This window comes from Phyllobates terribilis, unplaced genomic scaffold (genome assembly GCF_046119375.1).
Source record: "Phyllobates terribilis strain yellow unplaced genomic scaffold, ASM4611937v1 Scaffold_56__1_contigs__length_8794411, whole genome shotgun sequence".
Classification (NCBI taxonomy): domain Eukaryota; kingdom Metazoa; phylum Chordata; class Amphibia; order Anura; family Dendrobatidae; genus Phyllobates; species Phyllobates terribilis.
The window spans coordinates 4522287-4666465 of NW_027362816.1; positions in this window are offsets into that span (position 1 = coordinate 4522287).

The following is a 144179-nucleotide window of genomic DNA, read 5'->3' on the forward strand; positions in this document are numbered from 1 at the left end:
GCTTCGGCCTCCTCCAAACTAAAAGGCCCCATTTCAAGTGAAAGCTAGCAGTATGGTATTGCAGCCTGCGGGTGGGTGGGTGGTTGGCTGCATATTTTCGCTTGCATTGCAAGGAATGGGGGAGGTACAATTGAACACTGCCCTGGGACAAGGACTTGCATGGGGATAGTTGCAAGTCTGCATCTTCTGATGCGGCAAGGATCACTTCTGATGGGCACACTTTTAGACAGTGACCTGGGGGTCAGAGATGCTTCCAGGGGTCTTCCCCATGCTGATCCCTTGTCTTTTTAGCACTGTATGCATGTGTCACACAGCACATGGCCAGATAAGGTTGTAAAATGTTAAAATGACATTTCCTGGTGAACACATTTGTCACGGTTGAAAGCAATACAAAAGTCCAAAAACGCATGAAAAATGCTACTTGTGAACATAGCCCAAGGTGTGGAGGAGTATTTTTGTTTTTGGTTATTTATTTTACCTTATACACAAGTTTTTACCCTGGAAAGGAAATTCCTTAACATATTTCACAGGAAAACCGTTTCAGTTTCGTTTTTGAACGTTTTATTGTGAGCCCGCAAAAGTGGCTTAATACCTCTGACCACGTTGTTGACAGCAGTGACCTGGGGATCAGAAATGCTTCCAGGGGCGATCCCCATGCTGCCCCCATGTCTTTTGAGCACTGTCACTATCGTTTTGGGCACTTTTTAGGCTTTCTACAGACTGCCGGGGGTGCTGCCGCAAAAATGCTCCGGTCTCTCATAGACTAACATTGGGCTCGTTGCTCGGGTCGAGCACCCGAGTATCACGGTAAGCTCGGCCCGAGCTTCGAGCACCCGAGCATTTTAGTGATCGCTCAACACTATCAGTCGTCATCATGGTGAGGACACGGAAGTCTTGCCCGTTACCAGTCTGGCACCCATGGCTGACTTTATGTTACGCTGCCTTAACCGTGACCCTCGCATTGTCAAAATGTTGGGTGACAGTCATTACTGGTTGATGACACTTTTAGACCCCCTCTACAAGGAGAACTTTCACTCTCTTATTCCTGAGTTGGAGAGGTCTACAAAAATGGGGCAGTACCAGAAGGCCCTTGCTGCAGAACTATTAAAAAAATTCCCATCTGAACACGGTAGCGGCAGAGGTCACAGTTCGCTGCCCAACTAAGGCATACAGGCGAGAGAGACGCAACTCCAATCCAGCAGAGGCAGGGGAACACTGTCAATGTTCTAGGACAGTTTTCTGAGACCTGCCCAGCTTACAGGCCCTGAGGCGCAGGGTACTCTCACAAGGAGTGGAAAGTTTCAAAAGATGGTGAGGGAGTACCAGCGTCCTCCGTGATTCCTCTGTGCCTTTTAATTATTGGGTATCCAAGCTGGACACTTGGAATGAACTCACTCTGTATGCCTTGGAGGTCCTGGCCTGCCCTGCCGCTAGCGTGTTATCGGAGCGTGTTTTTAGTGCCGCTGGGGGAATTATAACTGATAAGCGCACTCGCCTGTCAACTGACAATGCTGACAAGCTGACCCTTATCAAAATGAACAAGGGCTGGATTGGGCCAGACTTCTCATCACCACCAAATGACAGCAGAGTAACATAAAGTCAAATCCACTGTGTTATTTCGGGAGGTGTATTCCCATGCATCACTTCACACCCACACATGGGTATACGCTTCCTCATTTCGGCTGTTTTTTGCTCTTCTCCTTATCCTCAGCCTCCACGACCACTATACCACCAGGGTGACCGTGGTCCATGTTGCCAGCATTGCAAGTTCCTCTGTCCTAATTTTTGGCAGCTTCTGCTTGGAAGGCATAGGCAAAGACTATGGGAGACCCACTCCCCAATAATGGGAATAATGTTTTTAATATGCTGTACTGCATGGCTCTTGTAAGGGGCATTAAAATCGTCTTGTTAAGCTACTGTGACCTCCACGTCTCTTCCAAGGGTTGTTAATATTGTCTTTTTATTCCACTGCGACCTCCACCACTCTTCCAAGGGGCATTAAAAGCGTCTTGTTAAGCTACTGTGACCTCCACGTCTCTCCCACAGGGCGTTGATATTGTCTTTTTATTCCACTGTAACCTCCACCACTCTTCCAAGGGGCATTAAAACTGTCTTGTTAAACCACTCTGAACTCCACGTCTCTTCCAAGGGGCATTAAAACCATCTTGTTAAGCTACTGTGACCTCCACATCTCTTCCAAGGGGCATTAAAACTGTCTTGTTAAACCACTCTGAACTCCACAGCTCTTCCAAGGGGCATTGACATGTTGTTTTTAATTACCTCTAACCTCCACGACTCTTGCAACGGGCATTGCATTTCCTCCTAATTTTTGTCAGCTTTTGCTTTTCAATGCATAGGCGAACACTAAGGGAGACCCACTCCCCAATAATGGGTAGAAGGTTTTTAATACGCTGTAATCCACGTCTGTTTCAAGGGGCATTGCAGTGCCTAATAATTTTTGGAAAGCCTTCCATTCCCTGCTTAGGCCAACAGTGTACAGGAGACCCAGTTGCTATAAATGGAAAAAACGGTTTAGTTAAGGCCCTCTGACCTCCATGTCACTTCCAAGGGGCATTGGAGTGCCTCGAAATTTTTGGTAGGCATTGCACTCACTGTTTGCCTTATAACTGTGTAGCTGAACCGCTCCTTTTGGTACAGAAACATATCCTACAAGACATGTGTGGTTGGCTGGCCTGATATTGATGTGAATGGTCCCTGTTCCTCCTGCTCTTTCTCCTTTGCCACCACCTCATCCATCATTCATCACCTGAAGCTTTGTTTTAACGGGAGTCATAGAACTGGGATAGTAGCAGGAAAACATCCAGCAATCCTCGAAGGAGGTAGAATATGTGCCAAAACGCTGACCACCTCAGGCCTAGCTGCTACTACATACATGCGCTTGCATTCCAAGGAACAGAAAGCTAAGGAGGTGGATGGCCTCATGATCATGAATAATTTACTCGTTGTGTAGGAGGCCGACCACTGCTGCTGTCTACCTTCTGAACTTTGTGTTGAAGCCTGATTGACCCAGGACCCGCAATCCTCTATGTCTGGAGGACGTGTTGCATCCCAGTGTCCAACTGTGTCCCGGCTTCCACAATATTAACCCAGTGTGAAGGCGTCAGTGAGATGGACCATTCCTGGCCACATTCACTTGTCCACGTGTTTGTGGTTAGGCAGTCCTTCCCACTAAATGCACTGGGGAGGGCACAGGTAATGTTTCGGTATGCGCGCTTGTGTATAAGGCGCACCGGGACAAGTAGGGGCGGCTGGGGACCGTTTATGGACACCCGGCCACCCCCACGCGGCTGGGGACTGTGTGTGGGCACCCGGCCGCGGGGCGGCTGGGGACTGAGTATGGACACCCGGCCGCCCCCTGGCGGCTGGGGACCAAGCGTGGACACCCGGCCGCCGGGCAGCTGGGGATTGAGTATGAATACCAGGCTACCGACGCAGCCATGACGTGGTGGCCAGATTCCACCTCCACATGCCTAAAAGGCCCAATTTCAAGTGCAAGCAAGCTAGCAGTATGGTATTGCAGCCTGGGGGTGGGTGGGTGGCAGGCTGCATACTTGCGCTTGTATTGCAAGTTATGGGGGAGGTACAATTGAACACTGCCCTGGGACAAGGACTTGCACGGGGATAGTTGCAAGTCTGCATCTTCTGATGCAGCAAGGATCACTTCTGATGGGCACACTTTTAGGCAGTGACCTGGGTGTCAGAGATGCTTCCAGGGGTCTTCCCCATGCTGTTCCCATGTCTTTTTAGCACTGTATGCATGTGTCACACAGCACATGGCCAGATAAGGTTGTAAAATGTTAAAATGACATTTCCCGGTGAATGCATTTGTCACGGTTGAAAGCAATACAAACGTGCAAAAACGCATAAAAAATGCTACTTGTGAACATAGCCCAAGGTGTGGAGGAGTATTTTTGTTTTTGGTTATTTATTTTACCTTATACACAAGTCTTTACCCTGGAAAGGATGTTCCTTAACCCCTTTCCGACCTGGTCAGTAATAGTACGCACCAGGTCGGGAAGGCCGGTTCAGCGGGGGCTCCGGCGGTGAGCCCACACTGAAGCGAGCACATGTCAGCTGATTATTGGAATCGCAATCCACCCGCGGCTGTTAACATGTTAAATCTCTGACAGTGGCATTTAACTCGCGCTTCCGGGAGTCCTAAGCCCCGCCCATCAGTGACCCCGTCACATGATCGCGGGTCACCAATGGGTGGGCATGACAACTCAGGGTCTGCAGCAGACGCCTGTGGTTGTCATGTCTCAATTGCTATGAGCGCCACCTAGTGGTCAGCGCTCATAGCAAGTGAGCATTTCTCCTGCATACAAGCGATCTGCTCATCACTTGTATGCAGTAGAAGCAATCAGACAACTACTGCTTCTAGTCTCCTCTGGAGACTATAGAAGCAAGCAGAAAGTGTAAAAAAAAAGTTTTTTAAAAAATAAAAAAAATAAAAAATATATAAAAGTTTAAGTCCCCCCCCTTTCGCCCCATTCAAAATAAAAAATATATATATATAAAAAAAAAACACATACACATATTTGGTATCGCCGCATTCAGAATCGCCCGATCTATCAATATAAAAGAAGAATTAATACAATCAGTAAACGGCGTAACGAGAAAAAAATTTTAAACGCCAGAATTAAGTTTTTTTGGTCGCTACAACTTTGCAATAAAATGCAATAATGGGCGATCAAAACATCGGATCTACCCCAAAATTGTATCAATAAAAACGTCAGCCCGGCACGCAAAAAATAAGCCCTCACCTGGCCCCAGATCCCGAAAAATGGAGAAGCTAAGGGTCTCGGAAAATGGCGTCATTTTTTTTGTTTTTTTTAGCAAGCTTTGGATTTTTTTTTCACCACTTAAATAAAAAAGAGCCTATACATGTTTGGTGTCTATGAACTCGTAACGACCTGGAAAATAATGATGGCAGGTCAGTTTTAGCAATCTGTGAACGTGGTAAAAAAAGGACCCAAAAAACAACTGTGGAATTGCATTTTTTTTGCAGTTTCACTGCACTTGGAATTTTTTTCCCATTTTCCAGCACATGATATGGTAAAACCAGTGATGGTGTTTAAAAGTACAACTCGTCCTGCAAAAAATAAGCCCTCACATGGCCATATTGAACGAAAATTAAAAAAGTTCTGACTCTGGGAAGAAGGGGAGCAAAAAAGGAAAACACAAAAACAGAAAGACCCATGGTCGTTAAGGGGTTAACATATTTCACAGGAAAGCACTTTCACTTTCGTTTTTGAACGTTTTATTGTGAGCCTGTAAAAGTGGCTTAATACCTCTGACCACGTTGTTGACAGCAGTGACCTGGGGGTCAGAAATGCTTCCAGGGGCGATCCCCATGCTGTCCCCATGTCATTTGAGCACTGTCACTATCGTTTTGGGCACTTTTTAGGCTTTCTACAGACTGCCGGGGGAGCCGCCGCAAAAATGTTCGGGTCTCCCATAGACAAACATTGGGCTCGTTGCTCGGGTCAAGCACCCGAGTATCACAGTGAGCTCGGCCCGAGCTTCGAGCACCCGAGCATTTTAGTGCTCGCTCAACACTAACCTCTACCCATCTACGTGATGTACAAGAAAACATGATTCATCAGACCAGAACCCTTTCTTCTATTACTCTATGGTTCAGTTCTGATGCCCATATACCCTTGTAGGTGCTTTTGGCTGTAACCGGGTCAGCATGACAATGACCAGTGTGCATCTCCATATGTAATAAGCTGCAATACTTTATCCTGACATCTTTTCTTCATAGCCAAAAGTTAATTTTTCAGCAATATGTGCCACAGTATTTCTTCTGCAGCACCGGACCAGCTGGGGCTACTGTACCTTTCGTTCCACACAAGTATCAATGAGCCTTGGGCGCCCATGACTCCGCCACCTGCTCACCGGATGTTCTACCCTGGTAGGCACTAACTATTGTATGCCAGGCACACCCCACAACACCTGCTGTTTTTGAGATCTTCTGACAACCCTCATGGGGCACCTCTGACAAGGAGAATATTGAGATCTCTAGACATCATGATTTGTCCATTGAAAATGGAGCTGTTTAGAGAATAGAGCGCACAGAACATAGGGAAAAAAAACAGTGGAGGGGGAAAGAAATAATTTGAGGGGCTCACCTGGAGGGATTGTGAGAGTCACAGCTCCTAAACCAGGAGTAATAGAACGCTAGCTGCCATCTATAAGAAATATCTTTTATGTATTCTTTTACCCTATGCACAAAATAAACATTCATGGAAAACTATAAATTGGCAGCAGCGTGTGCAATGTCCTCAAGGGCCAACATACATCCGCTGAAAGTAGATTTGCAAATAACATTTTCCGCTGTTGCCCGTTCCTGTGGCACCATTAATGTACTAGGCCTTAATGAGTTTGGTGACATAACGTCTTGTGATCGCTATTTTAACTCTCTAAGAACCAGGGAGTTTTTTATTTAAGCGCTTTTTGTGTTTATGGAGCTGACGTTTTTATTGATACCAATTTGGAGCACATATAACGTTTTGCTAGCTTTGTATTGTATTTTTTTTGTTAAGTGAGGTGACAAAGAACCCACAATTTTGGCATTTTGATTTTTTTTTTCTGCAATGTTTACCGTAAAGGTTAATTACCATAATTCCATACTTTGATACATCTGACTTTTACGGATGTGGCGATACCAAATGTTTTTTTTCCGTTTCTTTGTTTTTAATAGGGAAAACGTGGGATAGTTAAAAATTATCTATTTTTTATATTTTGACTTTTTATTTTTTTTACATTTTTTTTGTACCCATTAGTGGACTTTGGCTGTGTGCCCACGTAGCGTTTTTCAAGCGTATATGCTGCGGAATTTCCGCAGCGTAAACGCTTGAAAAACGCATGTATATCCGCACCCCATGGTCCCCAATGGCATTCCGCAATGTCAATGCCCATGCTGCGGATTTTTCCGCAGCGTATATGCTGCGGTCAAAAATCCGCAGCATGTTCATTAATTTTGCGGAAGCGCAGCGGAATCAATGTGCGGATGGTACCCAAGTCTGGATGAGAGGAGACTCTCATCCAGACCTGCGTACCAAAGAACCTGTAAAAAAAAGAATAAAATAAAGTTTATACTTATCTTCTGATGTTTTCCCTCCGTCGCGCTGTTGTCTGAAGGACCTGCCACGTCATTGAGTCATGTGACCCATCACATGACTCAATGACTTCACCGCAGGTCCTGCACACAACAGCGTGAGCCGCTCAAGCCTCCGGACGGGTCAGAGAATGCATCAGAAGGTGAGTATAAACTTTATTTTTTTATTTTTTACCATTCTGAACAAGTTGTCAAGCACTTTTCCAAGTGATGCTTGGAGAAGTGCTTGATAACCCGCATGCGGAAATGCATGCAAAGACGCCTCACAAACGCTTCTACCTGGCGGGAAAACCGCATGTAATATCCGCATGCGATTTTCCCGCCAGGGAGAAGCGTAAAAAATATGCTTCAGGTCCGCAACGTGGGCACATAGCCTTAAACATGTGATCCTTGGATTGCTTATATATACTGTAATACCACAGTATTGCGGTATTTACTGGAAATCATGGTTTCCTATGGCACTCAGTTTGCTGTAAAAAGTACTAAGATGGGCCTTAAAGGTAAAGGCATTTTGCCCATAGCGGTAGACCACGTGTCCACTTTGGCCGCTATGGCGCTCATTAGCTGGGAAAGCCTGATGCTACAGGGCTTTCTTCTTCCGCATATCATTCTTTGAAAGATGGCCTTTGTTCCCCATCATTCAGCCTGTACGTCTGTGCTCGAAGTCTCAGCACTGCAGGTGCAATGACGTCACTAGATCGGGCCCTCTGTGTGGAGTTTCTTTTTATTTTGGCAACAAGAAAAGCGTATACTGTGGGATCCATCATACATTACGTGGGGCGGCCATCATACTGTGTGAGCGAACTGTTGGGGGCCATCATACTGTGTGAGCGAACTGTTGGGGGCCATCATACTGTGTGAGCGAACTGTTGGGGGCCATCATACTGTGTGAGCGAACTGTTGGGGCCATCATACTGTGTGAGCGAACTGTGGAAGACATCATACTGTGTGTGTATATGTGTGGGGGGCTGTAAGAGCATCATACTGTGTGTGTGGGGGGGGGGGGGAGTAGTGTAGGTGCATTATACTGGTGGGGTTTGCCATGGGGTCATCATGTTGTCCATGTAAGGACTACTGTGGGAGAAAATTATGACAGGAGATTCACTCCGAGGTATCGCACCGTGTGTGGAGGGCAGCATACTCTATGGGGTTTATTAAAATGGTATCAGTGTGTGCAAACAAGAGGAATCAGTAGCAGGGGCATTATTTCTGTGTCCAAGCCACAAAACATGTCCTCTCCCTGTATTTAAAAGTTGGAAAGTAGGCCCTTGTGTGACTGCATCAATATGTTTTAACCCTGCCTAGTCCATCAATATAGACTCTTGGTATGGGGCCCCATGATTTCTATGAACGCCTCTGCTTAAGCTGGCCCCCGGCTGCTGTGGTAACCCATCGATTAACAGCGCACATTCAAAATAGTTAACAGACACCATCAGCTTCTTGTGGAGTTCCTGAGCCACCTCCACACACGCAGGCTCCTTCTCAGGATGTTCATTCACATCCTAATGCGGTGAGAGGTTACATATAAAAATAAAATCCTAAAATCTTGGAATTTTTGCTTTGCCCACTAATACTCCATTTACACAGACAGATTAGTGGCAGTAAACTACCACTAACTGGTAAATCTTTACTGATTGTCGGAGGTTTAGAAGCCTGTTTACACAGGAAAACCATGCTAAATGATGTGCGTTGAGCGTTCAGAAGGCGTAAGCTTACCATTGTTCTTGGCAGTGCAAGTCCTGTTTATACAGGATGATGCGCCGCCAAGAAGAATGATTTTTAATGATTTAAAAATAATTTCACCCTACGAACAAGCATTTCAGCAGCAGAAGGGAAGGAAGGGAGACACAGATCCATTACTAGTGGGTTGGCGGAGCCCCACAGGATAGTTCACCTCAGATTTAGAAAAAGTGACAACCGGCCCCTCCAGCTTAGGCTCCTCCTACTCCCATGTTCTCCAGTCTAAAATTTGAGGTCGCAGAGGATAGTCGCTGCCTTTGCAGCTCCTCAGAAGAATTTTTTTATTTTTACCAGGAGACCTGGACCCCCGTGGTCTAGAGGTCTCAGGGGGTCTCAGCGCTGCTGGGACCCCTGGCCCTCCCCTGGCGGATCTGCGTACCCCCTAAGGAGGTCCCCGCAGAAGCCTGCCGGCCCCGGGGGATACAGGGCGCTCCCTGGCGGAGACGCACACTGCATCTAGGGGTCCCTGCGAGCTCCGCCGTGGGGGGGAGCGAAGGGCCATGGCGCCACACATCCCTGGGGGTCCCTGTGGCGCTCAGCTGGGTAAGTGCCCTGTGTGTGTGTGTTACTGTCTTATGGTGACTGCACCTTTTGTCTTTTCAGGCAGAGGTGTAATACTGGAGAATGCACATCACCGCTGCTGTTAGCAGGGGAGCGGGTCAGAGGAGCGCGGGCTCCGTTAGTGTAACGGGGGGCGTGGCTTATGTTCTTGGCTGCCTGCCATCGTCTGTGCAGACAGGAAGCGCCTGGAAAGCGCGCGCTGGGCAGTCCCCGCCCCCCTCCTGCCTTCCTTCTCTTCGGCTCTGCAAACGGCCATTGCCTCACGGAGCTCAGCGCTGTCCTCTCCCTCCCCCCTGCTCTCCGCTCTCACACACAGGCTCCAGGAAGCTGGTGAGTCATCTGTTTGTCTCATCTCTACAGCACAGAGCGCTGCTGTCTTCTCTGCTGCATGCACACCTTAGTCCTTTTAAGGCAAGGTGCATTGCGTGTTCAGCAGCATTAACCCCTTCTGACCATCATCAGAAAACCTTTTTTCTGCAGTGCTGGGGTAGCTTTTCTCCCTCTAAGGAGAAGCTTTAACCCTTCAGTGCTTGGTAAATTGTTTTGTGGGAACAGGCTGTGATAGCAGGATCTCACTTCCCCGGTTACTGTGCTCTTGTAAGGGGTTATTACTGCTCTTTCCGCGACGCTCGCTACTTAGTAGGGGGCATGTCGGATCAGGGTCCAGGCGGCGCGGACCTCTCACCCGGCCAGCTTCAGGATCGGTCACGCGTATCTGATATGCCGGGGTTGACGGCGTCAGGTTCGTCTCTGGTCAGGGGCCTCAGTGATGTTAAAGCGCTCACTCGCTCCATTGACAGTCTGTCTGACCTCCTGGGTCACTGGGTATCAGCTAAGTCCCTACCGGCGCGGGGCAAGAAGCGCCACAGGCCTGTGGTGGCGCTGTCTCCTCCGCGCAGTGCATCAGAGGCTTCGGATTCACCGACAAGCTCTGCTGGTGAGATCTCCGATTCTGATGAAGAGGATCGGCAGGGTCGCTCGGCTTCGCTTTCAGGCCGCGTGGATGCTCTTATTGGAGCCATGCGGGAAGTGTTAGAGCTGTCTGAAGAGGTGACGAGGCCGGGCAAGTCGGCCCGGTTGTATCAGGAGTCGCGTCGGGCTCGTTCGACACTGCCGGTGCACGATGAACTTAACGAGGCGGTGGAGAAAGAATGCCTGTGTCCGGATAAACGCTTCCAAGGGATGCGGTTTTTGGATGCCCTGTATCCCTGCTCCACAGAGACGATCGCTAATTGGGTCCCCTCTCCTGAAGTGGACGTGCCATTGTCTCAGCTGAGCAAATCTTCTTTGCTTCCGGTTAAAGGGAAGGCGAGTCTACAGGATCCGCTGGACAGAAGGATGGAGTTAGCGGCGAAGTCCATCTACGAGGCCGCGGGACATGGATTCCGAGCGGCCTTGGGGGCCATGTGGGGACAGCCTGTACATCTAGTGCACTAGTTAGGCGTTGGGCCAGATGGTGATGCTGAGCAGTGTCTGCCCTGGTTGGACCAGAATGGGAGACCACAGAATCCACAGATGATTCTGACCCAATTTCATGCCCAGCACATGCCTGACACCTAACATTATACTGGTGAGGCTTTCCTGAGATGGTTGGATCAGCTGCAGTCAGCATGGCAAGATGGGACTCCGCTGTCTGACGTGGAAAGGCTCTTCCAGCTGTTGGAAGAGGCAGCCCGATATAGCAGAGACACAGTGCTGGATACTACTTCGGTTCTGTCCAGGGCTCAAGCCTCGGCCATCACAGTCAGGAGAGCACTGTGGCTCAAACAGTGGACTGGAGACACAGTATCCAAACAAGGTTTGCTTACTCTGGTGTACAAGGGCGGTCAGCTTTTTGGTTCGGACCTCACGGAGCTGATTGCTAAGGCCAAGGATGTGGCTTTGCCACAGCGGAAAGCAGCGGCTTCTACGTCTGACAGGTCAAGTGCCGGTAGTGGTCGTCGGTCCTTTCGACCCAGGGGACGATTCGATCAGCCCTCTTGGAGATCGGGTCGTCCCTCGTCTTCCGGTAAGAAGTCCACCCAGAAATCCCGTACTCCCTGGAAACAGCATTTCCGTCGGGACAAAAGGGAGGTTGACAAAAAGCCCGCTAAGGCGGACTGACGCCAGGATCCCTCTCGAGGGCTCTCGGGTGAAAGGTCGGCTGCTACAATTCGGGTCGGTTTGGGCGTCCCACGTATCGGACGCCTGGGTGACGCGGGTTGTGTCAGCGAGCTATTTCATAGAGTTTCACTCTCTACCCCCGGACAGGTTTCGTCAGTCTCGCATCCCGTCCTTGCCCAAGCTGGCTGCCGCTCTGGAAGGAGGACCGGGGAAGGGGGTTTTTACTCCAACCTTTTTGTGGTCCCCAAAAAAGGAGGACAAGTTTCGTCCCATTCTGGACCTCAAGGATTTGAATCTTCATGTCCGAATCCGGAAATTCCGTATGGAGTCTTTTCGCTCCGTCGTGGCGGCCTTGACGCAGTACGATTTTTTGGTGTCGATCGACATCCGCGACACCTATTTGCATGTCCCTGTCGGCAGGGCTCACCAGCGCTTCCTGCGTTTCGCCGTAGGGCAGGCCCATTACCAATTTGTGGCCCTACCATTCGGGTTGGTCTCGGCACCCACGGTTTTTACAAAGGTTCTGGCTCCGCTCATGGCGCTCCTTCGAAAGCAAGGAGTTACGATTCTCCCCTACCTGGACGACCTGTTAATTGTGGCGCCCACAGAGGAGGAGGCAGTGACAGCTCGCGATCTCTCCCTTCAGCACCTGGAGGAATTCGGGTGGCTGGTCAATTGGAAGAAGTCGTCATTGGAGCCGTCGCAGTCAATCCTGTTCTTGGGGATGCATTTCGACACCGTACGGGCAGTGGTGTCCCTCCCTCCGGACAAACAAGCGAACCTTCGTCACCACGTCCAGGCTATGAGGTCGGTGAGGGCGATGTCCCTTCGGAAGTGCATGCGCCTTCTGGGTCTGATGGTGGCGGCAATGGAAGCGGTGCCGTTTGCACAATTTCATTCCCGGGATCTCCAAGATCTTATTCTGACCCGTTGAGACCGATCGCCGACTTCGCTGGATCGCTGTGTCGTCATCTCCCGCAGGGTGCGAGAGTCTCTTGGATGGTGGTTATGTCTGGAGGCTCTATCCCTGGGGAAATCCCTTCTTCTCCCACGGTGGTCGGTGATTACCACCGATGCCAGCCTGACTGGCTGGGGGGGGGGTTTGGAACGACCTCTGGGTTCAGGGGGTCTGGTCGTCAGAGGAGTCGTCTCTGCCAATCAACATTCTGGAGTTGAGAGCAATATTTCTCTGCCTCCGACATTGGACGGTCCCTTTGAGCGGTCTGCCGGTCCGGATTCAGACGGACAATGTGCTCCCGTTGGGGGACTCCCCAAGTGGACTTGATGGCATCCAGGCTGAACGCCAGGATTCCGACATTCATGTCCAGGTACAGGGACCCGGAGGCTGTGGCGGTAGATGCTCTAGTGGCCCCGTGGGACCAGTTCGAGCTGATCTATGTGTTTCTGCCGGTATCCTTACTTCCTCTGGTGATCAGGCGGATCAATCTCGAACGAGTATCGCCGATTTTGGTGGCGCCGGATTGGCCGCGGAGGGTATGGTATTCAACGCTGGTGTCTCTTCTGGCGGCGCCTCCGTTTCCACTGCCTCTTCGCCCGGACCTGTTAACCCAAGGGCCCATTCGTCATCCGGACCTGAAGTCACTTCGTTTGACGGCGTGGCTCTTGAGATCGAAATCTTGACCCGTCGTGGGTTTTCGGCCGAGGTCATTGCCACCTTGCGGGCGGCCAGAGGTCCAGCTACGACTAGGATTTATCACAGAACTTGGGAGGCCTTCTATTCATGGTGTTCTGGATCGTCAAGGAACCCGAGGGTTTTTTCCATTCCCAACTTCTTGGCCTTTCTGCAATGTGGTCTGGTCAAGGGTCTAGCAGTTAGTACCTAGCAGGGTCAGGTCTCTGCACTATCCGGGCTTTTTCGGAAGGCTATTGCCTCACGCAGGGATGTGCGTTCATTTTTTCACGGGGTTCCACGTCAGTTTCCGCCTCGGAGGGCGGTTGTGGCTCCTTGGCGGCTCAATTTAGTTTTGGAGGCTTTTCAGCATGGGCCGTTTGAGCCTATGGATTCAGCTACGCTTTACTTGCTTTCTTGGAAGGTGGCCTTCCTGGTGGCGGTCACCTCTTTAAGAAGGGTTTCGGAGTTGGCGGCACTATCTTGCTCGCCCCCTTTTCTGGAATTCCACCCGGATCGTGTGGCGCTTCGTACCCGTGGAGATTTTTTACCTAAAGTGGTGTCGCGTTTTCCACCTCAATCAGGACATCGTGTTGCCTTCCCTCTGTCCGAAACCAAAGAGTCCGAAGGAGCGGGCCTTGCACTCGTTGGATTTGGTGTGGGCATTGAGGTTCTATCTTTCAATCACGCAAGGGTTTCGAAAATCGGATTCTCTGTTTGTGATTCCTGCTGGTCGTCGCCATGGTCAGCGGGCTTCCAAGGACACTATAGCTCGGTGGATATGTTCGGCTATCCTGGAGGCGTACCGGCTCAAGGGCGAGCCTTGTCCGGTTAAGGTTCAAGCTCATTCCACGAGAGCTGTTGGTTCGTCGTGGGCTTTTCGTCAGGGGGCTTCGGCAGCGCAGCTCTGCCGGGCGGCTACCTGGTGCTCCGTTCACACTTTTACTAAATTTTATAAAGTGGACGTGAGTGCTTCCGCCAATGCAGCCTTGGGACGCAGGGTCCTGCAGGCGGCGGTGGTTTAGGTTATCTCTTTATTTTTTGTTCGGCGCTTGTTGCGCGCTTGCCTAAGTTGTTGAGATGTTGGCGATTCTGCCACTGTTTCCCACCCTTGAGTTTTGGACTGCTTTGGGATGTCCCACTAGTAATGGATCTGTGTCTCCCTTCCTTCCCTTCTGCTGCTGAAAGACGGATTTTGGTAAGACCTTACCTGTAAAATCCTTTTCAGCGAAGGAAGGAAGGGAGACACAGCACCCTCCCATGGCAGAAGTGTATTATGGTTTTTCTAGATGCGGCGCGACTCCCTCCTGATGGCGATCATCTGGTCTGGGGTTGGCGCACTAGGGCTCTGTTCCAGCATTGCCAGCTCATCGCAGTTGTCAGGTCCAGTAAGTAGTGCCTGGGACTGTGTGTTTTCATGCTGTTATATACATAACATGTTCTCTCACATTTCTGAATTTTCAGAAGGGGTTGTGTTGTTCCCCTGGTGTTGTCTGCTCTTCCTTAGCTTGTGTACGGACTGGAGAACATGGGAGTAGGAGGAGCCTAAGCTGGAGGGGCCGGTTGTCACTTTTTCTAAATCTGAGGTGAACTATCCTGTGGGGCTCCACCTACCCCCACTAGTAATGGATCTGTGTCTCCCTTCCTTCCTTCGCTGAAAAGGATTTTACAGGTAAGGTCTTACCAAAATCCGTCTTTTTCTCGTTTTACCCTATAGCCTATTTACACTCCACTTCTCAGCAGCTCTCATTTATAATCTTTCAGTGTAAATGCATATTAAGTCTCAGCATTGGCTTACCCTGCCTGTTCTGTAGAGATTCTCAGCAGCCATCTTATTATCATCACAGACAGGATTAAAATAAAAGGTAACATCTTGTCATATAGATAATACAGGATCCACCATTCACAAAAGGTGATGGTCTCAGCTGACCTTCTCCCCCCTCTCTGCACAATGACCTCTGCACAGGTCAGAGAGCATGCCTATAACCCAGTGAACATCCACAGTCTAAAGTGGTCCATATATCCACTGTAAGGCTTATCAGCTCAGGTAATATTGCCGCCTGATCATTTACAGAGAATACAATTAGAAAACTCTTGACAATCAGAAATTAAAAACCTATTGATAAAAAAGAATATAAATGTCTGGTTTTAATAATTACAGAAATTTCTAGCTGATATATTCCTTAACATGATCAACACTCGTATAAGACGTAGATAGTACTCGGACCTCACAAGTGATCGCGGTCAGATAGTATTTAATCTAAATCACAATTAGTCAGGAAGCAGGAAACCACTAGAATAAAATTCCGCAAGTACAACAAGCGTGATTGTATATTATCATTAGGCTATATTCAGTAGCTTTACCGAGAATTCTATAATAAAGGCTCAGTGGTCAATGTTCTCGTGTATAAAACATTCACATAACATAAAAATAAGTAACAATGCAGAACACTGACGTGGTAAATCTAAAGCTTCCTCCTAAAAGGAAAACCCCACGCGGGGAGAGGACCACATCTGAAGACTCGACAATGACACATTATGATGGAATGATCATCTCGGAGCTTCTCCTGCTGAGCCTTCACCTCTTTCCAGGACATCGAGGGAAAAAAGAAAATACCTGACTATTCAAGGAACCATTCCTGAATAATTCTTAGTATTCTGGGATATTTGGCTGCATCCGTTCTTTATGGAAATAAGGATCTACAAAAGCCAAACTGTTGTTAAATGCAGCAAATGTTCTATTGTGTGGTATACTGGGATCTACGGGGGCTTCAAACTCTGGGGTGACCATTATAAAGCAGCACAGAGCCCATTGTATAAACTCTACTGGTATATTTAGCTGTATTAGAACCAAAATATCTAACTGAAGGCCCACCATACATATTAGACTCATGTTGACCTATCCCACCGATATTGACAGATTCAGCTGAAACTCAAATGTGTATGGGGGCCCAGACAACTGATTGTTGGGGAAGTTAAAGGGGTATTCCTATCTCCAAGATCCTATCCCAATATGTAGTAGGTGTAATAATAATATTAGCACATACCTCCAATTAGAAATATAGTCCTTCTGATTAGCAATGTTGCTTACCCCATGTGCAAGGCATTGCAGTAGCTTAGGCATCCATGGTTACGACCACACATAGTTACGCTTAGTGGTTGTAACAATGAATACCTAAGCTACTGCAATGCCCTGCACATGGGGTAAGTGACATAGCTAATCAGAAGAACTATCCTACATTTATAATTGTAGGTATTTGCTAATATTATTACACCTACTACATATTGGGATAGGATTTTGGAGATGAGAATACCTCTAAAGTGTCCGACATGTCCGATTTTGAACTATTGATCCTTCTGTTTCCCTGGAGATAACTTATCACCAAAGATGTAGGACTGCGGTTCTCTTATAGAGAACACAGAGACACTCGGCTGAAGTACTCTTGTGTATGGGACAACGCTTTACTGTTGGAATTGCAACATTACCACTGCATTTTGGGGTAAGTGAAGAGTCTCCGCGAGCTCAAAGAACACTGGATTTTGGCTGTTGGAGCTGAAAAGAGGACATCGGTAAACCGGGGGAGGATTTTGAAGCTTTTTTTTTAAGCTTTTTTCACTGTTTTCAGAACATTAACAATAAGAACATGGAAGAGTCCAGGAGCCATTTGGTGAGCTGCATATCCTGCTACATGTTCACAGACTTGCCAGTGGAAAAGCCAAACTTCACATGCCAGAAATGCAAGCTTGTGTCCCTGTTGGAGGAAAAGTTGCGAAATCTAGAAGAGAGGTTAACTACCTTGAAAATCATTAAGGAAGGTGAAGAGTTCTTAGACAGAGCAGAATTATCTCTTCATGATTCAGAAAGAGAAGAAATTCGAACTGCACCTGAGGAAACAGAGGAATGGAAGCATGTGACCCAGAGAAGCAGGAGGATCGAGAGGCAGTCAGCACCCATACTGCTCAGGAACCAGTACCAGGCTCTCACGCTGGAGAACCATGAAGAAATACAGCAAAATAAGACTTTGCCAGCAATGAATAACCTTGTAAGCCCTCAGAATCCTCCTGGATGGAGAAAGAAGAATGTTGTGAAGAAAAAACGGAGAGTGGTGGTCATGGGGGATTCCCTGTTAAGAGGAACAGAGGCCGCTATCTGCAGACCAGACATAACCTCAAGAGAAATGTGCTGTCTTCCAGGAGCAAAAATTAAAGATGTGTCTGACAGGATATCAAGACTCTTCAGACCTACAGATCACTACCCATTCCTGCTAATACATGTGGGGACAAATGACACCGCAAGAAAGGCCCTGGAAACCATCTGCAGTGACTTTGAAGACTTAGGCAAGAAAGTGAAAGAATTGGGAGCGCAGGTGGTCTTCTCATCCATCCTCCCAGTGGATGGCCATGGAACAATGAGGTGGAATAAGATTCTACAGGTGAACAACTGGCTACGTCGATGGTGCCGTCAACAAGGATTTGGATTTCTGGATCACGGAATGAATTACCTATACGATGGACTACTTGCTAGAGATGGGGTGCACCTTACGAAGACTGGAAAACATGTATTTGGAAGTCGCCTTGCTACACTCATCAGAAGAGCTTTAAACTAGAACAATGTGGGAAGGGAAGCAAAAGGCCAGAAAAAGCCATACAGCTGACAAATACTATTGAGATCTCTGCTACTGGAAGTGGAAAGGAAGAACAAAGACAAAACAATTTAAATAATAAAAATATGGGAGGAAGAGAAACCAATCACAAACTAAAATGTTTTTATACAAATGCACAAAGCATGGGCAACAAACAAGGAGAATTGGAACTACTAATGCAGGAAAAGGAATATGATGTCATTGGAATCACTGAAACTTGGTGGGACGATACACATGATTGGAATAAAAGGCTAAAAGGATACAACTTATTTGCAAGAAACAGACTTGATAAACGAGGAGGAGGTGTTGCATTGTATGTTAGAAAAGCGTATATCTGCACAGAGATTGAAGCTTCAGAGACTGGGAGTTCTGTGGAAACTGTTTGGGTAAGAATACAAGGAGAGAACAACGGAAAGGACACCATTGTAGGCATTTACTACAGGCCACCTGGGCAAGCTGAAGATATGGATGAACTCTTTATGTATCAAATGACCAAGTTCTCCAAAAAATATGACGTAGTGGTCATGGGAGATTTCAACTATCCAGACATTTGTTGGGAATCTCTCTCAAGTAAAACTAACAGGTCAAGCAAATTCTTATCCTCTCTTGCTGACAACTTTATCTTCCAAAAGGTAGGGGAGAAAACAAGGGGATCTGCTACTTTGGATCTAATCCTTATAAACAGGGAGGAAATGGTTGAGGAGGTAAAGGTGGCTGGGACCCTAGGAGGCAGCGATCATGCTATTATAGAATTTTGGATAACTAGAGGAGGAAGACATGTGAAGACTCAGACTTCAAGGTTAGATTTTAGAAAGGCAGATTTTAAGAGACTCAGAAAGAGAATAGGAGGGATCCAATGGCTGGATGTCCTTAAGGACAAAAATGTCCAGGAAGGATGGGAAATTTTTAAAAATGAGATTCTCAAAGCACAATCGTTAACAATCCCGAAAAGTAGGAAGAATGGGAAGCATTTAAGGAAACCAGGATGGATGAACACAGAACTTAAACACATGCTAAAAAGAAAGAAAGAAATGTTTATTAAATGGAAAGAGGGAGGCATATCTAAAGAAGATTATAATGCAGTCTGCAGATCCTGCAGGGCACGTATCAGGTTAGCTAAAGCTGACAATGAATTAAGGCTTGCAAGAGATGTCAAAAGCAATAAAAAAGGATTTTGGGGGTATGTCAAAAGTAAAAGAAAAGTCAAAGATGCTATAGGATTTTTACAGGATGAAAATGGAGAAATGGTAAGAGAGGATGTTGAGAAGGCCGAACTTTTTAATTCCTATTTTGCATCTGTTTTCTCTCAGAAAGAAAATGTAACATCAACTGATCTTCACTGTCCTTTTAAAGGAATAGAGGAATCCAAGTTATCTGTAAACAGAAAGATTGTGACGGAATATTTAGCTAACATAAATGAGTTCAAGTCTCCAGGTCCAGATGAATTACACCCCAGAGTACTGAAGGAGATCGTAGAAGAAATTTTAGAACCACTCTCCATAATCTTTGAAAATTCTTGGAGAACAGGAGAAGTCCCAGAAGACTGGAGAAGAGCAAATGTTGTTCCTATCTTCAAAAAGGGGAAGAAGGTGGACCCAGGGAACTATAGGCCGGTGAGTCTGACTTCTATACCAGGAAAGATCTTTGAACAAATTATTAAACAACATGTATGTAAGTACATGGATAAGAATGAAGTGATTAACCAGAGTCAGCATGGGTTTGTAACTAACAAGTCATGTCAGACTAACTTAATTTCCTTCTATGACAGAATCACTGACTGGGTGGATCAGGGAAATGCTGTAGATATAGTATATCTTGACTTCAGCAAAGCATTTGACAAAGTATCTCACACCATCCTTATTGAAAAAATGACCAAGTATGCAATGGACCAGTCAACTGTTAGGTGGATTCATAACTGGCTTAGTGATCGGACTCAAAGGGTGGTTGTAAATGGCTTCACATCCAGCTGGATGAATGTTTCAAGTGGGGTACCACAGGGCTCCGTCCTGGGACCTGTATTGTTCAACATCTTTATCAATGATTTAGATGAAGGAATTGAGGGTAAACTGATTAAATTTGCTGATGACACAAAGCTAGGAGGGATAGCTAATACTAGAGAAGAGAGAGAGAGGATTCAAAAAGACCTAAATAAACTGGAGCAGTGGGCAGCAACCAACAGAATGGTTTTTAACAGGGAAAAATGCAAAGTACTACATCTGGGCAATAAAAATGAAAAAAGCATATACAGAATGGGAGGAATAGAGCTAAGCAACAGTACATGTGAAAAAGACTTAGGTATACTAATAGATCATAGACTGAACATGAGTCAACAGTGTGATGCAGCAGCAAAAAAGGCAAATACAATTCTGGGATGTATTAACAGAAGCATACAGTCTAGATCACGTGAAGTCATTATCGGTCTTTACTCCTCTTTGGTCAGACCTCATCTGGAATACTTTGTACAGTTTTGGGCACCACATTTTAAAAAAGACATAGACAAACTGGAGCAAGTTCAGAGAAGAGCGACCAGAATGGTGACTGGTCTGCAAACCATGTCCTATGAGGAACGGTTGCAGGATTTGGGAATGTTTAGCTTGCAAAAAAGAAGACTGAGAGGAGACTTAATAGCTGTCTACAAATATGTCAAGGGCTGTCACATTGTAGAAGGATCATCTTTATTCTCATTTGCACAAGGAAAGACTAGAAGCAATGGGATGAAACTAAATGGGAGGAGACACAGATTAGATATTAGAAAAAACTTTTTGACAGTTAGGGTGATTAATGAGTGGAACAGGCTGCCACGAGAGGTGGTGAGTTCCCCTTCAATGGACGTCTTCAAACAGAGGCTGGACAGACATCTGTCTGAGATGATCTAGTGAATCCTGCTTTGAGCAGGGGGTTGGACCAGATGACCCAGGAGGTCCCTTCCAACTCTACCATGTGGCATATGAGAGGAGACTGACTATGAGCATCACTATCACGGTGAAAACATTTAGGATTTTTAAAGTCCTAATTTTAGGAGGTTCAAGTCCTAAAAAAATAATATTAACCAGGAACAATGTATTATTTAGAAAAAGACTCATCCATTGCCTGATTGGATTGTTTATAGTCATCTCATCTGCCCATGTAAACAGGACGTGCTGCCGACAATAAGCAACCATCTTGGTACACTTTGTATCGGCCCTTTTGAAAAGGCTTTATATGAGCACCGGTGGACTTGTTAGTGGGGCGGTGGCCTGACGCTGATGATTGGCCACACTATCTATCAGTATTCGGTCAGTATTTTTTCTCAGGAGTGGGAGCCAAAACCAGGTGAGGAACAATCAGAGAAACGGTCTAATAGAAACAAGTCACCAATTCTGCATTTATCACCCACTCCTGGTTTTGGCTCCCACTCCTGAGAAAAAATACTGACCGAATACTGATAGTGGGGCCGTGGCCTCAGTCCACAAGTCCACAGTGCATGACCGTGCTCATTCATGTGTATTTGTACATGTGAGATCTGAAATGAACGTGAACGACTGTGACCTGTTTGGTGAGATAAAGGTTACTGACGCACTTGATCTAAACTTAGTCCCGCAGTCCGGCTTCACCCATTTTTTTCCTGCAGATCATATTACCTGAACTTATCATGTGTCTTCCCAGGCTGTAAACAGAGAGGAGGCAGTACATTGTAAAGACGAGGCCTACAGCGTCCAAAGCCCAAACCCGAGAAGCCAACAACTAATCTGTCCGGTGTACAAATACATTCCACCCCTCTGTTATCCTGATCAGACAAGGAGCTCACATGGCTCATTACAGGACGGGACGGAAGTTCTCTTAAAGTGATCTACACCTCCGACATTAAATGTGACGATTAGTGTTGAGCATTCCGATACTGAAATATCGGGTATCGGCCGATATTCGCGGTATCGGTATTCCGATACTTAATTCCGATACTTTTGCAATATCGAATACCGGAATCGGAAGTTCCCATAATGCCTGCGCTCTGCAGTGTCTGTGAAGGATGACAAGTTGGATGGCAGCGCTCAGCTGCGATCCAGCCTGTCATCAGAATGCCATCGCAGAGTGGGAGAATTCTCCTGATTGTTTAAAAGCCGGCGGGAGGTAAAAAGCCGCCGGCTTTTAAACAATCACACAGCTCCATACTGCTTCCCCGCAGCCTCCCACCCCGATCCTCCGCTCCCCTCGCCACCTCCCATCCCGATCGTAAGTTAGGACCGGGCGGGGAGCGCAGCACCAAGGAGCGGCGAGCGAAGGACCCGGGCGGGGAAGCCGGCAGTGAAAAGACTTCACCGCCGGCTTTCCCGTTCTGTGCTGCGCTTTCCCGCCGGTTATTTCAAATGAACAGCTGAGGTATCAGGTGATGCCGATCAGCTGTTCATTTGAAGTAGCCGCGGTGCCCTCAGAGGGTTCATGTGAGTTCATGCTTGACTGCATGAACTCACATGAACTTTCCCACGGCCGCACAGGTCAGCCTCACCTCCCAGTCCATTAGACCGGTCATGATTAGTGTGTGTGCGGGTGTCTGTGTGGGATGTGTGTGCGGGGTGTGTGTGTGATGTCTGCGTGTGTGTGCGGGGTGTCTGTGCGATGTTTGTGCGGGTGTGCGCGGTGTCTGTGCGTGCAGGCAGACATAGGCCGATGTGACACTACTACTCCCATCGGCCTATGTCTGTCCCCCGTCCACTCGTGCCAGCAGGATCAGCTCGATGGGAGCAGTAGTTCCCATCAGCCTGATCCTGCTATATAAATTGCCCTACTGTGCCCCAATAAATGTTAAATACATGTCATTGGTGGCCAGTGGTTACCTACAATAAATTAGTTCATACATTACCTGTTCCCGCCGATCGCCACCTAAAATAAAGTAAAAAATAAAAAACTACACCTATACTCACCTAGACACCTAATTCCCCGAAGCCATCGATCTCCTGTAATAAAATATAAAATAATAAACCACAACCTTATCCTTACCCCTCCGTAGTAGTCCACGAGTGTCCCACGATGATCTCCAGTTCAGAGCAGCCACATAGAATGTGACCGCTCTGAACCGCTGCCGCCGCTAGAATGACGGGGCCGTAAGGGTTCACCGGAGTTCAGGCAGCGCTGCTCCGGTTAGCTCCTTTACGGCCCTGCTGTATCGTGAGAAATTCCCACGGTACAGCACTGCCGTAAAGGAGGTCTCCGGAGCAGCGCTGACTGAATGCACTCCGGTGACCTCAGTCAGGGGCTCCCGCTGCCGGGAGCGGACGTGTTCCCGGCAGCGTGAGCTTACAGCAGCCATGCACAGCTGTCACCATCTCCAGATGTGACAGCTGTGCATGGGAGATCAGCGCAGGAACGTGGACAGGTAACTATTATTTTTAGTAAACTAAGAATTAAATAAAATGGTGTGTTTTATTTCAAATAAATTATTTTTTTCTGGGTGTAGTGTGTTTTTTCTTTTTAACACTTTGTAGGTTAGTAATGGGGGTGTCTTATAGACGCCCATCATTACTAACCTGGGCTTCATGGCAGCTGGCGCTGACATGAACCCCAGCCCTATTACCCCCTGCCACCGCACCAGGGCAGCGTGGAAGAGCGAGGCTAAGTGCCAGAGTTGGCGCATCCTATGGATGCGCCATTTCTGGGGCGGCTGACGGCTGGTGTTTCTAGCCTGGGAGGGGGCCATTATTCATGGTACCCTTCCTGGGCTATTAATATCAGCCCCCAGCTGTCTGCCTAGCCTTTGCTAGCTATTAAAATAGGGGGGACCCCACGTCATTTTTTTTGGGGGGGTCCCCCATTTTAATAGCTAGTAAAGGCTAGGTATTCAGCTGGGGGCTGATATTAGTAGCCTGGGAAGCTCCATGGGTTTTACCCCCTTCCCAGGCTTCAAACATCTGCCCCAGCCGTCTGCTTAACCTCCGCTAGAGACTAAAATTATGGGGGATCCCACGCCATTTTTTTTTTAAATAAATCCTTTATTTTAACAATAAATGACATTTGAGGAGTTAATAAAGATGCAGTCCCTAAATTATTATTTATTTTTTAATTAATTTTTCCCAAAACTTTTGACGTGGGCTTCGCCATATTTTTGTATGCCAGCCAGGTACAGCATCCAGCTTCTATGAACGCGCCATTTTCCGGGGCGGCTGCGGACTGCAATTTTCAGCGGGGGGGCAGAAAGCTTGGGCCTCCCTGCGCTGCAGATTCCATCCCCCAGCTGCCTAGTTGTACCTGGCTGGACACAAAAATAGGGAGAAGCTCCACGTTTTTTTTTTTTTTTAATTATTTCATGAAATTCATGGAATAATTAAGAAAAAAAGGGCTTCCCTATATTGTTGTGTCCAACCAGGTACAAATAGGCAGCTGGTGGTTGGGGGCAGCCCGTTCCTGCCTGCTGTACCTGGCTGGACACAAATATAGTGCAAAGCCCCACGTCAATTTTTTTTTAATTATTTCAGGAAATTCATGAAATAATTAAAAAAAATTTATGTGGGGCTTCGCCCTATATTTGTGTCCAGCCAGGTACAGCAGGCAGGAACGGGCTGCCCCCAACCACCAGCTGCCTATTTGTACCTAGCCGGACACAACAATATAGGGAAGCCCTTTTTTTCTTAATTATTCCATGAATTTCATGAAATAATTAAAAAAAATATGTGGGGCTTCGCCTTATTTTTGTGCCCAGCCAGGTACAACTAGGCAGCTGGGGGCTGGAATCTGCAGCGCAGGGAGGCCCAAGCTTTCTGGGCCACCCCCACTGCAAATTGCAGTCCGCAGCCGCCCCAGAAAATGGCGCGTTCATAGAAGCGCCATCTTCTGGCGCTGTACCCAACTCATCCAGGGCCCTGGTGCGGTGGCTCACTGGGTAATAAAGGGGTTAAGGCCAGCTTGGCATTATCAGCTGGCCCTAAGCCCGAAATTCATGGAGTCACGCCAATATTAGACATGACCACCATGAATTTCTAGTAAAGTATTTAAAAAAACACAAACACCCAGAATAAAGTCCTTTAATTGAAATAAACACACAATTCTTTATTGTTCTAAATTAAACCATACTTACCATCACGCCCATTCCAGCTGAAGCCAACGATCTCCTGAAATAAAAGTAAAATAATAAAGCAACCTCATCCTTACCTTCCCATGGTTCCCACGACAGCTTCAGCTCTGCTACATCGAGATGACAGGCTGGACCGCAGCAGAACGCTGCCATCCAGCCTGTCATCCCGCAGACACTGAGAAGCGCAGGCATACTTGCACTCCTCAGTGTCTGGCTGTGACGGCATAAAGATGAGCCGAGGTCATGTCCAATGAACTCAGCTCACCTCATGCACGTCACTGACAGCGTGGGAGAATTCTCACGCTGAAGCGCTGAGTGCAGGAGAATTTTCCCACGCTGTCAGTGACGTGCATGAGGTGAGCTGAGTTCATTGGACATGACCTCGGCTCATCTTTATGCCGTCACAGCCAGACACTGAGGAGTGCAAGCATGCCTGCGCTTCTCAGTGTCTGCGGCATGGCAAGCTGGATGGCAGCTTTCTGCAGCGATCCAGCCTGTCATCTCGATGTAGCAGAGCTGAAGCTGTCGTGGGAACCATGGAAAGGTAAGGATGAGGTTGCTTTATTATTTTTCTTTTATTGCAGGAGATCGTTGGCTTCAGCTGGAATGGGCATGACGGTAAGTATGGTTTAATTTAGAACAATAAAGAATGTGTGTTTATTTCAATTAAAGGACTTTATTCTGGGTGTTTGTGTTTTTCTTTAACTTTGACTATGTGGTTAGTAATGGGGGTGTCTTATAGACGCCTCTCCATTACTAACCTGGGCTTGATGTCAGCTGGCATTATAAGCTGACATCAACCCCAGCTCTATTACCCCACTGCCACCGCTACAGGGCAGTGGGAAGAGCGAGGCTAAGTGCCGGAATTGGCGCATCCTATGGATGCGCCATTTCTGGGGCGGCTGACGGCTGGTGTTTCTAGCCTGGGAGGGGGCCAATATTCATGGCTCCCTTCCTGGGCTATTAATATCAGCCCCCAGCTGTCTGCCTAGCCTTTGCTAGCTATTAAAATAGGGGGGACCCCACGTCATTTTTTGGGGGGGGGTCCCCCATTTTAATAGCTAGTAAAGGCTAGGTATTCAGCTGGGGGCTGATATTAGTAGTCTGGGAAGCTCCGTGGGTATTACCCCCTTCCCAGGCTTCAAACATCTGCCCCAGCTGTCTGCTTAACCTCCGCTAGAGACTAAAATTAAGGGGAACCCCACGCCAATTTTTTTTAAAATAAATCCTTTATTTTAACACTAAATGACAAGTACAGTAACCAACACTGTCACTGTACTTCATATATATGTGACTGACATGTTTCTATCTATCTAATCTATGTGTGATTCTCTATTCCTTCTATTCTAAATTGTCGGGTACCGCTGCTGAATTGCCGGCCGGCTTTCTTAAAGAGACGGTGCATGAAAACACTATTATTTTTTTAAATAAATCCTTTACACTAAATGACAAGTACAGTAACCAACACTGTCACTGTACTTCATATATATGTGACTGACATGTTTCTATCTATCTAATCTATGTGTGAAGCTCTATTCTTTCTGTTGTAAATTGTCGGGTACCGGTGTATGCGCTGATGAATTGCCGGCTTTTCGCATACATTCTACATTATTCTTAGTTGTTTTACTTCATGTAGAATTAACCTACAAGGAAAGAAAGGGTTTATTTTCATTCCGATATTAGTGTCCCATTGACTTGCATTGGTTTCCGGTATCAGAATCGGCGATATCCGATACTTTTTGAGTATCGGTCCGATCCAATCCGATACGATATTTCCCGATATCGGAAGGTATCGCTCAACACTAATCATAAGTGCAAACTTCTGAACCGGGAGTCCCTGTGGATTTTCACATTGGATACCACAGGGGTTAAATTCAAGACAGGATCTGATACTGCAGTATTAAGAAATATAATTCTGCATTTATTTCCATGCATGTACACTGGGTACGGAAAGTATTCAGACCCCTTTACATTTTTCACTCTTTGTTTCATTGCAGCCATTTGGTAAATTCTAAAAAGTTTATTTTTTTTCTCATTAAAGTACACTCTGCACCCCATCTTGACTGAAAGAAAACAGAAATGTAGAAATTTTTGCAAATTTAATAAAAAAGAAAAACTGAAAGATCATACGGGCATAAGTATTCAGACCCTTTGCTCAGTATTGAGTAGAAGCACCCTTTTGGGCTAGTACAGCCATGAGTCTTCTTGGAAATGATGCAACAAGTTTTTCACACCTGCATTTTGGGATCCTCTGCCATTCTTCCTTGCAGATCCTCTCCAGTTCCGTCAGGATGAATGGTAAACGTTGGTGGACAGCCATTTTCAGGTCTCTCCAAAGATGCTCAATTGGGTTTAGGTCAGGGCTCTGGCTGGGCCAGTCAAGAATGTTCACATAGTTGTTCTGAAGCCACTCCTTTGTTATTTTAGCTGTGTGCTTAGGGTCATTGTCTTGTTGGAAGGTGAACCTTTGGCCAAGTCTGAGGTGCAGAGCACTCTGGAAGAGGTTTTCATCCAGGATATCTCTGTACTTGGCCGCATTCATGTTTCCTTCAATTGCAACCAGTCGTCCTGTCCCTGCAGCTGAAAAACACACCCATAGCATGATACTGCTGTTATGATCTGCTACAAGAACTAAGGAAAGAATGGAAATCTGTCCATACAATAGGACTAAGCTGATTCCCTACGATGCAGCGGGCAACCTGTTCCTTGTGAACAGACCCGCCTTCGTCCGCGGCTAGTCTGAACGCAGACCTATAGATTAAAGGGAGGGGTCCCTAAAAGAACTAAGGACTGGGACAAAATTGGACACCTCCTGGCAGAAGTAGTAGCAGAAGAAGACAAACAGACAAAAGTACTTAGTGGTCCAAGGACCAAACAAACTAGAGAGAAACAGTAGGTACAAAGCACCTGGCTAGATTAAGAGTCAAAGTAACACTGAAGTCCAGCAAAGCCTGAAGGGCGGAGCTAGAATAAAAAGGCAGAAGGTCACGTGACCACAAAATAGAAAAAACTAACAGGAGGGTTCTAACAACTGCCACCACCATGTTTCACTGTTGGGATTGTATTAGGCAGGTGATGAGCAGTGCCTGTTTTTTTCCACACATACCACTTAGAATTATCACCAAAAAGTTCTATCTTTGTCTCATCAGACCAGAGAATCTTATTTCTCATAGTCTGGGAGTCCTTCATGTGTTTTTGAGCAAACTCTATGCGGGCTTTCATATGTCTTGCACTGAGGAGAGGCTTCCGTCTGGCCACTCTGCCATAAAGGCCCAACTGGTGGAGGGCTGCAGTGATAGTTGACTTTGTGGAACTTTCTCCCATCTCCCTACTGCATCTCTGGAGCTCAGCCACAGTGATCTTGGGGTTCTTCTTTACCTCTCTCACCAAGGCTCTTCTCCCACGATTGCTCAGTTTGGCTGGACAGCCAGGTCTAGGAAGACTTCTGGTGGTCCCAAACTTCTTCCATTTAAGGATTATGGAGGCCACTGTGCTCTTATGAACCTTGAGTAATGCAGAAATTCTTTTATAACCTTGGCTAGATCTGTGCCTTGCCACAATTCGGTCTCTGAGCTCCTTGGGCAGTTCCTTTGAGCTCATAATTCTCATTTGGTCTGACGTGCACTGTGAGCTGTGCGGTCTTATATAGACAGGTGTGTGCCTTTCCAAATCAAGTCCTATCAGTTTAATTAAACACATTTGGACTCCATTGAAGGAGTAGAACCATCTCAAGGAGGATCACAAGGAAATGGACAGCATGTGACTTAAATATGAGTGTCTGAGCAAAGGATCTGAATACTTATGACCATGTGATATTTCAGTTTTTCTTTTTAAATAAATTTGCAAAAAACATCTACATTGCAGTTTTTTTCAGTCAAGATGGGGTGCAGAGTGTACTTTAATGAGAAAAAAAATGAACTTTTTAGAATTTATCAAATGGCTGCAATGAAACAAAGAGTGAAAAATTTAAAGGAGTCTGAATACTTTCCGTACTCACTGTATGTATCTATATACACTGCTCCAAAAATAAAGGGAACACTTAAAACAACAGAATATAACTCCAAGTAAATCAAACTTCTGTGAAATCAAACTGTCCACTTAGGAAGCAACACTGATTGACAATCAATTTCACATGCTGATGTGCAAATGGAATAGAGGATAGATGGAAATTATTGGCAATTATCAAGACACCCTCAATAAAGGAGTGGTTCTGCAGGTGGGGACCACAGACCACATCTCAGTACCAATGCTTTCTGGCTGATGTTTTGGTCACTTTTGAATGTTGGTTGTGCTTTCACACTCGTGGTAGCATGAGACGGACTCTACAACCCACAGAAGTTGCTCAGATAGTGCAGCTCATCCAGGATGGCACATCAATGCGAGCTGTGGCAAGAAGGTTGGCTGTGTCCAGAGGCTGGAGGCACTACCAGGAGACAGGCGAGTACACCAGGAGATGTGGAGGGGGCCGTAGGAGGGCAACAACCCAGCAGCAGGACCGCTACCTCCGCCTTTGTGAAAGGAGGAACAGGAGGAGCACTGCCAGAGCCCTGCAAAATGACCTCCAGCAGGCCACAAATGTGCATGTGTCTGCACAAACGGTTAGATACTAACTCCATGAGGGTGGTATGAGGGCCCGACGTCCACACCATGCAGGACGCTTGGCATTTGCCACAGAACACCAGGATTGGCAAAGTCGCCACTCGCGCCCTGTGCTCTTCACAGATGAAAGCAGGTTCACACTGAGCACATGTGACAGACGTGACAGAGTCTGGAGACGCCGTGGAGAGTGACATCCTTCAGCATGACCGGTTTGGCAGTGGGTTAGCAATGGTGTGGGGTGGCATTTCTTTGGAGGGCCGCACAGCCCTCCATGTGCTCGCCAGAGGTAGCCTGACTTCCATTAGGTACCGAGATGAGATCCTCAGACCCCTTGTGAGACCATATGCTGGTGCGGTTGGCCCTGGGTTCCTCATAATGCTGGACAATGGCAGACCTCATGTGGCTGGAGTGTGTCAGCAGTTCCTGCAAGATGGAGGCATTGAAGCTATGGACTGGCCCGCCCGTTCCCCAGACCTGAATCCGATTGAGCACATCTGGGACATCATGTCTCGCTCCATCCGCCAACGTCACGTTGCACCACAGACTGTCCAGGAGTTGGTGGATGCTTTAGTTCAGGTCTGGGAGGAGATCCCACAGGAGACCATCCGCAACCTCATCAGGAGCATGCCCAGGCGTTGTAGGGAGGTCATACAGGCACGTGGATATATATATATATATATATATATATATATATATGCCTTTTTGTCATTCTAGTAGTAGGGCCATAATTAAGACATGATTTGTTGAAACGCGTAGGTCTGTAAGCTATGATAGTTGCACATTTGCTGTATTCTTTGTGGAGCAGTGTTTTATATGGCTAATAAAAGCTAAGTTTTAATATTTTTTCTACTAAACAAACCTTTACGCTGGATCATTTGCACTTTTCCCTTGTCTGACTGCACTTACGTTTCGCCCTGGTACCACTTATCTGCATCTCCAGAAGTTTCCCATTTCTATATTATACTCTTCAAATTACATTTTGAGACTTTCTCCTCCTGTTGTTGCACATATTTTTTTTCCCTTCATCTGCACAGGTATCATTAATCTATCAACTATAATGGCCGTACCAGGTCCTGCAGGTCCTGTATCCCGTACACATGACGTGGGCAGTGCACGGCATGCCGCTAGTTTTTATTCTGAGTGCTCTTATATACGGTGGTAGTTTTACACAATGTTGAGCCTGTGATTTGCAGAGTGAAATGTCTGACTGCTAGAACAGAAGTATACGGCAGATTCTACAGCATGGATACTTAAAGGACGTCCTGGGGGAATATACCTCCCTCCAACACTCGTCCAGTCCCTGCCTCACACTAGAGACATTTATAATAACTCCAGGACTATGGAGCTGGTCATTTTCTCATAATCTGTGGCCATTATTAGTGATCTCGCATTGTACGGTAATATCACCCTGGAGGTTGTGATGTATTTAGTATAATAGCGCCATCTAGAATATACAGTATATATCAGGCGATACTATGCTTTCTATAGTTAGTCGTCTTATGTGCCCTCTATAGCTATCTATTATACTTTATATTTCTTTATAATAATTTATAATAAATTACTGGATCGTTTTACAGCTTTATGATGTTTATTAATCTGCTGAAATGATAAAAGAAAGTCCAACCTTACAGTGGACACAGGTGGAAGTGTCCTCCATGATGGTGTAGGCTGTGGTGGAGCAAGTATATAGTCAGTGGGGGATCAAGATGACCAGTATTCCCCAGGGTTCCTTGTTATCAGGGAGGGACCCGGTGTATGCAATCAAAAGATCTTATCCTCTGACCGGCTGTGTGCCATCAACAGGTAATGATCCTCTGTCCGGCTGTGTGCCATCAACAGGTAATGACCATCCGGCAGTCCGACATCAACTGGTCATCACCCTCCAGCTGTGTGCCATCAACAGGTAATGACCATCTGGCAGTGCGCCATGAACAGGTAATGACCATCCGTCTGTGTGCCATCAACAGGTAATTATCCTCTGTCCGGCTGTGTGCCATCAACAGGTAATGACCCTCTGGCTATGGTCATCAATAGGTCATCACCCTCCGGCTGTGTGCCATCAACAGGTAATGATCCTCTGTCCGGCTGTGTGCCATCAACAGGTAATGACCCTCTGGCTATGACCATCAATAGGTCATCACCCTCCGGCTGTGTGCCATCAAATGTTTTAATCTTCTGTCCAGTTTTGTGCCATCAAGAGGTAATGACCCTCCAGCTGTGGGCCATCAACAGGTCATCACCCTTCGGCATTTAGGCTTCTTGTCTTCTGTAAGATGCGATTCTTGAGTCTCCTGATGCTAAAAAATATTTAAAAAATCACCGATTAAACTAATAATCTATCTAGTACATAAGCATCACAATTTATAATCTATCTAGTGCATAAGTATGACAATTTAGCTCACAGAACATACACTATGCTAAAACATTAGACCCTACAAGCAGAAATTTGCTAAACTAACATAAATATAACTGACAAATCAGTAGAAAAATCGCTACCAATGGCACAGCTCTCTTCACATCAACCTGTAACCATAGTAGATAAGAAATAGAGGACAATGCTCATAGTCAGTTATCAACAATTCAGCATGGGGCATCTCACCAGAGACATTATAATATCTAGTAGATTATAGATGGCAATAGAATTTACCAACAAGCACATAGTACGCCAAACTCAAGTACATAGTATGCCAAACCTCGACACGTTTTCCTAAAATAGGTTCATCAGAAGCACATACTAGACAGTGATACTTAGCAAAGCGTTCATAGATATATGCGCCATATGATAAGGTGCTAAAGTGCAAGTGTGTGACGAAATATCCATTCGATTTCAGGTGCAATGCTGCATTGTATGTAGTAAGATGGTGCCCATCAGACAGCATGTATACGACTAACCTGTGATGAAAACACGAGCAATGGGAAAGTTCAAGCAGTTGCCTTCTCAATCTTCCTCGCCTCTAAGACATCTAAGGAAGCATCTTCTCCTCTTGATTTTGGGTTGAGGTGTTGTAGGCATTTCAGGCTCTGGCATTCTAGGTTCTGACATACTAGGTTCTGACATGCTAGGTTCTGGTGTTCCAGGTTCTGGTGCTCTTGGCTCTGGAATTCTGGGTTGTTGGCTTCTCTGAAAAATCAGTAACCTCTCTTTATGCTCCGTGGAACTTCGAGCTCTTCTTCCTATATTGTTGTGAGGGATCGTTCTGACCCAGACAATATCACTGAACGCCACCTTATAGTTGCAACTAGGAACCTTTTTCGCATCCTGCGGTGCAGGAGCCATGGATGGAGTAGAACATTTGCCATTGGGCAGGACAGGTGTTCTCCTGGAGTCTTGCTCCTGAATCTGAGGGATGCAAATCGGCTCCTTACAAGCACTTTGTTCCTTCAGAATGGTTTTGTTCTCAGGAGTTTTCTGATTGTTTCACCAGGTTCAGACATTGCCCACTTGCTCAGGACAAGACTTAAGGCCAAATACTCTAGTATTGTCAGTAGTGTCATCACCGCAACAAAAACTGCGTCACGGAAGAGCCAAAGAGGAAGATTGATGGAAGCTTGATAGGTGCTTCTCCTGAGATCCACGGGTAGTGGGTCATCCTATAATAAAGAAAAAAAACATAATAAAGTCCTGTATATTTATACCCAATCCAGTCAAACAGAGAGCCCTTGTTATTATACAGTGATGGATACATTATCAAGCAACTTTCAGAAATATCCCATTGAGAAGATCAGGAAGAAGTTTGGGATTCACCTCCAGGGTCCATGGAATATTATTTACAGTTGGACTTTCATATGACGGACGGTCACGTGTCCAGTATGAGAAGTCCTGCAAGAGGCGATATTCTCATTAGCTGATCCTTGTGACCTCCATATTGATGAGAACATACTCGCCCTCAGTGTACTGTAATGTGGGGGGTAGAGCAACGTAAAGCACAGAAATGATAGGATGATACTCATCATCTCCAGAGGTCTCTCAGCACCAAGGTATGGTCAATGAGATACAAGCTGCAGATGGGCCGAGGCTTCTAATATACCCAGGGGTGACATCACAAAGCCCTCTGTGACATCATTGCACAGTTCTATCCATCATGTCACTGATACTTTGGACCTAACTAAATGTCTAAAAGAGAACCCTTCCACATGATTTCCAATCACGGAGCAGCTTCAGTTTTTCAAGAAAAGTTTAAAAAATATAATCTGTGCTGTGATTGGTCACAATGGCACATGAAGCAGAACGTCTTTAGATCTTTTAAAGGGAAAGTGTCAGCAATTTTTTTACAATTGTAAAATTGTAAAGTATTTATATTTATATATAAATACACATATATATTTAAAAAGGTTTTAATGGTATAAAATCTGAAAAAAATATTTTAACTCTTTTGATGTTTTCATCTTGTAAACACTAGGGGGAGCAGCGGCTGACAATTCCATGAAAACAGAATACAGCTAGCTCGCATTACGACTGCAGTAAAAGTGGGCGGGATCTGCTCACATGGGTGTGATGTCACTCCTCCCCTTCTGGGCATTTGCAAAAAGGTAAATGAGACTGTAGTTTAGGATCACAGTGCGGAGCGATCACTGGTGACTGCAAAGTGATATATAAGGGACAACACCAAAGTCATTAATCACTACAAGGACAAAGCAGGAATGTGGGAGTCAGAGGGGTCACCCCACACTTATATCCCCTCTGACTGTCACTTCCTAAGCTCCTTTCCCTGCCATAACCTCTTATTCCCGCAGGTAAATTCTTACAGGACCCCCCTCCCCATCCCCTTCCCCTGCCGCAGCTGATTCTAAACGTCCTCCATATGTAATAATAGACAGGTACTCACCGGCAGCCTATGGTAATTCACAGGGTAGAACAGGGTACAGCACAGAAACAATATGGCGATCCTCATTGTCTCCAGGGGGTATCTCAGCACCAAGATATGGCCAATGAGATATGAGCTCCAGGTGGATGGAGCCCCCTTATATACCCCAAGGGTGACATCACAACGCCCTCTGTGACATCATCACCCACAACATTCCGTCACATGACATCACCCAGCACCAGCATCATGTGACCCAGCATAAATAGAAAGTCCTTGTTGCCTATAGCAACTATTCAAAACTAAGTTTAAACTTTTCCAACAGCTAAAGGCGGTTCTGTGATGGCAGTTTCTTCTTGTGGACGGTTGTGATAAATCTGCAGAACATCTACATAACGCGACATGTAGAAAATCCTGTCTTTTCCCCTCTGTTCTTCCTCTGGTGCTACAGAGACGGATAGAAGGAGCTTTTCCAGACCTTACAGTGCACAATATGGGACCTAATCACTGATATCCCAGATCTCCTCAGTACAAGCATACCGCCAACCTATGAGGACTAGAAAGAGGGCGAAACCATGCGGCACGCGTAGTCTGACCACGCCCCTATCCACACCCCAAGCCACGCCCTTTTTATGCCTTGGCAGGAGGAGATGTCTGTACAAAGCGCAAGTTATCAAAAGGCTGAAGGAACACTTTATCAACATGAATGAAGGTTTTGAAGGGCATCCACTGTCCCGGCACTACCGGAAGTTCCACAACCAATCTTATAAGGACACTAAGTTTTGTGGGATCCGATTAGTCCCCAGAAAATGAGATTAATGTCGCGGATGGAATCCAAATGGATCTTCACATTAAATAGCTTGGCTCTGAAGGGCCTTAATCACGAGAGTCAGCTGTATGCCTTTAACTCGCAGCGGTATATACTGTATGTATTTTTTATCCCAGTACCAATTGAACATTTACATTGCACTTTTATGAACCTCCTTATATTTTATCAATATAATATGTCTTTTGGATATATTCCTTTGAATCCACCTATTTTATATATGTATTTGTTTCTATACATTGATACCCCTATTGGAGATACTATATAATGTTTTTATTTTTCTCCTTCATTTTTTCCTTTTTATCTCTGAATGGTACTAAGTGCCGAATTTATACTATTCTTGTGATATACACTGATTAACAGACTGCTTTTTAAAGCCATCAGAAATATAAGTATATAATTTTTATTCATTTTTAACTAATTGTGAAAGTTTGAACAAAGTCTTTTTTATTATTATTTTTTTCACACACAGTCTATTCTTATTGGAATTCTATCTTAGTTCTATTGCACCTCCATATGTCCTTTTGCACCGTCTTGATAGTATTGGATCTTCCTCCATTTCTTTGGTTGTATTATCTTTGTGGGGGGCGTTTGGACTTAATTAGGTTACCAGTTTGACTACCAGCGAGAAGCTGACGAAGAGGAACTGTGAGTCCTCGAAACGCGTAGTTTTTTTTGGCCCATACAGGACATCGAAGGAGAAGGAGAGAGTCAATGCACAGGGATAAGCCCTCCTGATATCCAGAAGATATATATAACCATATCATATTATTGATACAAAATATAAATGCACAGAGTCAATAAAATCACTTAAAAACACCAAACCCCATCCTTACTTTGCAAGATACCTATTCTAAAAGTGTATCTAGTTTTTCTGGCACCCGGTGCAGCAGGGGCTGTCTGGCAAATTTTAGCCTGGGGGGCAAGCACACAGCAGTGGCCCATGAGTAGCGGCCCATCCTTAACATGTTTATTACCAGATGCATCATAAGCCTATATTCACACGACCGTATTGTCTAAGTGTTGCTCGTGAAAAAACCTGACAGCACTTGGACCAGTTCAGATGAGTGTTTGTAGTGGTCAGACATAGTACATATTATTCTTATGTATTACTTAATGTTGAGCGATACCTTCCGATATCGGGAAATATCGGATCGGATTGGATCGGACCGATACCCAAAAAGTATCGGATATCGCCGATTCCGATACCGGAAACCAATGCAAGTCAATGGGACGCTAATATCGGAATGCCATCCCAGCGTGAGAGAATTCTCCTGATTGTTTAAAAGCCGGCGGGCGGTAAAAAGCCGCCGGCTTTTAAACAATCACACAGCCCCATACTGCTTCCCCGCAGCCTCCCACCCCAATCCTGCGCTCCCCCCGCCACCTCACATCCCGATCGTAAGTTAGGACCGGGCGGGGAGCGCAGCACCATGGAGCAGGGAGCGAAGGACCCGGGCGGGGAAGCCGGCAGTGAAAAGACTACACCGCCGGCTTTCCTGTTCTGTGCTGCGCTCTCCCGCCGGTTATTTCAAATGAACAGCTGAGGTATCAGGTGATGCTGATCAGCTGTTCATTTGAAGTAGCCGCGGTGCCCTCAGAGGGTTCATGTGAGTTCATGCTTCACTGCATGAACTCACATGAACTTTCCCACGGCCGCACAGGTCAGCCTCACCTCCCAGACCATCAGACCCATCATGATTGGTGTGTGCGCGGGTGTCTGTGCGATGTGTGCGGGTGTGTGCGCGATGTCTGCGGGTGTCTGCATGCAGGCAGACATAGGCCGATGTGACACTACTACTCTCATCGGCCTATGTCTGTCCCCCGTCCACTCGTGCCAGCAGGATCAGCTCGATGGGAGCAGTAGTTCCCATCAGCCTGATCCTGCTATTTAAACTGCCCCATGTGTTATTTTTGCCCCTATACATCTTTTATGTTTTTAGGCCCCCCATATATTTTTTTTGTTTTTGGTCCCCAATAAATTTTAAATACATTTTTCATTGGTGGCCAGTAGTTACCTAAAATAAATTAGTTCATACATTACCTGATCGCCACCTAAAATAAAGTAAAAAATAAAAAACTACACCTATACTCACCTAGACACCTAATTCCCCGAAGCCATCGATCTCCTGTAATAAAATATAAAATAATAAACCACAACCTTATCCTTACCCCTCCGTAGTAGTCCATGAGTGTCCCACGAAGATCTCCAGTTTAGAGCAGCCACATAAAATGTGACCGCTCTAAACCGCTGCCGCCGCTAGAATGACGGGGCCGTAAAGCAGCCCCATCATTGCATAAGCGGGTTCGCCGGAGTTCAGGCAGCGCTGCTCCAGTTAGCTCCTTTACGGCCCTGCTGTACCGTGAGAAATTCCCACGGTACAGCAGTGCCGTAAAGGAGGTCTCCGGAGGTGCGCTGACTGAATGCACTCCGGAGACCTCAGTCAGGGGCTCACGCTGCCGGGAGCGGACGTGTTCCCGGCAGTGTGAGCTTACAGCGGCAATGACAGCTGTCACTATCTCCAGATGTGACAGCTGTGCATGGGAGATCAGCGCAGGAATGTGGACAGGTAACTATTTTTTTTAGTAAACTAAGAATTAAATAAAATGGTGTGTTTTATTTCAAATAAATTATTTTTTTCTGGGTGTAGTGTGTGTTTTTTCTTTTTAACACTTTGTAGGTTAGTAATGGGGGTGTCTTATACACACCTCTCCATTACTAACCTGGGCTTGATGTCAGCTAGCATTATAAGCTGACATCAACCCCAGCCCTATTACCCCACTGCCACCTCTACAGGGCAGTGGGAAGAGCGAGGCTAAGTGCCAGAATTGGCACATCCTATGGATGCGCCATTTCTGGGGCGGCTGACGGCTGGTGTTTCTAGCCTGGGAGGTGGCCAATATTCATGGCACCCTTCCTGGGCTATTAATATCAGCCCCCAGCTGTCTGCCTAGCCTTTGCTAGCTATTAAAATAGGGGGGACCCCACATCATTTTTTTTTGGGTCCCCCATTTTAATAGCTAGTAAAGGCTAGGTATTCAGCTGGGGACTGATATTAGTAGCCTGGGAAGCTCCGTGGGTATTACCCCTTTCCCAGGCTTCAAACATCTGCCCCAGCTGTCTGCTTAACCTCCGCTACAGACTAAAATTGTGGGGGATCCCACGCCAATTTTTATTTAAATAAATCCTTTATTTTAACACTAAATGACACTTGAGGGGTTAATAAAGATGCCGTCCCTAAATTATTATTTATTTTTTAATTAATTTTTCCCAAAAATTTTGACGTGGGCTTCGCCATATTTTTGTATGCCAGCAGGTACAGCATCCAGAAACGGGCTGCCCCCAACTCCAAGCTGCCTATTTGTACCTGGCCGGACACAACAATATAGGGAAGCCCTTTTTTTTTTATTATTATTATTTCATGAATTTCATGAAATAATTAAAAAAAAAAATATGTGGGGCTTCGCCCTATTTTTGTGTCCAGCCAGGTACAACTAAGCAGCTGGGGGCTGGAATCCACAGCGCACGGTGGTCCAAGCTTTGTGGACCCCCCTGCTGCGAACTGCAGTCCGCAGCCACCCCAGAAAATATTGCGTTCATAGAAGCGCCATCTTCTGGCGCTGTATCCAGCTCATCCAGGGCCCTGGTGCGGTGGCTCACTGGTAATAAAGGGGTTAGGGCCAGCTTTGTATTATCCGCTGGCCCTAAGCCCGAAATTCATGGGGTCACGCCAATATTAGGCTATGTGCTCACGAAGCAGAAATGAAGCAGAAATTTTCCTGACCATTTCCGAATCTCCTTGCCAGTAAAACGCATGCGGACTCTATGTGTGTTTTTGACGCGTTTTTGAAGCATTTTTGAAGACAAATAAAGTTAGTGAAGAAAAGAAAAAAAGAAGGCCAATTTGATGTCATTTCCTAGTCCAACCCCTAATCAATGTATAAAATAAAAAAAAGGTGGGCTCACGCGTATTTTTAAGGAAAAGAGGGAAAGCTGAGGGCTGATTTAATAGTCTGGGAAGTAGCCAAGGATCATGGCCCCTTCCCTTGCTATTAATATCAGTCCGCAGCAGTTAGCTTAGGCTTTACAGCCCATTCTACAGGTGGGACCCCCCCCCCCAAAAAATAGGGTCCCCCTATAAATTGGAGCCAGCAAAGGCTAGACGGACAGCTGCGACCTCATATTAATAGCCTAGAAAGGGGCCATGGTTATAGGCCCCCTCCCAGGCTATAATATCAGCCCTCAGCCGCCCCAGATTTGGCACATCCTATTTGTGCGCCAAATCTGGCGCTTAGCCTCTCTCTTCCACACTGTCCTGGTGCGGTGGCAGGGGGTAAAAGTGGTGGGGTTCATGTCAGCGCCAGCTGCCATGAAGCCCAGGTTAGTAATGATGGGCGTCTATAAGACACCCCCATTACTAACCTACAAAGTGTTAGAAAGAAAAAACACACACTACACCCAGAAAAAAATAATTTATTTGAAATAAATCACACCATTTTATTTAATTCTTAGTTTACTAAAAAAAAAAAAAATAGTTACCTGTCCACCTTCCAGCGCCAGCTGCCATGAAGCCCAGGTTAGTAAAGGAGAGGTGTCTATAAGACACCCCCATTACTAACCTACAAAGTGTTAAAAAGAAAAAACACACACTACACCCAGAAAATTTATTTGAAATAAAACACACCATTTTATTTAATTCTTAGTTTACTAAAAAAAATAGTTACCTGTCCACGTTCCTGCGCTGATCTCCCATGCACAGCTGTCACATCTGGAGATGGTGACAGCTGTCATTGCTGCTGTAAGCTCACACTGCCGGGAACACGTCCGCTCCCGGCAGCGTGAGCCTCTGACTGAGGTCACCGGAGTGCATTCAGTCAGTGCAGCTCCGGAGACCTCCTTTACGGCACTGCTGTACCGTGGGAATTTCTCACGGTACAGCAGGGCCGTAAAGGAGCTAACCGGAGCAGCGCTGCCTGAACTCCGGCGAACCCGTTTATGCAATGATGGGGCTGCTTTACGGCCCCGTCATTCTAGCGGCGGCAGCGGTTTAGAGCGGTCACATTTTATGTGGCTGCTCTAAACTGGAGATCTTCGTGGGACACTCGTGGACTACTACGGAGGGGTAAGGATAAGGTTGTGGTTTATTATTTTATATTTTATTACAGGAGATCGATGGCTTCGGGGAATTAGGTGTCTTGGTGAGTATAGGTGTAGTTTTTTATTTCTTACTTTATTTTAGGTGGCGATCGGCGGGGACAGGTAATGTATGAACTAATTTATTTTAGGTAACCACTGGCCACCAATGAAAAATGTATTTAAAATTTATTGGGGACCAAAAACGAAAAAAATATATGGGGGGCCTAAAAACATAAAAGATGTATAGGGGCAAAAATAACATATGGGGCAGTTTAAATAGCTACTGCTCCCATCAAGCTGATCCTGCTGGCACGAGTGGACGGGGGACAGACATAGGCCGATGGGAGTAGTAGTGTCACATCGGCCTATGTCTGCCTGCACGCAGACACCCGCAGACATCGCGCACACACCCGCACACATCGCACAGACACCCGCGCACACACCAATCATGATGGGTCTGATGGTCTGGGAGGTGAGGCTGACCTGTGCGGCCGTGGGAAAGTTCATGTGAGTTCATGCAGTGAAGCATGAACTCACATGAACCCTCTGAGGGCACCGCGGCGACTTCAAATGAACAGCTGATCGGCATCACCTGATACCTCAGCTGTTCATTTGAAATAACCGGCGGGAGAGCGCAGCACAGAACGGGAAAGCCGGCGGTGTAGTCTTTTCACTGCCGGCTTCCCCGCCCGGGTCCTTCGCTCCCTGCTCCTTGGTGCTGCGCTCCCCGCCCGGTCCTAACTTATGATCGGGATGGGAGGTGGCGGGGGGAGCGCAGGATCGGGGTGGGAGGCTGCGGGGAAGCAGTATGGGGCTGTGTGATTGTTTAAAAGCCGGCGGCTTTTTACCGCCCGCTGGCTTTTTACCGCCCGCCGGCTTTTAAACAATCAGGAGAATTCTCTCATGCTGGGATGGCATTCCGATATTAGTCCCATTGACTTACATTGGTTTCCGGTATCGGAATCGGCGATATCCGATACTTTTGGGTATCGGTCCTATCCAATCTGATCCGATATTTCCCGATATCGGAAGGTATCGCTCAACACTACTCCTGACCCCACACATAAACTTCAGCTCATCCAGCACCATGACAACCAGCACAGCAGATTCCTGCATCCACTGAGGCCCCTGATCATGTGACCCCTGACTCCTCCCCTCCTGTGACCTCATCACAGCTCCTGTGCGCACAGAGCAGCCATATATGTGGTGGCGGCTCTGCAGGTGGAGGTATGTGGGGATCCCCCATTACTGGGCGCAGGGGGCATTAACCCCTTGAGCACGGATACTCTTTTGGGGTCTTGTGTTGCCCCTTTATAAGAATCATAAGGTTTTTGTTCTGTTTCCTGTAATTGATACATACGACCCAACTATGGAGACAGGAAGGGAGGAAACATATTGTTCTCATAGTACAGGGCCCCTTTACCGGCCCCACAGTGTAATGCCCCCATTATGCCCCTTATACAGAATGTATGATGCCCCCACACAGTGTAATGCCCCCATTATGCCCCTTATGTAGGATGCATGATGCCCCCCACAGTGTAATGCCCCCATTATACCCCTTATGCAGTATGTATGATGCCCCCACACAGTGTAATGCCCCCATTATGCCCCTTATGCAGGATGCATGATGCCCCCACACAGTGTAATGCCCCCATTATGCCCCTTATGCAGGATGTATGATGCCCCCACACAGTGTAATGCCCCCATTATGCCCCTTATGCAGTATGTATGATGCCCCCCACACAGTGTAATGCCCCCATTATGCCCCTTATGCAGGATGTATGATGCCCCCACACAGTGTTATGCCCCTTATGCAGGATGTATGATGCCCCCCACACAGTGTAATGCCCCCATTATGCCCCTTATGCAGGATGTATGATGCCCCCACACAGTGTAATGCCCCCATTATGCCCCTTAGGCAGTATACATGATGCCCCCACACAGTGTAATGCCCCCATTATGCTCCTTATGCAGTATGTATGATGCCCCCACACAGTGTAATGCCCCCATTATGCCCCTTATGCAGTATGTATGATGCCCCCACACAGTGTAATGCCCCATTATGCCCCTTATACAGTATATATGATGCCCCACACAGTGTAATGCCCCCATTATGCCCCTTATACAGTATGTATGATGCACCACACAGTGTATGCCCCCATTATGCCCCTCATGCAGTATGTATGTGTAGTGCCCCGAGGGCTCGGCCGCTACAGGGGTATTGCACCTCAGACCAGAGGTGTGATATTCCACTCCCAGGTAAGGATGGAGAATGGACCAGGGCTCAGTTAGCTGCATACAGCACACACACCCCATTTCCCAGGGACAGCTCAACGGTGCTCCCACTAGACAGAAGTGCAGGCACGACCGACCATGTCCCTGCTGGAGTGGGGAGGGAGGGGTGGAACACCCAGTGCTGTAGGGGCAGATAGGGGGAGGTTCCTGAGCGTAGGAAGGAGCCCATTGGTTGCTGGTCACCTGGGCTCATGGCTAGAAGGAGGTATAAAAGGTGGGCACCATCTTAGATCTAGGTTCAGTCTGTGAGGAGAGGAGAGCTGACAGGGAGCAGCAGCTCAGGCTGAGTGCTGCTCCAGAGTCAGGCCTAGAGAAGAGGCCGGAGCCTGAGAGGAGAAGGAGAAGTGGGCCTGGAGAAGAGGCCAAGGGAAGGAGGAGAAGACAGAACAGGAGAGAAGGAGAAGAGAGAGAAACAGAAGGGCTCAGGAACAAGAAGGTGGAAGGGACCCTAAGAACCCACGAGAATCCAGGGTGAAGGGTCAGGCAGATTAAGGGTACCGGATCCCAAGTTGGTGGAGGAGAAACTACCCTCAGCCAAAGACCGGTCGTCGTGATCATATATTGGTGCGACACCTCATCAAACCTGCTAGGAAGGCACCATATAGGACAGCGGAGGACGGGGCCCACGTTTAACCGCACAAGTCCGCGGCAGCTGGACAAAAGTGGGTCACTGGTGAGTCAGGCCAGAGAAAGGATAAAAGGGGGTCCTGTGCCATGCTCCTGAACTGCCTGGGAGTTGACCGAGCCCCTCACCTGGTGGACGCAGCACGGCTCGGGCGGTCACTGCTGGCCGAAGTGACCTGGAACAAACGAACTGTGAGTAAAGACCCTGGACTGTAACTTGCCGTCTGTGTGCTCATTCGCGCCTCCAGCACTATAAGCACCGGGACTCTCACTACCATCACTCCCACCATCCACTACACTGCCCTGGGGCTACACTCTTCCCGTGGGGAGTCACATCATCCCAGCTGCACACATCATCAGCCCCAGCGGACTGCCTTGCAGCGGCGGTTCCTAATAACCGCAATCCACGGGTGGCGTAGTCGGACATTATCTGAAGCACATAGCAGACTACCATTGGTCTGACCACCCTGAGCCGCGGGACCGGGCCGCCACTACTACCCCCAATGTCTCCCTATCGCCCGGTTCCGCGTGCCCCACGGCCCAGGGGGCGAGTCAGCTTTGGCGTAGTCGGCAGGATCGTGACCAACCCGCCACAAACGGGTATTGCGTGCCTGAAGAGAATTACACATGTACCTTAAAAAGAAGTTTCCCGCCGTCCGGAGTCGTTTCCCGCCATCCGGAGCCGATTCCCGCCATCAGACGCCATCTTGGACCGTTTCCCGCCATCTTCATCCGTCTTTCCCGCCCTGGCAGAGCGGACGCCATTATGGGCGCACCAAAAGACAGCAGGAAGCCACCTCCCATCGTGGGCCAGGTCCCAGAATGGCGCCAAAGAAGAAGCCCGCCCCCACCAGCCATGAATGCAGCAGTGGAGATGTCCATCAACATGGGGGGGCTGCCCCTGAAAGTGATTGTCAGCAGAATGCCCCAGGACCACCCCCTCTGGGGGCGGAAAGAGAAGAAAACTGTGGGGCAGGGCGCGGTCTGGATCAGTCTGGCCAGGCCGCACTCGGAGATGGAGGGGGAAATCAGTGCCGGTACCCTGGTAAAGGGCCTGCTGCAAGCAACACCACCATGCAGCCTCACCGAGCTGTTAGGCCATCTCCCCAAGGAGGATCCCGAATACACATGGGCGGTGCTGGAAGAACTGGACCAGAGGATGGTCCGGGCGCAGCAAGAAGTGATCGCCGGATGGAAGGAGGAAGTGGCCCGGCGGGCTGTGATCCTGCAGCCGAAGGCGCCAGCAACAAGCAGCGCACCAGCCAGTGAGGGCCGAGCGGAGGCCGAGGACGACGCCGCGGAGGAGGCCGCGACAGCAGAGGCAGGTAACGGAGACGCCCCTGCACCGAATCCTAGGGCCGCCGACCTGCCCCTGCACCCCGTCGCGGAGCCCCACGCACCGGGACCCGCTGTTGACACCGTGCCCTCACCGCCATCAACCAGCCCCCAGGCCGTCGACGCTGCCAGCGAGCCCCGCCCCACGCCGTGCCCTCTGACCCCGGGCGTGCTCAGCCAACCGCCACCGCAGGCCCGGCCGCAAGGCCCTGCACTCCCGGGCGCCGCTGCCCTGACGGAATCTCCTGCACCAGCTGTGCCACCTGTGGGAGCAACAAGGAAACGACCAGCACGGGCCTGGTCGCAAGGTCACGTGCCCCCGGGCGCCGCCAACCCACTTGCGCCCCCTGCTGCTGCAGTACCACCACTGGGCGCGGATCTCTTTGCCCAGCACACCACTCCGGAGGGGCTGCCTTTCATCTGGCCCCCCGAGTTTGTCAACCCCCGCTTCCGGAAGAGCCCGTCCGCGGAGATCGACGTACCCTCTGAGCCCCTCATACCTGCTCCAGCGCCTCAAGAAATTCCCCAGCTGCCATTAGAAGACGCCCAATTTGAATGGGACCCCACAGGGGAGGACCTGATGGGGTTCACGAAGGAAACGCGAGCGAGCGCAGCCGAGCGGCGAGAGGCCTGCCGCCAACAGCTGGAGATGTTTGAAAAGGAGCAGCGCGAGCGGCGGGTGAAGCAAGAAAAGCTGCAGGTCCAGAGCGTGGAGCAGAAAATGAAGGCGCGGTGAGATCCCCGAACTGCCCGCAGACCCCGAGTCACCGGGACTGTGGTGAAGTTCCAGATGGAGCGCGGCTGGGGTTTCATCCGAGACCCCGAGACCATCAGCGACGTGTTTGTGACAAGGAGAGATGTGGAGAGTCACCTACCGGAAGGCCATCGTGGGCGGGATCTATTACCAGGCGACGTGGTGTCTTACACCCGACACCAAGGCGTGAAGGGATGGTACGCCCTACACGTCCGCAGAGTAGTAGAGGAGGAGGAACAGTACTACTCGGACGCTGAGTACCAGGAGGGCCCGGACGGGCCTGAAGATCCGTATGAGGAGGAAGAAGGAGCGTCACGAAGACACCATTACCAGTGAACGGTCAAGTGGCATTGTAAGTAGTTACCCGTAAGGGTGCAAAGGAACTGTGTGGGACTGTTACAGAGTGAAGTGTGGTCCCCGTTGGGACTGATATAGAACTGTGTGAACGTTATCCCCTATCCCCTAAGTAGCCTGGCTGAGGACTGAGAGCAGCCATCCCTCTTCCCCTAACAGGCTGAGGACTGTGAGCAGCCATTCCCCTATCCCCACTGGCCGAGGACTGGAAACGGCCAATTCCATGTATATAGTTGCGCTTCTTAAAGCGCCCCCTACTGGTTTTATACAAGAACCGCGACGTCTACCTCAAAGTTAAAATGGACTGTTGCACCTTTAAAAAGAAGAGCACCTGGTTGCAAGTTGCACCGCAGCCAGAATACAAGAATGTGCTTTAATTAAAAGTGTTTTATATGAAAAGTTTTTATATGCTGCTAGATATTGATGTGAAAGTTTTCTATAATGTTTGATACAAAAGAGTTCCGGAAGTATTGAAAAAGTTTTCTATAATGTCTAGTGAAAAGAAAAGTATGTCCCATAAAGGGAACTGAACCGTATTGTCTGTTTCTAAATGTGAAAAGTTTTAAAAAAGTTTGCATGTCCTGTAATTACCTGTTTTTGCTCTTTTCCAGCCAGAGGACGTGCTGTGCTTTACCAGGGGGGAATGTAGCGCCCCGAGGGCTCGGCCGCTACAGGGGTATTGCACCTCAGACCAGAGGTGTGATATTCCACTCCCAGGTAAGGATGGAGAATGGACCAGGGCTCAGTTAGCTGCATGCAGCACACACACCCCATTTCCCAGGGACAGCTCAACGGTGCTCCCACTAGACAGAAGTGCAGGCACGACCGACCATGTCCCTGCTGGAGTGGGGAGGGAGGGGTGGAACACCCAGTGCTGTAGGGGCAGATAGGGGGCGGTTCCTGAGCGTAGGAAGGAGCCCATTGGTTGCTGGTCACCTGGGCTCATGGCTAGAAGGAGGTATAAAAGGTGGGCACCATCTTAGATCTAGGTTCAGTCTGTGAGGAGGGGAGAGCTGACAGGGAGCAGCAGCTCAGGCTGAGTGCTGCTCCAGAGGCAGGCCTAGAGAAGAGGCCGGAGCCTGAGAGGAGAAGGAGAAGTGGGCCTGGAGAAGAGGCCAAGGGAAGGAGGAGAAGACAGAACAGGAGAGAAGGAGAAGAGAGAGAAACAGAAGGGCTCAGGAACAAGAAGGTGGAAGGGACCCTAAGAACCCACGAGAATCCAGGGTGAAGGGTCAGGCAGATTAAGGGTACCGGATCCCAAGTTGGTGGAGGAGAAACTACCCTCAGCCAAAGACCGGTCGTCGTGATCTTATATTGGTGCGACACCTCATCAAACCTGCTAGGAAGGCACCATATAGGACAGCGGAGGACGGGGCCCACGTTTAACCGCACAAGTCCGCGGCAGCTGGACAAAAGTGGGTCACTGGTGAGGCAGGCCAGAGAAAGGATAAAAGGGGGTCCTGTGCCATGCTCCTGAACTGCCTGGGAGTTGACCGAGCCCCTCACCTGGTGGACGCAGCATGGCTCAGGCGGTCACTGCTGGCCGAAGTGACCTGGAACAAACGAACTGTGAGTAAAGACCCTGGACTGTAACTTGCCGTCTGTGTGCTCATTCGCGCCTCCAGCACTATAAGCACCGGGACTCTCACTACCATCACTCCCACCATCCACTACACTGCCCTGGGGCTACACTCTTCCCGTGGGGAGTCACATCATCCCAGCTGCACACATCATCAGCCCCAGCGGACTGCCTTGCAGCGGCGGTTCCTAATAACCGCAATCCACGGGTGGCGTAGTCGGACAATATCTGAAGCACATAGCAGACTACCATTGGTCTGACCACCCTGAGCCGCGGGACCGGGCCGCCACTACTACCCCCAACGTCTCCCTATCGCCCGGTTCCGCGTGCCCCACGGCCCAGGGGGCGAGTCATATGATGCTCCCACACAGTGTAATGCCCCCATTATGCCCCTTATACAGGATGTATGATGCTACCACACAATGTAATGCCCCCATTATGCCCCTTATGCAGGATGTATGATGCCCCCATTATGCCCCTTATGCAGTATGTATGATGCCCCTCACACAGTGTAATGCCCCATTATGCCCCTTATGCAGTATGTATGATGCCCCCACACAGTGTATTGCCCCCATTATGCCCCTTATGCAGTATGTATGATGCCCCAAAAAGTGTAATGCCCCCATTATGCCCCTTATGTAGTATGTATTATGCCCCCACACAGTGTAATGCCCCCATTATGCTCCTTATGCAGTATGCAGGACATTGCCAGACCTCATGTGGCTGGAGTGTGTCAGCAGTTTCTGCAAGGTGAAGGCATTGAAGCTATGGACTGGCCCGCCTGTTCCCCAGACCTGAATCCGATTGAGCACATCTGGGACATCATGTCTCGCTCCATCCACCAACGTCGCGTTGCACCACTGACTGTTCAGGAGTTGGCTGATGCTTTAGTCTAGGTCTGGGAGGAGATCCCACAGGAGACCATCCGCAACCTCATCAGGAGCATGCCCAGGTGTTGTAGGGAGGTCATACAGGCACGTGGAGGCCACACACAATACTGAGCTTTCATCTGTGAAGAGCAGAGGGCACCAGTGGCGACTTTGCCAATCCTGGTGTTCTGTGGCAAATGTCAAGCGTCCTGCACGGTGTTGGGCTGTGAGCACAACCCCCATCTGTGGACATCGGGCCCTCATACCACCCTCATGGAGTCGGTTTCTAACCGTTTGTGCAGACACATGCACATTTGTGGCCTGCTGGAGGTCATTTTGCAGGGCTCTGGCAGTGCTCCTCCTGTTCCTCCTTGCACAAAGGAGGAGGTAACGGTCCTGTTGCTGGGTTGTTGCCCTCCTATGGCTCCCTGCACATCTCCTGGTATCTGCTCCATGCTCTGGACACTGTGCTGACAGACACAGCTACACTTCTTGCCACAGCTCGCACTGATGTGCCATCCTGGATGAACTGCACTACCTGAGCAACTTCTGTGGGTTGTACTGTAGACACTGCCTAATGCTAATGTACCTCTAGGGGTGAGAGCAATGGCAAAATGAAAAATTGACCAAAGCAACAGCCAAAAAGGATGAGAACAGAGAGATGGTCTGTGGTCACCACCTGCAGAACCTCTCCTTTATAGGGGGTATCTGGCTAATTGCCTATCATTTCTACCAGTTGTCTGTTCCATTTGCACAACAGCAGGAGAAATTGATTCACAATCCGTGTTGCTTCATAACTGGACAGGTAGATTTCACAGAAGTGTTATTGACTTGGAGTTACGTTGTGATGTTTAAGTGTTCCCTTTATTTTTTGAGCTGTGTGTGTGTATATATATAATATATTTACATATTTTTATTGATCATATTAAAATTGTACATATACACTGTGTTCCAAATTATTATGCAAATAATATTTTCTTAGATTTTCCCAAATAACCTATATGAATTGCAGTCACTGTAATTTTCCAGTCAATAACTATTAGGGTATGTGCACACGATGCAGAAATGCTCAGGATTTTTTCCTGAGCGTTTCTGCATCTCTCTGGCAGGAAAAAACGCATGCGGATTGTACATGCGGTTTCCTGCCAGGGACATGCGGAAATGAAGCGTTCTTCACTTTCATTTCCGCATGCGGGTTGACAAGCGCTTCCCAAGCGATTTGAGCATCACTTGGAAAGTGCTTGTCAACTTCACACTATATAAATCCATGCAGCCGGCATGGATTTATATAGTGTGTGATGTCAAAAAATAAAAAATAAATATATACGTTACCCTCTGATGGCCCCCGGTGTCCTGCTTCATCGGTCCCGGCTGCCGGCAGTGAAGACTTTAGGACCTTCCGACGTCAGCGTCACGTGACCCGTCACATGACTCTGACGTCAGCGAAGGTCCTTCTTCATTCAAACGCGAAGTGCCCGGGAAGCCGGCAGGACGCAGCGCGGGCCGTCAGAAGGTGAGAATATATATATTTTTTATTTTATTCTTTTTTTTTTAATGGTACCTGGGTCTGGATGAGAGTTCTCTCATCCACACCCGGGTACCATCCGCACATTAGACCGCATGAAAAGCGCATCAACATATACAGTGATGCGGATTCCATGCGGTCTAATGCAAGTCAATGGCGGCAAAAGAGCAGCGTTTCCGCAAAATTAATTGACATGCTGCGGATTTTTGACCGCAGCGTTTACGCTGCGGAAAAATCCGCATCATGGGCACAGCACATGCGGATTTCCATTGGGGAACATTGCTGCCCTTCTACCATGCGTTTTTCATGCGTTTCCGCGGCGTTTACGCAACTGCAAAAACGCCGCGGAAACGCATGAAAAACGCATCGTGTGAACTCAGCCTTAGAGTACAATTGAAAGGTTTTTGTACAAACTGCCTATGATAACAGTATATTTTTTTAAAAATAAAAAACTCAAACTGCACTCAAAATGCATGTTCCAAATTATTATGCACAGCAGAGTTTTCAACCTTTTCATTTTAATAAAGAACAAAAAAATGGTCATTTGTGAAATTATAAGCATTAGCAGGTTATTACAAACTGAAATCAAACAGTTTTCAACTCAAAACTTTATTCTAGGTGATGTTACATTTGCACATAGGATCGCTTGTTCGAAAGGAGCTTCTGAACTCTCTCGTCCATTGAATTTGTCAGGTTTTGGATAGTTTCTGCTTCAATTGTTTTGCATGAGGACAGAATACCCTCCCAGAGCTGTTGCTTAGATGTGAACTGCCTCCCACCATCATAGACACTCCTTTTGATGATGCTCCAGAGGTTCTCAATGGGGTTGAGGTCAGGGGAGCATGGGTGCCACACCATAAGTTTGTCCCCTTTTACGCCCATAGCAGCCAGAGATGCAGATGTGTTATGTGCATCATGAGACGGTGCATTATCATGCATGAAATGATCTTGATGGTCCAGATGGATGGAGTGGAGGATGGCTGGTTGATGGACACCCCATGCAAACACGGCTACGGCGCTAACAAGGAGGAGGTGGAGTAATGTTTTGGGCTAGAATCATGGGGAGAGGGATTGTCGGCCCTTTTAGGATCCCTGAAGGGGTAAAGATGAACTCCATAATGTATGTTGAGTTTCTCAAACAGCACTTCCATGGTTCAAGAAGAAGAACCGTGCATTCCGCAGCAAGATCATTTCATGCATGATAATGCACCGTCTCATGCTGCACATAACACATCTGCATCTCTGGCTGCTATGGGCATAAAAGGGGACAAACTTATGGTGTGGCCCCCATGCTCCCCTGACCTCAACCCCATTGAGAACCTCTGGAGCATCATCAAAAGGAGTGTCTATGATGGCGGGAGGCAGTTCACATCTAAGCAACAGCTCTGGGAGGGTATTCTGTCCTCATGCAAAACAATTGAAGCAGAAACCATCCAAAACCTGACAAATTTAATGGACGAGAGAGTTCAGAAGCTCCTTTCGAACAAGGGGTCCTATGTGCAAATGTAACATCACCTAGAATAAAGTTTTGAGTTGAAAACTGTTTGATTTCAGTTTGTAATAACCTGCTAATGCTTATAATTTCAAAAATGACCATTTTTTTGTTCTTTATTAAAATGAAAAGGTTGAAAACTCTGCTGTGCATAATAATTTGGAACATGCATTTTGAGTGCAGTTTGAGTGTTTTATTTTTTTTTAAATATACTGTTATCATAGGCAGTTTGTACAAAAAACCTTTCAATTGTACTCTAATAGTTATTTGACTGGAAAATTACAATGACTGCAATTCATATAGGTAATTTGGGAAAATCTGAGAAATTATTATTTGCATAATAATTTGGAACACAGTGTATACAGACCACAAAGTATGGCAGTATCAGCGATCAAGCAGACAAGGGCTGGAGAGAGCAGGAGAGACGCTAGAAAGACGCTCGAGAGAGAGAGAGCAGGAGAGACGCTCGAGAGAGAGAGAGAGCAGGAGAGACGCTCAAGATCAGGAGAGACGCTCGAGAGAGAGAGAGAGCAGGAGAGACGCTCGAGAGAGAGCAGGAGAGACGTTAGAAAGACGCTCGAGAGAGAGAGAGCAGGAGAGACGCTCGAGAGAGAGAGAGAGCAGGAGAGACGCTCAAGATCAGGAGAGACGCTCGAGAGAGAGAGAGCAGGAGAGACGCTCGAGAGAGAGAGAGCAGGAGAGAAGCTCGAGAGAGAGAGAGAGAGCAGGAGAGACGCTCAAGATCAGGAGAGACGCTCGAGAGAGTGACAGCAGGAGAGACGCTCGAGAGAGAGAGCAGGAGAGACGCTAGAAAGACGCTCGAGAGAGAGAGAGCAGGAGAGACGCTCGAGAGAGAGAGCAGGAGAGACGCTCGAGAGAGAGCAGGAGAGACGCTCGAGAGAGAGAGCAGGAGAGAAGCTCGAGAGAGAGAGAGCAGGAGAGACGCTCGAGAGAGAGAGAGCAGGAGAGACGCTTGAGAGAGAGAGCGCAGGACAGACGCTCGAGAGAGAGAGCAGGAGAGACGCTCGAGAGAGAGAGAGCAGGAGAGACGCTCGAGAGAGAGAGAGCAGGAGAGACGCTCGAGAGAGAGAGCAGGAGAAACGTTTGAGAGAGAGAGCAGGAGAGACGCTCGAGAGAGAGAGCAGGAGAGACGCTCGAGAGAGAGAGAGCAGGAGAGAGGCTCGAGAGAGAGAGCAGGAGAGACGCTAGAGAGAGAGAGAGAGCAGGAGAAACGCTCGAGAGAGAGCAGGAGAGACGCTCGAGAGAGAGAGAGCAGGAGAGATGCTCGAGAGAGAGAGCAGGAGAGACGCTCGAGAGAGAGAGCAGGAGAGACGCTCGAGAGAGAGAGAGAGCAGGAGAGATGCTCGAGAGAGAGAGCAGGAGAGACGCTAGAGAGAGAGAGACGCTCGAGAGAGAGAGCAGGAGAGACGCTCGAGAGAGAGAGAGCAGGAGAGACGCTCGAGAGAGAGAGAGACGCTCGAGAGAGAGAGCAGGAGAGAAGCTCGAGAGAGAGCAGGAGAGACGCTCGAGAGAGAGCAGGAGAGACGCTCGAGAGAGAGAGCAGGAGAGACGCTCGAGAGAGAGAGAGCAGGAGAGACGCTAGAGAGAGAGAGACGCTCGAGAGACAGAGCAGGAGAGAAGCTCGAGAGAGAGAGCAGGAGAGACGCTCGAGAGAGAGCAGGAGAGACGCTCGAGAGAGAGAGCAAGAGAGATGCTCGAGAGAGAGAGCAGGAGAGACGCTCGACAGAGAAAGCAGGAGAGACTCTCGAGAGAGAGAGCAGGAGAGACGCTCGAGAGAGAGAGCAGGAGAGACGCTCGAGAGAGAGAGAGCAGGAGAGACGCTCGAGAGAGAGAGCAGGAGAGACGCTCGATAGAAAGCAGGAGCAACTGTCAATCACTTCATCACTATATGACTCAGTAATGATACCTACAGCATATTACTCAGGGTGACAACATGGCAGGTCACAGAGTTACTTTCATGATCTAGATTTGCTAAATTGGAGACATATCATGATACAGAGCCCATGTCCATGTCTTATGTCAGCTCCAAAGTGAAATATGTATTGAAAAAAATTTAAAAAAATTATATATATATACACACACATATACATACACTGCTCAAAAAAATAAAGGGAACACTCAAATAACACATCCTAGATCTGAATGAATGAAATATTCTCATTGAATACTTTGTTCTGTACAAAGCTGAATGTGCTGACAACAAAATCACATAAAAATCATCAATGGAAATCAAATTTATTAACCAATGGAGGCCTGGATTTGGAGCCACCCCCAAAATTAAAGTGGAAAAACTCACTACAGGCTGATCCAACTTTGATGTAATGTCCTTAAAACAAGTCAAAATGAGGTTCAGTATTGTGTGCGGCCTCCACGTGCCTGTATGACCTCCCTACAACGCCTGGGCATGCTCCTGATGAGGTGGTCTCCTGTGGGATCTCCTCCCAGACCTGGACTAAAGCATCCACCAACTTCTGGAAAGTCTATGGTGCAACGTGACGTTGGTGGATGGAGCGAGACATGATGTCCCAGATGTGCTCAATCGGATTCAGGTCTGGGGAACGGGTGGGACAGTCCATAGCTTCAATGCCTTCATCTTGCAGGAACTGCTGACACACTCCAGCCACATGAGGTCTGGCATTGTCCTGCATTAGGAGAGACCCAGGGCCAACCGCACCAGCATATGGTCTCACAAGGGGTCTGAGGATCTCATCTCGGTACCTAATGGCAGTCAGGCTACCTCTGGCGAGCACATGGAGGGCTGTGCGGCCCTCCAAAGAAATGCCACTCCACACCATTACTGACCCACTGCCAAACCGGTCATGCTGAAGGATGTTGCAGGCAGCAGATCGCTCTCCGCGGCGTCTCCAGACTCTGTCATGTCTGTCACATGTGCTCAGTGTGAACCTGCTTTCATCTGTGAAGAGCACAGGGCGCCAGTGGCGACTTTGCCAATCCTGGTGTTCTGTGGCAAATGCCAAGCGTCCTGCACAATGTTGGGATGTGATCACAACCCCCATCTGTGGACGTCGGGCCTTCATACCACCCTCATGGAGTCGGTTTCTAACCGTTTGTGCAGACACATGAACATTTGTGGCCTGCTGGAGGTCATTTTGCAGGGCTTTGTCAGTGCTCCCCCTGTTCCTCCTTGCACAAAGGCGGAGGTAGCGGTACTGCTGCTGGGTTGTTGCCCTCCTACGGCCCCCTCCTTGTCTCCTGGTGTACTGGCCTGGCTTCTGGTAGCACCTCCAGCCTCTGGACACTACGCTGACAGACACAGCAAACCTTCTTGCCACAGCTCGCACTGATGTGCCATCCTGGATGAGCTGCACTACCTGAGCAACTTCTGTGGGTTGTAGAGTCCGTCTCATGCTACCACGAGTGTGAAAGCATAACCAACATTCAAAAGTGACCAAAACATCTGCCAGAAAGCATTGGTACTGAGATGTGGTCTGTGGTCCCCACCTGCAGAATCAATACTTTGAGGGTGTCTTGATAATTGCCAATAATTTCCATCTATTGTCTATTCCATTTGCACAACAGCATGTGAAATTGATTGTCAATCAATGTCATTTCCTAAGTGGACAGTTTGATGCACTTGGAATTATATTCTGTTGTTTAAGTGTTCCCTTTATTTTTTTGAGCAGTGTATATATACAGTACAGACCAAAAGGTGGACACACCTTCTCATTTAAAGATTTATCTGTATTTTCATGACTAAGAAAATTGTACATTCACACTGAAGGCATCAAAACTATGAATTAACACATGTAAAATTATATACTTAACAAAAAAGTGTGAAACAACTGAAAATATGTCTTATATTCTAGGTTCTTCAAAGTAGCCACCTTTTGCTTTGATGGCTGCTTTGCACACTCTTGGCATTCTCTTGATGAGCTTCAAGTGGTAGTCACCGGAAATGGTTTTCACTTCACAGGTGTGCCCAGTCAGGTTTAATAAGTGGGATTTCTTGCCTTATAAATGGGGTTGGGACCATCAGTTGTGTTGTGCAGAAGTCTGGTGGATACACAGCTGATAGTCCTACTGAATAGACTGTTAGAATTTGTATGATGGCAAGAAAAAAGCATCTAAGTAAAGAAAAACGAGTGGCCATCATTACTTTAAGAAATGAAGGTCAGTCAGTCCGAAAAATTGTGAAAACTTTGAAAGCGTCCCCAAGTGCAGTTGCAAAAACCATCAAGCGCTACAAAGAAACTGTCTCACATGAGGACTGCCCCAGGAAAGGAAGACCAAGAGTCACCTCTGCTTCTGAGGATAAGTTTATCCGAGTCACCAGCCTCAGAAATCGCAGGTTAACAGCAGCTCAGATTAGAGACCAGGTCAATGCCACACAGAGTTCTAGCAGCAGAAACATCTCTTCAACAACTGTTAAGAGGAGACTTTGTGCAGCAGGCCTTCATGGTAAAATAGCTGCTAGGAAACCACTGCTAAGGACAGGCAACAAGCAGAAGAGACTTGTTTGGGCTAAAGAACACAAGGAATGGACATTAGACCAGTGGAAAACTGTGCTTTGGTCTGATGAGTCCAAATTTGAGATCTTTGGTTCCAACCACCGTGTCTTTGTGCGATGCAGAAAAGGTGAACGGATGGACTCTACATGCCTGGTTCACACAGTGAAGCATGGAGGAGGAGGAGTGATGGTGTTGGGGTGCTTTGCTGGTGACACTGTTGGAGATTTATTCAAAATTGAAGGCATACTGAACCAGCATGGCTACCACAGCATCTGGCAGCGGCATGCTATTCCATCCGGTTTGCGTTTAGTTGGACCATCATTTATTTTTCAAAAGGACAATGACCCCAAACACACCTCCAGGCTGTGTAAGGGCTATTTGACCAAGAAGGCGAGTGATGGGGTGCTACGCCAGATGACCTGGCCTCCACAGTCACCAGACCTGAACCCAATCGAGATGGTTTGGGGTGAGCTGGACCGCCGAGTGAAGGCAAAAGGGCCTACAAGTGCTAAGCATCTCCGGGAACTCCTTCAAGATTGTTGGAAGACCATTTCTGGTGACTACCACTCGAAGCGCATCAAGAGAATGCCAAGAGTGTGCAAAGCAGTCATCAAAGCAAAAGGTGGCTACTTTGAAGAACCTAGAATATAAGACATATTTTCAGTTGTTTCACACTTTTTTGTTAAGTATATAATTCCACATGTGTTAATTCATAGTTTTGATGCCTTCAGTGTGAATGTACAATTTTCATAGTCATGAAAATACATAAAAAATCTTTAAATGAGAAGGTGTGTCCAAACTTTTGGTCTGTACTGTACATACACACACACACACACACACACATATATATATATATACATACACGCACGCAGTAGGGAAAATAAGTATTTGATACACTGCCGATTTTGCAAGTTTTCCCACCTACAAAGAATGGAGAGGTCTGTCATTTTTATCATAGGTACACTTCAACTGTGAGAGACAGAATCTAAAAATAAAATCCCCAAAAAAAACACATTGTATGATTTTTAAATAATTAAATCGCATTTCATTGCATGAAATAAGTATTTGATCACCTACCAACCAGCAAGAAATCTGGCTCTTACAGACCTGTTAGTTTTTCTTTCAGAAGCCCTCCTACTCTGCACTCCTCACCTGTATTTATTGTACCTGTTTGAACTCGTTACCTGTATAAAAGACACCTGTCCACACACTCAATCAATCACACTCAAACCTATCCACCATGGTTAAGACCAAAGAGCTATCTAAGGACACCAGGGACAAAATTGTAGACCAGCTCCAGGCTGGGATTGGCTACAGGACAATATGCAAGCAGCTGGGTGAGAAGGCAACAACTGTTGGCACAATTATTAGAAAACGGAAGAAACACAAGATGACTGTCAATCTTCCTCGGTCTGGGGCTCCATGCAAGATCTCGACCTGTGGGATAAGGATGATTCTGAGAAAGGTCAGGAATCAGCCCAGAACTACACAGGAGGACCTGGTCAATGACCTGAAGAGAGCCGAGACTACAGTCTCAAACATTACCATTAGTAACACACTATGCCGTCATGGATTAAACTCCTGCAGGGCATGCAAGGTCCCCTGCTCACGCCAGCACATGTCCAGGCCCGTTTGAAGTTCGCCAATGACCATCTGGGTGATCCAGAGGAGGCATGGGAGAGGGTCATGTGCTCAGATGAGACCAAAATAGGACTTTTTGGTATCAACTCCACTTGCCGTGTTTGGAGAAAGAAGAAGGATGAGTACAACCCCAAGAACACCGTCCCAACTGAGAAGCATGCTGGGGGAAACCTTATACTTTGGGGGTGCTTTTCTGCAAAGGGGACAGGACAACTGCACCCAGCAACAGTCCCGAAACTTGAAAGATCTGGAGAAGATCTGTATGGAGGAGTGGTCCAAAATTCCTGCTGCAGTGTCTGCAAACTTGGTCAAGAACTACAGGAAACGTCTGACCTCTGTAATTGCAAACAAAGGTTTCCGTACCAAATATTAAGATCTGTTTTTCTATTGTATCAAATAATTAATTTGCATAATTGCATGAAATAAGTATGTAAAAATTATAAAATGTTATTTTCTGTTTTTTTATTTTTAGATTCTGTCTCTCATAGTTGAATTGTACCTACGATAAAAATTACAGCCCTCTCCATTCTTTGTAGGTGGGAAAACTTGCAAAATCGTCAGTGTATCCAATACTTATTTTCCCCACTGTATATACTTTGTTACTAAAAAAGAAAAAACCCACCGGTCTTCTATGTGAACATAACAAAGACTATAACTAAAAATCTTATATATTAAAAAAAAAAACTAAAACAAGGTTGACCACATTTTCTTATGGTATTTTTATCTGAAACTTCCTTGGAAAATTCACTGGAAATATCAGAAATGTCTGAAGTGGGGACCTCAATGTAAGACCCCCACCCATTAGATGTAAGGTGGCTCCCAAACCTCACGTGTCGATGCAGCACAGCCATCTGCAGCCACATTTTACGTAGAGCACACGCAGAACTGGGTCATTAACACATACATTAATCCTTTCATTTCCTTCTCCTTTGCTGAAGATGTGTTTGACAAAGACCTCATCTACCAAAATAAAGAGGTGTATTCCCTATGAACTAACAATACCGTGGCATCTCTTCTTCCCAGGTCCTCTGCGTTGTGCCAATCTTCTGGAAATGTGTGGATACATTGACAACTGGCCACTGCCAGGCCCCTGGTCGTAGTGATTATGCCTACTGTCCAAACTGATTAGACATGGACAAGGAGTAAGGTAACACCCCATTGTCAATTAGATGTAAGGCTATGTTCACACTAGGCGTTTTTTCACTGCACATTACTTTCAATGGGTGAAATACACTGAAAGAAGTGACGTGCTCTATTCAGCAAAAAACAATGCAAATCACAAAATACTGATCATACAGAAACCAGGGTGTGAGCAGGAGATTTCTGAAATCTCATAGACTTTGCTTGTACTGTAAAACACAGCTGAAAATTTGCATTAAAAAAACGCTGAAAAAAACGCAATGTGTGAACATAGCCTTCAAAGGCACTGCACAGTGGTCTGAAACACAAATTCTGCACATTTGTGATTTTATAGGGTTTATAAGATTACTAAAACAGATGTGTCAGGAGACCACACAGATCCACTTTATAAAAAACAAAAACACCTCAGTCATTGAAAGGTTAAATGACAACATTCCTAAGTCCAGTGCTCAAAATCTCCCAAGTCTCCTTACATTATGTAGTAAAGGACAGGTGACATTGGGGCCTTGCTTGTCCACCAGGTGATGTCTTATCGGTGGAAAGACTGTGATGAGAGGTTTGTCTTGAGGAAATTGTGGCGGAAGTAAACTGCAATAAAAGCAAAGTATTAGAGCAAGACGCGGGATACATGACTGCAGCCTACAGAAACGTGACAGGTCCGGGGAAAATACCCAACACCCTCATCTCATCTCAATGGAAAATCCATTTAGGTGGCACGTAGCGTAAGGCATAAAGGGACGTCAGCACCTTGACATATGATCGTAATGGTGTTATAAGAGATCTGATGAGTCCATCATGACAAATCTAGTGTGGAAAACATCTGCAAATCCGTCTGGAAGTGCACTGGGGCGTATCCCTGCACTTAGACAGCTCCTTTCAAGTGCACGGACACGCCCCTCTGCACTCCCACACCAATCTGCAGACACTCCATTTCCTTTTGACTGGCACATCGGAGCTCTGCAAAAAAAAAAAAGGATAATTTTTCTGGGGAGGGACAATCGACGATACTGTTCTACCACTACTTCCATATAGCAACCTATAGTGTGACACATAAGCAGAAGGTATAAAAAATCTAATTTTTATTGTATTAATATTTTAAAACAGTATAGAATACATAAAATGAGGGGAAGGGAACGACAAAGAAAAGGTCACCTGGGTAGACAGCTATAGTACATAATAAAGTCTCCATCAAAAATTGAATCATATGATACACAGGTGTAGGGGGAACTATACCACAATTAATCATCTAAATATAACTTAAAGTGCAAAGTGCTAATATGTAAACAAGATAAGAGAATGATTACAAAATAGTGAAATCTATGGATATAGTATCACAAAAGTACAGAGTAGATATAGTATCACAAGAATACAGGGTGGATAGAGGATAATGAAGCTGTACTAACCCAAGAGACCTGAATCCAACGCGCGTTTCGCCTGGGCTTTGACGAGGATATAGAGAGGAAGAGAGTGGGGTAATATTTATATGGGGTGCAGCCAATAGGGGAGGCAGAGGTTAATTGATACAGGAGTGTAAAATAAGTAAGCTGACATGGCGCCATGTATGTAGCCGGACATCGCTCCCCCACGCTGAGCTGCAGATCATCAGAGCGCAGATCAGCTGGGGAAGCAGGAGGCCCGGCGTGCGTGTCAGGGTGAGACGCAGCACCGGAAATCACGTGGTCTGCGTCATAAGGGGGAGGGGTTATGCGTTCCACCGTGGAACGCGGAAGGGGAGTGGCGCGGTGCGCGTCATAAACAAGGAAGTGTGCGTTCCAACGATGGACCGCAGCGGTGAGAGGCAGTGATAGAACAGAAAAAACAGAAAGGAGAAAGAAAGAGATAAGTGAATAGTGAAACAGTGTGGGAATAGGATACATATGTGTAAGTGATTATGTGTATGTGGTGATAAAAAATAGGAATGTTAATGAGGGAAAGATGATAATGAATGTGTAATAAAAATGAAGAGGAAAATAGATAAAATTGAAAAAAATAAATAAGTGACAGGTGGTGATAAAAATAAGAAGAGATACATTGACAAGTAGGTAGTGAAAAAGAGTTGCCATATGACAAATAAAAAGTGATAAAGAGAGTGATGTGTCAAGTGGGATGAGTGCAGTGAAGAACAATGAATACAATGGATACTAATAAAAATATCATACTAAAACCCAAAAGATTAATATGGGAAGAATAAGGGAGATGTGATTACCATAACTTTAAAGTGACAGTAGGTATATATAGTCATGTAAAATACAAATGCACATACAGTAATCACATATGATGCAGACATCAGTTGAATGGTTTATAAATGTCACTGTCCAGATATATTAATTTGTTGATTGAAGATTTCTATCCAAAGGGGCCGGTCGGTAAAGTGATGACTTGATAGCATGCCTCCCAAAAGATGTGGCTGGAAGTGGATAAAGACCAAAAGAAACCAAGGACGAAAGAACTATGAGGGTGAACAGACAAAAACAAGTAAGTACACCAACAGAGAAGTTAAAAACAATAAATATAAAAATATATACAGGTAAATCTACACGGACGAGTGATGTCACATATATCTCATACAGATCACTTAAACTACTTAGAGGAAAGAAGCAAAACTGTTAGTTTCGTTGAGGCCATAGGGGGTTATGGTGTTCAATATGGTGATCCACCTCGCCTCTTTTTGCGCCAAAATTTTTTTCCAGTTCCCACCCCTAATCCCGGGGTAAACCCGATCTATGCCACTTACTTGAAGGCCAGACGTGTCACAATCATGAAATTGTTTAAAGTGTCGAGGGAGAGTTTTCAGCTGTTCTAGGTTGTCGACTTCTCTGGCTGATCTAATGTCCAAGACATGTTCCCTGGTACGTCTCCGTAATTCTCTTGAGGTGAGGCCAATATACATCTTGCCACAGGGGCATGTCGCACAGTAAATTACACCTGTGGTCGTGCAGCTGATGTTATGGGTAATTTTGAATTCTTTGGTGTGATCAGAATTAAAGAAAGCCTTGGTGGGCTTGATGTTGGTACATGCTACACAAGAACCGCATGGGCGGCAACCCCAGGGAGGACCCCTAGTGGTGAAGATTCTTTTAGATTTGGGGGCTACAAGATGACTATGGACCAGGATGTCCCTGAGATTTCTAGATCGTCGGTATGTGATAGCCGGGTGAGGTGGGAGATATTTCTTGAGCGTTTGGTCAATGCGGAGGATAGACCAATGTTTATCTAGAGCCTGCCATATTTCGCCATTTCTGGCATTGTAGGTGGAAATAAATCTCACCGATTCATCCTGTTCATAAAGACATCAAAAACCCTCCAGGTAGGCCGATTGTGTCAGGTGTGGGTAACTTTTGCGAACCTATATGCAAATTTATTGATCATCTATTATACCCACTAGTACAATCGCTTCCCTCATATATCAAAGATACCACTGATTTCCTTAAAAAAATGGATGGTGTGCATGTTGATGATGACGTCCTCAAGGTTACTTGCAATGTGGAATCTCTCTACACCTCGATTATCCATGGGGACGGACTCAAAGCGGTTGACACTTTTCTCAGGATGTCTAATTATGACATACACCTGAGATCCTTAATCTTGCAACTATTGGAATTCGTCCTAAGTCACAATTTCTTTCTCTTCCAGGACTCCTTTTTCCTGCAGCTCCGGGGCACTGCTATGGGTGCAGCTTGTGCACCTTCATATGCTAATCTTTTCCTGGGGCTGTGGGAAAGGGAGTTCCTTATAACTAATCCACCACTTCTCTCCAGCAATATACTCTATTGGGGTAGATATATTGACGACATCTTCTTTTTATGGCAGGGTACTAGAGATGATGTCACGTCCTTCATCAACCTACTTAATGAGAATGATCAAAATATCAAACTGACTTTCACCACAGGAAGAGAAAGGATTGTGTATTTGGACGTTCTATTAGACATCGACTCCAATGGCTTCATTCAAACCGATGTCCACCGCAAACCTACTGCAGCCAACTCGCTGCTTCATGCACGGTCCTCCCACCCTGGGAACCTCATCAAAAGCATCCCTACTGGACAGTTTTTGAGGATGCGTCGCATATGCTCCAATTAGACTAAATTTGATAGACAAGCCCGAATTTTGGAAAATAGATTTCTTAATCGTGGGTATAATTACAGTACCATCCATCAGAGTTACCGTAGGGCAAAATACTCTAAGAGGAATGATCTTCTTTACTCCACGAGAGCCAAAAACCAGGATGAATCGGTGAGATTTATTTCCACCTACAATGCCAGAAATGGCGAAATATGGCAGGCTCTAGATAAACATTGGTCTATCCTCCGCATTGACCAAACGCTCAAGAAATATCTCCCACCTCACCCGGCTATCACATACCGACGATCTAGAAATCTCAGGGACATCCTGGTCCATAGTCATCTTGTAGCCCCCAAATCTAAAAGAATCTTCACCACTAGGGGCCCTCCCTGGGGTTGCCGCCCATGCGGTTCTTGTGTAGCATGTACCAACATCAAGCCCACCAAGGCTTTCTTTAATTCTGATCACACCAAAGAATTCAAAATTACCCATAACATCAGCTGCACGACCACAGGTGTAATTTACTGTGCGACATGCCCCTGTGGCAAGATGTATATTGGCCTCACCTCAAGAGAATTACGGAGACGTACCAGGGAACATGTCTTGGACATTAGATCAGCCAGAGAAGTCGACAACCTAGAACAGCTGAAAACTCTCCCTCGACACTTTAAACAATTTCATGATTGTGACACGTCTGGCCTCCAAGTAAGTGGCATAGATCGGGTTTACCCCGGGATTAGGGGTGGGAACTGGAAAAAAATTTTGGCGCAAAAAGAGGCGAGGTGGATCACCATATTGAACACCATAACCCCCTATGGCCTCAACGAAACTAACAGTTTTGCTTCTTTCCTCTAAGTAGTTTAAGTGATCTGTATGAGATATATGTGACATCACTCGTCCGTGTAGATTTACCTGTATATATTTTTATATTTATTGTTTTTAACTTCTCTGTTGGTGTACTTACTTGTTTTTGTCTGTTCACCCTCATAGTTCTTTCGTCCTTGGTTTCTTTTGGTCTTTATCCACTTCCAGCCACATCTTTTGGGAGGCATGCTATCAAGTCATCACTTTACCGACCGGCCCCTTTGGATAGAAATCTTCAATCAACAAATTAATATATCTGGACAGTGACATTTATAAACCATTCAACTGATGTCTGCATCATATGTGATTACTGTATGTGCATTTGTATTTTACATGACTATATATACCTACTGTCACTTTAAAGTTATGGTAATCACATCTCCCTTATTCTTCCCATATTAATCTTTTGGGTTTTAGTATGATATTTTTATTAGTATCCATTGTATTCATTGTTCTTCACTGCACTCATCCCACTTGACACATCACTCTCTTTATCACTTTTTATTTGTCATATGGCAACTCTTTTTCACTACCTACTTGTCAATGTATCTCTTCTTATTTTTATCACCACCTGTCACTTATTTATTTTTTTCAATTTTATCTATTTTCCTCTTCATTTTTATTACACATTCATTATCATCTTTCCCTCATTAACATTCCTATTTTTTATCACCACATACACATAATCACTTACACATATGTATCCTATTCCCACACTGTTTCACTATTCACTTATCTCTTTCTTTCTCCTTTCTGTTTTTTCTGTTCTATCACTGCCTCTCACCGCTGCGGTCCATCGTTGGAACGCACACTTCCTTGTTTATGACGCGCACCGCGCCACTCCCCTTCCGCGTTCCACGGTGGAACGCATAACCCCTCCCCCTTATGACGCAGACCACGTGATTTCCGGTGCTGCGTCTCACCCTGACACGCATGCCGGGCCTCCTGCTTCCCCAGCTGATCTGCGCTCTGATGATCTGCAGCTCAGCGTGGGGGAGCGATGTCCGGCTACATACATGGCGCCATGTCAGCTTACTTATTTTACACTCCTGTATCAATTAACCTCTGCCTCCCCTATTGGCTGCACCCCATATAAATATTACCCCACTCTCTTCCTCTCTATATCCTCGTCAAAGCCCAGGCGAAACGCGCGTTGGATTCAGGTCTCTTGGGTTAGTACAGCTTCATTATCCTCTATCCACCCTGTATTCTTGTGATACTATATCTACTCTGTACTTTTGTGATACTATATCCATAGATTTCACTATTTTGTAATCATTCTCTTATCTTGTTTACATATTAGCACTTTGCACTTTAAGTTATATTTAGATGATTAATTGTGGTATAGTTCCCCTACACCTGTGTATCATATGATTCAATTTTTGGTGGAGACTTTATTATGTACTATAGCTGTCTACCCAGGTGACCTTTTCTTTGTCGTTCCCTTCCCCTCATTTTATGTATTCTATACTGTTTTAAAATATTAATACAATAAAAATTAGATTTTTTATACCTTCTGCTTATGTGTCACACTATAGGTTGCTATATGGAAGTAGTGGTAGAACAGTATCGTCGATTGTCCCTCCCCAGAAAAATTATCCTTTTTTTTTTTGCAGAGCTCCGATGTGCCAGTCAAAAGGAAATGGAGTGTCTGCAGATTGGTGTGGGAGTGCAGAGGGGCGTGTCCGTGCACTTGAAAGGAGCTGTCTAAGTGCAGGGATACGCCCCAGTGCACTTCCAGACGGATTTGCAGATGTTTTCCACACTAGATTTGTCATGATGGACTCATCAGATCTCTTATAACACCATTACGATCAGATGTCAAGGTGCTGACGTCCCTTTATGCCTTACGCTACGTGCCACCTAAATGGATTTTCCATTGAGATGAGATGAGGGTGTTGGGTATTTTCCCCGGACCTGTCACGTTTCTGTAGGCTGCAGTCATGTATCCCGCGTCTTGCTCTAATACTTTGTTTTTATTGCAGTTTACTTCCGCCACAATTTCCTCAAGACAAACCTCTCATCACAGTCTTTCCACCGATAAGACATCACCTGGTGGACAAGCAAGGCCCCAATGTCACCTGTCCTTTACTACATAATGTAAGGAGACTTGGGAGATTTTGAGCACTGGACTTAGGAATGTTGTAATTTAACCTTTCAATGACTGAGGTGTTTTTTTTATAAAGTGGATCTGTGTGGTCTCCTGACACATCTGTTTTAGTAATCTTATAAACCCTATAAAATCACAAATGTGCAGAGTTTGTGTTTCAGACCACTGTGCAGTGCCTTTGAAGGCTATGTTCACACATTGCGTTTTTTTCAGCGTTTTTTTAATGCAAATTTTCAGCTGTGTTTTACAGTACAAGCAAAGTCTATGAGATTTCAGAAATCTCATGCTCACACCCTGGTTTTTGTATGATCAGTATTTTGTGATTTGCATTGTTTTTTGCTGAATAGAGCACGTCACTTCTTTCAGTGTATTTCACCCATTGAAAGTAATGTGTAGTGAAAAAACGCCTAGTGTGAACATAGCCTTACATCTAATTGACAATGGGGTGTTACCTTACTCCTTGTCCATGTCTAATCAGTTTGGACAGTAGGCATAATCACTACGACCAGGGGCCTGGCAGTGGCCAGTTGTCAATGTATCCACACATTTCCAGAAGATTGGCACAATGCAGAGGACCTGGGAAGAAGAGATGCCACGGTATTGTTACTTCATAGGGAATACACCTCTTTATTTTGGTAGATGAGGTCTTTGTCAAACACATCTTCAGCAAAGGAGAACGAAATGAAAGGATTAATGTATGTGTTAATGACCCAGTTCTGCGTGTGCTCTACGTAAAATGTGGCTGCAGATGGCTGTGCTGCATCGACACGTGAGGTTTGGGAGCCACCTTACATCTAATGGGTGGGGGTCTTACATTGAGGTCCCCACTTCAGACATTTCTGATATTTCCAGTGAATTTTCCAAGGAAGTTTCAGATAAAAATACCATAAGAAAATGTGGTCAACCTTGTTTTAGTTTTTTTTTTTAATATATAAGATTTTTAGTTATAGTCTTTGTTATGTTCACATAGAAGACCGGTGGGTTTTTTCTTTTTTAGTAACAAAGTATATACAGTGGGGAATATAAGTATTGGATACACTGACGATTTTGCAAGTTTTCCCACCTACAAAGAATGGAGAGGGCTGTAATTTTTATCGTAGGTACACTTCACCTGTGAGAGACAGAATCTAAAAATAAAAAACAGAAAATAACATTTTATAATTTTTACATACTTATTTCATGCAATTATGCAAATTAATTATTTGATACAATAGAAAAACAGATCTTAATATTTGGTACGGAAACCTTTGTTTGCAATTACAGAGGTCAGACGTTTCCTGTAGTTCTTGACCAAGTTTGCAGACACTGCAGCAGGAATTTTGGACCACTCCTACATACAGATCTTCTCCAGATCTTTCAAGCTTCGGGACTGTTGCTGGGTGCAGTTGTCCTGTCCCCTTTGCAGAAAAGCACCCCCAAAGTATAAGGTTTCCCCCAGCATGCTTCTCAGTTGGGACGGTGTTCTTGGGGTTGTACTCATCCTTCTTCTTTCTCCAAACACGGCAAGTGGAGTTGATACCAAAAAGTCCTATTTTGGTCTCATCTGACCACATGACCCTCTCCCATGCCTCCTCTGGATCACCCAGATGGTCATTGGCGAACTTCAAACGGGCCTGGACATGTGCTGGCGTGAGCAGGGGACCTTGCGTGCCCTGCAGGAGTTTAATCCATGACGGCATAGTGTGTTACTAATGGTAATGTTTGAGACTGTAGTCTCGGCTCTCTTCAGGTCATTGACCAGGTCCTCCTGTGTAGTTCTGGGCTGATTCCTGACCTTTCTCAGAATCATCCTTATCCCACGGGTCGAGATCTTGCATGGAGCCCCAGACCGAGGAAGATTGACAGTCATCTTGTGTTTCTTCCGTTTTCTAATAATTGTGCCAACAGTTGTTGCCTTCTCACCAAGCTGCTTGCATATTGTCCTGTAGCCAATCCCAGCCTGGAGCAGATCTACAATTTTGTCCCTGGTGTCCTTAGATAGCTCTTTGGTCTTAACCATGGTGGATAGGTTGGAGTGTGATTGATTGAGTGTGTGGACAGGTGTCTTTTATACAGGTAACGAGTTCAAACAGGTACAATAAATACAGGTGAGGAGTGCAGAGTAGGAGGGCTTCTGAAAGAAAAACTAACAGGTCTGTGAGAGCCAGATTTCTTGCTGGTTGGTAGTTGATCAAATACTTATTTCATGCAATGAAATGCGATTTAATTATTTAAAAATCATACAAAGTGATTTTTTTGGGGATTTTATTTTTAGATTCTGTTTCTCACAGTTGAAGTGTACCTATGATAAAAATGACAGACCTCTCCATTCTTTGTATGTGGGAAAACTTGCAAAATCGGCAGTGTATCAAATACTTATTTTCCCAACTGCGTGCGTGTATGTATATATATATGTGTGTGTGTGTGTATGTACAGTACAGACCAAAAGTTTGGACACACCTTCTCATTTAAAGACTTTTTATGTATTTTCGTGACTATGAAAATTGTACATTCACACTGAAGGCATCAAAACTATGAATTAACACATATGGAATCATATACTTAACAAAAAAGTGTGAAACAACTGAAAATATGTCTTATATTCTAGGTTCTTCAAAGTAGCCACCTTTTGCTTTGATGACTGCTTTGCACACTCTTGGCATTCTCTTGATGAGCTTCAAGAGGTAGTCACCGGAAATGGTCTTCCAACAATCTTGAAGGAGTTCCCGGAGATGCTTAGCACTTGTTGGCCCTTTTGCCTTCACTCGGCGGTCCAGCTCACCCCAAACCATCTCGATTGGGTTCAGGTCTGGTGACTGTGGAGGCCAGGTCATCTGGCGTAGCACCCCATCACTCGCCTTCTTGGTCAAATAGCCCTTACACAGCCTGGAGGTGTGTTTGGGGTCATTGTCCTTTTGAAAAATAAATGATGGTCCAACTAAACGCAAACCGGATGGAATAGCATGCCGCTGCAAGATGCTGTGGTAGCCATGCTGGTTCAGTATGCCTTCAATTTTGAATAAATCTCCAACAGTGTCACCAGCAAAGCACCCCCCACACCATCACTCCTCCTCCTCCATGCTTCACTGTGTGAACCAGGCATGTAGAGTCCATCCGTTCACCTTTTCTGCGTCGCACAAAGACACGGTGGTTGGAACCAAAGATCTCAAATTTGGACTCATCAGACCAAAGCACAGATTTCCACTGGTCTAATGTCCATTCCTTGTGTTCTTTAGCCCAAACAAGTCTCTTCTGCTTGTTGCCTGTCCTTAGAAGTGGTTTCCTAGCAGCTATTTTACCATGAAGGCCTGCTGCACAAAGTCTCCTCTTAACAGTTGTTGAAGAAATGTTTCTGCTGCTAGAACTCTGTGTGGCATTGACCTGGTCTCTAATCTGAGCTGCTGTTAACCTGCGATTTCTGAGGCTGGTGACTCGGATAAACTCCTCAGAAGCAGAGGTGACTCTTGGTCTTCCTTTCCTGGGGCAGTCCTCATGTGAGACAGTTTCTTTGTAGCGCTTGATGGTTTTTGCAACTGCACTTGGGGACAAATTCAAAGTTTTCACAATTTTTCGGACTGACTGACCTTCATTTCTTAAAGTAATGATGGCCACTCATTTTTCTTTACTTAGCTGCTTTTTTCTTGCCATAATACAAATTCTAACAGTCTATTCAGTAGGACTATCAGCTGTGTATCCACCAGACTTCTGCACAACACAACTGATGGTCCCAACCCCATTTATAAGGCAAGAAATCCCACTTATTAAACCTGACTGGGCACACCTGTGAAGTGAAAATCATTTCCGGTGACTACCTCTTGAAGCTCATCAAGAGAATGCCAAGAGTGTGCAAAGCAGCCATCAAAGCAAAAGGTGGCTACTTTGAAGAACCTAGAATATAAGACATATTTTCAGTTGTTTCACACTTTTTTGTTAAGTATATAATTCCACATGTGTTAATTCATAGTTTTGATGCCTTCAGTGTGAATGTACAATTTTCTTAGTCATGAAAATACAGATAAATCTTTAAATGAGAAGGTGTGTCCACCTTTTGGTCTGTACTGTATATATACACTGCTCAAAATAATAAAGGGAACACTTAAACAACAGAATATAACTCCAAGTAGATCAAACTGTCCACTTAGGAAACGACACTGATTGACAATCAATTTCACATGCTGTTGTGCAAATGGAATAGACAATAGATGGAAATTATTGGCAATTATCAAGACACCCTCAAAGGAGTGATTCTGCAGGTGGGGACCACAGACCACATCTCGGTACCAATGCTTTCTGGCAGATGTTTTGGTCACTTTTGAATGTTGGTTATGCTTTCACACTCGTGGTAGCATGAGCCGGACTCTACAACCCACAGAAGTTGCTCAGGTAGTGCAGCTCATCCAGGATGGCACATCAGTGCGAGCTGTGGCAAGAAGGTTTGCTGTGTCTGTCAGCGTAGTGTCCAGAGGCTGGATGTGCTACCAGGAGACAGGCCAGTACACCAGGAGACAAGGAGGGGGCCGTAGGAGGGCAGCAACCCAGCAGCAGTACCGCTACCTCCGCCTTTGTGCAAGGAGGAAAAGGGGGAGCACTGACAGAGCCCTGCAAAATGACCTCCAGCAGGCCACAAATGTTCAAGTGTCTGCACAAACGGTTAGAAACCGACTCCATGAGGGTGGTATGAAGGCCCGACGTCCACAGATGGGGGTTGTGATCACATCCCAACATTGTGCAGGACGCTTGGCATTTGCCACAGAACACCAGGATTGGCAAAGTCACCACTGGCGCCCTGTGCTCTTCACAGATGAAAGCAGGTTCCCACTGAGCACATGTGACAGACATGACAGAGTCTGGAGACGCCGCGGAGAGCGATCTGCTGCCTGCAACATCCTTCAGCATGACCGGTTTGGCAGTGGGTCAGTAATGGTGTGGAGTGGCATTTCTTTGGAGGGCTGCACAGCCCTCCATGTGCTCGCCAGAGGTAGCCTGACTGCCATTAGGTACCGAGATGAGATCCTCAGACCCCTTGTGAGACCATATGCTGGTGAGATTTGCCCTGGGTTCCTCCTAATGCAGGACAATGCCAGACCTCATGTGGCTGGAGTGTGTCAGCAGTTCCTGCAAGATGAAGGCATTGAAGCTATGGACTGGCCCGCCCGTTCCCCAGACCTGAATCCGATTGAGCACATCTGGGACATCATGTCTCGATCCATCCACCAACGTCACGTTGCACCACAGACTGTCCAGGAGTTGGCGAATGCTTTAGTCCAGGTCTGGGAGGAGATCGCACAGGAGACCATCCGCAACCTCATCAGGAGCATGCCCAGGCGTTGTAGGGAGGTCATACAGGCACGTGGAGGCCACACACAATACTCAGCCTCATCAGGAGCATGCCCAGGCGTTGTAGGGAGGTCATACAGGCACGTGGAGGCCACACACAATACTGAGCCTCATTTTGACTTGTTTTAAGGACATTACATCAAAGTTGGATCAGCCTGTAGTGTGTTTTTCCACTTTAGTTTTGGGGGTGACTCCAAATCCAGGCCTCCATTAGTTAATAAATTTGATTTCCATTCATGATTTTTATGTGATTTTGTTGTCAGCACATTCAGCTTTGTACAGAACAAAGTATTCAATGAGAATATTTCATTCATTCATATCTAGGATGTGTTATTTGAGTTTTCCCTTTATTTTTTTGAGCAGTGTATGTATATGTGTGTGTATATATATATAATTTTTTTAAATTTTTTTCAATACATATTTCACTTTGGAGCTGACATAAGTCATGGACATGGGCTCTGTATCATGATATGTCTCCAATTTAGCAAATCTAGATCATGAAAGTAACTCTGTGACCTGCCATGTTGTCACCCTGAGTAATATGCTATAGGTATCATTACTGAGTCATATAGTGAGGAAGTGATTGACAGTTGCTCCTGCTTTCTATCGAGCGTCTCTCCTGCTCTCTCTCTCGAGCGTCTCTCCTGCTTTCTCTCTAGCATCTCTCCTGCTCTCTCTCTAGCTTCTCTCCTGCTCTCTCTCTAGCTTCTCTCCTGCTCTTTCTCTCGAGCGTCTCTCCTGCTCTCTCTCTCGAGCGTCTCTCCTGCTCTCTCTCTCTCGAGCGTCTCTCCTGCTCTCTCTCTCTCGAGCGTCTCTCCTGCTCTCTCTCGAGCGTCTCTCCTGCTCTCTCTCTCGAGCGTCTCTCCTGCTCTCTCTCTCGAGCGTCTCTCCTGCTCTCTCTCTCGAGCGTCTCTCCTGCTCTCTCTCTCGAGCGTCTCTCCTGCTCTCTCTCTCTCCTGCTCTCTCTCTCTCTCGAGCGTCTCTCCTGCTCTCTCTCTCGAGCGTCTCTCCTGCTCTCTCTCTCGAGCGTCTCTCCTGCTCTCTCTCTCGAGCGTCTCTCCTGCTCTCTCTCTCGAGCTTCTCTCCTGCTCTCTCTCTCGAGCTTCTCTCCTGCTCTCTCTCTCGAGCATCTCTCCTGCTTTCTCTCTCGAGCGTCTCTCTCTCTAGCGTCTCTCCTGCTCTCTCTCTCTCGAGCGTCTCTCCTGCTCTCTCTCTCGAGCGTCTCTCCTGCTCTCTCTCTCGAGCGTCTCTCCTGCTCTCTCTCTCGAGCGTCTCTCCTGCTCTCTCTCTCGAGCGTCTCTCCTGCTCTCTCTCTCGAGCGTCTCTCTCTCTCGAGCGTCTCTCCTGCTCTCTCTCTCTCGAGCGTCTCTCATGCTCTCTCTCTCGAGCATCTCTCCTGCTCTCTCTCTCTCGAGCATCTCTCCTGCTATCTCTCGAGCGTCTCTCCTGCAATCTCTCTCGAGCGTCTCTCCTGTTCTCTCTCTCGAGCGTCTCTCCTGCTCTCTCTCTCGAGCGTCTCTCTCTCTCTAGCGTCTCTCCTGCTCTCTCTCTCTCGAGCGTCTCTCCTGCTCTCTCTCTCTCGAGCGTCTCTCCTGCTCTCTCTCTCTCTCGAGCGTCTCTCCTGCTCTCTCTCTCGAGCGTCTCTCCTGCTCTCTCTCTCGAGCGTCTCTCCTGCTCTCTCTCTCGAGCATCTCTCCTGCTCTCTCTCTCTCGAGCGTCTCTCCTGCTCTCTCTCTCGAGCGTCTCTCCTGCTCTCTCTCTCGAGCGTCTCTCCTGCTCTCTCTCTCGAGCGTCTCTCCTGCTCTCTCTCTCTCGTCTCTCCTGCTCTCTCTCTCTCGAGCGTCTCTCCTGCTCTCTCTCGAGCGTCTCTCCTGCTCTCTCGAGCGTCTCTCCTGCTCTCTCTCTCGAGCGTCTCTCCTGCTCTCTCTCTCTCTCGAGCGTCTCTCCTGATCTTGAGCATCTCTCCTGCTCTCTCTCTCTCGAGCGTCTCTCCTGCTCTCTCTCTCTCGAGCGTCTCTCCTGCTCTCTCTCTCGAGCGTTTCTCCTGCTCTCTCTCTCTCGAGCGTCTCTCCTGATCTTGAGCGTCTCTCCTGCTCTCTCTCTCTCTCTCGAGCGTCTCTCCTGCTCTCTCTCTCTCGAGCGTCTCTCCTGCTCTCTCTCTCTCGAGCGTCTCTCCTGCTCTCTCTCTCTCGAGCGTCTCTCCTGCTCTCTCTCTCTCGAGCGTCTCTCCTGCTCTCTCTCTCTCGAGCGTCTCTCCTGCTCTCTCTCTCTCGAGCGTCTCTCCTGCTCTCTCTCTCTCGAGCGTCTCTCCTGCTCTCTCTCTTGAGCGTCTCTCCTGCTCTCTCTCTCGAGCGTCTCTCCTGCTCTCTCTCTCGAGCGTCTCTCCTGATCTTGAGCGTCTCTCCTGCTCTCTCTCTCGAGCGTCTCTCCTGCTCTCTCTCTCTCTCGAGCGTCTCTCCTGCTCTTTCTCTCTCTCGAGCGTCTCTCCTGCTCTCTCTCTCTCGAGCGTCTCTCCTGCTCTCTCTCTCTCGAGCGTCTCTCCTGCTCTCTCTCTCTCGAGCGTCTCTCCTGCTCTCTCTCTCGAGCGTCTCTCCTGATCTTGAGCGTCTCTCCTGCTCTCTCTCTCGACCGTCTCTCCTGCTCTCTCTCTCTCGAGCTTCTCTCCTGCTCTCTCTCTCTCGAGCGTCTCTCCTGCTCTCTCTCTCGAGCATCTCTCCTGCTCTCTCTCTCTCTCTCGAGCGTCTCTCCTGCTCTCTCTCTCGAGCGTCTCTCCTGCTCTCTCTCTCTCGAGCGTCTTTCTAGCGTCTCTCCTGCTCTCTCCAGCCCTTGTCTGCTTGATCGCTGATACTGCCATACTTTGTGGTCTGTATACACTGTGTTCCAAATTATTATGCAAATAATATTTTCTCAGATTTTCCCAAATTACCTATATGAATTGCAGTCATTGTAATTTTCCAGTCAAATAGCTATTAGAGTACAATTGAAAGGTTTTTGTACAAACTGCCTATGATAACAGGATATTTTTAAAAAAATAAAAAACTCAAACTGCACTCAAAATGCATGTTCCAAATTATTATGCACAGCAGAGTTTTCAACCTTTTCGTTTTAATAAAGAACAAAAAAATGGTCATTTTTGAAATTATAAGCATTAGCAGGTTATTACAAACTGAAATCAAACAGTTTTCAACTCAAAACTTTATTCTAGGTGATGTTACATTTTCACATAGGACCGCTTGTTCGAAAGGAGCTTCTGAACTCTCTCGTCTATTGAATTTGTCAGGTTTTGGATGGTTTCTGCTTCAATTGTTTTGCATGAGGACAGAATACCCTCCCAGAGCTGTTGCTTAGATGTGAACTGCCTCCCGCCATCATAGACACTCCTTCTGATGATGCTCCAGAGGTTCTCAATGGGGTTGAGGTCAGGGGAGCATGGGGGCCACACCATAAGTTTGTCCCCTTTTATGCCCATAGCAGCCAGAGATGCAGATGTGTTATGTGCAGCATGAGACGGGGCATTATCATGCATGAAAATGATCTTGCTGCGGAATGCACGGTTCTTCTTCTTGAACCATGGCAGGAAGTGCTGTTTGAGAAACTCAACATACATTATGGAGTTCATCTTTACTAGAGATGAGCGTTGTTCTACTCGAACTGTTCGCCAATCTCAAATTCGAGCTGTTTTGGGCGGTGTTCGAGCCGTTCGGCGAACACGAACAATTTGAGAAAAATTCGGCTGTTCGAGGTTATGTTCGATAACTGTTCGTGCACCAAAATCATAACTGGATTTTTTCTCAGTAATGATGAAAATTAATGTTAATACGCAGTTTGAGTGTACAGCGGGGCGGGGGGAGGGGCAGGGGATGGATCTCTGCAGGAACAATGAAGATCTCCATTTTTTTTTCTCTTTCCCGCATTTGCAGTGGGGAGGTGCAATCTGTCAGCCTATCAGCAGCGCACACACGGAGCGAAGTGCTTTTTTTCACACAAGCAAGGGCATGTGTCATTGGCAGTGTATGTCACATGTCCTTGCCCTATAAGACCAAGCCATTTTCCCCGTCGCCACCATTTTCTCACTGCTGCAGCTGCGTGTTAGACGGCACCGCTGTTGCTGTGTGCGCTATACCTTGTTAATTTCAAGCCAATTTTCGCACAAATATACAGATAGCTTGGGAGTAGGGAATAGTTGTGATTGCAGTCCTTTTAAGGACTAGGTTACAGCATTTCCTACGACTTTTATCAGGCAGGTCTGTGCTCTTAAATAGATAGGTTGTGGGAGTAAAGACTAATTGTAATTGCAGTCCTTTTCAGGACTAGGTTACATGAGTTCCTATCAGTTTTTGCCAGGCAGGTCTGTGCCAGTGCTGTGCAAGTTTTTTTCACAGCATTTGGCTGAATCTAGCAAAGCTAATCCTTTTTGGCCTATTGCAGAGTGTGTTAGTCAGTGGAGTAGCCTATCTGTGTTGCAAGATATACCACCTGTGTATAGAATACCAATTTTTTTACTGCACCTAGTGAAGTAAAATCTTTTGGGCATAGCATCATTCTATTAGTCCATCTATACTGACCTCCATCAGGTTGCAAACTGAATATAATTTTTTTCTGCATCTAGCTCTGAAAAAATATTTGGGCTTCTAGCAGTGTGTGGGACTTGGTCTATTAGTCCATCTATACTGACCTCCATCAGGTTGCAAATTAAAAATAATTTTTTTCTTCATTTAGCTCTGAAAAAATATTTGGCCTTCTAGCAGTGTGTGGGACTTGGTCTATTAGTCCATCTATACTGACCTCCATCAGGTTGCAAATTAAAAATATTTTTTTTCTGCATCTAGCTCTGAAAAAATATTTGGGCTTCTAGCAGTGTGTGGGACTTGGTCTATTAGTCCATCTATACTGACCTCCATCAGGTTGCAAATTAAAAATAATTTTTTTCTGCATCTAGCTCTGAAAAAATATTTGGGCTTCTAGCAGTGTGTGGGACTTGGTCTATTAGTCCATCTATACTGACCTCCATCAGGTTGCAAATTAAAAATATTTTTTTTCTGCATCTAGCTCTGAAAAAATATTTGGGCTTCTAGCAGTGTGTGGGACTTGGTCTATTAGTCCATCTATACTGACCTCCATCAGGTTGCAAATTAAAAATAATTTTTTTCTTCATTTAACTCTGAAAAAATATTTGGGCTTCTAGCAGTGTGTGGGACTTGTTCTATTAGTCCTTCTATACTGACCTCCATCAGGTTGCAAATTGAATATAATTTTTTTCTGCATCTAGCTCTGAAAAAATATTTGGGCTTCTAGCGGTGTGTGGGACTTGGTCTATTAGTCCATCTATACTGACCTCCATCAGGTTGCAAATTAAAAATAATTTTTTTCTGCATCTAGCTCTGAAAAAATATTTGGGCTTCTAGCAGTGTGTGGGACTTGGTCTATTAGTCCATCTATACTGACCTCCATCAGGTTGCAAATTAAAAATAATTTTTTTCTTCATTTAGCTCTGAAAAAATATTTGGGCTTCTAGCAGTGTGTGGGACTTGTTCTATTAGTCCTTCTATACTGACCTCCAGCAGGTTGCAAATTGAATATAATTTTTTTCTGCATCTAGCTCTGAAAAAATAGTTGGGCTTCTAGCGGTGTGTGGGACTTGGTCTATTAGTCCATCTATACTGACCTCCATCAGGTTGCAAATGAAAAATAATTTTTATCTGCATCTACAGTACCTCTGAAAAAATATTTGGGCTTCTAGCAGTGTGTGGGACTATTTGTATTAGTCCATCTATACTGACCTCCATCAGGTTGCAAATTCAAAATAATTTTTTTCTGCATCTAACCCAGCCAATAGTTTTGGCCTAATACCACAGTTTGGCCACTCAGCTCTGCTCGGTTACCATCCATTGTTTTTTTGTGCAAACAACTCCAGAGTTGTGAATTAGTTAACCACCAAAATGAGTGGAAAAAGGCCTGCTGCTGGTGGAAAGGGGAATAGGCGTGTTGGGAAGGGGAAAAAAGGTTGTGTCCGTGGGGTAGGTGTTAAAGCAACAGTAACATCTGCAGAAGAAAGACCATCTTCCAGCCAAACTAAAATGTCTACTTCTTTTAGCGGACAATGTGATAAGATCCCTTTCTTACGGCCACGCCAATCGCTACAAATTCCAGATGAGGCACAAAAACAGCAGGTGCTTCAATGGATATCAAGTGCTCCTTTAAGTGGGCTCTCCTCCACATCAACTTCAACATCACAAATACTCCAGTCCTCAAAGGTGTCACCCAAATCGCACTTGCTTCCTCACAGCTCCCAAATCTCCAGCTGCCCGTCTGAGTATGAGGTAGAACAGATGGTTGAGTCTGCAGAGCTGTTTACTCATACTATAGCCTGGGAATCAGAGGTCGACTCCAGCGCTTCTGTGAATCCAGACGAGGAAATGATCTGCACTGATGCCCAGAATCTTTATGAGTCGGATCCAGGACCAGACGCAGAAGGTTCTGACCATAATGTAGACCCTCATTCCCAAACTGTAACTCCTGTTGGTGGAGACAATGAGGAAGACGATGATAAGACTCAAATACCTGATTGGAGCGACAACTTTAGTTTTTTGTCAGGGCAGGAACAGGTTGGCTCTGAGGACGACGGGTGTGATAACGCACAGGGTGATGATGATGAGGTCGGAGATCCCACTTACTGTCAACCCACAGTCAGCCAAGAGATGAGGTCAGCAGAGGAGGTGGAGGAAGATGCTAGTGACGACGAGGTCAGGTTGTGCCTTCCTGGACAGAGACGTAGTACTGGAAGCACGTCAACAACTGCATCCTCAAACACAACTCTGCCTCTCACCACAAGTCGTGGTGGCTCTTCAGGTCGCATGGGTGCTAAGCCTTGCATAGCCTGGGCATTTTTTCAGATCGATAAAGATGACCCAACTCGTGTTATCTGTAACATTTGTCAGCAAAAGCTAAGTAGAGGCCAAAAAATACATAGTTTGAGTACTTCATGCATGAACCGGCACATGGACATGAAGCATAAGTTGCAGTGGGAAGCTCAGTGTGCTACAATGCGGCCTAGCCGGCCGGGCCAATCACCGTCTGCCATATCTTGTGCATCCGCGGCCTCTTCATCCTCTGTGACTGGGGGGACAGCAGTCACACCTGTTTTGGGGCGCAGACCTGCCACCTCTTTACCCGCAACAGCCAGCGTGATTGGCAGGTCATCATTTTCTTTGGAGGTGGTAACACCAGCTGGTGTTGAGCGCTGTCCGACATCGATAGCACCACCTTTGGATCAAGGCAACCTAACATGTCCGCCTGCATCTTCCTCACAGACCGGCAGTTTGCCGGGGACACCCTTATCAACCCCGTCTAAGCACAATAGCCAGCCCTCGGTCCCTCAGATGTGGACAAGTAAAAGACCATTTCCTCCTAGCCATGAGAAAGCTAAGAGGTTGAATTTCACCATCTGCAAGCTCTTGGCTACAGAAATGCTGCCTTTCCGCCTGGTGGACACAGAGGATTTTCGAGACCTTATGTCCGTCGCAGTGCCCCAGTACCAGATGCCCAGTCGGCACTACTTCTCAAAGAAAGGTGTGCCTGCGCTCCACCAGCATGTCGCACACAACATCACCGCTTCTTTGAGAAACTCTGTGTGTGACAGGGTGCATTTCACCACAGACACTTGGACGAGTAGGCATGGACAGGGGCGTTACATGTCGCTGACTGGGCACTGGGTAACTATGGTGACAGCAGGACAAGGGGCTGCTGTCCAAGTCTTGCCGTCCCCACGAGTTGTGCGTCAATCCTCTTTATGTCAAAGTTCCTCCACTGCTTCTGCCTCCTCAACCTCCTCTCGGTCTTCCACCTGCACCCAAAGCCTGTCTGGTCATGCCACAAGCTTTCTAACTGCGCAGAAGGGATCCTGCACACCTCCTTACTATGCTGGCAGTAGGGCTCAACGTCATCAGGCGGTTTTTACATTGAAATGTCTGGGAAATGTGAGTCACACAGCTGAGGAGTTGTGGTCAGCTCTGGAGAACCAATTTCATGAATGGTTGTCTCCACTGGACCTGAACCAGGGAAGGCCGTGTGCGACAATGCTGCAAACCTGGGTGCGGCCCTTCGCCGGGGCAATGTCACACACGTGCCTTGTATGGCTCACGTGTTGAACCTGGTTGTCCAGCAATTTTTAGCCCACTATCCCAGACTAGATGGCCTTCTGCAGAGGGCACGGTCGCTGTGTGCTCACTTCCGCCGTTCGCATCCCGCAGCTCAGCGACTTACATCTCTACAGAAGTCGTTGGGCCTGCCACTTCACCGGCTAAAATGCGATGTGCCTACCCGGTGGAATTCAACTCTGCACATGTTGCAGCGACTGTGGCAGCACCGACAAGCCCTGGTGCAATACGTTCTGACGTATAGCCTGGGCCAACGAGATTCAGAGGTGGGGCAAATCACGCTGGAGGAGTGGTCTCAGATCAGGGACCTATGCACCCTTCTGCACAGTTTTGAAATGGCGACGAAGATGTTTAGTGCTGACGATGCCATTATCAGCATGACTATTCCGGTGATTTACATGCTGGAGCACATGTTAAACAGAATTCGGAGTCAGGTGGTGGCACAAGAGGAGGTGGAGGAAGTAGAGGAGGAGGAGTTGTATGCGGAAGGGCTAACATCTGCAAGGTCCAGACGGTCGGCAGCACCAAGGCGGCAGGCATGTGAGGGTGGGGGAGATGGTTTTACCAGGGCGCATGGTAGCAGCCAAACTAGTGAGGAAGGTGCAGGAGCCCAGGAAGAAGTGGAGGACGAACTGATTGAAGACTCATCAGATGAGGGAGACCTTGATCACATTTCTGTTGTGCGAGGTTGGGGGGAGAGGACAGAGGAAGGAAGCATGATTGTTACCTCGCCACCAACACAACAGGGACTTGGTGCTCCTGGATGCGCAACACACATGAGTGCCTTCTTGCTGCACTACCTGCAACATGACCCTCGAATTGTGAGAATTAGAAATAATCCTGACTACTGGGTTGCCACACTGTTAGATCCCCGGTACAAAAGTAAATTTGCAGAAATTATTCCTGCCATAGAAAGGGATGCACGCATGCAGGAGTATCAGCAGAGACTGTTGCAGAATCTTACATGTGCTTTTCCACAAAATACCAGTGGTGCACGTAGTGAATCTCACAGTTCCAACTTGCCAACCGTGGGACCGTCAAGTGTTCAGCACTCAAACCGTAACAGAACCACAGTATCTGCTGGTAACATCAATTTTGCGGAATCATTTCACCACTTTTTTAGCCCATCCTTTGCAAGGCCACAGGAGACAAGAAGTCTGACACATAGTCAACGCCTAGAGACGATGGTACAGGAGTATCTCCAAGTAAACATTGAAGCCACGACTGTGTCACTGGACCCTTGCTCTTTTTGGGCTTCCAATCTGGATAAATGGCCGGAGCTAGCCACTTATGCCTTGGAGATCTTGTCATGCCCCGCAGCCAGCGTTCTGTCTGAACGTGTGTTCAGCGCTGCTGGTGGTGTGCTGACAGATAAGCGCACGCGGCTCTCCACTGATAATGTAGACAGACTCACGTTCATAAAGATGAACAAATCATGGATCCGAAACGACTTTTCTACCCCTGTGTCATCCTGGGGAGAGTAAAAGCTTGATGATTGGTTAAAATCACCCTACCAACCGTTTTAAGCTTTCAAATTACTAATCATGTTTATCTGTATCTTGACTGGAAAATAATTTGGGCTTTGTAGCAGTGTGCAGCACTGATCCTATTAGGCCATCTATAATAAGCTCCACCAGATTTAAAATTACTAATCATGTTTATCTGTATCTTGACTGGAAAATAATTTGGGCTTTGTAGCAGTGTGCAGCACTGATCCTATTAGGCCATCTATACTAAAGCTTCACCAGATTTAAAATTAAAAATAATTTTTAGCTGCACCTAGCCCGGAAAATAATTTTGGGGCTCCGAGATGCGCAAGGCACATAAGTGCCTTCTTGCTGCACTACCTGCAGCATGACCCTCATATTGTCAGAATTCGAAGTAATCATGACTACTGGGTTGCCACACTCTTAGATCCCCCAAACTTTTCGATCAACCTTTTCATTTTAATAAAGACCAAAAAAATGGTCATTTTTGAAATTATAAGCATTAGCAGGTTGTTAGAAACTGAAATCAAACAGTTTTCAACTCAAAACTTTATTCTAGGTTATGTTACATTTTCACATAGGACCCCTTGTTCGAAAGGAGCTTCTGAACTCTCTCGTCCATTGAATTTGTCAGGTTTTGGATGGTTTCTGCTTCAATTGTTTTGCATGAGGACAGAATACCCTCCCAGAGCTGTTGCTTAGATGTGAACTGCCTCCCGCCATCATAGACACTCCTTTTAATGATGCTCCAAAGGTTCTGAATGGGGTAGAGGTCAGGGGAGCATGGGGGTCACACCATAAGTTTGTTCCCTTTTATGCCCATATCAGCCAGAGATGCAGATGTTTTATGTGCAGCATGAGATGGTGCATTATCATGCAGAAAAATGATCTTGCTGTGAAATACACGGTTCTTCTTCTTGAACCATGGCAGGAAGTGCTGTTTGAGAAAATCCACATACATTATGGAGTTCATCTTTAGCGCCTTCAGGGATCCTAAAGGGGCCGACAATCTCTCTCCCCATGATTCCAGCCCAAAACATTACTCCACCTCCTCCTTGTTGGCGCTGTAGCCGTGTTTGCGTGGGGTGTCCATCAACCAGCCATCCTCCACTCCATCCATCTGGACCATCGAGTGCTGCACGGCACTCATCCGTGAACAAAACAGTTTTGAAATCAGTCTTCATGTAATGTTTGGCCCACTGGAGCCGTTTCTGCTTGTGTGAAGTGGATAGAGGAGGTCGACAGGATGGCGCATGCACAGCTGCAAACCTCTGAAGGACCCTGCATCTTGTTGTTCGGGGGACGTTGGAGGCACAAGCAGCTTCAAAAACTTGTCTGCTGCTATGACAAGGCTTTTTTGCCGCTGCTCTTTCAACCTGACGTAATTGCCTGTAGGAAAGAGTCCTCAATTTGCCCTTATCAGCACGCACACGTGTGTACTGTGAATCAGCTACATACTTCTTGATTGCCAAGACACTTCATCCTGATCATCGCACAATGTTGATTGTAGTCATGCCTTGACCTAAACACTCCACAATTTGTTGCTTCTCAGCAGCCGACACATCCTTTTTCTTTCCCATTTTGGCAGAAAATGTAGGCTGCTTAATAATGTGAGAGAGCCTTCTTAAGTAGTCTTGCCTTTCATTGGACACACCTGCCAAACTAATTAGCACAGGTGTCTGCAATTGCTTACAGTGATATAAAGAGCCCTGACACACATCACCATCAATGAGTTTAACTGACAAACAAACAAATTCTTCCCTTATCACTCCTAAACACTTTTTGTATAATAATTTGGAACGCAGTGTACATGTGCTTTTCCACAAAACACCAGTGGTTCACGTAGTGAATCTTACAGTTCTAACTTGCCAACCGTGGTCTGTATGGAGTTGTTCAATAAAGGGCCCAAAATTAAGATAACATAGATGGGAGAGGTCTCTATGAATAGGAATTCCTAAGTATTTGATACCCTGTGAGGGCCAGGCAAAGGGAAAGTTGGACTGGATGGAATCCTATATGGATTTGGGGAGGGAGACATCGAGGGCCTCAGACTTCGCTGCATTGATTTTAAAATTTTACCATGTAACAAAGTGATCTATTTCAGCCATAACAGCATGGATGGATATATGTGATTGAGTGATATATACTAGGACATCATCAGCAAATAGAGAGCACTTGTACTCGGTGCCTCCCACCTCAATCCACCTAATATTGGGGTTATGGCGAATTGATGAGAGCAGGTGCTCCGTCACTAGGATGTATAAGAGAGGGGACAGAGGACATCACTGCCTTGTCCCATTGGTGATTGTGAAAGGTGATGAAAATGTTCTGACGCACCCCCTGGGCCTTGGGACACCCGGAGCAGGACCCTTTTTGGTGGATGCTGGTGGTTGTAGTCTTCGTGGCGGCGACCCAGTTCCGTGGCTCAGGGCGGTCAAACCAGTGGCGGAACTATTTATGTGGTTTTCATGTTTAAATGTCCGACTACGCCACCCGTGGATTGCGGTCAGAGTGAACCGCCGCTACAGGGCAGACCACTGAGGCTGGTGTTGTGGGTGCAGCAGAGCGTAGCATAACTCCCCACGGGAGGAGTATAGCCTCAGGGCAGTGTATGCGGAGGATGGGGGTGATGGTGCAGGGCAGCAGCAGTAACGACACGGAGTCAGTGATGCAGTTCAGGGCCTTTACTCACAGTTCTTATTATCCAGACCACGTCTGCAGGTAACGGCTGCCCACGTCGTACTGTGCTCACCAGGTGAGGGGCTCAGACAACTCCCAGATAACTTTGGAGCACTTCACAGGACCCCCTTTGTGTGTCCTTTGTCTGGCCTTTCTTACCAACACTTCTGTCCGGCTGCCTCGGGCCTCCTCTTGGTAAACTTGGCGCCAGTTTCCCTGACCCTATGTGGTGCCTTCCTAGCGGGTGTAGCGAGGGGCTGCGCCACATAAAATGTCAGAGCCTCCGGTTTCTAGCTGAGGGTCGTTTCCTGCCTCCACTAGTTCGGGGACCGGTCTCCCCCTTTGGCCTGACCCCTCCACGCAGGTGGATTCGGGCGTGCGGTGGCGACTCGCCCGTCCGCACCCCTGGGATCCCTTCATTCCTCGTTCCTGGAGCCTTCTCCGCTCCTCTTCCTTCCTTCTCCCTCTTCCAGGCCTGGGCCTCTGTTACTAGGCCCGCCTCCGGAGCAGAGCTCATGCAGAGCCCCTGCTCCCTGCCACTTCTGCTCAGACTTCTCTGCACTGAACTAAGATGGTGCCCACCTTTTATACTCCCTTCTCAATGCACCCAGGAACTGCTTCCTCCCTGCTCCTGCACTACAGGGTTCCCCTTCCTCAGTGTTCCCTCCCCCCACTCCAGCCAGGGACAGGGACTGTCGTGCCCATCTCAGGGGCATATTGGTCGCCCTGCCCCACGGCAATGTGGTGTAATGCATGCAGGTGTCGGGTCCTGATCCACACTCCATCCTTACCTGAGAGTGAGATATCACACCTCTGGGTGAGGTGCAATACGTCTGTAGCAACCGAGCCCTCAGGGTGCTACAGTTCCATTTATCTTCAGCCTAGGTGACGTATTGCGATACAGGGCCGTGATTTTGGCTATAAAAGGGTACCCTAGACCCCTACCCCAAGCTTTTTAAGAGAATCATATATGGCGTGCCAGGAGACTCTATGGAATGCTTTCTCAGCATCCAACGAGAGTATCTAATTACAAATTTTTAACTGCATCTAGCCCAGGAAATACTTTGTGCCTAGTAGCAGTGTCTGCTAGTCAGCGGATTATCCCGGCTGTTAAGCAAGCTACACCACCTGTAGTTTAGACACTTAATTTTTTCAAAGGAAATGCTTCGGGACCATAGGATACTTAGTGAAGAGCATCAGGAGGCACCCCAAGGCATAGGGGCTGGGACTGGCAGTAGGATGCCTTGCGGTGGACAGCCGAGCTCGATCCTTATAAAAGCTTTTTAACTGCAGCAGCTTTAGTGGTCGCTACTGGAGCTGGAATTACCGCGGCTGCTGGCATGAGACTTGCCCTCCAATAGATCCTTGTAAATGGATTTAAAGTGTATTCATTCAAATTAGAGAGACAATTTAAATTAAAAAGCTTAGAGCTGCCTCCACCACAGGGGGGCTCGCTCGACCCACCAGCGGACAGGCACCAGTATTGGGAGAGGGGGGCTGGCCGTCAGGGTTCACCGCGGCTCTGGCACAAACCCGACGACACGGAGGTGGCACGGGCAGGAGCGGACTGGCCGTGTCGGCTTCTCACTTTTTGGATTTTAGAAGGGCATGACATGCCTATATCTGTGTCTCCCCCTCCTTTTACTCCTCCACCTCTTTTATTTTCGCATGACTATATGTACTTGTCACTTTTCCATGTGTTAGTTATGTCTTCTGAGCAGTTTGTCAGCTTTTGGACACCTTTGAAGGTGTTTTCTATGTGTTTCTATGTGTTTTTGTTTGCCTGCCATTGGTTTTAACGGTGTTCGAAGGTGTTCGACGAACAGTTCGACGAACAGTTCGGCGAACACACGGGTGTTCGACGAACCGAACCGAACTCGAACACTACGGGGGTGGCTCAACACTAATCTTTACCCCTTCAGGGATCCTAAAAGGGCCGACAATCCCTCTCCCCATGATTCCAGCCCAAAACATTACTCCACCTCCTCCTTGTTAGCGCCGTAGCCGTGTTTGCATGGGGTGTCCATCAACCAGCCATCCTCCACTCCATCCATCTGGACCATCGAGATCATTTCATGCAGGAGACGAATGCCAAGAGTGTTCAAAGCAGTTGTGGCACCCCAGGGGTCTGGTTTCCACAGTAATGTAATGTTATGTCTGAGAGCAGGTGGGAGGTCCTTTGGTCAGGGATCCTGTGCATGCCACACCTCCTGCCCAGTCTTGGGAGGGGAAGAACTTCCCCTATATAAACCCGGGGCTGAAGCAGGGTTAGCAGTCAAGGAGAGTAGAGACAAGAAACAGCAGAAGCAATACTACTACGAGTCAGGGGCTGGCAGCTGCAGAGCTCGCCCTGACTGAGAAGCTTTCTTACCGGACCCGGCGTCCGAGGCTGTGGGGACTAACTCTTACCCAGCAGCAGAAGCCGACCGGCAGGGGATTTCAGGTCCTCAGGCCCAGAAACCCGAAGGCACGGTCACACGCGTGGGACCAGCACCGCCATCGTGGAGCGGAAGCCATTAGAAGGCCCCGAGTCACCGGCCATACGGGTGAGCACCACACGGTACACTCAGGGACGTGGGCTACTTATATCCGCTTCTAGCAAGGTAGCCAGAAGAGTACAGTCAGTTTGGGAGGCCTACAACTCCGCCTGGCCAGGGGAGATCCCATCTGCTCAAGGACTGACCAGGCCCCGTTCACTAGCAAGTACTCCGGGAGGGTCTATCGTTGTTACCAGTAAAGACCCTGAATTACACCGCACCGTCTCTGAGTGGTTCCTGCTACCCCCATCATCCACATCTGCTGCCCTGAGGCCATACCCCTCCCGTTGGGGGTTATACCATCTACGCTGCACCATCCATCCACCGGCCTCAGCGGACTGTCCTGCAGCGGCAGCTCCATAGCTGCATTCAACGGGTGGCGTAGTCGTCCTGCATCTACCGCTGTTACATCGCCGCTCAGTTTGACTCCCTGGGCACGGACCGGGTCACCGCCACGAGACTACAACCCTCAAGAGATCCGGCTCCGGGTAAGCTCCCGCGTGCGCAACGCAGCGCGACACAGGCCCAGGGGCGCGTCAACTTTGGCGTAGTCGGCAGGATTTCGTGCCCGCAACCACCGGGTACTGCGTGCCTGAAAAAGAGACTTTTCAAACTTACCTGTGGTGAAGATTCCCGCCATCCGTCGCCATCTTCAGCCTTCTTCCCGCCATCGGTGAAGTTTCCCGCCATCCGGCGCCATCTTCTGCCTTCTTCCCGCCATCCGTGGAGTTTTCCCGCCATTGGACGCCATCTTGAGGACGCCGCGCGGGAAGAAGAGGGGCGTGGACTCCGAAAGCGCGCGAGAACTGAAGCCCCGCCTCACGTCCGGACGTTGCGTAAGGTCCTGGAAGGAGCCCAGCAGACGCCGACGTCACAGGAGCGCGACGGAAGGTCCTCAACCCTGACGATCCACTGCGGAGCCGCGGCCTACGGAAGAGGATCATCGCAAGGTAGGCCACGGTCCACTAGGGGGGAGGAAGATGTCGGATACGGAGGAGAGCTTCACTGCCTCAACCCCCGCCAGCGCTACCGCTGTTGCAGTTATGCCCTTCACCATGCCCTATATCCCGGGAGCAGCTTGGCTACCCCAGTACTCAGGGGAGTCACATACCCTGCATGACTTTAGAGAAAAGCTGGATAGCCTCTTCCAGGTGTACCCCCTCACAGAAGAGCAAAAAGTGAGCATCCTGGTGGCCCAACTAACCGGGGCAGCCAAAAGGGAAGTAAAATCCTGGCCACCTGGGAGGAAGACTGTCGCAGGGATACTAACCCGGCTGAAGGACACCTTTGATACCCGCACCTCAGCCGAGATTAAGCTTAGATTCTACGGGTGCAAGCAGCGAGCGCATGAGAGTATAAGGGACTATGCACTAAACCTACAAGAGGCCCTGAGGGCCATTAAGCAGACCGACCCTGATGGAGTGGGAAACGAGGACAGGCTGTTGACCGAACAGTTTATAGAGGGACTGTATTGTAATACCCACCGAACCCAGTTGCGGGCAATGGCCTTACAGGATCCCCATCTGGGCTTTGCACAGTTCAAGGACAGAGCCATCCGGGTGCTCCGAGAACCGGCACCGGGTGGCGTTGTGACCCACAAGCGCCCTGCTATCACTTACCACCAGGAGGCGGCGCCCTTGTCGGCAGGGCCTGTGGGAGCTGATGCGCAGGCTTTGGACAATGACCCGGCTCCAGACCTACACCATCAGGTCCAAGAGCTAGCTAAGAGCGTTGCTGCGCTAACCCGAACTGTGCAGTCTTTACAGGCTTCCACCCCAGGGAAGATCCAGCTGGCATCCGGACCGGAGGACATCCCGTGGCGTCGACCAAGGAGGACCCCACCGGCCAGAGGAAGACCCAGTGACCGATACAGCGAGGACGGACGACCCATCTGCCGCCGCTGCAATCAACCTGGACAAATGGCAAGGTACTGTTCTTTAAACGGGCACAACCTGGGGTAGAGGGCCAACCCCCAGGAAAAAGATCACCAGGCCCATCGAACTGGCGCGACAGATATGTGGGAGGACGTCCAGTCTTGCCTGTGGTACTGGATGGCATTCCCATGAGTGCCCTATTGGACACCGGGTCACAGGTCACCACCATCCCGTACGTGCTCTTTAAGCAGTACTGGAATGACTCGGATATTACCCGCTACCCTGACGACGACTTGAGTATCATCGCCAGCAATGGCCAGCCCGTGCCACAGATCGGATTTAAAGAGGTGACCATCAAAATCGGTAGAGTCGAACTGGCAGCACAGGGACTGATCATTGTAGATATTGACAAACATGAGAGTCACCCAAAAATAACTCTAGGAACTAATGTAATTGAAAATTGTCTTGCAGAGGTGATTTTCCTTTTACAGCAGGTTGCCAAGAACGCCAGCTCCGGCGAGCAGCGGGTGCTCCAGAAAGAGATCCGGGCACTGATGCGACGGCAACAGGTGGAACTCTCCGGCGGTGAGATTGGTAGCGTAAGAATGTGTGACCCTTTTCCTATTGCCATGCCCCCAAAAAGTGAAATGATGATTTGGTGCCGGGCAGCTATTGGTCTGAGAGGTAGAGATTACCAGTCAATGGTAGAACCAGTTTACTCGGACAGTAGGCCCACCATTTTGACAGCACGGGGGGTGGTTGATGTACGCCATGGGAGGGTGCCCGTTCGCATAATAAATATCGGGGAGAGGGAAGTGTACCTGCCCCGGTATGCCACGCTAGCCAAATTATATACCATTAACCAAAATTCTATACAATCTGTGGAACCCTTGCCTCCATCTCACCCGGAGGAAGGTAACGGCTCTAAGAAAAACATGGAGGACTGGTGTCAGCAACTACATCTGGGTACTGACTCCACTCCCGCACACCAGAAACAAGGAGTCTATCGGGTGGTTCAGGAGTACGAGAGAGTGTTCAGTAAACACCCGTTAGACTTCGGGCGAGTCAAGGGGGTAGAACACCACATCCCCACGGGAGACCATCCTCCTATAAAAGAGAGGTATCGACCCGTACCCCCTGCCCACTACCAACACGCCAAGGGGATGCTTAGAGACATGAAGGAGGCTGGGGTGATCAGGGATAGCTGTAGCCCCTGGGCAGCTCCACTAGTCTTAGTCCGAAAGAAAGACAACACCATGAGGATGTGTGTAGATTACCGGAAAATCAATCGTATCACACACAAGGATGCGTACCCCTTACCAAGGATAGAGGAGTCATTGGCTGCTTTAAGATCTGCTAACTTCTTCTCTACCTTGGATCTCACTAGCGGGTACTGGCAGGTTCCTGTAGCAGAGGCGGACCGGGAGAAGACCGCATTCACCACCCCGATGGGACTTTGCGAGTTCACCTGCATGCCGTTCGGACTCCGCAACGCACCGGGAACTTTCCAACGACTAATGGAGTGTTGTCTGGGCCACAGAAACTTCGAGACGGTCCTGTTGTACCTGGACGATGTCATCGTATATTCCAAGACGTATGAGGACCACCTGAAACACCTGGCGGAAGTGTTCGAAGCTCTGGCAAGTTACGGCCTAAAGGTGAAACCCTCCAAGTGTCACCTCCTGAAACCAAAGGTGCAGTACCTGGGACACGTGGTGAGCGCTGACGGAGTGGCTCCCGACCCTGATAAGATCACCGCAATTAAGGAATGGCCAAGCCCCTCCAGCGTAAAAGAAGTGCGGCAGTTCCTCGGGTTGGTAGGCTACTACCGAAGGTTTATTCCCGGTTTCACCAAAAAGGCAGCACCTATGCAGGACCTCCTGATAGGCCAGTCCCGGAAGGCCAAGAACCAGAAGCCGCCCTTCAAATGGGAGGAGCTGGAAGAAGAGTCCTTCCGCCAGCTGAAGATGGCCCTCACGGGGGACGAAATCCTGGCGTACCCGGATTATAGCCAGCCCTTTATCCTCTACACCGACGCCAGTAACATCGGGCTAGGAGCCGTACTGTCCCAGATCCAGCAGGGGAAGGAACGAGTAATCGCCTACGCCAGCTGAAAACTGCGACCCACCGAAAGGGACCCCGAGAATTACAGCTCATTTAAGCTAGAGTTCCTGGCCGTAGTATGGGCAGTCACCGAGCGCTTTAAGCATTACCTCGCTTCTTCCCGGTTCACCGTGTACATGGATAACAACCCGTTGACACACCTGGACACGGCAAGACTCGGTGCCCTGGAGCAGAGGTGGATGGCCCGTCTGTCCAACTACGAGTTCACAATCAAATACCGGGCAGGACGCTCCAATACCAACGCGGACGCCCTATCCAGGATGCCCAACCTGCCGGACGGAGGAGAAGATCCGGAGGGACTGGAAGAAGTTGAACTCCCTGTGTTCCACCGTCATGGGACTATCCAGTATTCCCACCGGGTAAGGAGTAAGCAGGCTGCTACGTTGAACCCCTTACCCCACTACAACTGGGCGGAAACGCAAGACAGCGACCCTGCCGTCCGACTGGTGAAGGAGATGCTGACTCGGCCGGAGGCTCGCCTTGAACCAGACGCTCCGGAGGAAGCCAAACAACTATGGGCAGAGAAGAGTCGACTGTTCCTTTACAAAGGGAAGTTGTGCCGCAGAATGGTTAACTCCCGGACGCATGAATTACTCTGGCAAGTAGTGGTGCCACGAAGAGACGCAGCCATGGTGATGGAGGCATACCACGACGGAGCTGGACACTTTGGGTGGAAGAAGCTGGAGTTCCTGCTGCGCGAGCGGTTCCACTGGGTAGGCATGAGGGGAACCATCGAGAAGTGGTGCAGAGACTGTGGCCCGTGCAACCTGAGAAGGAAGGACCGTGCCAGCCAGAAGACTCCCCTGCAGTCCATCGTCACCCGGCAACCGTTGGAACTGGTAGCCTTGGATCATGTAAAACTGACCCCAAGCAGAAGTGGCTACGTCTACGCGTTAACCATCGTGGATCATTACTCCCGGTTTCTGGTTGTCGTCCCCGTCAAGGACTTAACGGCTCAAACAGCAGCTAGAGCCTTCCAGCAGCACTTTTGCCGTCCACACGGGTACCCGGACCAAGTGCTGACGGACCAGGGACCTGCCTTTGAAGCGGAGGTCTTCCAGGAATTCTGCAATCTGTATGGCTGCCGGAAGATAAGGACGACACCCTACCATCCGCAAACTAATGGACTTTGTGAGAAAATGAACCAGGTGGTAATGGATCTTCTAAAAACGTTGCCCCTGGAAGAACGCAGTCTGTGGCCTGAGAAGTTGCTCGATCTGGTGGACCTATACAACCACATCCCGGTAGGTTCCACCAACTGTACCCCGGCTTACCTAATGAGGGCAAGACCTGGTAAGTTACCTGTTGACCTGGAAATGGGAGTCCTGACACCCGAGGACACTTCACCAGAAACAGACTGGGACACAGAGAGGCAGCAGCAGTACCGGAGAGTACAGGAGAGCGTGGAGCGAAGTCTCTGTCAGGCTAGGGAAAGACAAGAGAAAACTTACAACCAGTATGCTCCCGCTGTTCCCCTGGTGCCCGGAGAGCAGGTCTTGAAGAGGAAGAGACGGCTCCACAAGTTGGACGACCAGTGGGAGAAGGACCCGTACACCGTACTGCCCTCAAGCCACGAGAACCCGAAGGTTTGTACCATCAGTAAAGACGGAGGGGAAACCACAGCCATTGTATCCCGGGACCACCTGAAGAAGTGTCCCGAACAACTGAGGAACCCTGAAGAGGAACAAGAAGACCATCGACCCGTAGAGGAAAGGGAAGATATGGTTAGTACTGTGCTCGGGGACTTCCCTCGGTCTTGGACTCAAGTCAATGGTGCAGTTGTGGTACCCGTACTCACCTTCCTCCAACCAGCATCCCAAGCACCTACGGAGCAACAGGTAGAGCTGGAAGAACAGCCGGTCCAGGAGGCAGAAGACTCCACACAAGCAGAACAGGAGGATCAACCCTCTGCTTATAGTGAGCCTGCCGTACCCCTAGTGAGACAAAGAGCCGGTAGACAGCTGCCCAGTTTACCCTTGACAGCTCCTACACCCTGTAGTTCAGGGCCAGACAGTCAGCTCCGTAGGTCCACTAGGGCCACTAGAGGCCAGTTACCCGCACGCTGGAGGATTTGAAGTGTATAAATTGTTTTATTTATGTTTATCTGTGTATTGTTGCTTGTGTATAATTTTGTGTTTCCAGTTATTTTTAGGAATCCTTGGTGGATCTACCGGGAATCCTTGTACAATTAGTTGGAGCGTAACCCAGGATGGACTAGAGACTGTTAAGGACTCGGGGTAGGACAGACCCCTACCTGGTTACGTCTCCCTGTTTTGGTGAAATGGACACCTTGCTTTCTTCAAAGACTGCACCCGGTTACGGACATGCCGTGACCACCTTTATGTGTTTCTTATTGTATTGTTATTGTTATATCTTGTTATGTTTTTCTAAAATGTGTTTAGTCCCGGAGTACTAAATTTTACTAGGGGGGAATGTGGCACCCCAGGGGTCTGGTTTCCACAGTAATGTAATGTTATGTCTGAGAGCAGGTGGGAGGTCCTTTGGTCAGGGATCCTGTGCATGCCACACCTCCTGCCCAGTCTTGGGAGGGGAAGAACTTCCCCTATATAAACCCGGGGCTGAAGCAGGGTTAGCAGTCAAGGAGAGTAGAGACAAGAAACAGCAGAAGCAATACTACTACGAGTCAGGGGCTGGCAGCTGCAGAGCTCGCCCTGACTGAGAAGCTTTCTTACCGGACCCGGCGTCCGAGGCTGTGGGGACTAACTCTTACCCAGCAGCAGAAGCCGACCGGCAGGGGATTTCAGGTCCTCAGGCCCAGAAACCCGAAGGCACGGTCACACGCGTGGGACCAGCACCGCCATCGTGGAGCGGAAGCCATTAGAAGGCCCCGAGTCACCGGCCATACGGGTGAGCACCACACGGTACACTCAGGGACGTGGGCTACTTATATCCGCTTTTAGCAAGGTAGCCAGAAGAGTACAGTCAGTTTGGGAGGCCTACAACTCCGCCTGGCCAGGGGAGATCCCATCTGCTCAAGGACTGACCAGGCCCCGTTCACTAGCAAGTACTCCGGGAGGGTCTATCGTTGTTACCAGTAAAGACCCTGAATTACACCGCACCGTCTCTGAGTGGTTCCTGCTACCCCCATCATCCACATCTGCTGCCCTGAGGCCATACCCCTCCCGTTGGGGGTTATACCATCTACGCTGCACCATCCATCCACCGGCCTCAGCGGACTGTCCTGCAGCGGCAGCTCCATAGCTGCATTCAACGGGTGGCGTAGTCGTCCTGCATCTACCGCTGTTACATCGCCGCTCAGTTTGACTCCCTGGGCACGGACCGGGTCACCGCCACGAGACTACAACCCTCAAGAGATCCGGCTCCGGGTAAGCTCCCGCGTGCGCAACGCAGCGCGACACAGGCCCAGGGGCGCGTCACAGTCATCAAAGCAAAAGGTGGCTACTTTGAAGAACCTAGAATATAAGACATATTTTCAGTTGTTTCACACTTTTTTGTTAAGTATATAATTCCACATGTGTTAACTCATAGTTTGATGCCTTCAGTGTGAATGTACAATTTTCAATGTCATGAAGATACAGAAAAATCTTTAAATGAGAAGGTGTGTCCAAACTTTTGGTCTGTACTGTATATATATATATATATATATATATATATATATATGTGCGTCTCATAAAATTAGAATATCATCAAAAAGTTTATTAATTTCAGTTCTTTAATACAAAAAGTGAAACTCATATATTATATAGAGTCATTACAAACAGAGGGATCTATTTCATGTGGTTGTTTCTGCTAATGTTGATGATTATGACTTACAGCCAATGAAAACACAACAGTCATTGTCTCAGTAAATTAGAATAATTAAGAAAAAAACACCTGCAAAGGCTTCCTGCGTGTTTAAAAAGGCCCCTTAATCTGTTTCAGTAGGCTCCACAGTCATGGGGAAGACTGCTGACTTGACAGATGTCTAGAAGGCAGTCATTGACACACTCCACAAGGTCCCAAAGTTCCAATTTTAATTTGGGAATCAAGGTCCCAGAGTCTGGAGGAAGAGTGCAGAGGCACATAATCCAATCTGCTTGAGGTCTAGTGTGAAGTTTCCACAATCAGTGATGGCTTGGAGAGGTCCACTGTGTTTTATCAAGACCAAAGTCAGCGCAGCCGTTTAAAAGGACATTTTACAGCACTTCATGCTTCCCTCTGCCGACAAGCTTTTTGGAGATGGAAATGTCATTCTCCAGCAGGACTTGGCACCTGTCCACACTGCCAAAAGTACCAAAACCTGGTTTAAAAACAACAGTATCACTGTGCTTGATTGGCCAGCAAACTCGCCTGACCTTAACCCCATAGAGAATCTATGGGGTATTGTCAAGAGGAAGATGAGAGACACCAGACCCAACAATGCAGAGGAGCTGAAGGCTGCTATCAAAGCAACCTGGGCTTCCATAACCCCTCAGCAGGGCCACAGGCTGATCGCCTCCATGCCACATTGCCGCATTGATGCAGTAATTGATGCAAAAGGAGCCCGAGCAAGTATTGAGGGCATTTACTGAACATACATTTCAGTAGCCCAACATTTCGGATTTTAAAATAATTTTTTAAGCTGTTATAAAATATTCTAATTTACTGAGATAATGACTTTTGTGTTTTCATTGGCTGTAAGCCATAATCATCAACATTAACAGAAATAAACACTTGAAATAGATCACTGTGTTTGTAATGACTCTATATAATATATGAGTTTCACTTTTTGTATTGAAGAACTGAAATAAATTAACTTTTTGATGATATTCTAATTTTGTGAGAAGCACCTGTATATCTAAACTGACCACAAAAAGTTAGGGATATGTGGCTTTCTGGTGAAATGTATGGAAAATGTAAAAAGTTCCCTCTACAGTAATATATTATAATACAAGTAGGGCGTTTAAGTAGAAGCATGTAACGGTGATTTCCTCATCTCAAACCATTTATTGAAACAAATGCCAACAACAGTGGTGGGTATACCCCAACAAAAAATGTCAATGTCTCAATAACTTGTCATGTGGCCTTGAGCAGCATCAATTACAGCTCGACAATGAATTCTCCTGCTGTTCACAAGTGGAGTTATTGTCTGCTGAGGCATGGCATCCCACTCTTCTTGGAGGGTGCAGGGCTGTGGAGTCTGAGTCGGTGTCTATTTTGGTGGAGTCGGTATAAAATGGACCCACTCCGACTCCTAAAATCTATAATAAATTGGGTACAGCAGTACAATACAGGATGTGCTGTAAATGTTTCCATAAGAATTTGTGAAAGTTATGAAATGTCCTATAAATGTCTGTTCTGTTCCTGAACTAAGGATCTCGGCTTTTAGTTCAGATGAATCTGTGCTGCACTTTATGTACACGCTCAGTAGTGACCAGGGCTGTGGAGTCAGAGTCGGGAGTCGGAAGTTTGGCTTACTGACACCACAGCCCTGGAAAGGGCGGTTCTCAGGTCATTGAGGTTCTGGGGTACAGAGTTACGAGCCTCTACACAGCGACTCAGCTGATCCCATAGGTTTTCTATGGGATTCAGGTCTGGAGAAAATGCAGGCCACTCCATTTGAGGTTCCCCTGTCTCCAGCAGCCATTCCCTAATGATGCAACCTCAATGAGCTGGAGCCTTGTGATCCATGAAGATGAAATTAGGCCTGTGTTGTGAATGCAGAGGGACAATGACAGGATTAATGTTGTTATTCAAGTAGTAGGGGCTGTTTAATACCAATTCTAATTGAACCCCAAATTTTATTGGGCGATACATGGATCAAACACCTGATGTGAATTTTGCCATTAAGCTCCTTGTTAGAGAACAGCAAGTTGTGCAAAAAGTACTGAAACACTGAACAGTTGGACATGTGCATTCAAAAGTTTAGAGAAGGTCACATTAAGTTCACCTGAAAAGGTTAGAGGGCATTTTAGGTTCATCCTGAAATTTCACCCAAAAGCCAAATATTCCTAACTTTTTGTGGGTAGTGTATATACACACACATACATATACATGGTGGTAAAAATAGTATTTGATACACTGCCGATTTTGCAAGTTTTCCCACCTACATAGAATGGAGAGGTCTGTAATTTTTATCGTATATCCACTTCAACTGTGAGATACAGAATCTAAAAATAAAAACCAGAAAACCACATTGTTTGATTTTCAAATCATTAAATTGCATTTTATTGCATGGAATTAGTATTTGATTTCCTACCAACCAGCAAGAATTCTGGCTCTTACAGACCTGTTAGTGTTTCTTTAAGAAGCCCTCCTACTCTGCACTCATTACCTTTTATTAATTGCACCATATAAACCTGTATAAAAGACACCTGTCCACATGCTCAATCAATCACACTCCAACCTCTCCACCATGGCCAAGATCAATGAGCTGTCTAAGGACATCAGGGACAAAATTGTAGACCTGCACGAGGCTGGCATGGGCTACAAGGCAGTAGACAAGGAGCTTGGTGAGAAGTCAACAACTGTTGGCACAATTATTAGAAAATGGAAGAAACACAAGATGACTGTCAATTCTCCTCGGTGTAAGGCTCCATGCAAGATCTCGACTTGTGGGGTAAGCATGATTCTGAGAAAGGTCAGGAATCAGCCCATCACTACACAGGAAGACCTGGTCAATAACCTGAAGAGAGCTGGGACCACAGTCTCAAACAACAGCACATGTCCAGGCCCATTTCAAGTTTGCCAATGACCATCTGGCATGGGAGAAGGTCTTGTGGTCAGATGAGACTAAAATAGAACTTTTTGGTATCAACTCCACTTGCCGTGAGAAAGAAGGAGGATGAGTACAACCCCAAGAACACTGTTCCAACCGTGAAGCATGGTGGGGAAAATGTCATACTTTGGGGGTGCTTTTCTGCAAAGGGGACAGGATGACTGCACCATATTGAAGGGAGGATGGATGGGGTCATGTATCGCGAGATTTTGTCCAACAACTTCTATACCTCAGTAAGAGCATTGAAGATGGGATGTGCCTGGGTCTTCCACCATGACAATGACCCGAAACACATAGCCAAGGAAACTAAGGAGTGTCTCTGTTAGAAGCATTTCAAGGTCCTGGAGTAGCCTAACCAGTCTCCAGACCTGAACCCAGTAGAAAATCTTTAGAGGGAGCTGAAACTCCAATGTTGCCCAGCGACAGCCACGAAACCTGAAAGATCTGGAGAAGATCTGTATGGAGGAGTGGGCCAAAGTCCCTACTGCGGTGTGTGCAAATTTGGTCAAGAACTACAGGAAACTTCTGACCTCTGTAATTGCAAACAAAGGTTTCTGTACCAAATATTACATTCTGTTTTTCTATTGTATCACATACTTATTTCAATCAATAAAATGCTAATTAATTATGTAAAAATCATACAATGTGATTTTCTGGATTCTTCTTCTGTCTCTCACAGTTGAAGTATACCTACGATAAAAAAAAAATACAGACCTCTCCATTCTTTGTAGGTGGGAAAACTTGCAAAATCGGCAGTGTATCAAATACTTATTTTCCCCACTGGATATACACTTCACCAATTTTCTAAGTAACTATGTTACTAAAGGTGCTATAGGCATGAAATTCTCCCCAGATATCAGTAACAGACCATCCAATCCACATAGGCAAAGAAATCAAACAATAGATGTCGATAAATTAAGTTATGTGTAATAATGAGAAATTACACAGGGAAAAAGTATGCTTACTGAAATGTATTTAATACTTCGTACACAAGCCTTTGTTGGTGATGACAGCTTCAAGATTCATCCTGTATGGAGAAACTAGTCGCATGCATTGCTCAGGTGTGATTTTGTCCCATTCTTCCACACAAACACGCTACAAATCCTGAAGATCCCTTGGGCTCCTTCTATGAACTCTGAGCTTCAGTTCCTTCTATAAATATTCTGTTGGATTCAGGTCAGGTGATTGGGTGGGCCATTTTAGCAGCTTTAATTATCTCTCTCTGAAAACAATTGAGCGTTTCCTTGGCTGTGTGTTTGGGATCATTGTCTTGCTGAAATGTGCACCCTTGTTTCATCATCATCCTGGTAGATTGCAGCCGATTTTATCAAGAATGTCTCGTACATTTATCCATTCCTCCTTCCTTCATTAATATGAAGATTGCCGTATGCTGAAAAACAGCCCAACACCATGATGTTCCCACCTCCAAACTTCACTGTTAGTATGGTGTTTTGGGGGTGATATGCAGTGTCTTTTGGCCTCCAAACATGGTGTGTATTATGACATCCAAAGAGTTCAATTTTGGTCTCATCTGACCAGACTATATTCTCCCAGTATTTCACAGGCTTGTCTAAATATTGTTGAGCAAACGTTAAACACGCGTCAACATGCTTTTTGTTCAGCAATGGAGTCTTGCGTGCTAAGCGTGCATATAGACCATGGAGGTTGAGTGCATCACTTATAGTTTTCTTTGAAACAATTGCTGATTCCTGGTCTTTCTGTAACTCTCCACAGGTGGTCCTTGGTCATGGACAACTCTTTTGATAATTAATTTCACTCCTCTGTTTGAAATCTTGCGGGGAGCACCTGGTCGTGGCCGGTTTATTATGAAATTATGTTCTTTACATTTCTGGATTATGGCCCCAGCAGTGCTCACTGGAGCCTTCAGTAATTTAGAAATTCTTCTGTAACCAATACCGTCAGTATGTTTTGCAACAATTAGGTTGCGGAGGTCTTGAGACCGCTCACTGGTTTTACCCATCATGAGATGTTTCTTGTGTGGCATCTTGCTAACGAGACACCTTTTTATAGGCCATCAGTTGAACCACCTAATATTATTTTTCACTAAGTGGCGGGATGGGTTTCTAATTACTGATAGATTTCAGCTGGTGTCATGACTTTCCATGGCTTTTTGCCTCTCTCTCTCTTCATGTGTTCAGTACCTTTTTCCTGTGTCATTTCTCATTATTACACATAATTCATGGACATCTATGATTTGATTTTTTTGCCTGTGTGGACTGGATGGGTTGTTACCGACATCTGGTGAGAATTTCATGTCAGTAGCACCTTTAGTAATATATTTACTTAGACAATTGGTGACATGTTCAATACTTATTTCATCCTCTGTATGTGTATATTAATATAGAAATTTTTTTTATTTTTTTAATCCAGAAAAGAATCTTCAAATTGAGCCAATTCTGGAGTCAAAGCGACAAGCATTATTAGATAAGGTAAGCCACTGTGGATGGGGCTGACATGGCAGGCGCAGTCTTTACGGCAGGTTTGGTTCATTTGTGGATTGTGCTAAGGAATTCTGACGATCTCACCCTTGCTATATTGAAGTTGGTGAAATTCACATTGATAATCTGCTGTATTTTCACCCCACAATGACATGCCGGGATTTGGAACATCTTTGGCGTTCTCATTTTTCCATATGGGCAATCTTTACAGTTTGCGGATGAGATTTGTAAAGTCTCATCCACTTACCTTATAAACCTGCTCTGATCTGGCCGTAAAAGCTGCAGCAAATGCGGCCCGCGTGAATTCATCCTCATTTCCTTGTGTTTTTCTTCTCTTCCAGTATGAGCTTCTGACTCAACGGAAAACCAGCAAAGACAGCATGAGCTGAGCGAGGTAATGTGGCGGATACGGGGCTAGAGAAGATGGCGCCTGCGGGACAGTGATATCACCTCTTGTGAATGGTGGATTCTATTCTATATTGATTGTTACCTTTCATTATTATCCTGTCTGTGATGATCATGAGACTGATGCAAAGCCTTGTGAACAGAATAAGAAGTTTGAGTCTAGTATTAGGATTAATGGCCAGTTTGCATTTTTTTTTTATCTAGATTGTGTTATGGAAAATCGAAAAAAAACTCAGTAGTTAAAAATAACATGTAAAGAGAAGCTGTCAGCTTTCTCATGCCTCCCGAAGCGCCACCATGGATTTATTCATCTTTTTGTACCCTGTGTAAAGAGCCCATTAATAGTGGCTTACTGATGTCTAACATTTTTATAACTGCGGCCGTGATAATAAGTAGGTGAATATTTGTGGGGGCATTGCAACGCGCCCCACCACTAGTCACCCTCTAATTAGCAAATTGCCACCACAATTATAAAATAGATTTTCGCCAAATGCAGAAATCAGAAAGCCACTAAAAGGGGTTTGTTAGGACGGGTATAAAGTGAGAAATAAATACATGGTGACGGTTTGTGATCTCGGGGGAGCTGACAGGTTACCTTTAACATAAAGTCCTGGTCATTTTCTGATGACACATTCCCTTTAATTGCAGAGCTGTGCTGTCAGTAGATCTCTTTGATAAGTTAAAGGGTAATAAAAGCCCTTTATGTGTCCTGTGGAAACTGGACTTCTAATCTGCAGAAAGCCGCTGAAGCCTCAAATTACATTATTGTTCAGTAGAACAAAGGGAACGTTCTGAAAGGTTTACAGTGCGGGGGGATATGGACGGCGTGCACTGTAAGGGGGCCATGCAAGAATTGGCTGAATATTGAAATATTACTATATGTATGATGTCGCTACTAGTGATGAGCGAGCGTGCTCGTTTAACCCTTTAAACGAGCACGCTCGGGTACTCGCCAAGTAGTTTCGGCGTGCTGTGCATATCGGTTGCAGCCGCAGCAGCTGCATGTGTCGCGGCTGTTACACAGCTGTGACACATGCAGAGACTGGCTAACAAACAGGCAATCCCTGCATGTGTCACAGCTGTGTAACAGCCGCGATACATGCAGCCGCCCCGTCTGCAAAGGAAATGCTGAACACGACGAAACTACTCAGCGAGTACCCGAGTGTGCTCGTTTAAATGGTTAAACGAGCACGCTCGCTCATCACTAGTCGCTACATGTTCCCAGATTGCCACTATAGTCCTATACAATGTTTTCAGCATCATCTCGCCCAGTTTTCCATATAATACACATTTTTATATCAGCTGATCTTTTCTGCTAGACAGACGATAGGTCCAATTGTCCAGACTTGTATTTAATCCTGATGATTAGTACTGTGAGGTTATAGCGTGTGAATGGTACATGACCAGATGCTTTCACAGCAGCCAACCAGAGCTTGGCTTTCATTTTTTAGGAACAGTTTGAGGAATGAAAGCTGCATTATGATTGGCTGCAATGGACGATCTGTAAATGAGCCCCATTTGCTGGGGAAACCTACTGCCGCTAGTAAAATAGGTGACTCCCTGTGCCATATGGGATGAGGTGTAACGTCCTGCTCCTTCCCCCCTCGCAGAGCTGCGGTCTCAGCGCACTACAGGCCAGGTTAAAGGTCGCTGCCCACCAAGCTGAAGAGGACTCTGACAATTTTGCCCAAAATTTCCTTGAGGGAAAAACAGAAATAGATGATTTTTTAACTCTGTTCATGGAAAAGAGAAGAGTAAGTGCTGTGGTATTGGTTTAATAGTGGTGCACCTTATACTGGGGAATTGCATGAATAGCAGTTCCCTAAGATATGTCTGTATACAGGGAATTGCTGCCATTAATGATTCAGTATCTGGGCTGGTCAGCCTTGGATCCATAGAGCGAATGTTATCTGCGGTCTGGATCTGGTGGAGCAGCGGACACGGCTTGTACTGATGAGCGGGAAGCCATGGCCTCCACATTGTATGTCCTCCTAGAGAGGAGAGAAGAGGTTAATCCAGCTCCCCTGCTGATTGTGCATACTCCCTCCAGCAGGCAAAATGGCTACAAGAGGGGTGCACCCAGCACCAGGCCCGAAGAAAATCATTGTAAAAACCATTTATTGAAAAAAATGTTACAAAGAATTCATCTAATAAAAAAATCATTTCTCCGAGGCATGCACGACTGCCGCGCTTCACACCATGTGTTCTCCTAGTATGTTCTAGCTCTCCAGCGCTAGGTGGGGGGAAATAATGAAGGTATAGGGTATCCGGTGCCTCTCCACATCAGCACAATGGTGATGTCAGAAGCCTCGGGGTTAATGCGGCTGAGAAAGTTCCTCCACCCAAGAGAGGAGGCGATGGATCACGTAGTAGAAACATAGAGGCGTCATGGCTCCTCACATTAAAGATCAGAGAACCAGATGGCATGCATGGTGGAACTGATTTAATGGATATTAACTAAATAAATCATTGATTGGAGAAACAAATGTCTATATATTCAGTTCAGAGAACTAATGATCTGTCTACATCATATCCTATACCTTCATTATTTAACCACGACCTAGCGCTGGAGAACTACGCCATACTAGGATTAAGAGCGCAGAGTTTGAAGTGCGTCAGTTTTAAAAACTTTTCAATAAATGGTTGTTTTTACAATGATTTTCTTCAGATCTGGTGCTGGATACAGCCCTCTTGTATTGTATGTCCTCCTGTGTTATCTCAGTATGACTGGCAGTCACTGATGCACCTATAGTGCACCTATACAACGACTGCACGAAGAAGCCTAGGAAAGACAAAGATAGTGACTGACACTGGCTCCATGGCCCAAGGTGGCATTGTAATTGCTCTCTAGATCATATTGTGCATCTGTGCAGAGCCGAGTCCTGTCATGTTTCACTTATGTCTCTAGAAGCCATTCACATCACTGACGATTTGTCTCCTATCTCTCAGTGCTGCCACAGTAGAGAAGCTGCAACAGTCCATATCCCTGCACAGCCAGGACCATGCACCGCTATAGGTGCGATAATATACCGCCATGTTGTCTGCATGTTCATATACACCATCCATACTATGCACCGCTATAGGTACGATAATATACCGCCATGTTGTCTGCATGTACATATACACCATCCATACTATGCACCGCTATAGGTACGATAATATACCGCCATGTTGTCTGCATGTTCATATACACCATCCATACCATGCACCGCTATAGGTACGATAATATACCGCCATGTTGTCTGCATGTTCATATACACCATCCATACTATGCACCGCTATAGGTACGATAATATACCGCCATGTTGTCTGCATGTTTATATACACCATCCATACCATACCATGCACCGCTATAGGTACGATAATATACCGCCATGTTGTCTGCATGTTCATATACACCATCCATACTGTGCACCGCTATAGGTACGATAATATACCGCCATGTTGTCTGCATGTTCATATACACCATCCATACCATGCACCGCTATAGGTACGATAATATACCGCCATGTTGTCTGCATGTTCATATACACCATCCATACCATGCACCGCTATAGGTGCGGTAATATACCGCCATGTTGTCTGCATGTTCATATACACCATCCATACTATGCACCGCTATAGGTACGATAATATACCGCCATGTTGTCTGCATGTTCATATACACCATCCATACTATGCACCGCTATAGGTACGATAATATACCGCCATGTTGTCTGCATGTTCATAAACACCATCCATACTATGCACCGCTATAGGTGCGATAATATACCGCCATGTTGTCTGCATGTTCATATACACCATCCATACTATGCACCGCTATAGGTACGATAATATACCGCCATGTTGTCTGCATGTTCATATACACCATCCATACTATGCACCGCTATAGGTACGATAATATACCGCCATGTTGTCTGCATGTTCATATACACCATCCATACTATGCACCGCTATAGGTACGATAATATACCGCCATGTTGTCTGCATGTTTATATACACCATCCATACTATGCACCGCTATAGGTGCGATAATATACCGCCATGTTGTCTGCATGTTCATATACACCATCCATACTATGCACCACTATAGGTACGATAATATACCGCCATGTTCTCTGCATGTTCATATACAACATCCATACTATGCACCGCTATAGGTGCGATAATATACCGCCATGTTGTCTGCATGTTTATATACACCATCCATACTATGCACCGCTATAGGTATAATAATATACCGCCATGTTGTCTGCATGTTTATATACACCATCCATACTATGCACCGCTATAGGTATAATAATATACCGCCATGTTGTCTGCATGTTTATATACACAATCCATGCCATGCACCGCTATAGGTACGATAATATACCACCATGTTGTCTGCATGTTTATATACACCATCCATACTATGCACCGCTATAGGTATAATAATATACCGCCATGTTGTCTGCATGTTTATATACACCATCCATACTATGCACCACTATAGGTACGATAATATACCGCCATGTCCTCTGCATGTTCATATACACCATCCATACTATGCACCGCTATAGGTATAATAATATACCGCCATGTTGTCTGCATGTTTATATACACAATCCATGCCATGCACCGCTATAGGTACGATAATATACCGCCATGTTGTCTGCATGTTTATATACACCATCCATACTATGCACCGCTATAGGTATAATAATATACCGCCATGTTCTCTGCATGTTCATATACACCATCCATACTATGCACCGCTATAGGTACGTTAATATACCGCCATGTTGTCTGCATGTTCATATACACCATCCATACTATGCACCGCTATAGGTATAATAATATACCGCCATGTTGTCTGCATGTTTATATACACAATCCATGCCATGCACCGCTATAGGTACGATAATATACCGCCATGTTCTCTGCATGTTTATATACACCATCCATACTATGCACCGCTATAGGTACGATAATATACCGCCATGTTCTCTGCATGTTCATATACACCATCCATACTATGCACCACTATAGGTACGTTAATATACCGCCATGTTGTCTGCATGTTCATATACACCATCCATACTATGCACCGCTATAGGTATAATAATATACCGCCATGTTGTCTGCATGTTTATATACACAATCCATGCCATGCACCGCTATAGGTACGATAATATACCACCATGTTGTCTGCATGTTTATATACACCATCCATACTATGCACCGCTATAGGTATAATAATATACCGCCATGTTGTCTGCATGTTTATATACACCATCCATACTATGCACCACTATAGGTACGATAATATACCGCCATGTTCTCTGCATGTTCATATACACCATCCATACTATGCACCGCTATAGGTATAATAATATACCGCCATGTTGTCTGCATGTTTATATACACAATCCATGCCATGCACCGCTATAGGTACGATAATATACCACCATGTTGTCTGAATGTTTATATACACCATCCATACTATGCACCGCTATAGGTATAATAATATACCGCCATGTTCTCTGCATGTTCATATACACCATCCATACTATGCACCACTATAGGTACGTTAATATACCGCCATGTTGTCTGCATGTTCATATACACCATCCATACTATGCACCGCTATAGGTATAATAATATACCGCCATGTTGTCTGCATGTTTATATACACCATCCATACTATGCACCACTATAGGTACGATAATATACCGCCATGTTGTCTGCATGTTCATATGCACCATCCATACTATGCACCGCTATAGGTATAATAATATACCGCCATGTTGTCTGCATGTTTATATACACAATCCATGCCATGCACCGCTATAGGTACGATAATATACCGCCATGTTCTCTGCATGTTTATATACACCATCCATTCTGTGCACCGCTATAGGTACGATAATATACCGCCATGTTGTCTGCATGTTCATATACACCATCCATACTATGCACCGCTATAGGTACGATAATATACCGCCATGTTCTCTGCATGTTCATATACACCATCCATTCTGTGCACCGCTATAGGTACGATAATATACCGCCATGTTCTCTGCATGTTTATATACACCATCCATACTATGCACCGCTATAGGTACGATAATATACCGCCATCTTGTCTGCATGTTCATATACACCATCCATACTATGCACCGCTATAGGTACGATAATATACCGCCATGTTCTCTGCATGTTTATATACACCATCCATTCTGTGCACCGCTATAGGTACGATAATATACCGCCATCTTGTCTGCATGTTCATATACACCATCCATACTATGCACCGCTATAGGTACGATAATATACCGCCATGTTGTCTGCATGTTCATATACACCATCCATACTATGCACCGCTATAGGTACGATAATATACCGCCATGTTGTCTGCATGTTTATATACACCATCCATACTATGCACCGCTATAGGTACGATAATATAACGCCATGTTCTCTGCATGTTCATATACACCATCCATACTATGCACCGCTATAAGTACGATAATATACCGCCATGTTGTCTGCATGTTCATATACACCATCCATACTATGCACCGCTATAGGTATAATAATATACCGCCATGTTGTCTGCATGTTTATATACACCATCCATACTATGCACCGCTATAGGTATAATAATATACCGCCATGTTGTCTGCATGTTTATATACACCATCCATACTATGCACCGCTATAGGTATAATAATATACCGCCATGTTGTCTGCATGTTTATATACACCATCCATACTATGCACCGCTATAGGTATAATAATATACCGCCATGTTGTCTGCATGTTTATATACACCATCCATACTATGCACCACTATAGGTACGATAATATACCGCCATGTTGTCTGCATGTTCATATACACCATCCATACTATGCACCACTATAGGTACGATAATATACCGCCATGTTGTCTGCATGTTCATATACAACATCCATACTATGCACCGCTATAGGTATAATAATATACCGCCATGTTGTCTGCATGTTCATATACACCATCCATACTATGCACCGCTATAGGTATAATAATATACCGCCATGTTGTCTGCATGTTTATATACACCATCCATGCCATGCACCGCTATAGGTACGATAATATACCGCCATGTTCTCTGCATGTTTATATACACCATCCATTCTATGCACCACTCTAGGTACGATAATATACCGCCATGTTGTCTGCATGTTCATATACACCATCCATACCACGCACCGCTATAGGTACGATAATATACCGCCATGTTGTCTGCATGTTCATATACACCATCCATACTGTGCACCGCTATAGGTACGATAATATACCACCATGTTGTCTGCATGTTTATATACACCATCCATACTATGCACCGCTATAGGTACGATAATATACCGCCATGTTGTCTGCATGTTCATATACACCATCCATACTGTGCACCGCTATAGGTACGATAATACACCACCATGTTGTCTGCATGTTTATATACACCATCCATACTATGCACCGCTATAGGTACGATAATATACCGCCATGTTGTCTACATGTTCATATACACCATCCATACTATGCATCGCTATAGGTACGATAATATACCGCCATCTTGTCTGCATGTTTATATACACCATCCATACCATGCACCGCTATAGGTACGATAATATACCGCCATGTTCTCTGCATGTTCATATACACCATCCATACTATGCACCGCTATAGGTACGATAATATACCGCCATGTTGTCTGCATGTTCATATACACCATCCATACCATGCACCGCTATAGATATAATAATATACCGCTATGTTGTTTGAATGTTCATATACACCATCCATGCTGTGCACCGCTATAGATATAATAATATACCGCTATGTTGTCTGAATGTTCATATACACCATCCATACTATGCACCGCTATAGGTACGATAATATGCCACCATGTTGTCTGCATGTTCATATACACCATCCATACCATGCACCGCTATAGGTACGATAATATACCGCCATGTTGTCTGCATGTTCATATACACCATCCATACTATGCACCGCTATAGATATAATAATATACCGCTATGTTGTCTGAATGTTCATATACACCATCCATACTATGCACCGCTATAGGTACGATAATATGCCACCATGTTGTCTGCATGTTCATATACACCATCCATACCATGCACCGCTATAGGTACGATAATATACCGCCATGTTGTCTGCATGTTCATATACACCATCCATACTATGCACCGCTATAGGTATAATAATATACCACCATGTTGTCTGCATGTTTATATACACCATCCATACTATGCACCGCTATAGGTATAATAATATACCGCCATGTTGTCTGCATGTTCATATACACCATCCATACTATGCACCGCTATAGGTATAATAATATACCGCCATGTTGTCTGCATGTTTATATACACCATCCATGCCATGCACCGCTATAGGTACGATAATATACCGCCATGTTCTCTGCATGTTTATATACACCATCCATACTGTGCACCGCTATAGGTATGATAATATACCACCATGTTGTCTGCATGTTTATATACACCATCCATACTATGCACCTCTATAGGTACGATAATATACCGCCATGTTGTCTGCATGTTCATATACACCATCCATACTATGCACCGCTATAGATATAATAATATACCGCTATGTTGTCTGCATGTTCATATACACCATCCATACTATGCACCGCTTTAGGTACGATAATATGCCACCATGTTGTCTGCATGTTCATATACACCATCCATACCATGCACCGCTATAGGTACGATAATATACCGCCATGTTGTCTGCATGTTCATATACACCATCCATACTATGCACCGCTATAGGTATAATAATATACCACCATGTTGTCTGCATGTTTATATACACCATCCATACTATGCACCGCTGTAGGTATAATAATACACCGCCATGTTGTCTGCATGTTCATATACACCATCCATACTATGCACCGCTATAGGTATAATAATATACCGCCATGTTGTCTGCATGTTTATATACACCATCCATACCATACACCGCTATAGGTACGATAATATACTGCCATCTTCTCTGCTTGTTTATATACACCATCCATACATACCATACACCGCTATAGCTACGATAATATACCGCCATGTTGTCTGCATGTACATATACACCATCCATATCATGCACCTGCTATAGGTAGAATATACCACCGCGTCCTCTGCATGTACATATACACCATACACCGCCATAGGTACAATAATATACCATATTCTCTGCATGTGCATATGTGACACCCCAGGGGTCTGGTTGCCACAGTGATAGAGATGTTATGTCTGAGAGCAGGTGGGAGGTCTCTTGGCCAGGGATCCTGTGCATGCCACACCTCCTGCCCAGTCTTGGGAGGGGAAGAACTTCCCCTATATAAACCCGGGGCTGAAGCAGGGTTAGGAGTCAAGGAGAGTAGAGACAAGAGACAGTCATAGGAAGAAACAGCTGGAGCTCAGTGGGAGCAATACTACTACGAGTCAGGGGCTGGCAGCTGCAGAGCTCGCCCTGACTGAGAAGCTTTCTTACCGGACCCGGCGTCCGAGGCTGTGGGGACTAACTCTTACCCAGCAGCAGAAGCCGACCGGCAGGGGATTTCAGGTCCTCAGGCCCAGAAACCCGAAGGCACGGTCACACGTGTGGGACCAGCACCGCCATCATGGAGCGGAAGCCAATAGAAGGCACCGAGTCACCGGCCATACGGGTGAGCACCACACGGTACACTCAGGGACGTGGGCTACTTATATCCGCTTCTAGCAAGGTAGCCAGAAGAGTACAGTCAGTTTGGGAGGCCTACAACTCCGCCTGGCCAGGGGAGATCCCATCTGCTCAAGGACTGACCAGGCCCCGTTCGCTAGCAAGTACTCCGGGAGGGTCTATCGTTGTTACCAGTAAAGACCCTGAATTACACCGCACCGTCTCTGAGTGGTTCCTGCTACCCCCATCTTCCACGTCGGCTGCCCTGAGGCCATACCCCTCCCGTTGGGGGTTATACTATCACGCTGCACAATTCTACACCGGCCTCAGCGGTCTGCCCTGCAGCGGCAGCTCCATAGCTGCAAATCAACGGGTGGCGTAGTCGACACTCAAATAACATCTATCAAGACTGCCACACACTGAGTCTGACCCCCTGGGCACGGACCGGGTCCCCGCCACTCGGAGACTACAACCCTCATCTGATCCGGTTCCGGGTAAGCCCCCGTGCGCGAGATGCTGCGCGACACAGCAGGCCCAGGGGCGCGTCAACTTTGGCGTAGTCGGCAGGATTTCGTGCCCGCAACCACCGGGTACTGCGTGCCTGAAAAGCAAAGACTGTTCAAACTTACCAGTGGTGAGGTTTCCCGCCATCCGGCGCCATCTTCTGCCTTCTTCCCGCCATCCGCGAGGTTTTCCCGCCATCCGGCGCCATCTTCGGCCTTCTTCCCGCCATCCGTGGAGTTTTCCCGCCGTTGGACGCCATCTTGAGGACGCCGCGTGGGAAGAAGAGGGGCGTGGACTTCGAAAGCGCGCGAGAACTGAAGCCCCGCCTCACGTCCGGACGTTGCGTAAGGTCCTGGAAGGAGCCCAGCAGACGCCGACGTCACCGGAGCGCGACGGAAGGTCCTCAACCCTGACGATCTACTGCGGAGCCGCGGCCTACGGAACAGGATCATCGCAAGGTAGGCCACGGTCCACTAGGGGGGAGGAAGATGTCGGATACGGAGGAGAGCTTCACTGCCTCAACCCCCGCCAGCGCCACCGCTGCTGCAGTTATGCCCTTCACCATGCCCTATATCCCGGGAGCAGCTTGGCTACCCAGTACTCAGGGGAGTCACATACCCTGCATGACTTTAGAGAAAAGCTGGATAGCCTCTTCCAGGTGTACCCCCTCACAGAAGAGCAAAAAGTGAGCATCCTGGTGGCCCAACTAACCGGGGCAGCTAAAAGGGAAGTAAAATCCTGGCCACCTGGGAGGAAGACTGTCGCAGGGATACTAACCCGGCTGAAGGATACCTTTGATACCCGCACCTCAGCCGAGATTAAGCTTAGATTCTACGGGTGCAAGCAGCGAGCGCATGAGAGTATAAGGGACTATGCACTAAACCTACAAGAGGCGCTGAGGGCCATTAAGCAGACCGACCCTGATGGAGTGGGAAACGAGGACAGGCTGTTGACTGAACAATTTATAGAGGGACTGTATTGTAATGCCCACCGAACCCAGTTGCGGGCGATGGCCTTACAGGATCCCCATCTGGGCTTTGCACAGTTCAAGGACAGAGCCATCCGGGTGCTCCGAGAACCGGCACCGGGTGGCGTTATGACCCACAGGCGCCCAGCTATTACTTACCACCAGGAGGCGGCGCCCTTGTCGGCAGGGCCTGTGGGAGCTGATGCGCAGGCTTTGGACAATGACCCGGCTCCAGACCTGCACCATCAGGTCCAAGAGCTAGCTAAAAGCGTTGCTGCGCTAACCCGAACTGTGCAGTCTTTACAGGTTTCCACTCCAGGGAAGATCCAGCTGGCATCCGGACCGGAGGACATCCCGTGGCGTCGACCAAGGAGGACCCCACCGGCCAGAGGGAGACCCAGCGACCGATACAACGAGGACGGACAACCCATCTGCCGCCGCTGCAATCAACCCGGACATATGGCAAGGTACTGTCCTTTAAACTGGCACAACCTGGGGTAGAGGGCCAACCCCCAGGAAAAAGATCACCAGGCCCATCGAACAGGCGCGACAAATATGTGGGAGGACGTCCAGTCTTACCCGTGGTACTGGATGGCATTCCTATGAGTGCCCTACTGGACACCGGGTCACAGGTCACCACCATCCCGTACGTGCTCTTCAAGCAGTACTGGAATGACTCGGATATCACCCGCTACCCTGACGACGACTTGAGTATCATCGCCAGCAATGGTCAGCCCGTGCCACAGATCGGATTTAAAGAGGTGACCATCAAAATCGGTAGAGTCGAACTGGCAGCACAGGGACTGATCATTGTAGATATTGACAAACATGAGAGTCACCCAAAAATAACTCTAGGAACTAATGTAATTGAAAATTGTCTTGCAGAGGTGATTTTCCTTTTACAGCAGGTTGCCAAGAACGCCAGCTCCGGCGAGCAGCGGGTGCTCCAGAAAGAGATCCGGGCACTGATGCGACGGCAACAGGTGGAACTCTCCGGCGGTGAGATTGGTAGCGTAAGAATGTGTGACCCTTTTCCTATTGCCATGCCCCCAAAAAGTGAAATGATGATTTGGTGCCGGGCAGCTATTGGTCTGAGAGGTAGGGATTACCAGGCAATGGTAGAACCAGTTTACTCAGACAGTAGGCCCACCATTTTGACAGCACGGGGGGTGGTTGATGTACGCCATGGGAGGGTGCCCGTTCGCATAATAAATATCGGGGAGAGGGAAGTGTACCTGCCCCGGTATGCCACGCTAGCCAAATTATATACCATTAACCAAAATTCTATACAATCTGTGGAACCCTTGCCTCCATCTCACCCGGAGGAAGGTAACGGCTCTAAGAAAATCATGGAGGACTGGTGTCAGCAACTACATCTGGGTACTGACTCCAATCCCTCACACCAGAAAAAAGGAGTCTATCGGGTGGTTCAGGAGTACGAGAGAGTGTTCAGTAAACACCCGTTAGACTTCGGGCGAGTCAAGGGGGTAGAACACCACATCCCCACGGGAGACCATCCTCCTATAAAAGAGAGGTATCGACCCGTACCCCCTGCCCACTACCAACACGCCAAGGGTCTCAGGTCACCACCATCCCGTACGTGCTCTTCAAGCAGTTATAAACTATGTAACACCACATCCCCACGGGAGACCATCCTCCTATAAAAGAGAGGTATCGACCCGTACCTCCTGCCCACTACCAACACGCCAAGGGGATGCTTAGAGACATGAAGGAGGCTGGGGTGATCAGGGATAGCTGTAGCCCCTGGGCAGCTCCACTAGTCTTAGTCAAAAAAAAAGACAACACCATGAGGATGTGTGTAGATTACCGGAAAATCAACCGTATCACACACAAGGATGCGTACCCCTTACCAAGGATAGAGGAGTCATTGGCTGCTTTAAGATCTGCTAACTTCTTCTCTACCTTGGATCTCACTAGCGGGTACTGGCAGGTTCCTGTAGCAGAGGCGGACCGGGAGAAGACCGCATTCACCACCCCGATGGGACTTAGCGAGTTCACCTGCATGCCGTTCGGACTCTGCAACGCACCAGGAACCTTCCAACGACTAATGGAGTGTTGTCTGGGCCACAGAAACTTCGAGACGGTCTTGTTGTACCTGGACGATGTCATCATATATTCCAAGACGTATGAGGACCACCTGAAACACCTGGCGGAAGTGTTCGAAGCTCTGGCGAGTTACGGCCTAAAGGTGAAACCCTCCAAGTGTCACCTCCTGAAACCAAAGGTGCAGTACCTGGGACACGTGGTGAGCGCTGACGGAGTGGCTCCCGACCCTGATAAGATCACCGCAATTAAGGAATGGCCAAGCCCCTCCAGCGTAAAAGAAGTGCGGCAGTTCCTCGGGTTGGTAGGCTACTACCGAAGGTTTATTCCCGGTTTCACCAAAAAGGCAGCACCTATGCAGGACCTCCTGATAGGCCAGTCCCGGAAGGCCAAGAACCAGAAGCCGCCCTTCAAATGGGAGGAGTTGGAAGAAGAGTCCTTCCGCCAGCTGAAGATGGCCCTCACGGGGGACGAAATCCTGGCGTACCCGGATTATAGCCAGCCCTTTATCCTCTACACCGACGCCAGTAACATCGGGCTAGGAGCCGTACTGTCCCAGATCCAGCAGGGGAAGGAACGAGTAATCGCCTACGCCAGCCGAAAACTGCGACCCACCGAAAGGAACCCCGAGAATTACAGCTCATTTAAGCTAGAGTTCCTGGCCGTAGTATGGGCAGTCACCGAGCGCTTTAAGCATTACCTCGCTTCTTCCCGGTTCACCGTGTACACGGATAACAACCCGTTGACACACCTGGACACGGCAAGACTCGGTGCCCTGGAGCAGAGGTGGATGGCCCGTCTGTCCAACTACGAGTTCACAATCAAATACTAGGCCGGACGCTCCAATACCAACGTGGATGCCCTGTCCAGGATGCCCAACCTGCCGGACGAAGGAGAAGATCCGGAGGGACTGGAAGAAGTTGAACTCCCTGCGTTCCACCGTCATGGGACTATCCAGTATTCCCACCGGGTAAGGAGTAAGCAGGCTGCTACGTTGAACCCCTTACCTCACTACAACTGGGCGGAAACGCAAGACAGCGACCCTGCCGTCCGACTGGTGAAGGAGATGCTGACTCGCCCGGAGGCTTGCCTTGAACCAGACGCTCCGGAGGAAGCCAAACAACTATGGGCAGAGAAGAGTCGACTGTTCCTTTACAAGGGGAAGTTGTGCCGCAGAATGGTTAACTCCCGGACGCATGAACTACTCTGGCAAGTAGTGGTGCCACGAAGAGACGCAGCCATGGTGATGGAGGCATACCACGACGGAGCTGGACACTTTGGGTGGAAGAAGCTGGAGTTCCTGCTGCGCGAGCGATTCCACTGGGTAGGCATGAGGGGAACCATTGAGAAGTGGTGCAGAGACTGTGGCCCGTGCAACCTGAGAAGGAAGGACCGTGCCAGCCAGAAGACTCCCCTGCAGTCCATCGTCACCCGGCAACCGTTGGAACTGGTAGCCTTGGATCATGTAAAACTGACCCCAAGCAGAAGTGGCTACGTCTACGCGTTAACCATCGTGGATCATTACTCCCGGTTCTTGGTTGTCGTCCCCGTCAAGGACTTAACGGCTCAAACAGCAGCTAGAGCCTTCCAGCAGCACTTTTGCCGTCCACACGGGTACCCGGACCAAGTGCTGACGGACCAGGGACCTGCCTTTGAAGCGGAGGTCTTCCAGGAATTCTGCAATCTGTATGGCTGCCGGAAGATAAGGACGACACCCTACCATCCGCAAACTAATGGACTTTGTGAGAAAATGAACCAGGTGGTAATGGATCTTTTAAAAACGTTGCCCCTGGAAGAACGCAGTCTGTGGCCTGAGAAGTTGCCCGATCTGGTGGACCTATACAACCACATCCCGGTAGGTTCCACCAACTGTACCCCGGCTTACCTAATGAGGGCAAGACCTGGTAAGTTACCTGTTGACCTGGAAATGGGAGTCCTGACACCCGAGGACACTTCACCAGAAACAGACTGGGACACGGAGAGGCAGCAGCAGTACAGGAGAGAACAGGAGAGTGTGGAGCGAAGTCTCTGTCAGGCTAGGGAAAGACAAGAGAAAACTTACAACCAGTATGCTCCCGCTGTTCCCCTGGTACCCGGAGAGCAGGTCTTGAAGAGGAAGAGACGGCTCCACAAGTTGGACGACCAGTGGGAAAAGGACCCGTACACCGTACTGCCCTCAAGCCACGAGAACCCGAAGGTTTGTACCATCAGTAAAGACGGAGGGGAAACCACAGCTATTGTATCCCGGGACCACCTGAAGAAGTGTCCCGAACAACTGAGGAACCCTGAAGAGGAACAAGAAGACCATCGACCCGTAGAGGAAAGGGAAGATATGGTTAGTACTGTGCTTGGGGACTTCCCTCGGTCTTGGACTCAAGTCAATGGTGCAGTTGTGGTACCCGTACTCACCTTCCTCCAACCAGCATCCCAAGCACCTACGGAGCAACAGGTAGAGCTGGAAGAACAGCCGGTCCAGGAGGCAGAAGACCCCACACCCGCAGACCAGGAGGATCAACCCTCTGCTTGCAGTGAGCCTGCCATATCCCTAGTGAGCCAAAGAGCCGGTAGACAGCTGCCCAGTTTACCCTTGACAGCTCCTACACCCTGTAGTTCAGGGCTAGGCAGTCAGCTCCGTAGGTCCACTAGGGCCACTAGAGGCCAGTTACCCGCACGGTGGAGGATTTGAAGTGTATAAATTGTTTTATTTATGTTTACCTGTGTATTGTTGCTTGTGTATAATTTTGTGTTTCTAGTTATTTGTAGGAGTCCTTGGCGGATTTACCGGGAATCCTTGTACATAGTTGGAGCGTAACCCAGGACGGACTAAAGACTGTTAAGGACTCAGGGTAGGACAAACCCCTACCTGGTTACGTCTCCCTGTTTTGGTGAAATGGACACCTTGTTTTTCTTCAAAGACTGCACCCGGTTACGGACATGCCGTAACCATCTTTATATGTTTTTCTTATTGTATTATTATTGTTTTTATCTTGTTATGTTTTTTCTAAAATATGTTTAGTCCCGGAGTACTAAATTTCACTAGGGGGGAATGTGACACCCCAGGGGTCTGGTTGCCACAGTGATAGAGATGTTATGTCTGAGAGCAGGTGGGAGGTCCTTTGGTCAGGGATCCTGTGCATGCCACACCTCCTGCCCAGTCTTGGGAGGGGAAGAACTTCCCCTATATAAACCCGGGGCTGAAGCAGGGTTAGGAGTCAAGGAGAGTAGAGACAAGAGACAGTCATAGGAAGAAACAGCTGGAGCTCAGTGGGAGCAATACTACTACGAGTCAGGGGCTGGCAGCTGCAGAGCTCGCCCTGACTGAGAAGCTTTCTTACCGGACCCGGCGTCCGAGGCTGTGGGGACTAACTCTTACCCAGCAGCAGAAGCCGACTGGCCCAGAAACCCGAAGGCACGGTCACACGTGTGGGACCAGCACCGCCATCGTGGAGCGGAAGCCAATAGAAGGCCCCGAGTCACCGGCCATACGGGTGAGCACCACACGGTACACTCAGGGACGTGGGCTACTTATATCCGCTTCTAGCAAGGTAGCCAGAAGAGTACAGTCAGTTTGGGAGGCCTACAACTCCGCCTGGCCAGGGGAGATCCCATCTGCTCAAGGACTGACCAGGCCCCGTTCGCTAGCAAGTACTCCGGGAGGGTCTATCGTTGTTACCAGTAAAGACCCTGAATTACACCGCACCGTCTCTGAGTGGTTCCTGCTACCCCCATCTTCCACGTCGGCTGCCCTGAGGCCATGTCCCTCCCGTTGGGGGTTATACTATCACGCTGCACAATTCTACACCGGCCTCAGCGGTCTGCCCTGCAGCGGCAGCTCCATAGCTGCAAATCAACGGGTGGCGTAGTCGACACTCAAATAACATCTATCAAGACTGCCACACACTGAGTCTGACCCCCTGGGCACGGACCGGGTCCCCGCCACTCGGAGACTACAACCCTCATCTGATCCGGTTCCGGGTAAGCCCCCGTGCGCGAGACGCTGCGCGACACAGCAGGCCCAGGGGCGCGTCACATATATACCATGCACTGCTGTAGGTATAATATACCGTCATGTCCTCTGCATGTACATGTACACCATCCATACATACCATACACTGCTATAGGTACGATAATATACCACCATTTTGTCTGCATGTTTATATACACCATCCATACTGTGCACCGCTATAGGTATAATAATATACCGCCATCTTGTCTGCATGTTTATATACACCATCCATACATACCATACACTGCTATAGGTACGATAATATACCACCATGTTGTCTGCATGTTCATATACAACATCCATACCATGCACCGCTATAGGTATAATAATATACCGCCATCTTGTCTGCATGTTTATATACACCATCCATACCATGCACCGCTATAGGTACGATAATATACCGCCATCTTGTCTGCATGTTTATATACACCATCCATACCATACCATGCACCGCTATATGTACGATAATATACCGCCATGTTGTCTGCATGTTTATATACACCATCCATACCATACCATGCACTGCTATAGGTACGATAATATACCGCCATCTTGTCTGCATGTTCATATACACCATCCATACTATGCACCGCTATAGGTACGATAATATACCGCCATGTTGTCTGCATGTTCATATACACCATCCATACCATGCACCGCTATAGGTACGATAATATACCGCCATCTTGTCTGCATGTTTATATACACCATCCATACCATACCATGCACCGCTATAGGTACGATAATATACTGCCATGTTGTCTGCATGTTTATATACACCATCCATACCATGCACCGCTATAGGTACGATAATATACCGCCATGTTGTCTGCATGTTTATATACACCATCCATACTATGCACCGCTATAGGTACGATAATATACCGCCATGTTGTCTGCATGTTTATATACACCATCCACACCATACCATGCACCACTATAGGTACGATAATATACCGCCATCTTGTCTGCATGTTTATATACACCATCCATACCATACCATGCACCGCTATAGGTACGATAATATACCGCCATCTTGTCTGCATGTTTATATACACCATCCATACCATGCACCGCTATAGGTACGATAATATACCTCCATCTTGTCTGCATGTTTATATACACCATCCATACCATGCACCGCTATAGGTATAATTATATACCGCCATGTTGTCTGCATGTTTATATACACCATCCATACTATGCACCGCTATAGGTACAATAATATACCGCCATGGTGTCTGCATGTTCATATACACCATCCATACCATGCACCGCTATAGGTACGATAATATACCACCATCTTGTCTGAATGTTCATATACACCATCCATACCATGCACCGCTATAGGTACGATAATATACCGCCATCTTGTCTGCATGTTTATATACACCATCCATACCATACCATGCACCCGCTATAGGTACGATAATATACCGCCATGTTGTCTGCATGTTTATATACACCATCCATACCATGCACCGCTATAGGTACGATAATATACCGCCATGTTGTCTGCATGTTCATATACACCATCCATACTATGCACCGCTATAGGTACGATAATATACCTCCATCTTGTCTGCATGTTCATATACACCATCCATACTATGCACCGCTATAGGTACGATAATATACCGCCATCTTGTCTGCATGTTCATATACACCATCCATATCATGCACCGCTATAGGTACGATAATATACCGCCATCTTGTCTGCATGTTCATATACACCATCCATACCATACCATGCACCGCTATAGGTACGATAATATACCGCCATCTTGTCTGCATGTTCATATACACCATCCATATCATGCACCGCTATAGGTACGATAATATACCGCCATCTTGTCTGCATGTTCATATACACCATCCATACCATACCATGCACCGCTATAGGTATGATAATATACCGCCATCTTGTCTGCATGTTTATATACATCATCCATACCATGCACCGCTATAGGTACGATAATATACCGCCATCTTGTCTGCATGTTTATATACACCATCCATACCATACCATGCACCACTATAGGTACGATAATATACCGCCATCTTGTCTGCATGTTTATATACACCATCCATACCATACCATGCACCGCTATAGGTACGATAATATACCGCCATCTTGTCTGCATGTTTATATACACCATCCATACCATGCACCGCTATAGGTACGATAATATACCGCCATCTTGTCTGCATGTTTATATACACCATCCATACCATACCATGCACCGCTATAGGTACGATAATATACCGCCATCTTGTCTGCATGTTTATATACACCATCCATACTGTGCACCGCTATAGGTACGATAATATACCGCCATCTTGTCTGCATGTTTATATACACCATCCATACCATGCACCGCTATAGGTACGATAATATACCACCATCTTGTCTGCATGTTTATATACACCATCGATACTATGCACCGCTATAGGTACGATAATATACCGCCATCTTGTCTGCATGTTTATATACACCATCCATACCATACCATGCACCGCTATAGGTACGATAATATACCGCCATCTTGTCTGCATGTTTATATACACCATCCATACCATGCACCGCTATAGGTACGATAATATACCGCCATCTTGTCTGCATGTTTATATACACCATCCATACCATACCATGCACCGCTATAGGTACGATAATATACCGCCATCTTGTCTGCATGTTTATATACACCATCCATACCATACCATGCACCGCTATAGGTACAATAATATACCGCCATCTTGTCTGCATGTTTATATACACCATCCATACTATGCACCGCTATAGGTACGATAATATACCGCCATCTTGTCTGCATGTTTATATACACCATACATACCATACCATGCACCGCTATAGGTACGATAATATACCGCCATCTTGTCTGCATGTTTATATACACCATCCATACCATGCACCGCTATAGGTACAATAATATACCGCCATCTTGTCTGCATGTTTATATACACCATCCATACCATGCACCGCTATAGGTACGATAATATACCGCCATGTTGTCTGCATGTTTATATGCACCATTCATACCATACCATGCACCGCTATAGGTACGATAATATACCGCCATCTTGTCTGCATGTTTATATACACCATCCATACCATGCACCGCTATAGGTATGATAATATACCGCCATGTTGTCTGCATGTTCATATACACCATCCATACTATGCACCGCTATAGGTATGATAATATACCGCCATGTTGTCTGCATGTTTATATACACCATTCATACCATACCATGCACCGCTATAGGTACGATAATATACCGCCATGTTGTCTGCATGTTTATATGCACCATTCATACCATACCATGCACCGCTGTAGGTATGATAATATACCGCCATCTTGTCTGCATGTTTATATACACCATCCATACCATGCACCGCTATAGGTATGATAATATACCGCCATGTTGTCTGCATGTTTATATACACCATCCATACCATGCACCGCTATAGGTATGATAATATACCGCCATCTTGTCTGCATGTTTATATACACCATCCATACCATACCATGCACCGCTATAGGTACGATAATATACCGCCATGTTGTCTGCATGTTTATATACACCATCCATACCATGCACCGCTATAGGTATGATAATATACCGCCATGTTGTCTGCATGTTTATATACACCATCCATACCATGTACCGCTATAATTACATTAATGTATTTGCTGAAATATAAAGTAGGTTGTGTTGAGCTGTGATGCGACTCCCATTTTAAGTCCCTTTTTATAACTAAAGGTATCAATCGCTCTATAATAATAAACTTTGGGCTCAATCCATGTTTTCATTTGCACATTTTTGTGTGGTTTTCTGTGGTTTTGGCTGTTTCTCATTTCGGCCTTATACGGTTTTAATTTGCCCCTTTTGTAAAGTCTATTTTATGTCTTCTCCTGGGTTTATTTAAAATGTTACAAAGTCTTTACAGAAATGTAAAAAAAAGGAGCATGGAGCGCACCTCCAAAAACTCATCCATTTGATGTAATGATCAGACTGTATGAAGCCCACTGCCACGTCACGGCAAACCTCATAGTGGGTCCTAACATTTCCTGCCTGAACGGGAGCGGAGCCGTGCGCCACCCACCGCCGCAGCGACAATGCACCAGCAGGGCGGGCGGCCCGGTGCCTCACAGCACCCATGCTGCCAGACCGAGTCCCCATGACTCCAGGCCACGCCGCCCCACAAGCACAAAACCACAGCAACAATGGCCGACACACTGCACCAACACCACATGAAAGGAGCAAAAACCACTCACCTTCCTCAAGCTCTCAAGTGAGAGCAAAAATAGCCTAGACCCTTCTGCAGAAATGTACTAGGCCCCCACCCCAAATTATTCTATAGACGCTGTCATTTTTACTCCGTTTTTTTGCGACATTGCAGTGGAACATATGAGACTTGTGCTAAATCGACCCAAATTCATGAAACCACACGCACAATTTATAAGAATCAGGCGCAAAAATATGTAGGAATACTAAAAGACATCAAAAGAAAAGTGACTTAAAAACACATTACAAATCGGGCCCTTTTTTCCCCTTTTTTGGCTCTGATCCCCGTACAACCAGCGATGTTCAGGTACATGGACATGGTGCTTTCTACAAAGTGATGTGAATGCTCAGTAACTTCACAGAGGTGACATGGAATACTTGTATACTCGCACATCTAGTGTATTCTACAGAAGAAAACCACATGCAGGACACCAGAAAGAAAAGGGCAGAAAACTCTTTTTTTAAGGTTTATTTTTTATTAACATAACCCAGATTTTCCAGCTTTAGGCTCTAGTAAAGCATTGGATCAGACATTCTGGATGGATCTACACCCCTTACCAATCACTCCATAGAACTTGATGGACATGTCTTTTTCTCAATCATACTAAGGCTGTGAGTACAAGGAGTCTTTCTGACGCTTTCAAAGCAGAAACTGAACCTCCAAGTTTTTGAGAAGTTTTACATTTTTGAGGTGAGTTTCCACTCCGTTTCTGCTCCAAAGACTCCTCAAAAACTCAGTGTGCACAAACCCCAACTATGTCCTGTAATTTCTGAAAGGTTTTAAAGACTTACTAATATGACAAACTGCCGGATACATGCAATAAACCTGCTAAGGGGCCAATCACAATGGGCCAGTAAAACTGCTAGCCGCACAGGCCCTGCGCAGACATTCGGCAGAGACAAGTGGTCTCATGCCATACCTCCATCTCACTTAAAGAAGCCCCCCCATGAGGATTCTGTATACTAAAGCTGCTTATATGTGTATGTAGTGTGGTGTGTGTTACTATACTGATCTACTGCCACATTCTTCAGGAGAAGGAGGTAGATGACTATATTAATACACTCACACTACACTACATTACACACACATACACACACATACATACACACACACACACACATATACACACACACACGCACACACACATACACACACACACACATACACACACACACATACACACACACACACATACACATACACACACACACATACACATACACACACATACACACACATACACACACACACATACATACACACACACACACACATACACATACATACACACACACACACATACACACACACATACACACACACACACACATACACACACACACACATACACATACACACACACACACATACACACACACACACACACATACACACACACACACATACACACACACACACACACACATACACAGAGATACACATACACACACACACACACACACACACACACACACACACAGACTCACCATCCCCCGGCTCCATTCCTCCTGCCTGCTCTGACTTCTCCGGGGCAGCAGTGCAGGCCGGGCGCGCACCGCGTAACGTCACAGCTAGGAGACACGGTCACGCACAGGGCTGTGTCTCCTAGCAGTGTCGCGGCTGGGCCAGCACAGGGAAGTTAACTGCTGCAGTGCTGGCCCGGCCGATGAAGAAGTAGCGGCCGTGCGCCGCTCGCTGCTGGGGGAGCGGTCCGGGCCCCCCCTCCCACCACTGCTGCCAGTATGTGCCGCGGCGGCCCGCACATATAATGAGGGCAATCCGGCCATAGACTCCTCGCCCGGAGCCTCGGGCCCCCTGAAGGCTCGGGGCCTCGGGCAGTTGCCCGGATTGCCCTCATTATAATCCGCCTATGGTCCCATTGCTCCAGTCCGGCCCTGGTTACAGTTCATGCTAGTCCAGACAACAGATATCACGTCCATCGCACATGTATCCAGTCAGCAACTACAGTCCTCACATACATAGTTCATCACATACAGATGATGGATACCATGACCGTAGAACATCTATCTAACTCCAGCAACATATAGTACAGTCTCAACTGGGGTTCTCCAAACTTATTTGTGGGTTCAGTGTTGGGCAGAGGAGCAGACCTGTATTCCACCAGATGGAGCCATGGTGTTTTGGACTGTTACTGAATAGACCCTCTGGAGTGGGAGTCAGAGACTTTATACCCACTGTTCCCATTCAGGACATTCCTCCACAGGATTGGAGAAGTTGGGGGGAGGTGATACTTCACTGTTCAACTAACCAGCATATTTGTCCTAAATTGTGTAATTAGTAAACTGCAGTTGGCTGATGCAATATATACTCAGCAGGCATTTACAAATGAACATACCACAAGAGTGAACGTACAGTCTCATATGAAACAATGACTCAATTGAGGCCTCTGAGAGACTAACAAGAGTAATGGAACGATTGATTTACCTGATTACCAATTTTGTGTCTGGCCTTATGGATACATAAGATCCAGCTTGCATGTCTTTCTCTGCTTACTATTACTGAATGGAAACAGTGATTCCCGATGCTGAACGCTCTCCAGGAGAGACCCGTGCACCTCAATCTCATGAGCAAGCAAATCTCCAATAAAACACTACAATAAGACCGACATAACCAGTGCTCCGTACTGGAAAAAGTCTGTATCCCTTAGAGACGTGCACTCTGCTCTACGTCCATTGGTCCAATAGTCTTTAGTCCGTGGCCAGCTCCTCACACTGATAAAACTGGTGTAACGCCTGTACAAGAGATAGCAGCCGCAACACTTATTACTCACATCTTCATCTGTTTTACATAGAGGCAGAATCATTTTATATCCTGGTGGTGGTGCTTCACTTGTAAATGACTTTAAAGCAGTACAGTTGCTGGGCCTGAAATCTCCATTCCTTTTTTTTTGCCCTTCACTGACCACTGCTCTTCCAGTAATTCCCTTGCCCCAGCCTGGAAAGTCCAGTATTTACTCACTATGACTCCCAGGTGTAGCCTACACGTTACCTTCTCTTCAGTCGTACTGTCCATTGACAATATGGAAAGGAGTCTGCTCCTCACTGAGCAGCAGCTCACTGGGGTAGATGTGGGGGAGGGTGGTAGTAGGGAGCTGCAGGACAGTGAGGGGGGTAGAGGGAAGAGTACCAGGGAGGCTAGTCCTGATCTGGCACACCCCAATAAGTTTGCAAAGTTGGCATATGAGGGGGGTGACGGTACAGGGGTAGCACTGCTGCAGCAAGACATGTCCCCTGAAAGCCAGAGGAGTGTCAGCTCCAATAAGGAGGGAAATAGGAGAGCAGGGCAGGCCAGACAGTTGCTGGTAGTGGGGGACTCAATTATTAGGGAAACAGATAGGGCAATCTGTCACAAAGACAGGGATCGTCGAACAGTGTGCTGCCTACCTGGCGCTCGAGTCCGGCACATCGCTGATCGGGTTGACAGATTACTGGGAGGGGTTGGTGAGGACCCAGCGGTCATGGTGCACATTGGAACAAATGACAAAGTTAGAGGTAGGTGGAAGGTCCTTGAAGATGATTTCAGGGAAAGCAAGGACCTCCAAGGTGGTATTCTCTGAAATACTACCGGTACCATGTGCCATGCCAGAGAGGCAACCGGAGATTAGGAAGATAAATAAGTGGCTCAAGAACTGGTGTAGGAAGAAGGGATTTGGGTTCCTGGAGAACTGGGCTGACTTATCAGTTGGCTACAGACTCTACGCTAGGGACCGGCTGCACCTCAATGGGTGCTGGGGGAGAAAATGGCTAGAAGGTTGGAGGAGTGTTTAAACTAGGGATTGGGGGGAGGGTATTCATTTTATAGGTGGGGAAGATAGTGCAGATAGTGACCTGGTCACAAATAAAGAAATTGGGGGTGGGGTTAGAACAGTCAATAAAGTAAGAAGGAATAGAGGTACAGAGAGATACATAAAATGCATGTACACTAATGCCAGAAGCCTCACCAACAAAATGGAGGAATTAGAATTAATTTTGTTGGAAAATAATTATGACATGGTGGGGATATCTGAGACGTGGATGGACGAGAACCATGACTGGGCAGTTAATTTACAGGGCTATAGTCTGTTCAGAAATAACCGTACAAACAATCGAGTGGGGGGGGTGTTTATATGTAAAATCATCCTTAAAACCCATCTTGCGGGAGGATATATGTGAATCTAATGGAAATGTAGAGTCCCTGTGGGTGGAGATAAGGGGAGGGGGAAAAAATAATAAATTACTAATAGGGGTTTGTTATAAGTCTCCAAAAATAATGGAAGCAGCGGAGAATATCCTCGTAAAGCAAATAGATGAAGCAGTGACTCAAGGAGAAGTCATTATTATGGGGGACTTCAACTACCCTGAAATACATTGGGGGACAGAAACCTGTAGTTCAAGCAAAGGTAATAGGTTTTTGACAACTATGAGAGACAATTACCTTTCACAACTGGTTCAGGACCCAACAAGAAGGGGGGCACTGCAAGACCTAATATTAACCAACAGGCCAGACCGCATATCAAATATACGAGTTGGGGGTCACTTGGGTAATAGTGATCACAAAATAATAAATTTTCATGTAACCTTTAATAAGATGTGTAGTAGAGAGGTTTCAAGGACACTAAACTTCAGGAAGGCAAATTTCCAACGGTTGAGAGATGATCTTAGTGCAATAAACTGGGACAATATCCTGAGACATAAAGCTACACAAAGCAAATGGGAGACATTTATTAGCATCCTAAATAGGACCTGTGCACAATATATACCCTATGGGAATAAACATGCTAGAAATAGGAGGAAACCACTATGGCTAAATAGAGCTGTAAGGGGCGCAATATGTGACAAAAAGAAAGCATTTAGAGAACTAAAGCAAGTAGGTAGTGATGAGGCATTAAATAAATATAGAAAATTAAATAAATTCTGTAAAAAACAAATCAAGGCAGCAAAGATTGAGGCAGAGAGAATCATTGCCAGAGAAAGTAAAAATAACCCCAAAATATTCTTTAGCTACATAAATAGTAAAAAACTAAAAAATGATAGTGTTGGCCCCCTTAAAAATAGTCTGGGGGAAATGGTGGATGAGGATGAGGAAAAAGCCAATATGCTAAATGATTTTTTTTCAACCGTATTTACACAAGAAAATCGCATGACCGAAAACATGATCAGTGATAACAAAAATTCTCCATTAAATGTCACTTGCTTAACCCAGCAGGAAGTACGGCGGCGTCTAAAAATCACTAAAGTTGACAAATCCCCAGGCCCCAATGGGATACACCCGCGAGTACTGCAGGAATTAAGTAACGTCATAGATAGACCATTATTTTTAATCTTTAAAGATTCCATAATAACAGGGTCTGTACCATAGGACTGGCATATAGCAAATGTGGTGCCAATATTCAAAAAGCGGACAAAAATTGAACTTGGAAATTATAGGCCAGTAAGCTTAACCTCTACTGTGGGTAAAATCCTGGAGGGTTTCCTAAGAGATGCTATACTAGAGTATCTGAAGAAGAATAACCTCATGACCCAATATCAACATGGGTTTACGAGGGACCGTTTCTGTCAAACTAATCTGATCAGCTTTTATGAGGAGCAAAGTTCCGGACTGGACCGAGGAAACGTAGTGGATCTTGTGTATATGGACTTTTCAAAAGCTTTTGATACGGTTCCACACAAAAGGTTGATACATAAAATGAGAACAATGGGGATAGGGGAAAATATATGTATGTGGGTTAAGAATTGGCTCAGTGATAGGAAATAAATGATGGTTATTAATGGAAAACACTCAGACTGGGTCTCAGTTAACAGTGGGGTACCACAGGGGTCAGTGTTGGGCCCCCTTCTTTTTAACATATTTATTAATGACCTTGTAGGGGGCATACAGAGTAATATTTCAATATTTGCAGATGACACTAAATTCTGCAGGGTAATCAATACAGAGGAGGACAATTTTATATTACAGGAGGATCTATGTAAACTAGAAGCCTGGGCTGATAAATGGCAAATGAACTTTAATGGGGATAAATGTAAGGTAATGCACTTGGGCAGAGGAAATAAATTGTATAATTATATGCTTAATTGTAAAACACTGGGCAAAACTGTAACTGAAAAAGACCTGGGTGTATTGGTGGACGACAAGCTCACGTTTAGTGGCCAGTGTCAGGCAGCTGCTGCAACGGCAAATAAAATAATGGGATGCATTAAAAGAAGCATAGATGCTCATGAGGAGAACATAATTTTACCTCTATACAAGTCACTAGTGCAACCACACTTAGAATACTGTATTCAGTTCTGGTCTCCGGCGTATAAGAAAGACATAGCTGAACTAGAGAGGGTGCAGAGAAGAGCGACAAAGCTTATTAGAGGACTGGGGGGTCTGCAATACCAAGACAGGTTATTACACTTGGGGTTATTTACTGTGGAAAAACGAAGGCTAAGGGGTGATCTTATTACTATGTACAAGTATATGAGGGGACAGTACAAAGACGTGTCTACTGATCTTTTTACTCTGAGGCCAGAGACGGGGACAAGGGGGCATCTTCTACGTCTGGAGGAAAGAAGGTTTAATCATAATCACAGACGGGGATTCTTTACTGTAAGAGCAGTGAGACTATGGAGCTCTCTGCCGCATGATTTTGTAATGAGTGATTCACTGTTAAAATTTAAGAAGGGCATGGATTCCTTTCTTGAAAAGTATAATATTACAGGTTATATATACTAGATTCCTTGATAGGGCGTTGATCCAGGGAACTAGTCTGATTGTCGTATGGAGTCGGGAAGGAATTTTTTTCCCCAATGTGGAGCTTAGTGTTTGCCACATGGTTTTTTTTTGCCTTCCTCTGGATCAACATGTTAGGCTATGGGTTGAACTAGATGGACTTAGTCTTCCTTCAACCTTAAAAACTATGTTACTATGTTACTTTGCCTGTGTTGTCTCAGGGTTACCCGCTAACCCACAGCTCTACCTCCTTAAGCTCCTGGTCGTATCCAGTGCAGCTGACCTCTTTCTGTCTATAGTCCACTTCACCACACAGGGTACAGGCTGCTCTGGCCATATTACTCTGCCACTGGATCCAGTTACAGAATCTTGCTATCTCTGTTCTGCTTCCTTCCAGTCTCACACTCCTCACTATGCGGCCTCATCTGTCACACTCTCTGTATTTGGCGTCACCTCACTACTCATTCTAGTGCTGACTTCTCTAAGCAGGAAGAAACTCTCTTCTTACTTCCAAACACTCCACCCATCTGCAGGGCCCGCTGACTGTTAAGTCTTCCTTACCCAGTTGTCCAATCTACTACAGCTCTGATGGGAGATATTACATTAAATTCAGCATTAAACATTGCTCAACCATTATACATGTTATAATGACACAAACTGTAAAAGTCTTCTGGGACGGTGTCCAACATCTTCACACACTTTTACTGTATAACCACGAGTCACTTAAATGTCGATCTGTCTAGTTAGGGGCAGAAGTGATTGTGAATCAATGTCACCTCTTCTGGTGGAGATGAAAGTGACAACAGGAGCCCGGGAGAGGAACAGCGAGACACCCCGAAAGAGGGAATGGTGCAGATAGTGGCCTATTATGACTGCACAAGCCCATGTACATTGGTAGCGTACAAACAAGGGGAACAAATACCTGAACCTGGCAGATCCAAATTCAGACTGGTAGAAGCACTACTCTGACCCTGGTCTGTCCCTACATGATGGTGGAGGTTGGCACCCTAAGATAACGCAATGGCGCCCCCTATCAATAGTGGCTCACCCTGAATGCTCCTAACAACTCCTAGTTTATCTATGCTTGTGTAGCAACTTACTTGGGAAAATAGGTTAAACACTAAAAACTACAACTGACCCTGCTTGCTCCTGTACAGACTAGATACTTTGACTACACAGTCTCCAGCGGTACCTGCGGGTGAAGAGATAGACTTAACCACAGACTAGGAGATGGCAACTATGGCCTAAACTGCCTAAAAGGCAGACAAGTTGCTTCACGTTCCTCCTAAAGAACCAGAGGGCAGAGCAGAGTGTGAATTATCTAAAAGAAGAGAAGTGTGCTGAACAAAGGAATAATCCCAAAGCAAGTAAAGTAAGAAACAAAATACCAAACAAAGAATACAGCAAGTACTGTTAACAAATATACTGCCTATTTTCAAATGATAAAAAGAAGAAAAGTGCAAAGTATAGCAAATAAACAGCAAAGTGAAAAACCCTAGCTCCAAATATCAACAGAATGTCAGAATATCCAAATGAATCTATCACCAGCAGGAAACGCAGACTATAAAGCTGCACCCAAAATGTGATAGGCATCCAAATAAAAATACAAATGTGTAAAGCTAAGCAGGCTGCAGCCAGAAAAGCAGAACCCAAACACCCAGTGAAAATGTGTGTGTCCTGTGGCTCGGCAGAAAGAGAAGCCGACCACCGAACACAAACTGAAGGGATCAAATCCTGGAGCATGACATTGCTACAGACAATTCCTCTCTCTTCCTCCTCCCTGACTTCTCTAGTTTTCCATTTCTGTTGTGTCTTGGTAATTGTGGGTAACATGAGGCGGCCCATTCAGGTTGTACAGGTGGTCTGGCTCTGCCAGGACGGCATCCATACGTGCCGTCACAAGAAGGTTTGCTATATCTCGCAGCACAGTCTCAAGAGGACGGAAACAAACTCAATGTGGACGGCATGAGGGGCCAATATCCTGTAGTGGACAAGGGACAAATACCGCCACACCATGACCAGATCACATATTACCACCACATAGTGACCGAACACTACCATACTGAGCATTAATACAAAAACAGAATACTAATATTACTATTACTAATAGTGCCATTATTCACAGGAGCTCTGTGTATAGTACACAGTGTATAGTGTCAGTGTACAGATAACACACTGACTCACTGGTGATGTCTCTAGTTGAAGGCCTTCATCTCCACTTTTCCTCTTCATCCATCGCAGACCGCCATCACTTCTTCTCGCCAGGACTCATCTCTGCATAAAATAACACAGTTATCTAGAGCAGCTTACAGAGCACATTCCCCAATATTTCCCCAACTTCTACACTACACCAGATGAAGAAAAAAAGTGATATAGTGCCGCCCTGCACAGTAACATGAACCCCCCACAGAAAACAGTATCCTCAAAAATAAAATACATTACAGCAGTAATAATATCCTTTGATTAGCCCCTACAGTAATAATGTCCCACATCCTACTCCCATTGTCTTCATCCTGCCCCCATTGTCTCCATCCTGCACCCAATGTCTCCATCCTGCCCCCATGTTTCCATTTGTCTCCATCCTGCCCCCAATGTCTCTCCATCCAGCCCCAATGTCTTTCCATTCTGCCCCAATGTCTCTCCTTTCTGCCCCCATTTCTTTCCATTCTGCCAATGTCTCTCCATTCTGCTCACGTCTCCATTCTGCCTCCATGTGTCTATTTTGCCCCATGTCTCTGTAACATACCTGGCGGCGTCCTTGCATAGTGGTCCATCTCCCACTGTGCAAGAGCGAGCACTTGATCTCCAGTCCAGTCTGCTAGCCTGGCTTCCCTCCATGCTGTCTGCTTGCCTCTGTTTCTGCTGCTTAAGGGCGGCGCCCGATCACTTCCTGTTTCTTGTACCTGCTGCAGACACACCCCTGATGCGTCCTCAGCCTATTGCTGTCTGTCATCTGGTATTTAACCCAGCTCCTCCCAAGAAACCCTGCCTGAGCATTGTGTTCTGTCAGTTGGCGTCTAGTCACTGATGTGCCAGGTCCTGTCTATGTTTCCTGCTTCGCGGTATCAGTTCCCATGTCTGAACTGTGTCCTGTCTGAACTATCTTCTAGCCTGTTGTCTTCTGCCTATCCTGGAGGCTGTATTTCCAGGCCAGTGTGAACACGCTCCTAGCCTGTTCTTTCCGCCTTCTAGGGGCCGCATACCTAGACCCGTTTCTGTATCTTGGCTGTTCCTGTCTGAACACGCTCCTAGCCTGTTCGTTCCGCCTTCTAGGGGCCGCATACCTAGACCTGCTCCTGTATCTTGCTGCTGTGTCTGTTCTTGTCTGAATACTCTCCTAGCCTGTTTCCTGTTTTTCTCTATGTCCGTACCTTCCCTTTTTCTGCAGAGTCTGAACTCGTACCTAACTCCTGCTCGTTGTCACTGTACTTCCATTTGTGAGTTTGTGGTCCACTCGCTACTTCACTGCAAGTACCCTGTGGGTATCTGGTTCTGCCTTTCCCTTCCTGTCTGTTCCGTGTGTACAGAGCCCTGTCCCCCCTGCTCTGCCTTGCTCACCGCTCCGGCGGTTCCAGCCTGCTCTGCCTTGCTCACCGCTCCGGCGGTTCTAGCCTGATCTGCCTTGCTCACCACTCCGGCGGTTCTAGCCTGCTCTGCCTTGCTCACCGCTCCGGCGGTTCTAGCCTGCTCTGCCTTTGCTCACCGCTCCGGCGGTTCTGGCCTGCTCTGACCCTTTGCTCACTGCTCCGGCAGTCTCGCTCCGCTCTGACCCTTTGCTCACTGCTCCGGCAGTCTCTCTCCGCTCTGACCCTTTGCTCACTGCTCTGGCAGTCTCACTCTGCTCTGACCCTTTGCTCACTGCTCCGGCAGTCTCGCTCCGCTCTGACCCTTTGCTCACTGCTCCGGCAGTCTCGCTCTGCTCTGACCCCTTTGCTCACTGCTCCGCAGTCTCGCTCTGCTCTGACCCCTGTGCTCACTGCTCCGGCAGTCTCGCTCTGCTCTGACCCCTTTGCTCACTGCTCCGGCAGTCTCGCTCTGCTCTGACCCCTTTGCTCACTGCTCCGGCAGTCTCGCTCTGCTCTGACCCCTTGCTCACTGCTCCGGCAGTCTCGCTCTGCTCTGACCCTTTGCTCACTGCTCCGGCAGTCTCGCTCTGCTCTGACCCTTTGCTCACCGCTCCAGGCGGCCTTGTCCTGCTCTACTCTCGCTCACCGCTACTGGCGGTCTCGTCTTGCTCTGCTCTTGCTCGCCGCTCCGGGCGGTCTCACTCTGCTGTGTTTGTCCGCTGCATCTGCGGTTCTGTTCCTGAGTCCCAGTCTGAACTGGGTCCTATCCACTCTGTGCTCCAACCTGTCATACCAGCCAGTACCTCCCTGCCTGCATACCAGTCGTGCTCTCCAGCATCCACCCGTCTGTATTCCAGCCGTGTCTGCCTATACCCACCAGTCTGTGTGCCAGCCTAACCTGCCTGTACCAGTATTTCCCTGTGTGGGTCAACAGCCGTGTCCGGGGTCTGACCTGGAGTAGCACCTGGTCCCTCTGCCCGGTTCCTCCATGGTGCACTGGCGTCGTATGCCGTCGTGCGACCTTGGTCGGATCGGGCAGATACTTAGTTACGCCTCTCCAGGCACTCTCCGGTTCATGGCACAGTGGAATCATTACATACACACGCACACGGCACTCAGCCCGGGCGTGTGCATTACAGTCTCCATTCTGCCCCCAATGTCTCTCCATTCTGCCCCCAATGTCTCTCCATCCTGCCCCCAATGTCTCTCCATTCTGCCCCAATGTCTTTCCATTCTGCCCCAATGTCTCTCCATTCTGCCCCCATTTCTTTCCATTCTGCCAATGTCTCTCCATTCTGCCCACGTCTCCATTCTGCCTCCATGTGTCTATTTTGCCCCATGTCTCCATTCTGCCCTCAATGTCTCTCCATTCTGCCTCCAATGTCTCAATTCTGCCCCATCTCCATTCTGCCCCCAATGTCTCTCCATTCTGCCCCGTCTCCATTCTGCCACCATGTTTCTATTCTGCCTCCATGTTTCTATTATGCATTCAATGTCTCCATTCTGCTCCCCTTTCTTCATTCTGCCCTCCTTGCCTCCATTCTACCCCAATGTTTCTATTCTGCCCCAATGTCTCCATTCTGCCCCCCTTGTCTCCATTCTGCCCTCCCTGCCTCCATTCTGCCCCCCCTGTCTCCATTCTGCCCCCCTTGTCTCCATACTACACCCTGGTTTCTATTCTGCCCCCAATGTCTCCATACTGCCCCCGTCTCCATTCTGCCCCCCATGTTTCTATTCTTCCCTCCATGTCTCCATTCTGTCCCCCTTGTCTCCATTCTGCCCCCATGTTTCTATTCTGCCACCCTTGTCTCCATCCATACTGCCCACTGGTTTCTATTCTGCCCCCAATGTCTCCATACTGTCCCCATGTCTCCATTCTGCCCCCTATCTCCATTCTGCCCCCCGGTCTCGATTCTGCCCCCTATCTCCATTCTGCCCCCTATCTCCATTCTGCCCCCTATCTCCATTCTGCCCCCCGGTCTCTATTCTGCCCCATGTTTCTATTCTGCCACCCTTGTCTCCATGCATACTGCCCTTTGGTTTCTATTCTGCCCCCAATGTCTCCATACTATCCCCATGTCTCCATTCTGCCCCCTATCTCCATTCTGCCCCCCGGTCTCTATTCTGCCCCCCTGTCTCCATTCTGACCCCTGTCTCCATTCTGCCCCCTGTCCCCATTCTGCCCCCTATCTCCATTCTGCCCCCCGGTCTCTATTCTGCCCCGTCTCCATTCTGCCCCCCTGTCTCCATTCTTCTCCCCTGTCTCCATTCTGCCCCGTCTCCATTCTGCCCCCCATGTCTCCATTCTGCCCTCAATGTGTTTCCATTCTGCCTCCAATATGACTCCATTCTCCCCCAATGTGACTCCATTCTGCCCCCCTGTCTCCATTCTGCCCCCCTTGTCTCCATACTACCCCCTGGTTTCTATTCTGCTCCCAATGTCTCCATTCTGCCCCCGTCTCCATTCTGCCCCCCATGTTTCTATTCTTCCATCCATGTCTCCATTCTGCCCCCCTGTCTCCATTCTGCCCCCATGTTTCTATTCTGCCACCCTTGTCTCCTTCCATACTGCCCTCTGGTTTCTATTCTGCCCCCAATGTCTCCATACTGTCCCCATGTCTCCATTCTGCCCCCTATCTCCATTCTGCTCCCCGGTCTCTATTCTGCCCCGTCTCCATTCTGCCCCCTATCTCCATTCTGCCCCCTGTCTCCATTCTGCCCCCTATCTCCATTCAGCCCCCCGGTCTCTATTCTGCCCCGTCTCCATTCTGCCCCCCTGTCTCCATTCTTCCCCCATGTTTCTATTCTGCCACCCTTGTCTCCATCCATACTGCCCTTTGGTTTCTATTCTGCCCCCAATGTCTCCATACTGTCCCCATGTCTCCATTCTGCCCCCTATCTCCATTCTGCCCCCCTGTCTCCATTCTGCCCCCATGTTTCTATTCTGCCACCCTTGTCTCCATCCATACTGCCCTCTGGTTTCTATTCTGCCCCCAATGTCTTCATACTGTCCCCATGTCTCCATTCTGCCCCCTATCTCCATTCTGCCCCCCGGTCTCTATTCTGCCCCGTCTCCATTCTGCCCCTATCTCCATTCTGCCCCCCGGTCTCTATTCTACCCCGTCTCCATTCTGCCCCCGGTCTCCATTCTGCCCCCCTGTCTCCATTCTGCCCCCCTGTCTCCATTCTGCCCCCTGTCTCCATTCTTCCCCCCTGTCTCCATTCTGCCCCCCTGTCTCCATTCTGCCCCCCTGTCTCCATTCTTCTCCCCTGTCTCCATTCTGCCCCGTCTCCATTCTGCCCCCCATGTCTCCATTCTGCCCTCAATGTGTTTCCATTCTGCCTCCAATATGACTCCATTCTCCCCCAATGTGACTCCATTCTGCCCCCAATGTCTCCCATTCTGCCTCCATGTTTCCCATTCGACCCCCCCACGCCTCCATTCTGCCCTCAGTGTCCCTCACCCTGCCCCCACCCTGTGCGGTTTTGGTGATTTTTTTCCTCTAGAGACTTCTATGTGGAGCATAAAAAAATGTCTGTAAGAAACTGCAGATACTTTTTTAAGTGCAGAATCAAAGCTTTTCTGTACTGTAAAAAACAATTAAAAACGCGGTTTCACATCTGCACCAAAATGCATCAAATAAGGGGGAAAAAGCCTAAAATAGTGCACCAAAGATGCAATAACCAGAGGAGATTGTTATTGTGTAGATTGGTGCACAGTATTTATGCTACGTGTGAACACGGCCTTACAGACACAAAAAAGCCAGATGTCATATAGTGAAACTACACAGAGATGAGAAAGTTCTGAAGGGTCCGACTGTGAATGAGGGAACAAAAAATAATCCACAGGTCCCAACTAGAGAAGAGCAGGACGCACAGATGATATTGCAGCAGCCCGGGCTAATCTAAAGCCGCGACAGGGCCTCCCGTCCAGCCACCAATTACCACTGACCTGGATGCTGGACCTGAGTCCCATGAGTCGATCCTCTCATCTCTAGTCCCAGCCGTCCTGGATACAGCAGACAGTCCCGGATTTAGGTCTATGCCCTGCAGTCCCGAGTTTCAGCTGAATGTCCCTCACTGCCACCGCCCCTCTGATAACTCTTCATACCGGGGGAGAAAAACATGGTAATTGGGCGTAGCTTGATGTGTGGATAGGGGCGTGGTCAGACTACGCGTGCCGCATGGTTTCGCCCTCTTTCTAGTCCTCATAGGTTGGCGGTATGCTTGTACTGAGGAGATCTGGGATATCAGTGATTAGGTCCCATATTGTGCACTGTAAGGTCTGGAAAAGCTCCTTCTATCCGTCTCTGTAGCACCAGAGGAAGAACAGAGGGGAAAGACAGGATTTTCTACATGTCGCGTTATGTAGATGTTCTGCAGATTTATCACAACCGTCCACAAGAAGAAACTGCCATCACAGAGCCGCCTTTAGCTGTTGGAAAAGTTTAAACTTAGTTTTGAATAGTTGCTATAGGCAACAAGGACTTTCTATTTATGCTGGGTCACATGATGCTGGTGCTGGGTGATGTCATGTGACGGAATGTTGTGGGTGATGATGTCACAGAGGGCGTTGTGATGTCACCCTTGGGGTATATAAGGGGGCTCCATCCACCTGGAGCTCATATCTCATTGGCCATATCTTGGTGCTGAGATACCCCCTGGAGACAATGAGGATCGCCATATTGTTTCTGTGCTGTACCCTGTTCTACCCTGTGAATTACCATAGGCTGCCGGTGAGTACCTGTCTATTATTACATATGGAGGACGTTTAGAATCAGCTGCGGCAGGGGAAGGGGATGGGGAGGGGGGTCCTGTAAGAATTTACCTGCGGGAATAAGAGGTTATGGCAGGTAAAGGAGCTTAGGAAGTGACAGTCAGAGGGGATATAAGTGTGGGGTGACCCCTCTGACTCCCACATTCCTGCCTTGTCCTTGTAGTGATTAATGACTTTGGTGTTGTCCCTTATATATCACTTTGCAGTCACCAGTGATCGCTCCGCACTGTGATCCTAAACTACAGTCTCATTTACCTTTCTGCAAACCCCCAGAAGGGGAGGAGTGACATCACACCCATGTGAGCAGATCCCGCCCACTTTTACTGCAGTCGTAATGCGAGCTAGCTGCATTCTGTTTTCATGGAAATGTCAGCAGCTGCTCCCCCTAGTGTTTACAAGATGAAAACATCAAAACAGTTAAAATATTTTTTTCAGATTTTATACCATTAAAATCTTTTTAAATATATATGTGTATTTATATATAAATATAAATACTTTACAATTTTACAATTGTAAAAAAATTGCTGACACTTTCCCTTTAAAAGATCTAAAGACGTTCTGCTTCATGTGCCATTGTGACCAATCACAGCACAGATTATATTTTTTAAACTTTTCTTGAAAAACTGAAGCTGCTCCGTGATTGGAAATCATGTGGAAGGGTTCTCTTTTAGACATTTAGTTAGGTCCAAAGTATCAGTGACATGATGGATAGAACTGTGCAATGATGTCACAGAGGGCTTTGTGATGTCACCCCTGGGTATATTAGAAGCCTCGGCCCATCTGCAGCTTGTATCTCATTGACCATACCTTGGTGCTGAGAGACCTCTGGAGATGATGAGTATCATCCTATCATTTCTGTGCTTTACGTTGCTCTACCCCCCACATTACAGTACACTGAGGGCGAGTATGTTCTCATCAATATGGAGGTCACAAGGATCAGCTAATGAGAATATCGCCTCTTGCAGGACTTCTCATACTGGACACGTGACCGTCCGTCATATGAAAGTCCAACTGTAAATAATATTCCATGGACCCTGGAGGTGAATCCCAAACTTCTTCCTGATCTTCTCAATGGGATATTTCTGAAAGTTGCTTGATAATGTATCCATCACTGTATAAAAACAAGGGCTCTCTGTTTGACTGGATTGGGTATAAATATACAGGACTTTATTATGTTTTTTTTCTTTATTATAGGATGACCCACTACCCGTGGATCTCAGGAGAAGCAGCTATCAAGCTTCCATCAATCTTCCTCTTTGGCTCTTCCGTGACGCAGTTTTTGTTGCGGTGATGACACTACTGACAATACTAGAGTATTTGGCCTTAAGTCTTGTCCTGAGCAAGTGGGCAATGTCTGAACCTGGTGAAACCATCAGAAAACACCTGAGAACAAAACCATTCTGAAGGAACAAAGTGCTTGTAAGGAGCCGATTTGCATCCCTCAGATTCAGGAGCAAGACTCCAGGAGAACACCTGTCCTGCCCAATGGCAAATGTTCTACTCCATCCATGGCTCCTGCACCGCAGGATGCGAAAAAGGTTCCTAGTTGCAACTATAAAGTGGCGTTCAGTGATATTGTCTGGGTCAGAACGATCCTTCACAACAATATAGGAAGAAGAGCTCGAAGTTCCACGGAGCATAAAGAGAGGTTACTGATTTTTCAGAGAAGCCAACAACCCAGAATTCCAGAGCCAAGAACACCAGAACCTAGAACACCAGAACCTACCATGTCAGAACCTAGTATGTCAGAACCTAGAATGCCAGAGCCTGAAATGCCTACAACACCTCAACCCAAAATCAAGAGGAGAAGATGTTTCCTTAGATGTCTTAGAGGCGAGGAAGATTGAGAAGGCAACTGCTTGAACTTTCCCATTGCTCGTGTTTTCATCACAGGTTAGTCCTATACATGCTGTCTGATGGGCACCATCTTACTACATACAATGCAGCATTGCACCTGAAATCGAATGGAAATTTTGTCACACACTTGCACTTTAGCACCTTATCATATGGCGCATATATCTATGAACGCTTTGCTAAGTATCACTGTCTAGTATGTGCTTCTGATGAACCTATTTTAGGAAAACGTGTCGAGGTTTGGCATACTATGTACTTGAGTTTGGCGTACTATGTGCTTGTTGGTAAATTCTATTGCCCTCTATAATTTACTAGATATTATAATGTCTCTGGTGGGATACCCCATGCCGAATTGTTGATAACTGACTATGAGCATTGTCCTCTATTTCTTATCTACTATGGTTACAGGTTGATGTGAAGAGAGCGGTGCCATTGGTAGCGATTTTTCTACTGATTTGTCAGTTATATTTATGTTAGTTTAGCAAATTTCAGCTTGTAGGGTCTAATGTTTTAGCATAGTGTATGTTCTGTGAGCTAAATTGTCATACTTATGCACTAGATAGATTATAAATTGTGATGCTTATGTACTACATAGATTATTAGTTTAATCGGTGATTTTTTTAATATTTTTTAACATCAGGAGACTCAAGAATCGCATGTTACAGAAGACAAGAAGCCTAAATGCCGAAGGGTGATGACCTGTTGATGGCCCACAGCTGGAGGGTCATTACCTCTTGATGGCACAAGACTGGAAAGAAGATAAAAACATTTGATGGCACACAGCCGGAGGGTGATGACCTATTGATGGCCATAGCCAGAGGGTCATTACCTGTTGATGGCACACAGACGGACAGAGGATCATTACCTGTTGATTGCACACAGCCGGATGGTCATTACCTGTTCATGGCGCACTGCCGGATGGTCATTACCTGTTGATGGCACACAGCCGGAGGGTGATGACCTATTGATGGCCATAGCCAGAGGGTCATTACCTGTTGATGGCGCACTGCCGGATGGTCATTACCTGTTGATGGCACACAGCTGGAGGGTGATGACCAGTTGATGTCGCACTGCCAGATGGTCATTACCTGTTGATGGCACACAGCTGGAGGGTGATGACCAGTTGATGTCGCACTGCCAGATGGTCATTACCTGTTGATGGCCCACAGCTGGAGGGTCATTACCTCTTGATGGCACAAGACTGGAAAGAAGATAAAAACATTTGATGGCACACAGCCGGAGGGTGATGACCTATTGATGGCCATAGCCAGAGGGTCATTACCTGTTGATGGCACACAGACGGACAGAGGATCATTACCTGTTGATGGCACACAGCCGGATGGTCATTACCTGTTCATGGCGCACTGCCGGATGGTCATTACCTGTTGATGGCACACAGCTGGAGGGTGATGACCAGTTGATGTTGCACTGCCGGATGGTCATTACCTGTTGATGGCACACAGCCGGAGGGTGATGACCTATTGATGGCCATAGCCAGAGGGTGATTACCTGTTGATGGCGCACTGCCGGATGGTCATTACCTGTTGATGGCACACAGCTGGAGGGTGATGACCAGTTGATGTCGCACTGCCGGATGGTCATTACCTGTTGATGGCACACAGCCGGACAGAGGATCATTACCTGTTGATGGCACACAGCCGGTCAGAGGATAAGATCTTTTGATTGCATACACCGGGTCCCTCCCTGATAACAAGGAACCCTGGGGAATACTGGTCATCTTGATCCCCCACTGACTATATACTTGCTCCACCTCAACCTACACCATCAATGAGGACACTTCCACCTGTGTCCACTGTAAGGTTGGACTTTCTTTTATAATTACAGCAGATTAATAAACATCATAAAGCTGTAAAACTATCGAGTAATTTATTATAAATTATTATAAAGAAATATAAAGTATAATAGATAGCTATAGAGGGCACATAAGACGACTAACTATAGAAAGCATGGTATCGCCTGATATATACTGTATATTCTAGATGGCGCTATTACACTAAATACATCACAACCTCCAGGGTGATATTACAGTACAATACGAGATCACTAATAATGGCCACAGATTATGAGAAAATGACCAGCTCCATAGTCCTGGAGTTATTATAAATGTCTCTAGTGTGAGGCAGGGACTGGACGAGTGTTGGAGGGAGGTATATTCCCCCAGGACGTCCTTTATGTATCCATGCTGCAGAATCTGCCGTATACTTCTGTTCTAGCAGTCAGACATTTCACTCTGCAAATCACAGGCTCAACATTGTGTAAAACTACCACCGTATATAAGAGCACTCAGAATAAAAACTAGCGGCATGCCGTGCACTGCCCACGTCATGTGTACGGGATACAGGACCTGCAGGACCTGGTACGGCCATTATAGTTGATAGATTAATGATACCTGTGCAGATGAATGGAAAAAAATATGTGCAACAACAGGAGGAGAAAGTCTCAAAATGTAATTTGAAGAGTATAATAGAGAAATGGGAAACTTCTGGAGATGCAGATAAGTGGTACCAGGGCGAAACGTAAGTGTAGTCAGACAAGGGAAAAGTGCAAATGATCCAGCGTAAAGGTTTGTTTAGTAGAAAAAGTATTAAAACTTAGCTTTTATTAGCCATATAAAACACTGCTCCACAAAGAATACAGCAAATGTGCAACTATTATAGCTTACAGACCTACGCGTTTCAACAAATCATGTCTTAATTATGGCCCTACTACTAGAATGACAAAAAGGCATATATATATATATATATATATATATATATATATATATATATATATATCCACGTGCCTGTATGACCTCCCTACAACGCCTGGGCATGCTCCTGATGAGGTTGCGGATGGTCTCCTGTGGGATCTCCTCCCAGACCTGGACTAAAGCATCCGCCAACTCCTGGACAGTCTGTGGTGCAACGTGACGTTGGCGGATGGAGCGAGACATGATGTCCCAGATGTGCTCAATCGGATTCAGGTCTGGGGAACGGGCGGGCCAGTCCATAGCTTCAATGCCTTCATCTTGCAGGAACTGCTGACACTCTCCAGCCACATGAGGTCTGGCATTGTCCTGCATTAGGAGGAACCCAGGGCCAACCGCACCAGCATATGGTCTCACAAGGGGTCTGAGGATCTCATCTCGGTACCTAATGGATGTCAGGCTACCTCTGGCGAGCACATGGAGGGCTGTGCGGCCCTCCAAAGAAATGCCACCCCACACCATTACTCACCCACTGCCAAACCGGTCATGCTGAAGGATGTCGCTCTCCATGGCATCTCCAGACTCTGTCACGTCTGTCACATGTGCTCAGTGTGAACCTGCTTTCATCTGTGAAGAGCACAGGGCGCGAGTGGCGACTTTGCCAATCCTGGTGTTCTGTGGCAAAAGCCAAGCGTCCTGCATGGTGTTGGGCTGTGAGCACAACCCCTATCTGTGGACGTCGGGCCCTCATACCACCCTCATGGAGTCGGTATCTAACCGTTTGTGCAGACACATGCACATTTGTGGCCTGCTGGAGGTCATTTTGCAGGGCTCTGGCAGTGCTCCTACTGTTCCTCCTTGCACAAAGGCGGAGGTAGCGGTCCTGCTGCTGGGTTGTTGCCCTCCTACGGCCCCCTCCACATCTCCTGGTGTACTGGCCTGTCCCCTGGTAGCGCCTCCAGCCTCTGGACACAGCCAACCTTCTTGCCACAGCTCGCATTGATGTGCCATCCTGGATGAGCTGCACTATCTGAGCAACTTCTGTGGGTTGTAGAGTCTGTCTCATGCTACCACGAGTGTGAAAGCACAACCAACATTCAAAAGTGACCAAAACATCAGCCAGAAAGCATTGGTACTGAGATGTGGTCTGTGGTCCCCACCTGCAGAACCACTCCTTTATTGAGGGTGTCTTGATAATTGCCAATAATTTCCATCTATTGTCTATTCCATTTGGACATCAGCATGTGAAATTGATTGTCAATCAGTGTTGCTTCCTAAGTGGACAGTTTGATTTCACAGAAGTTTGATTTACTTGGAGTTATATTCTGTTGTTTTAAGTGTTCCCTTTATTTTTGGAGCAGTGTATATAGATACATACAGTGAGTACGGAAAGTATTCAGACTCCTTTAAATTTTTCACTCTTTGTTTCATTGCAGCCATTTGATAAATTCTAAAAAGTTCATTTTTTTTCTCATTAAAGTACACTCTGAACCCCATCTTGACTGAAAAAAACAGCAATGTAGAATTTTTTTGCAAATTTATTAAAAAAGAAAAACTGAAATATCACATGGTCATAAGTATTCAGATCCTTTGCTCAGACACTCATATTTAAGTCACATGCTGTCCATTTCCTTGTGATCCTCCTTGAGATGGTTCTACTCCTTCAATGGAGTCCAAATGTGTTTAATTAAACTGATAGGACTTGATTTGGAAAGGCACACACCTGTCTATATAAGACCCCACAGCTCACAGTGCATGTCAGACCAAATGAGAATCATGAGCTCAAAGGAACTGCCCAAGGATCTCAGAGACCGAATTGTGGCAAGGCACAGATCTTGCCAAGGTTATAAAAGAATTTCTGCATTACTCAAGGTTCATAAGAGCACAGTGGCCTCCATAATCCTTAAATGGAAGAAGTTTGGGACCACCAGAAGTCTTCCTAGACATGGCCGTCCAGCCAAACTGAGCAATCGTGGGAGAAGAGCCTTGGTGAGAGAGGTAAAGAAGAACCCCAAGATCACTGTGGCTAAGCTCCAGAGATGCAGTAGGGAGATGGGAGAAAGTTCAACAAAGTCAACTATCACTGCAGCCCTCCACCAGTTGGGCCTTTATGGCAGAGAGGCCAGACGGAAGCCTCTCCTCGGTGCAAGACATATGAAAGCCCGCATAGAGTTTGCTCAAAAACACATGAAGGACTCCCAGACTATGAGAAATAAGATTCTCTGGTCTGATGAGACAAAGATAGAACTTTTTGGTGATAATTCTAAGTGGTATGTGTGGAAGAAACCAGGCACTGCTCATCACCTGCCTAATACAATCCCAACAGTGAAACATGGTGGTGGCAGTTGTTAGAACCCTCCTGTTAGTTTTTTCTATTTTGTGGTCACGTGACTTTCTGCCTATTTATTCCAGCTCCGCCCTTCAGGCTTTGCTGGACTTCAGTGTTACTTTGACTCTTAATCTAGCCAGGTGCTTTGTACCTACTGTATCTCTCTAGTTTGTTTGGTCCTTGGACCACTAAGTACTTTTGTCTGTTTGTCTTCTTCTGCTACTACTTCTGCCAGGAGGTGTCCAATTTTGTCCCAGTCCTTAGTTCTTTTAGGGACCCCTCCCTTTAATCTATAGGTCTGCGTTCAGACTAGCCGTGGATGAAGGCGGGTCTGTTCACAAGGAACAGGTTGCCCGCTGCATCGTAGGGAATCAGCTTAGTCCTATTGTATGGACAGATTTCCTCTCTTTCCTTAGTTCTTGTAGCAGATCATAACAGCAGTATCATGCTATGGGTGTGTTTTTCAGCTGCAGGGACAGGACGACTGGTTGCAATTGAAGGAAACATGAATGCGGCCAAGTACAGAGATATCCTGGATGAAAACCTCTTCCAGAGTGCTCTGCACCTCAGGCTTGGCCAAAGGTTCTCCTTCCAACAAGACAATGACCCTAAGCACACAGCTAAAATAACAAAGGAGTGGCTTCAGAACAACTATGTGACCATTCTTGACTTGCCCAGCCAGAGCCCTGACCTAAACCCAATTGAGCATCTTTGGAGAGACCTGAAAATGGCTGTCCACCAATGTTTACCATTCATCCTGACGGAACTGGAGAGGATCTGCAAGGAAGAATGGCAGAGGATCCCAAAATGCAGGTGTGAAAAACTTATTGCATCATTTCCAAGAAGACTCATGGCTGTACTAGCCCAAAAGGGTGCTTCTACTCAATACTGAGCAAAGGGTCTGAATACTTATGCCCGTGTGATATTTCAGTTTTTCTTTTTTATTAAATTTGCAAAAATTTCTACATTTCTGTTTTTTTTCAGACAAGATGGGGTGCAGAGTGGACTTTAATGAGAAAAAAATGAACTTTTTAGAATTTACCAAATGGCTGCAATGAAACAAAGAGTGAAAAATGTAAAGGGGTCTGAATACTTTCCGTACCCAGTGTACATGCATGGAAATAAATGCAGAATTATATTTCTTAATACTGCAATATCAGATCCTGTCTTGAATTTAACCCCTGTGGTATCCAATGTGAAAATCCACCAGGACTCCTGGTTCAGAAGTTTGCACTTATGATCCCCCCCTCGTGTGGATCTATATACCTTCTCTATCTCCATATATTTAAAGAATGAGGTGTCACCTTTATGAACTCTCGCAAAATGCCTCGATACTGCTGATGTATTTATGGCTTCCAAATGAATCGCATCAGAAAGATGTCTTCTGATACGGACTTTCAGCGCACCTGTGGTACAACCCACATAGTGGACCTTACACAAGGTGCATTCTATAAGGTATATAACCCCTGATGAATTACAATTGAGGAAATCATGAATTTTATATTCTCTATCATTACTTAAGGACATAAAACT